This window comes from Oncorhynchus tshawytscha, linkage group LG09 (assembly GCF_018296145.1).
Source record: "Oncorhynchus tshawytscha isolate Ot180627B linkage group LG09, Otsh_v2.0, whole genome shotgun sequence".
Classification (NCBI taxonomy): Eukaryota; Metazoa; Chordata; class Actinopteri; order Salmoniformes; family Salmonidae; genus Oncorhynchus; species Oncorhynchus tshawytscha.
The window spans coordinates 26603499-26747677 of record NC_056437.1 but is presented as its reverse complement, the minus strand read 5'-3'; the positions used below and the strand labels follow the sequence as shown (position 1 = coordinate 26747677).

The 144179-nt window shown below is 41.3% G+C and overlaps 3 protein-coding genes across 6 annotated transcripts; all 3 read left to right on the top strand.

The window, feature by feature from the left end:
• The first annotated feature begins 4944 nt into the window (after positions 1 to 4944).
• On the top strand, positions 4945 to 50997 carry nalf2 (NALCN channel auxiliary factor 2). The gene is made up of 3 exons (XM_024431422.2): positions 4945 to 6129; positions 47529 to 47700; positions 47852 to 50997. Exons 1-3 carry the CDS (start codon positions 5413 to 5415, stop codon positions 48160 to 48162), a joined length of 1200 nt encoding a protein of 399 aa, XP_024287190.1. The 5' UTR covers positions 4945 to 5412; the 3' UTR covers positions 48163 to 50997.
• Positions 50998 to 56355: 5358 nt separating this feature from the next.
• On the top strand, positions 56356 to 125948 carry LOC112257665 (ectodysplasin-A). Of its 4 annotated transcripts, none has more exons than XM_024431419.2 (8): positions 56356 to 56834; positions 103416 to 103524; positions 118466 to 118501; positions 123458 to 123643; positions 123747 to 123769; positions 123853 to 123904; positions 124166 to 124290; positions 124854 to 125948. In XM_024431419.2, the coding sequence occupies exons 1-8, from the start codon at positions 56535 to 56537 to the stop codon at positions 125112 to 125114; spliced, it is 1092 nt and encodes a 363-aa protein (XP_024287187.1). In that variant the 5' UTR covers positions 56356 to 56534; the 3' UTR covers positions 125115 to 125948. The 4 variants fall into 4 exon arrangements, with proteins under 4 accessions (XP_024287187.1, XP_042182652.1, XP_024287188.1 ...); XM_042326718.1 differs by having other exon boundaries at positions 56357 to 56834; positions 124175 to 124290; XM_024431420.2 differs by having other exon boundaries at positions 56360 to 56834; positions 124175 to 124296.
• A 5655-nt stretch (positions 125949 to 131603) lies between these two features.
• On the top strand, positions 131604 to 135941 carry wnt11f2 (wnt 11, family member 2). Its single transcript, XM_024433847.2, has 5 exons — positions 131604 to 131614; positions 133799 to 134034; positions 134154 to 134431; positions 134637 to 134929; positions 135073 to 135941. The coding sequence occupies exons 1-5, from the start codon at positions 131604 to 131606 to the stop codon at positions 135245 to 135247; spliced, it is 993 nt and encodes a 330-aa protein (XP_024289615.1). The 3' UTR covers positions 135248 to 135941.
• Positions 135942 to 144179: the final 8238 nt, after the last annotated feature.

The window sequence follows — 144179 nt, the reverse complement described above, 5'->3', positions numbered from 1 at the left end:
AAGACCCAAACAGCGTTCAATGTGCCTCACCCTAAAAATTTGGTCTATTTTCCCCTCTGAATTTTGCCTACTGTTCTGACTTGGTGGTGCACATGTAGCCTATAACCTGTTTTAGAGAAATGTCATCATTGAATATTGTAAGAGCTTTCAATGACTGCTTATATGCCCCCTTTATTTATCCTACGGTTCTGACGTGGTGTACAGAGAGTACACTGTAAGAACGGCCCATGTTCTGAGTTCTGTCGCTGCACATTTCAAAAGTGCAGAACAAATAGTTATATTGACTACGTCCATCGTCGCTTGCTCATTAATGTCTTAATCGAAATTACGGATTGCCCCTTATCCGCTCATCGTTCCCTTCAGCCATATTTTGTACATCTAAACTGTCAGAAGAAACCACATTTGTTAAGCAAGTCAGCCATATCAGCTATGTTTTTTAAAAGGCAGTAAATGAGACTGAATTAACTGTTTCGCTGCCAGATATGGCTCCGCTGATAGCCAGGTGTAGCAATGTTAAGGTGTTGGGACTGCTGTTGGTTCTCTGCTGTATGTAGGCCCTAACAGTTTGTGGGCACCGTTTGTCACCGTTATTGTGCAATTCATGTATTGTTTAGTGTTGTGTCGTGGCTTTGCTGGTATGCATCCCACATTTTTGCTAAAATCAATTTGGAGTAACAGTGGTCGAGTGTTTTAGCAGCGTAAGTACTACAGTCGATATGCTGAAGTTCCTTGAGGGCTGTCATGGTATCGGCTTGAGGGGTGATATACAGCGAATTATCTTGGGTGATAATATGGTCTCCAGAAGGGCATCTTCTGAGGCTGAGGGTTGCTTTCTGATGGTGCTGTGGTGCTGCATGGAGATCACAAGCTCTTCAACTGGGCAGCAGTGTCGCGATGGAGGGAATAACCTATATGGAGACTACCTAAAACCATAGCAACAGAGTTATTGTAAAGTGTGGGAATAAGCTTATGCCAGACTTAGACTACATTTAACCTCTCCCTACAGAATATGCTTTGGCAAGATTTTGAGTGATATCAAAATATTCTATAAAAATGTATTTTGAGTGGCAAAGTCTCCAGTGGTCATACATAATTCATAGATTCAACAAACATCTATCATTATTCTATGTTTCATTATTCCTGGTTGATACTACTGGTTATGATTGCAGACAGAGCCCAGAGAATGGGATGGTGCAATATTGATTTAGTCATAAGGTGCATGCATGGGGATGCCTGTGCTGTGTATATACTGTACACCTAGCAGACTGAAACTTCACTGTTGTAGGCATAATACAGCTAGTGCTATCTAGACTTGCGCTGGCAAACAAATCCATTATATTAGCTACCTACATGAGAAGTAAACTCAACTGAGTAATAGAAAATGGAGACTGGGCCAATTGCGCATCACCCTTTTGGACTCCCAATCACAGCTGGTTGTGATACAGCCTGTAATCGAGCACTGAGATGCAGTGCATTAGACCACTGCGCCACTCGGGAGCCACTAGCTAGGGCAACACAAATGCTAGCTCTAATACAGGTTGCTATTCGTCTGGTCATGGACTCTACAAGGCGTTGAAAGCGTTCCACAGGGATGCTGGCTCATGTTGACTTCAATGCTTCACAAAGTTGTGTCAAGTTGTCTGGATGTCCTTTGGGTGGTGGACCATTCTAAATACACATGGGAAACTGTTGAAAGTGAAAAACAGCAGCATTGCACTGCTTGACACGAACAGGTGTGCTTGGCAACTACTAACATACCCCGTTCAAAGGCACTTCAAACTTTTTTGTCTTTCCCATTCACCCTTTGAATGGCACACATACACAATCCCCTTCGCCTACACTAATTGAAGTGGATTTAACAAATTACATCAATAACATAACTTTCACCTGGATTCACCTGGTCAGTCTAGGTCATGGAAAGAGCAGGTGTTCATAATGTTTTTTACACAGTGTATACTGAACAAAAATATAAATGCAACATGCAACAATTTCAACGATTTTACTGAGTTACAGTTCATATAAGGAATCAGTCAATTGAAATAAATAAATTAGGTCTTAATCTTTGGATTTCACATGACTGGGCAGGGGCGCAGCCATTGGATGGCATATGCCCACCCACTTTGGAGCCAGGCCCACCCACTGAGGAGCCAGGCCCAACCAATCAGAATGAGTTTTTCTCCACAAAAGGGCTTTTTTTACAGACAGAAATACTCCTCAGTTTGATCAGCTGTCCAGGTGGCTGGTCTCAGACGATCCTGCAGGTGAAGAAGCCGTATGTTGAGGTTCTATGGTGGCGTGGTTACACGTGCTCTGCGTTTGTGAGGCCGGTTGGACGTAATGCCAAGTTCTCTAAAAAGACGTTGGAAGCAGCTTATGGTAGAGAAATGAACATTACATTCTTTGGCAATAGCTTTGGTGGATATTCCTGCAGTCAGAATGCCAGTGGAATGCTCCCTCAAAACTTGAGAAATCTGTGGCATTGTGTTGTGTGACAAAACTGCACATGTAGTGCACACTGCCTTTTATTGTCCCCAGCACAAGGTGCACCTGTGTAATGATCATGCTGTTTAATTAGCTTCTTAATATCCCACATCTGTCAGGTGGATTATCTTGGCAAAGGAAAAATGCTCACTAACAGGGATGTAAACAAAGTTGTGCACAAAATTTGAGAGAAATAAGCTTTTTGTGCATATGGAACATTTCTGGGATCTTTTATTTCAGCTGATGGGACCAACACTTTACATGTTGCGTGTATATTTTTGTTCAGTATACAGTATATTGCAAGTCAAATCACGATATTTGGTTGAAAAAATTTGATATTTTAGATATTTTGCACATATCGCCCGAACATCCTGGTAAGTTTTAGCCTCATATGAACCATCCTGATCTCACGAGCTCACATTCAGAATGTGTGACAGTAGTAGGAACTTTATGTACAAAAAAAGTCAACATAATCACAAAAAAAGCTAAATCGTGTTGGAACTCGGAAGATGTCACCCTTCTCCGTCGTCGCCATTTTGCAAGGAGTAATACATGCTTTTTCTCAAAAAGGTTGGACTCCAAACTCACCACTGTTGTGCGTGGCCAATTAGTTATATTTTCATGTCACACATGTAAACGCTTGGAGTTTGCTAAACAACATTGGATTGGAACCGGAGCTTTGGTCAGATGACATGAAAATAGTGCTAATAATTGTCAACACAGACCAGTGGTGGGTTTGGCGTCTAAATGAGATCACATGAGCAGAAAATAATCCCATACCTACTATAAAATATGGTAGTGGATGTTTGATGTGAGGAGGCTATTTTGCTTCCACTGGTCCTGGGGTCCTTTTTAAGGTCAACGGCATTATGAACTTACTCAGTAACAGGATATTTTAGCCAAAAACCTGGTTGCCTCTGCCAGGAGACTGAAACTTAGCCGCAAGTGGATCTTCCCAATCAAGACAATAACCACATGCACATATCAAAATCTACAAAGAAATTGGTAATTGGCTTCAAAATCAACATTTTGCAATGGCCATCAGTCTCTGGACTTGAAACCTATTAAAAACCTGCGGTTTGAATTGAAGAGGGCAGTCCATAAGAGCAGACGAAGGCTATCAAAGATCTGGAAGGATACTATATGAAGGAATGGTCTAAGATTTCACCCAATGTGTTATCAAACTCATAAAACATCCTCGCAAGGTAATGTATTGAAAGGTATTGAAAACAGGGGTATAAATCATTTTGACCCCTATCAGTTCAAGATTTTGTTTTATTACTCGTTAAACAAAATCTCTTTCTCGGAGCAATTGTATGACTATAAAATAATATAATTTCCCTCTTTTTTTGAGCATACCATCTAGCTCAGTATTTGAATTATTTATTTTATAGAGACAGTTTTGCTCATCTTTATCAAGGGTGTCAAACATTTTTGACCCCACTATTGTTCTTATGTGCAGGTTGCAGAACCATATATAGAGATTAGGATTATTGTGATTATTGATGATGATGCTAATCATGATAATTAGTATTGTTATTATGATTGTTATGGTTATAAAATGTAGTAGTAATAATTTGCCTAGTCAGGCATTAGTAGTAGGCCTACAGTAGTACTTGATGACAATTCATACCACTTCTTCTTTAAAATATGTTGGAGAACATCATCAAATAGTGTAAAATGAACGAAACATTTTTTTTTTATCCTGTGACCTCACATTTTCTTGGTGTACAGTATTACCACACTCAACCTGTAGTATTACCACACTCGAAACATAATCTAAATCTGTTTACCATGGAATATTATTTTGTAACATAACATTTCATATTTTCTTGCAAACCTTGCAAACCAGATGGATAATGTGGTGTTTAATCTCTCTCCTTAAATTCCTCCTCGGGTAAGCATGCCCAATGAAAGGATTCCCAATGAAAGGATTGAATGAAAATTGGGGAATGAATGGGTTTGCGTTAAAGGCCCAGTGCAGCCAAAAACGTGATTTTCTTATGTTTTATATATATTTCCACACCATGAGGTTGGAATAATTCTGTGAAATTGTGAAAATTATGATAATCCACTTTTACTGTAAGAGCTGTTTGAAAAGACAGCCTATAATTCCAGCCTGTTTTGGTGGGATAGAGTGTTGGCCTGCCTGGTGACATTACCAGGTGGTAAATTAGATAATAGATCAATAAGAAAGAGTTCCAAACCCCTGCCAATAACTGCTAGTTTTCAGTTTCCCCCTCCCCACTCAGGAAACTCACAGACTGTCATAGCAAAATACTTATTTGAGAAATTGCTCTTTGCTAAGAAGCAATTTTTGTTTATGTTTTACCATTTTAAAAACAATCATAGTAAGGCACTATATTGTTACCCAGAAAGTATTTTATATTGAGATAAAAACGGCTGCATTGGACCTTTAATGGGAATGTGAGAGGAGATGTGGAACCACAGGGGCGACCAATAGCGCAGGCGCTCCACCCTCTTCAATTAAATAATCTGAAGGTTCTGTGCTAAACCGAAGATGGCGACAGACTAAACTAGACTGTCAAAAGGAAGGGGAAGATGAGAGGCAAATGTCGCTTTTTGCACTAAAAACGGAAGGAAAAATAAGACTTGTCATGTTTGAGAATGGCAGATATAGAGTAAAGATTTCGTTTTTGTACGTGCTATGCGTTTCTTGTGTGATGCTGCACCGGTGCTGGGGGTGTCGGTAGGATTTCACAACATGTTACAATTTTGGGTGTATAGGGAATATTATGCCGGACGTTATCTATTTGCAATGGATTAGACGCCGGGGTTTGGAGCTGGATTGATTTCTTGACACAACAACTTGGAAAAAATGCTTCCCATCACCATGTTGCAAACGAGGTAGGGGATATATTGCAAAGGTGAAAAAGCCATCTGAGATCGCTTTTGTCTACCCCCTAAAATATGATCAGGGGTGCTTGGATGTTTCGAAGGGAAGATGACGCCGTGTTAAAAATATGTTGTGCACCCAAACAAAACGACAAACCCTGTGCCGATTCCGAGAGGGTACAGAAATGGCGAATGTCTTTGGCATCCCTATTATTTTTCACTGTCCTTCTCTCTAATCACCTCTGGCTGTGTGCTGGAGTTAAACTGAGGTCCAAGGATAGGAGCAACCGCAAAATCTGGATCAACGCGACTGACGGGGTCCACCCGGCTCTAAATGAGGGGAAATGTGGTATTTTTCTAAGCAATTTGACCAAATCCGCTGCTCCAGGTCCTCATTGCACTGATGCTCAAAGCCACCACAGACACCTGGAGTCAGCCTGCACCATATTGTATCGGCAATATGACTTTAGGTCCTCAACTCCATCAACGTTCTCGTCACAGATGTTACTTGATTATTTTAGGAATTTTAGCCTCTCTTTTTGTGATTCTTACTCCATTTCCGACTTACTGTTGGGGATGTCAAGCCCAGACAGTTTAAATTGCAGTCTTCAGAACATGGTTTTGGATTTGTTTAGCAGCGGTGGGGATGATGAGGATGTCTGCAGCATCTGTATCCAGGCATACATGAGGCTGGACCAACACGCTCAGGAAAAATATGAGGAGTTTGACTTCTTCTTTCTCAAGTATTTATCAGAGGATTATTCTGTCCGATCCCACACAGAGGACTGTAAGGTAAGATCAATTTGTGCTTCCTGTTATAGGCTACACCTGTTCTCCAGGTGTGCATGTTCCCTCATAATTGCAGTTTTCAGCTGGGGACCAGTAGGCTACACTCTTAGAAAAATGGGTCATTTGGTTGTCCCCATAGGACAACCCTTTTTGGTTCCAGGTAGAACTCTTGGATTCCATGTAGAACCCTTTGTGTAAAGGGTTCTACATGGAACTCAAAAGGGTTTTTCAATTCTTCAAAGGGTTCTCCTATGGGGACAGCCGAAGAACCGTTTTAGATTCTAGATAGCACCTCTTTTTTTTTTTGTCTAAGAATGTATGGATGGTAAAAGCTCCTAAGTCTCCATTGGCAAGTTTTGACAACACATTTACACACACATATTTAAGGTGACTAAATTATTACACAGATAATGTACTCTATGCCTACACAATACCTCTTCTCATGAATGTTTGCCATTTTGAAACAATGAATGTGCTGCATGAATAATGTGACAATTCACACTGAGTTGATGAATAGGCTAGTATGTGTTCAGAATAAGTGGTTCATGGTTGCATGAGACTCCCACAAAGATCTACCTACAGCAGATGTTTCCTTGTGCTTCTATAACAAAAAAACATGTTAATAGTGTTTTGTTTTTCATGCCACTACTCAGCTCTGGTGTCTTGCCACCTGTGTTGAGCTCTGATGTCACCCCTTTGTGCCCTCTCCGGGTTGCCTGAGTGGTCTGACAGAGCCTTTGATGTTCCACTACCTTGCAGCACAGGGCTATCTGTGGTGAGGGGTATTTATGAGTCATTATGGACCACAGTCAGACTCTTTGACCTGGTAGGGCCATGATAGCCTACACTGTTATTATTATATATATTTTTAAATAATCAAAAATCCTATTAATTTACGGTAAGTCTGGCAGCACAGGTTCCAGAAATAGACTGTAAAACTACAGACTAAAAATGTACATAAATTACATGTATAAAAACAGTGATTACTTTCCATCAAATGAAGTATATTACTGTAATTTCACGACATTAACTCCTAATTTTACGTGTAATCATTTTTTTGCTGGCATTGGTTGTGAAAATAAAGAATGGGCCAGTTAAAAAGCATAAAGAACTCCTTAATTGATGACAAAATATAGTTCGAACACAGATTATAATCATAAAATTACAAAAAACTGCTCTCAATTTAACTTAAACACAGAAATGACTCCTGAATTTATGCCAAAATATAGCTAAAACACAGAATTGTCATGGTACTTAAACCTACTCTCAATATAACTGGCATCAGTTGTGAAAATGGAGTATTGGTCAGCTAAAAAACAGACAACTCCTTAATTGATTACAAAAACCTTACTCTCAATGTAACTATTATTGGTTGTGAAAATAAAGTATTCTCCAGCAAAAAAAACAAGACATTACACAGGAAGTTCCTTATATATTTATTAAGTTATTCAATGCATGTTCAAACCTTACCCTTCCCTTTCTACCCCTTTACCATGCCACTGCACACACACAGGTTATGTTAAGAGCGGTATCAGGTAATCTCAGTGTACGAACATTTCTAGAACTATACACGAGTCAAACATAGGAAATTCAATTATTGTTTTTTTTTTTTAAACATTTTGGTTATAAAATATAGGTCACGTTATTATTCTGTCATCCTAACCCACAACTATATGGGGAGGTGTGTGTGTGTGTGTGTGTGTGTAGGACAAGGTATGTCGATCCAAGTGCAAAAACATTTCTTGAACTCAAACTTTACATATATTGTGTCAAACATTCACTTAAAAGCAACTTACAACATGCTAATGTAAAAACATTCAGTTCTAACATTTTGGTCAAGTGTTGTTTTTAATCATCTGCCTGTTTCTTGACTGTGTCCTGCAGTCTGTGGATTTAAGTGCTTGTATGCATGTGTGCGTGCAAGGCTACTCCCTCCATAGTCTGCAATGTTTGAGATCAGAGAAATAACTTTTGGATTGATTGCATGCCACTGAGTTCTTCTCCACTTTGGACCCCTTATCTGGGTTGAATAGGCACCTGCGTTGGATGAAATAACAAATGCCATTCTATACTAGTGTGTCCGTCATTCTTAAATCACTAGGAGTGGTCCTCTACCCCTTCAGATACAATAATTAGATTTGTTGACTAACATGAATTTTTGCAGGTACATTTGTATCTAATTTAAAGGGGCTACATGTAATGTAATATTAGAAAATGTCTGATACAGTTAAGGTAACAGTGGAATGATGTTTCACAATGTTTTATTCACCAGAAAATACACTGCTCAAAAAAATAAAGGGAACACGTAAACAACACAATGTAACTCCAAGTCAATCACACTTCTGTGAAATCAAACTGTCCACTTAGGAAGCAACACTGATTGACAAAATATTTCACATGCTGTTGTGCAAATGGAATAGACAACAGGTGGAAATTATAGGCATTTAGCAAGACCCCCAATAAAGAAGTGGTTCTGCAGGTGTGGACCACAGACCACTTCTCAATTCTTATGCTTCCTGGCTGATGTTTTGGTCACTTTTGAATGCTGGCGGTGCTTTCACTCTAGTGGTGGCAGTATCCCTTGAGACGGAGTCGACAACCCACACAAGTGGCTCAGGTAGTGCAGCTCATCCAGGATGGCACATCAATGCGAGATGTGGCAAGAAGGTTTGCTGTGTCTGTCAGCGAAGTGTCCAGAGCATGGAGGTGCTACCAGGAGACAGGCCAGTACATCAGGAGATGTGTAGGAGGCCGTAGGAGGGCAACAACCCAGCAGCAGGACCGCTACCTCCGCCTTTGTGCAAGGAGGAGAAGGAGGAGCATTGCCAGAGCCCTGCAAAATGACCTCCAGCAGGCCACAAATGTGCATGTCTCTGCTCATACTGTCAGAAACAGACTCCATGAGGGCCCAACGTCCACAGATGGGGGTTGTGCTTACAGCCCAACACCGTGCAGGGCGTTTGGCATTTGCCAGAGAACACCAAGGTTGGCAAATTTGCCACTGGCGCCCTATGCTCCTCACAGATGAAAGCAGGTTCACACTGAGCACATGTGACAGACATGACAGTCTGGAGACGACGTGGAGAACGTTCTGCTGCCTGCAACATCCTCCAGCATGACCGGTTTGGTGGTGGGTCAGTCATGGTGTAGGGTGGCATTTCTTTGGGGGGCCGCACAGCCCTCCATGTGCTCGCCAGAGGTAGCCTGACTGCCATTAGGTACTGAGATGAGATCCTCAGACTCCTTGTGAGACCATATGCTGGTGTGGTTGGCCCTGGGTACCTCCTAATGCAAGACAATGCTAGACCTCATGTGGCTGGAGTGTGTCAGCAGTTCCTGCAAGAGGAAGGCATTGATGCTATGGACTGACCTGCCCGTTCCCCAGACCTGAATCCAATTGAGCACATCTGGGACATGTCTCGCTCCATCCACCAACGTTGCACCACAGACTGTCCAGGAGTTGGCGGATGCTTTAGTCCAGGTCTGGGAGGAGATCCCTCAGGAGACCATCCACCACCTCATCAGGAGCATGCCCAGGCGTTGTAGGGAGGTCATACAGGCACGTGGAGGCCACACACACACTACTGAGCTTCATTTTGACTTGTTTTAAGGACATTACATCAAAGTTGGATCAGCCTGTAGTGTGGTTTTCCACTTTAATTTTGAGTGTGACTCCAAATCCAGTGTTCCCTTAATTTTTTGGAGCAGTGTATATTGGGTGCATAGGAAGTGTATCCTGAAATGCTACATTTCTGTTGGCCAACAAGGGACTTGTGTGGTTCTATTTTGAAATTGAAAGTTGTAGTTACCAGTAAGGCATCCTAGATGACAACACCAGACTAGAGTTAGTTATAACTTGTGCAAAGAAAGTAATGTTTATTGCAATAGGTGCGCAATATAATGTTACATGCCACTTTCCCAAGTGCTACAAAGAAATCCTGGCAGAACTATATAGTCAGTCACTTCAAATGAAATTGTAGTGGGTAATAAGGGATGAATTCATACCTCTGCAGGAACTCCAATGTTGCTGCCAGATCAGAGGGGTAATTTATGTTAGTGATAATATGCCGCAAACATCATTACCAGGGCATCGTTGAAAGTAAGAATGCCATTCAGGATGATCTGTTCCACAGAAACCATTAAGTTTCCAGCAGTCAGAGGAGAACTCCCTATGGTAATGACAGACAAAGTGGTAAAACATTTCACCCCATCTTCCATTCATCTTCCATTCCTCTCTTTACCCATCTCTCTCTCTACCTCCTGCAACCTCACCCACTTCATCTCTTTTTTTTGTTTTGTTCCTGCTCCATCACTCTCCCTCAAACTCCCATTCTATCTCCCTCACACACACCCACACAGGACTGACACATTGTTACCCAAGCAAAAAAAGCTGTATACTTGTATTCTTTTGGAACCACTTAAGTTGTATGTTAGAACATTATATAGTATTCAAATTGTAATAAGTAGAGATGGGAAGAGTTTTTATTTTTTTACATTTTTTAAACAAGCTCTGATGCCCAGTTCAGTTTTCAAAGAGCTACCAATTCAATGCAGTAAGCCAGCAGCTTGTTGTCAAAGTTACACCACGTGTCTAATGATGTTCAACGCTTCGGACCTCCACAACACAGTCACAGGAGTCGGACTCCTCTCCTCCTATTCATTAGTATAGCTTCTGTTAAGTCTCCTTTTTGTTCCTTAGAGTGCATATTGGTATACTGTTTATTTTATTTCCCTGAATGGTCAGAAGTTGACTTGTTTATTTAATATGAAACACTTTAAATTGCCCTTGGTTCTTTTTGTCTCGTTCCTTTCTCGTTTGTCCTGCTTTATTGTTATGCAGGACCGGTCACAATACTTTTAATACAAGATTTTTATTTTATTTCACCTTTATTTAACCAGGTATGCTAGTTAAGAACAAGTTCTCATTTGCAACTGCGACCTGGCCAAGATAAAGTATAGCAGTGTGAACAGACAACACAGTTACACATGGAGTAAACAATTAACAAGTTAATAACACAGTAGAAAAAAGAGTCTATATACATTGTGTGCAAAAGGCATGAGGAGGTAGGCGAATAATTACAATTTTGCAGATTAACACTGGAGTGATAAATGATGGTCATGTACAGGTAGAGATATTGGTGTGCAGAAAAGTAAATGAATATAAACAGTATGGGGATGAGGTAGGTAAAATTAGGTGGGCTATTTACCGATAGACTATGTACAGCTGCAGCGATCGGTTAGCTGCTCAGATAGCAGATGTTTGAAGTTGGTGAGGGAGATTTTTGCAATTCGTTCCAGTCACAGGCAGCAGAGAACTGGAACGAAAGGTGGCCAAATGAGGTGTTGGCTTTAGGGATGATCAGTGAGAGACACCTGCTGGAGCGCGTTGCTACGGGTGGGTGTTGCCATCGTGACCAGTGAACTGAGATAAGGCGGAGCTTTACCTAGCATGGACTTGTAGATGACCTGGAACCAGTGGGTCTGGTGACGAATATGTAGCGAAGGCCAGCCGACTAGAGCATATATGTCGCAGTGGTGGTAGTATAAGGTGCTTTAGTAACAAAACGGATGGCACTGTGATAAACTGCATCCAGTTTGCTGAGTAGAGTGTTGGAAGCTATTTTGTAGATGACATCGCCAAAGTCGAGGATTGGTAGGATAGTCAGTTTTACTAGGGTAAGTTTTACTAGGGTAATACTATTCAGTGTACTAAAGTAAAACTTGAGGTTCCAAAATAATACACTTTAGGAAAACTGCTGATTTTAACTTGGGTATGTAAAGTGAAAATACAAATGTCTTTCCACAAACAACAATGCATGGTGTGCTTGGCAGCTTTGCACAGTCAATTTCCAATGGAAGGCACGTTTCATCAACGTTGAGGAACATCTTGTTCTCTTCTTCATTGAATAAGTTAAGTAGCAGCAAAAAGACCCAGGTAGGTTGGCTTCTGATTTCTCTTTGCCAAGACACTGTCAGGTATAGAAACTGTCAATCTTGCTCCTCCACTCACGAAGGAGAGATTTGAGGTAGGACACAATTCTCCCACATTTGCTCGCCATGGCTTTCTCATGCTCTTCATTGAGTTCAACACCAGTAAGTTCTCTAAAATGAGTCTTGATGCCGGGGGTCTTGTGTAGATATGGCCATTCTTTGGCAATGTCAGAGGTCTCCAATACCACAAATGATGACTTTCCTCTGGGAGTAGAAGGTTGCTGGCATTTTCTTTTCAATACTTATCTTTGCTTCTGTTTTTGTACATCTTCTTGTGTGTGTGTTTTCATTGGCTGGTAGACGTCGCCAGTTGATAAAGCTGTAAGAATCCAGGCATATCCTCTTGGATGGTGGATCCTCAGACTCACTTGACTGTCTTCTTTGGGAAAGGGGGGTGTTCCCTCGCTTCAAGTTATCAACTTGGCTCTGCAGCTGCTTAGTAAGGGAGTTGTGTCCTTTAACAACAATTTCACCTTCAATAACATCTTGGATACGTCAGCACCATCTTTCTGGCTACTTCACTCAAAATGCTTCTTTCCTGGCATTCGACAAACTGTAAAGATTTCATCTAGTCAGGTGAATAACTTTGTCTCTCCCTTCCAGTTGGACCCTCCTTGTTCTCCAGCTTTCTTGTAACCTCAGATGGCATTCGATTCCAAGGAATTACAAAACTGAAGAGCCAGTTATTATCCACTGCTATCCGTCTACTCGGGCTGGATCATGCGGTTGAACTAGCCAGTGGTGAGCTTGTGCTTTCAGTGTTGTATCTACACTGTGAAGGTGCACAAGAAACACATTTGGGGTTCTCTTAACTCCACATTTTACTCCCTGACGCCACATACATTATCACAGAGTTTCAAATCCAAACTTAACTCTCATTGTAACACATATACATCTTGTTATCAATTGTCTGCTTTTTAAATTATATGATTGACTACTTTTTATAAAAGCAATAACTACATTTGACACCATGAATAGGAGGGCTACACTAGGCTTAAACAGAGTCTGAGAAACTGAGCCTAGACATTTCTGTCTGTAGATTGAAATCATTGGTAGTATAGCTCAAAGCTTTCCAAAAGTTATGATTTGGACTATTTGACTTAGACATTACCTGACTTGACACCCACCTTAAATACTTTATGGTCAATCATATCATCATACATAGAGCCCATTTGTAAGTTTTGGGTGTATATACACTTTTTTTAAACAGTAAATGTATAACCTGTTTAGCATTTTATTATGTACTTATATATAGCAATGGAACAATCCTTGCTGCGGGGTGTTTGGGGGCTACCAGACCCACATCTGGGTTTTGGGTCATTCCTTTCAGTACTATCCTTTTCACCTTGGATAAAAATAAGAGGTTGGGAATCAGGCTGTGTACCATGTTCTAATTTTCTCATCATCCTTAACAAATTTTACATAGTGACAATACCATGGTTTAATGACCGTTGTCATGAGTTTTATAAGTAACAAACTGATACTTAAATGTAGCGTTCACTTGGGCTATCTGCTTCCTTGCGTCTACTGGCCTCAAGACGTGGAGAAGATACATCATGTCTTCCACACCCAATGTATTAAGAGAATCCAGCACTGACTGATGTCACATATCAATAAGATCTACACCGAACAGACTTTCAGCATCATCATGAGAACTCACTGAATGAACCGAATAATTGGACACATGCACAGCTGCAGCATACCTATGCAGTCTTGAAATATGGGTGGTAAAAGGATTTTAATGTAAAGGATTTGCTACAGTGTCTGAATGGACATTTGACCTTTTATCTTTTTGAAACATGTGACCTTAGATGAGCAAGAAGATCTTTCAGCTCAAGGCATTGTTTCTGACAATGACGAGTTTCACATGTAAACGGCCCTTGCATCTTGTCACATTGTGATACAGCAGACTATGATGATGCATATGACTTTTAAAAGGATTATATTTTGTAAACAGACATTTGCAGCTAACCATGCAGCATACATATTGGCCATTTGCTTTATGTCGGTGTAATGACTGATGAACCACAAGCTCGTAACATTTTAACTGTGAAGCCACAGGAACAATGTGCCAATTTGGGAAGACCTGACATGTTCCCAATTTCTCTATTTAACTTAACAAAGAATAAAAAGTAGCTTGTAGATTTGAATCTAGGTTTCAGTTAACTACTGATGTGTATATTTATGATTTGCTTGATTACAATGACAATGGACTTCAAAAGGGGACAACAGTGATTTATTTCTTTGTACTTCCATGCTGAGCTACTCAGTTTGCTAAACTAGCTAGCAATCTAGTGAAATAGCTGGATGTCAATGCATCAATCACCTGCATTGCTTGCTGTTTGGGGTTTTAGGCTGGGTTTCTGTACAGCACTTTGAGATATCAGCTGATGTACGAAGGGCTATATAAATAAATTTGATTTGATCAATATTCATAATTAAAACGTTAACGATCAACATGTTGCAAAAAAGTTTTATTTTAGCTGGCTTGCTGCTAGCTAGCCAAGGGCTGGTTGGTAGCTAGCGCCTAGGGTAGTATTAGCTAGCTATCTTGCTAACGTGTGAGCAGCCAACTACACACGCCATGATATTAGCTAGCAAATACAACACGAAGTTGATGAACATCTAGACATTTCATCAACTTTTTAAACTTTATGTTAAACAATTAAGCAAACGTTTGGTGGTAGTGCTTGACTTGAGATGATATATATCCGCTCTCCTAGCAATGCATGTGCCAAGCTGCTGTATTCAATAGGCGCCAGTTGTGTGCGCGGGTGTTTTGAATGACGCCTCCAACGTGTTTCTGATTCATTTGTCAAATGGAAAAATGTGATTGTGAAATATTGCCTAGTCTTTAATTACACTAACCTTTTTAATAGTTCTGAAGAGTGATGGTGACTTTGAAATAGAGGAGGGAGGGTCTGATATGGAAGAGAATGTTGGATCATAGTGAATGATCATAATGAATCATACTCGGATGAGGACAGAATTGCATGATATTAATGTAGGTAAATTACAATATCGCATGGTGTTCTACCTGAGAGTCAAGGTAGAATGCAGTCTACCTACATTACATAACATGTACGCACAATCGCACACTGGTAAAAGTAGGCAACTCTGTATGGTCACTTTGATGGCAATAAACATTAAATACTTAACTAGAATACTTAAAACTATTTACGTTAGCTAGCTGGGTAGATTCGTACTGTCGTGACGTTGTATTCGTTAATGTGACGACTGTTGCTCATCGAATGATTAAAAGTTTCTAATTGCTTGATTAACTGAATCAAGCAATTTATTAACTCATTAATCTGGGGCACCATGGGAAAATACGTTTTTTTGAGTTTCTATTCCCAAATTAACTCAAAGAATATCGATTTTACAACAGCCGCTAATTAATCAGTTACCTCTACAATCTCGTTCTGAACGTCGCATAATCCGGGAATCTGCACGGACCCGGGTCTCACCAATGAGTTCGTACCACACCAATCTTAGTTGAGTATTTATTTACTAGAAAGCTAAAATGATGATAAAAGATACACATTCTAGGCTATTGATTAGAACTTAGTATAACGGGCCAACACACTGTGGCGCGTGTTACCCAAAATGGAGATTTTAAAAGAGAAAGTACACTAGAGAAATATACATTTGGGTGAATTTGTCAGCTATGATTATTCTAACCCTAGCCTTGCCCCAAACTGCCGCTCTTATGGGTCAGAATATAATGATGTAATTACGTGGGGGAGGTCTCTGTGGATTATCCGCGTGGACCGTCCAGGCTGCTCAATGACGCACTTCTCCGGCGCACCTCTCTGGTCATCCTCACGATGTCCGTGTCCTTTTGGCTTAGGAATCTGTTCCCTCACCCTTGTTCTGGAAGGGCTCTTCTGAGGACAGACGGCTCTGTAGCTCAGAGCTCACAGCGTAGGAATGAAACAGTGTAGATGCCACGATTCGATGGGAGACTGAGGCTAGGTGGTTCGACTGGAATTCACCCGCTTAGACACAGCTACTCATCTGTAGCTTGGGTAGAAAAATACTTCTTTGTCTTCAAACTTGTGTTGCGTTGAGGTCAAAAGTCAACTAACCCGACTGCAGCTTGGGTCACGTAGTCTTATCTGTAAATTCTTTACTCACAGGTTTTATACCCTTGTGTCAGAAGTGGGCGTAACTGCCTTTAGGGAAATTCTCTGGGCGTACCAAGTTATGGGCAAGGTCTAGATTTTACTCAAACCCAATTTTAGAAAACTAACTTCAAATTTCATCTTTACCAAAACATTCTCTTTGATTTGGACATTTTCCATACAACGTATAAACATCAAACACATACTAGGTAAATTGTTGACGTTACAATGTTTTCGTAATAACGTCATCTATTAACCTTTTTTTAATAACAAAACAAAAATGACATACATTTTCATATTCCATCTCGTCATTACCACCATTGTGGCTGACGGAAACCATTGTTCCAAAGTCCCTTTATTTCATATTTAATGTTCTGAGGCTGGTTCTCCATATTAACAGGACAAAAGGAATAGGTCTCTGGCCTAAGATTTACCAGAGGCGGGAGGGGTCATAAAACGCCCACATCTTCAGACCCCTAGATCTCTCCTCTCCTGTTGGGGTTGTGGTCTCCTGAAACCTGACCTGATCAGGACAGTCATGACCATACTGAAGCATAAATGCAATACAACCATCTGCTATGTCTGCCTATTGGTTAGGTAGCTAGTAAGCAGTTGACATTCTAGCTAGCAGCTACTGGTTAAAGGGGCCACAGAATGGCAAATGGGAAAGGTGGTGTTGAAACTGGTCAGAACCAGTTTACCATAGGCTAAATCAAAACTTTGATTATGATTTTCCAGTCTACTGTGCCCACACAACCTAGTTAGCTAACTAAAGCAGTTGAGTTTAGCAAAAGTCTTGGCTATATGAATGCAAACCAACTCGTAAGTATATTGTCATTAGTTTGCTTGTTAGTCTACCTTGCTAACTAGTGGTTTTACCAGTAGCCTACCTAGGTAGATGTGCCCCTCAAGTGTCCCACAAATCCTAGCTAGCTATTCAAAGCAGTTATGAGGACATAATCTACCTCCATTGTAAATGTCAGTAGGAATGCAAACCAGCTAGCTGGATCAAGGCAAAAGCAGGATGGAACTGAGACTACTGTACATAGTCACAGCTCTTTTTTGTGAACAGTCTATCTGTTTAAATGATATGCATTCACTTTCATTGATGTATTGTAAATACTCATTTTACAGTTCTTGTTTAATGTAGTGATCAATATCAGTTCAGTCAGATGACAGCATTCTTTTTAAATTCTCTTTCATAGTTTTATAAATATCTTTTTTTACTATAATTCTGCATTTAGAATGTAAAACCTAAAGTAAATATCCATAACAATGGTAAATGTAGTTATTTCTTTATTACTGTATTTCTACAGATTATTGTTGTGAAAAGGGTATGCATGTCTAAAAATATAGGAAGTTTAATATATTTAGCATTTACTGACATTTCATATTCTACATGACGAGAGTTAAATAAGTTTACCTGTCTATATAAGGTCCCACAGTTGACAGTGCATGTCTGAGCAAAAACCAAGTCATGAGAAAGAAATTGTCCGTAGAGCTCCGAGACTGGATTGTGTCGAGGCACAGATCTGGAGAAGGGTACCAAACAATTTCTGCAGCATTGAAGGTCTCCAAGAACACAGTGGCCTCATTCTTAAATGGAAGACGTTTGGAATCACCACGACTCTTACTACAGCTGGCCGCCTGGCCAAACGGGGGAGAAGGGCCTTGGTCAGGGAGGTGACCAAGAACCTGATGTTCACTATAACAGAGTTCCTGTGGAGATGGGAGAACCTTCCAGAAAGACAATCATCTTAGCAGCACTCTACCAATCAGGCCTCTATGGTAGTGGCCAGACGGAAGCCATGCCACAGTAAAAGGCACATGACAGCCATCTAAAGGACTCAGACCTATGAGAAACACGATTCTCTGGTCTGTTGAACCCAAGATTGGACTCTTTGGCCTGAATGCCACGCGTCGTGTCTGGAGGAAACCAGGCACCATCCCTACGGTGAAGCATGGTGGTGGCAGCATCATGCTGTGGGGATGTTTTTCAGAGGCTGGGACTGGGAGACTAGTCAGGATCAAGGGAAAGATGAACAGAGCAAAGTACACAGATCCTTGATGAACACCCGGGTCTGAGGTCCTGAGCAGGTTAAGGTTCACCTTCCAACAGGACAACAACCCTAAGCACACCTCCAAGACAATGCAGGAGTGGCTTCGGAACAAGTCGCTGAACATCCAATCTCCGAAGAGATCAGAAAATAGCTGTGCAGCGACGCTCCCCATCCAACCTGACAGCTTGAGAGGATCTGCAGAGAAGAATGGGAGAAACTCCCCTAATACAGATGTGCCAAGCTTGTAGCGTCATACCCAGAAAGACTCAAGGCTGTAATTACTGCCAAAGGTGCATCAACAAAGTACTGAGTAAAGGGTCTGAATAGTTGTTGTTTTTTGTGCCAAAATGCCTTAGCCAGTTTTTGCACATCTAGCAATTTCGGGGGGGGGTTTCATATCTGAGGACAGAAAACATCACGAAGGAACAGGCTTCGTTATACTCAAATTAGACGGCACTGAATATTGTGTTGCTATTATCTCTCTGTCCATAAAGTATCACCCTCTAGGGGAACTGAAAAATATTTTCATGTCCTCCCACAAAGTTACCTGTCCAATCCACACACATTTTAATAGCTCACAAATAGGAAGTTAGCTAGCATGACATAACATTTAACTCACTTAGATAAACTGTGTAAGTTAGCCTACAAAGTGGCCTACTGTTGCCAAATAGCTAGCAAGCTTATAATAATAAATGTTTAAAAAAATGTAAACATGTATTGCTTCTTTTTATTTTTGTAAGGGCAAAGAATAGGCAATCTTCACTGTTTTCGGTGGTAGAAAAGCATAGCCGTGTGGACGATTGGAGACAAGGAAAAAAGTATGTTTGTCACCAGAGCAGTTTAGGAACATGTTATAACGTTTGACGTCACTAGCGTAATACACTTTCAATAAATATAAATCGCACACTGTCGGACACGCTTGATAACTATCACTTGAAGCTAGCATGGGCAACATCAACCCGGATGGAAAACAGTGATCCGTAGTTGAAGCCGGAATTGAGGTTAGTAACTGTCGATCTGATATTCAAAAGTTTTTGCTGATCAAAGGAAATGATAGCGGATACATTTTGTGCACCAAAAATCACAAAATAGCGAAGTTGGGTCGGCACATTGCAAGACTGCAGCCATACAGTACGTGATGTTCAGACACGTGTGAAGTACACATGGATTTTTCACTTGTTCATTTTTCACATGACTCAGACACATGGTTTCACATGTAACTGGCAGGATTAGAATCTGGGGTTACCACAGCAGAAACCAATGTCTTGACCATTCAACCAAGAGTGCCAACGCAAATGTTGATGTCACTACCTCATTACATGACCGTGCGCAACCATGACCGACTCGCGTCTGCTTTTTCACATTTAAGTTAAACTAGGGCTGTCAAACAAAACAATTTAAGTTAATCACAGGATTTGCTGTGATTTAATCAAGATTAATCGCAAATTCATAATTTGTTCAAATTGAGCTGTAATTTAAGTTTGTTTTTTTTATACAAAAAGCATTACAAGACAATTGAAGTATTGATTTTGTCCAAAGTAACAGTACGACAAAAATGTTTTTAAATTGATGAACACACTTTCTTTAACCTTAAAGTTAACTTGTTGACATAGCATTGTTTTATAGCCGTATATATTTTGGATATTTTCAGTATATTTTGAATGCTTTCAGACAATGCAGCAAAAAATGTTGTGAATGTTAATTTAACTCAAGTTATCTGAATTAACTCTACCAGTGCAATTTTAACATGTTAAGCAGGTTAAATAAGGACACACAGAGCTCTAGCTTCTCTGTTCTTTTCACTGGACTTCTTCCAACGGTCAATGAACAATGTATGAAGAAGAGAGCTGTGCGACTGTAGCAGTAACACTGAATGGAAGGCTAGGAAATAAGAGCATTTTTTTTTTTTTAAGAATAGCGTTAGAATTTGCAATTCCATATGGGGAAACATTAGTATTGCAACATCTCACATAAAAATACTACAGTTTACTATAGAATAGTACAGTACTAATTCTGTAGAATACTATACTACACACTGTGTAGTATCCCTTGATCATGTGTAGCACTTACTATAGAATGATGTAGAATACTATAGTAAAGACTACACTAGTATCTGCAAAAAAGTACAGTCCACAAAAATACTACACTTGAACTATAGTAAATACTACAGTATTTCATTTGCATGTACCCTGCCCATATCCCAATTTGTTCCACCCATAAGTGACAAACCAACAAGAAAGTATAGACCATATATTGGGTTCCCTACAGTTTATAGAAAAGAGCAGATCTATCTGTTCAGACCCCAGTCCTACCTACCAACCGGTTATTGGAAAATGTGCTCTTTTAGTATGTCTCCATTTAGTTTTTCCTCAAGGAGGAGCCTGCAAATCTATGTCAAATATATATTAAAAGGAAAAACACTATAGTAAATACTACAGTCCACAAAAACATGAATTACTATAGTGTGTATATACTACAGTTATTTTACTACAATATTTATACCCTAGTTAACCTTTCTAGCGCAGGCGTTCCGCTAACGGAACCCCTCGACAACATTCCGCTGAAAAGGCAGTGCGTGAAATTCCAAAATATTTGGGAAATATGTAACTTTCACACATTAACAAGTCCAATACAGTAAATGAAAGATAAACATCTAGTTAATCTACCCATCGTGTCCGATTTAAAAAAATAAAAAATAATAATAAAATAAAAATTAAATGCTTTACAGCGAAAGCACAACATGTTAGGTCATAGCCAAGTCAAAAGAACACACAGCCATTTTTCCAGCCAAAGATAGTAGTCACAAAAAGCTGAAATATAGAAAATTAATCACTAACCGTTGATCTTCATCAGATGACACTCATAGGACATCATGTTACACAATACATGTGTTTTGTTCAATAATATGCATATTTATATCCAAAAATCTGTTTACATTGGCACCTTACGTGCAGTAATGTTTTGATTCCAAAACATCTGAGGATTTTGCAGAAATACTCATTGATAAAAGATACAACTGTTATTCACAGAATTAAAGAGACTTCTCCTTAATGCAACTGCTGTGTCAGATTTGAAAAAATCTTTATGGAAAAAGCATAATCTGAGAACGGTGCTCAGAGCCCAATCCAGCCAGAGAAATATCCGTCATTTTGGAGTCAACAGAAGTTAGAAATAACACCATAAATATTCACTCACCTTTGATCTTCATCAGAAAGTACTCCCAGGAATCCCAGTTTGACAATAAATGACTGATTGTGTTCCATAAATTCCATCATTTATGTCCAAATAGCCACTTGTTGTTAGCGTGTTCAGCCCACTAATTAATCATCATGAGGCGCGAGCACTTCGTCCAGACAAAAATTCGAAAAGTTCCGTTACAGGTCGTAGAAACAAGTCAAACAATGTATGGAATCAATCGTTAGGATGTTTTTAACATAAAACATCAATGTTCCAACCGGAGAATTCCTATGTCTGAAGAAAAGCACTGGAACGAGAGGTAACTGTCGGGAGTGCGCGTCACGAGCCTGAGACACTTTGCCAGACCACTGACTCAAACAAGTCTCATGAGCCCCTCCTTTATAGTAGAATCCTAGTAGAGACGGTTGACATCTAGTGGAAGCCGTAGGGAGTGCAACTTGACTCCATAGACACTGTATTTGGTAGGCCAAGCTTTGAAAAACTACAAACCTCAGATTTCCCACTTCCGGGTTGAATTTTTCTCAGGTTTTCGCCTGCCATATGAGTTCTGTTATACTCACAGACATCGTTCAAACCGTTTTAGAAACTTCAATGTTTTCTATCCAATACTATTAATAATTATATGCATATATTAGCATCTGGGACAGAGTAGGTGGCAGTTCACTCTGGGCACGCTATTCATCCAAAAGTGAAAATGCTGACCCCTATCCCAAAAAGGTTAACTGTACATTCTACAGTATCCACTTTAGTCTGTAAAAACACAGAGAGCGTACATCGAGAGCACCCTGACCAGTTGCATCACCGACTGGTATGGCAACTGCTCTGCATTTGACCGTAAGGCGCTACAGAGGGTACTGAGTATGGCCCACTACATCACTGGTGCCAAGCTTCTTCACATCCAGTGTGTGTGTGTATATACATGTATATGTGTGTGTGTGTGTGTGTGTGTGTATATATATATACATATACATACGTGTGTGTGTATATATATATATATCACACACTATGCGGTGTCAGAAGGCCCAAAAAATTGTCAGACTCCAGTCACCCAAGTCATAGACTGTTCTCTCTGCTACCACACGGCAAGCAGTACCTAAGCGCCAAGTCTAGGTCCAAAAAGCTCCTTAACAGTTTCTACCCCAAAGCCATAAGACTGCTGAACAATTAATCAAATGGCCACCCGGACTATTAACATTGACCCCCCACATTGTTTTTACACTGCTGCTACTCACTGCTTATTGTCTATGCATAGGCACTTTACCCCTACCCACATGTACAAATTACCTTGACTAACAGGTACCCACACACATTGACTCGGTACCGGTACCCCCTGTATATAGCCTCGTTATGTAATTTTCTTGTTACTTTCTGATTTTATTTTTTTACTTAAATTTATATTTTCTTTTTCTTTGACTGCATTGTTGGTTAAGGGCTTGTAGGTGAGCATTTCACAGTAAGGTTGTATTCGGCGCATGTGACAAATAAAATTAAGATTATTACAGTAAAGTCAGCAAAAACACTATAGTGAATTCTATGTTTATACTATAATGTTTTAATGTGCGATGTTAACACCACCTTTTCACGTGAGGAGAATAACACTATTTTAACATCACATGAACTTGCAATTCTACATGTGAACTGTCACACCCTGATCTGTTTCACTTGTTTTTGTGATTGTCTCCACACCCCCTCCAGTTGTCGCCCATCTTCCCCATTATCCCTTGTGTATTTATACCGGTGTTCTCTGTTCGTCGTTTGCCAGTTCGTCTTGTTTGTCAAGTCAACCAATTTGTCATCAGCTCCTGCTTTTCCCAGTCTCTTTTTTTTTCTCACCCTCCTGGTTTTGACCCTTGCCTGTCCTCTGTCTGCTGACCTGTGCCTTTGCCCCACCTCTGGATTATTGACCTCTGCCAACCCTGAGCCTGCCTGCTGCCAGGTACTGTTGCCCCACCTCTGGTTTACTGACCCCTGCCTACCTTTAGCTGTCTTTTGCCTGCTCCTGTTGGATTATTAAACCATTGTTATTTCGACTGCATCTGGGTCTTGCCTTTTTATACCTGTTTGTACGAACTGGCCATGACTGACCCAGCAGACACGGGCCAGCTGCGCAGCTCCATCTCTTCCCAAGGAACCTCCATTGGTAGGCACGAGGAATTGCTTCGTGGTCTTATAGAGGGAGTCTAAATGTTGCCTGAGCGCCATGACTGGGTGTTGGACATGCTGCTGGAGCAATTCTGAGGGGTAGCCTGCCACGGTGGTAAACCCACCGCCCCTCAGTAACTCGGCGGTTATCCCCATTTACCTCCCCCAGAGTGCTTTAATGGAGAGCTGAGCACCTGTCGGGTATTTTTAGCTCAATGTGCCCTCATTTTTGTGCTCCAGCCATGGTCCTTCCCCTCGGATCACTCCAAAATGGCTTATGTCATCACGATGTCTGGGAGGGATCTCACCTGGGCTACCGCCGTTTGGGAACAACAGCCGGCCATGTACGTGAGTGAGGCCCCGTTCTCTGGGAGAGAAGCTGCCCGCAAGCCAATCCAGCTCCGGCAGGATGCCCAAAGGGTGGCCGACTAAACTGTGGATTTCCGCACGTTGGCTGCAGAGAGTACATGGAACCAGGAAGCACTGTTCAAACATGTTCCTGCAAGGCATCTCAGAGGAGGTTAAGGGCGAGCTTGCTGCTCCGGAGTTACCCACGGCTCTAGACTCCCTCCTCGCTTTGACCATCCTCATCGATGGGCGACTGCGGGAAAGACTGATGGAGTGGGAATTTAATTTAGCTCGCATGTCCAAGGATTCCACCTCGCCTCCCGAGTCATCCCGGAAGTCCCCGACGGTGCAATTGCCGAGAGTAGAGTATCCTGGTGTGGATACGAGAGGGGGATGAGTGGAACACCGCCTTCAACATGGCCACTACGAATATCTGGTCATGCCCTTTGGCCTCACCAACGCCTCTGCCGTGTTCCAGACTCTGGTGAATGATCTGAGACATGTTGAACCGGTTCGTCTTTGTCTACATTGATGACATCCTCATCTTCTCCTGCTCCTCCTGTTCTTGGACATGTGCTCCAAGGAAAATTGTGAGTTCCATCGCTCCACCATTCCCTTTCTGGGCTACATCTCTGCTGGGAGTGTCCAGATGGATCCTGTGAAGGTGAGAGTGGTGGTGGATTGGCCTCAGCCTACGTCCAGGATGTAGCTGCAACGCTTCTTGGGGTTCTCCAACTTTTCTTATTTTTTTACCCCTTTTTTCTCCCCAATTTCGTGGTATCCAATTGTTTAGTAGCTACTATGTTGTCTCATCGCTACAACTCCCGTACGGGCTCGGTAGAGACGAAGGTTGAAAGTCATGCGTCCTCCAATACACAACCCAACCAAGCCCCTATCCATTCCCATGGATGTTAGAGCACTGGACGGGCGCTCTATAGGTCGTGCCACCCACTGCTTCTTAACACAGCACGCATCCAACCCGGAGGCCAGCCGCACCAATGTGTCGGAGGAAACACCGTGCACCTGGCAACCTTGGTTAGCGTGCACTGCGCTCGTTCCGCCACAGGAGTCGCTGGTGTGCACCCTGGCCTCCTCCCTGTCTGCACTCACCTCTACCAAGGTTCTGTTCACAAGGTCCTCTGCTGCTGACAGGGTGTTCCGGGCTCTTAAACACCGCTTCACCACTGCTCCTATCCTGGTTCATCCTGACACTTCCTGTCAGTTTGTGGTGGAGGCCGATGCTTCGTCTATCGAGGCTGTCTTGTCCCAATGTTCTGCCCTGGACCTTAAGCTACATCCCTGTGCCGCCTTCTCCCACCGCCTCAATGCCACAGAGAGGAACTACAATGTGGGGAATTGGGAGCTTCTCGCTGTGAAGATGGTGTTGGAGGAATGGAGGTGCTGGCTAGAAAGGGTGGAACATCCGTTCATTGTGTGGACCGAACACACAAACCTGGAGTATCTCCACTCCGCCAAGCGCCTAAACTCCACGCAAGTGAGATGGGCCCTGCTGTTTACCCGGTTCAACTTTTCTCCCTCCTACCGGCCGGGGTCCAAGATCGTCAGGCCGGATGCCCTGTCTCGCCGCTATAACCCCACGGTTATTACCCTGGAGACCGAGAACATCCTTCCCACCTCGTGCCTAGCAGTGGCACTCAGCTGGGTGTATAGGGAAACGGGTCCGGGAGAAACAGGTCCGGGCAGCAAAATAACAGTCTGTTTGTGCCTGATGCTCTCCGCTCCGTGGTCCTGGTGTGGGCCCATTCCTCCAGGCTTGCCTGTCACCTGGGCTCTCGTCGGACCCTGGCCTTTGTGCAACAACGCTTTTGGTGACCTACTATGGTTCTGTATGTTGCCACATTAGTCGCCACCTGCACGGTCTGCGCACAGAACAAAACTCCTCGGCAAGCTCCGGCTGATCTTCTCCAACCACTGCCTGTCCCTCACCGTCCCTGGTCCCATATATCCCTGGATTTCACCACGGGTCTCCCCCTTCTGAGGGCAACGCTGACTGGTTGATCGGTTTTCCAAAGCCGCCCACTTCATCCCTCTCCCCAAACTACCCTCGGCCAAGGAGACGTGCTGCACCATAAGCTGGGGCGTCTTCCGGATCCACGGACTCCTGGTGTACATGGTCTCCGACTGGGGTCCGCAGCTCTCGTTCTGGAAGGCATTCTGCACACTCATTTGGTCGTCGGCCAGCCTCTCCTCCGAATTCCACCCCCAGTCCAATGGCCAGTCGGAGTGTGCTAACCAGGACTTAGAGACGACTCTTCGGCTGCCTAGTCCCCGCCAACCGTACCACCTGGAGTCAGCAACTGGTATGGGTTGAGTACGTCCACAACACCCTTCCTTGCTCTGCCACGGGTCTCTCGCCCTTCGAGTGTTCCTTGGGATATCACCCTCCGCTCTTCCACGAACAAGATGAGGAAGTCGGTCATCCCTCTGCCCAGAAGTTCATCCGCCGCTGTTGCCATACCTGGAAGAGAGCCCTGGCCACTCTTTTGAAGACCACTTCCAGGTATAGGTGACAAGCAGACCCATGCTATTGGCTCGGGCAGAGGGTATGGCTCTCTGCCTGGGACCTGCCCTTCTGGGTGGAGTCCCGGGAACTTCCCCCCGTTTCATCGGCCCGTTCCCCATCTCTAGAGTCATTAGCCCCACTGCTGTTCGTCATTTGTTACCCCGTACCCTCCGTATTCACCCTACTTTCCATGTGTCTAGGATTAAGCCTGTGTCTCACAGCCCTTTTGTCTTCTGTTTCCAGGCCCACTCCTCCCTGTGTCTTCGATGGCCATCTGGCATACACTGCGAGACGCTTCCTGAGTGTTCGACCACGGGGCAGGCGTTTCCAGTACCTGGTTGACTGGGAGGGTTATGGCCCGGAGGAGAGGTGCTGGGTCCCCGCTAGAGACATCCTGGACCCAGCCCTCATCGCTGACTTCCACCGCAGGCACCCCGGTCAACCAGGTATGCGCCCAGGTAGGACGCCAGGCGGCGCCCCGGGGGGGGTTACTGTCACACCCTGATCTGTTTCACTTGTCTTTGTGGTTGTCTCCAACCCCTTCCAGGTGTCGCCCATCTTCCCGAAGTTTCCCCTGTGTATTTATACTGGTGTTCTCTGTTCGTCTTGTTTGTCAAGTCAACCAGTGTTTTAGTTATCAGCTCCTGCTTTCCCAGTCTCTTTTTCTCACCCTCCTGGTTTTGACCCTTGCCTGTGCTGACTATGTCTGCCTGCCTGACCCTGAGCCTGCCAGCTGACCTGTACCTTTGCCCTACCTCTGGTCTACTGACCCCTGCCTGCCTTTACCCATCTATTGCCTGCCCCTGTTGGATTATTAAACCATTGTTAATTCGACGTTGTCTGCATCTGGGTCTTACCTTCATACCTGATATGAACACGAGATTTACACATGAGAATGTGTTTAAGATTTGAAACCGCAAACTTCACATATGCAACTGCAATTCATATGTAAGTTGTGAAAACAAACATGCTATTCTTCTCACGTGTAAAGGTGGTGTTAACATGTGAACCCTTATTCAAAAGGCACTCGTGCATCTGAGCTACGTTTGTTGCAGGTGCATGGTAACAACTGAATAAGATGAGAGAAAATAAGAAACCTGCGCACAGAGCTCTTATGAATGCCTTGAGGCCGATTGGTAAGCTTAATAAAGAGCAGTGATATTAGCAAGAGCAGTGTGCGGGTTTCTGATTTTATCAACATGTCAACTCTAAAATTAGTGCATGTGAAAATATGGTTTCACGTGAAATTTAAGCTCGGCATGTGGAAACCTCTATTTCACATATGACAATGTGATTTCACATGTGAAACTGTACATTTTAATCATGTTTTTTTGTTGTAAGAGCTGTGTAGCATAAATATCAAAAACAAGCAAGGCACCCTGTCTTCCTCTTAAACAAGACGGTCTTAAAAGTTTGTATCGAGGTCACCTTTTGTAGAGCAGAGCACATCGGTTGCCCTCCAAGTGTGGCACACTCTCACATTTTATTTTTAATGAGCGTCTAGTAGAAACGCCTGTCAGCTAAGGAAGCCTATCCAAACAGATCCCCCCTCTTTCACTAGACTGTACCGCGGTGACACGTGTCCCCTCCCTGTTGTCCCTACTGACACCCTGTGTTATGGCAGATTTGCTATCCCAGACAAGTGGAGGCACCATGGGACTACAGAGTTCATGCTTTCTGACAGGGTGGCTGATTGGTTTGAGTGGTTTTAGCATGGATGTGGCCTCTAGCGCACCTAATGTATTGTATTATACCAAATCAATCTGTCCCAACAGTAGTCTCTGCAGTGCAGAAGCTAGAAGCTAGAGGGGATGGCAACTTTCACTCAGCAGGCCTTCCATTCCATGTTTTCAAATCACAATTGTCCAAAATGCAGAAAAACAATGTGAAATAGAAAATAATTTGGTGTATTCCTGTATTAAAATAGCCTGGTTAGTAACAATTCATTTAATAAGACCGAAGGAAATAATTTAGGATTTGAGGGAATGTACACTGAACAGATATATAAACGCAACACGGAAAGGGTTGGTTTAATGAGCTGAAATATAAGCACACCTAAAATGTTCCATACACACACACAAATGTATTTCTCAAATGTTGTGCATACATTTGTGTAAATCCCTGTTAGGTGTGACATATCAAGAAGCAGATTAAACAACATGCTTATTACACGGGTGCACCTTGTGCTGGGGACAATAAAAGGCCACTCTTAATTATGACATGTCTCAAGTTCAGGGAGTGTGTAGTTAAATAAAGGTTCAATTTATATATATTTTTTAACTAGGCAAGTCAGTTAAAAACAAATTCCTATTTACAATGACTGCCAAATCCGGACGACGCTGGGCCAATTGTGCACGGCCCTATGGGACTCCCAATCACTGCCAGTTGTGATACAGCCTGGCATGCTGACTGCAGGAATGTCCACCAGTGCCGTTGCCAGAGAATGTGATTATCATTTATCTACCACTAGGCTACCTACCGGGACGGCTACCTGCCTAGTGGTTAGAGCGTTGGACTAGAAACCGAACGGTTGCAAGATCGAATCCCCGAGCTGACAAAGTAAAAATCTATCACTCTGCCCCTGAACAAGGCAGTTAACCCACTGTTCCTAGGCCGTCATTGAAAATAAGAATTTGTTCTTAACGGCCTTGCCTAGTTAAAGGTAAAATAATACAAATAAAATGACTCCAACGTCATTTTAGAGAATTTGGAAATGCGTCCAACCGAACTTGCAACTGCAGACCACGTGTAACAACGCTAGCCCAGGACTTCCATATTCAGCTTCTTTACCTGCGGGATTGTCTGAGACCAGCCACCCAGACAGCTGATGAAGCTGTAGGTTTGCACAACCAAAGAATTTCTGCACAAACTGTCTCGGGAAGCTCATCTGCGTGCTCATCTTCCTCCCCAGGGACTTGATTTGACTGCAGGTCGGCATCGTAACTGACTTCATTGGGCAAATGCTCACCTTCAATGGTCACTGGCACACTGGACAGCCATTGAAGAGGAGTGGGCCAACATTTTACGGGCCATGTGTCTTGCTGCATGAGGCAAATGTTGGTCACACTAGATACTGCCAGATTTTCTGATCCACGCCCCTACCTTTTTTTAAAGGTATTTTTGACCAACAGATGAACGTCTGTCTTCCCAGTCATGTGAAATCCATAGATTAGGGCCTAAGGAATTGATTTCAATTGACTGATTTCCTTATGAACTGTATAATCTTAATGTTTGCATGTTGTGTTTTTTTATATTTTTGGTCAGTACATGTACAGTGAGCCTATTTATTTACTAGAAAGCCACACTGCTTCTGCGTTTCACTAGTAAACAACCAGAAAGGTCTATGTGAGTAGGGCCATGAACTGAAATATTTTAGGTCAGAAGATGTTGCTGTCAGATTCTGTTTAGTTCTCTGATCTCTTTTGCTGTGGATGTTCTTGTTTGTGTGATCCTACACTGGACTTATGTTGGTTGCAGTAGTAAAATAAAATAGAGATGGATAGGAGGTGACAGCCCACAGTCTAATTCCTTATCTTTCCTCTTATGTAGGCTAGAGTTGCTGTTATTTCAGATTCTCTCCAGGCCCTTGTCCAATAGTCCCGTAAGCATTCCCGTTTGACAGAATTATTGCTCTTTCCAAGGACAAATATCTTATTTTTCTCAGTGTGACCTTACAGATCAGTCTTCTTTGGGGACGGAACACTGAAATCCTTCAGGCATAACTGTTATGGATGATGTCAACATCTTGGTGGGGGCATCTACAGATAACTTTCAGTTATGTTTTAACATGGGAGTGTCAAGTCTAAGCTGTTATGTATACTGGCTAATACTTTACATAAATGAATGGACACATTTCATAGGTGCAGTGGATTAGAGTGGGATTGTCCCTGTGCCTACCTGTCTTTTGCCTTGAGTCATACACATTTACTCTTAAAACATTACAACTGCTTTGTGTTCTGTAAAACTGCTCTGTCCGTACATATTGTGCACATTTCTCCAGTTCAGTTTAACCGGTTGGCCTATCCTAATATTCAGTCACAGTACTTTCCTGTTACCATATCATTATCTGAGTAGTGTAGGATATTTGTTAGCTTTGATTCTACATATTTGCTAATGTATTGGACCAGCTCTCACTATTTTTAAAATATGATATGGTCAATTATTTATGATCCCCCTTCTGCTGCTGCTGCACAAAGGCACCCAGTAAACACACCCTAGCAGTGTGTCAAATCAGAATCAATGTTTAATCACTGTTAATCTTATGTGACATTAGCTTTCTCGACGGAATAACAGGAGCAGCAGCTGTGCACTCTGCTTTTAGATATGATAGTACAGCCACCACACCAAGCTGCTTTGAAATCTATTTCCTATTGCAGGAAGTAAAGAAAATGTTATAATCTTAATGAGTACTGTATATTAATATTTAACCCTGACACTCACATTCTTTACCCATATCAATCTCTTTTCACACAAATTTTCTTACACGTTTTCAGCAATATATTGCTTTCCGTTATTTGTGCGAATGTGTATTTACTAATTGCATCATCAAATGTACATCCATAACCTAGGAGTATTTTGCTTCTATGTAAACAGGTGTATATGATGTTGGATGTCACTTCTGACCCCATATGCACCTGTTAACCTAGGAATATGTAAAGGATGGTAGTTTGGAACAGGAAGGGCTGAAGGGCTGTTTTGAAGTAACACAGCTGGCTCAGAGTATAAAGCAGCTGACTCTCAGCATTCTAGAATATCAATGAGGCAAGCTGGAGCTTCCTAAAGGATTTACGAAAGGGTTGTCACATACCCACACCACCAGTATTAGTCCAGTCCATTGGCTGCTGATTGGCATCATCTGACCAATAAAAGGGTGTTAGCCTGGACCATCTCTTTCATAAGCATGCGGTTATCCATATTCACCCCATGCATTGAGGAACAAGCATACTGCATCACATCTGTGCTGTGAATACTTGCAGTATAAGGAGTGACATCTTGCATTGGGAAATCATTCCATTTATCCTAAATGGAAGTCATAATAATAGTAATCTTAACGTTTTGAATTACATGCTGATAAGGTCGTTGCCCTGATCTTTTTTTCCTTCTTCCTGAAAGCAGTGAAGACTCCCTCCAGGGTCCTACTGCTGATGTGCCTGCCTTGACGGAAGGCCATGCTGTCTGCCTGCTTATCACCCTGGTGAATGGGCTCCATCAGCTGTGTAATGTGGCCTCCCTCCGTTGTCCTGGTTGGCAATTATTATAAATGTGCTCACAGATGAAAGTGGCACCACAGGGAGAATGACTGTTTCTACTGTAAACAAAACCTAAACAAAGGGATATTTGTTTTATGCAGTTAATCAATTCCATGCTTAACATTGGCGGTTTTTCAAGTAAAAGCTGATCTTGTTTGTATTTTTATGATTTTGGCTTTGCATTTATAGAATTCATTACAATTGGTTTAATTTATTTAGTTTATTCCATTTCATTTGGTTAAATAATAATGTATGAATGATAGTTTAAGATTTTCTCATTAAGGTGACAATTTTCAACAACATATTGTGTCCTCATAATATGTAATCTATTTAATAGTGTAGTCTGAGGTGTCCACCTGAAAAAGATATTTGTAAATATAGCTAGTTATGAAAGTTGTATTACTTTTATTACACTTGGGCTTCATATAAAGGCCCTTTTAAAAGACTGCAGAATTGGGGCAGTTTTATTTTCAGAAACAATCTCTCCATGAACCAGTTTCAATAATTAGATAGGATGATGTCTTACAGTGCCTTCAGAAAGTATTCATACACCTTGACTTATTCCACATGTTACAGCCTGAATACAGAATGGATTATTATTATTTTTTTTCCCTCACCCATCTACACACAATACCCCATAATGACAAAGTGAAAACATGTTTTAGAAATGTTTGCGAATTTATTGAAAATTAAGTACTGTATTTAATTTACATAAGTATTCACACCCCTGAGTCAATACTATAGTATGTAGAAGCCCCTCCGGGCACCGATTTACAGCTTTGAGTTGTCTTGAGTATGTTTTCAGCTTTGCACATCTGGATTTAGAGATTTTTTTTCCCCTGCAGATTTTCTCAAGCGCTGTTAAGTTAGATCGGGAGTGGCGGTGAACAGCAATCTTTGAGGCTTTCCACAGATTTTCAATGTGATTCAAGTCTAGGCTTTGGCTGGGCCTCTCAAGGACTTTCACATTTCTGTTCTGAAGCCAGTCCAGTGTCGCCCCAGTCTGTCATTTTCACTCTGAAGCTGGTTCTCATCAAGGATTTGCCTGTATTTGGCTCCACTCATTATTCATTCTATCCTTACCAGTCTCCCAGTCCCTGCAGCTGAAAAGCATCCCCATAGCATGACGCTGCCACCACTGTGCTTCACGGTAGGGAAGATGTTAGATGGGTGATGAGCTGTGCCTGGTTTTCTCCAGACATGGCGCTATACATTCAGGCCAAAGAGTAAAATTTTGGTCTGTCTAATGCATTTTTCTCAGGAGTGTCTTCCATCTGGTCACACTCCCAAAAAAGCCTAGATTGGTGAAGTGCTGTAGAGACTGTTGTCCTTCTGGCAGGTTCTCCCATCTCAGCTAAGGAACTTTGTAGTTCTGTCAGTGGTCATTGGGTTTTTAGTCGCCTCCCTGACCAAGGTCTTTCTTGCCCAGTTACTCAGTTTGGTCGGATGCCAGCTCTAGGCAGAGTCTGTTCCATATTTTCTTCAATTTCCCAATGATTGAGACCAATGTACTCTTGGAATAAACACAGTGCATTGGGAAAGTATTCAGATCCCTTGACTTTTTTCACATTTTGTTACGTTACAGCCTTATTCTAAAATTTTTATATTTTTTTCCTTCAATCTACCCACAATAACCCATAATAACAAAGCAGAAACAGGTTTTAGCAAATGTATTAAAAATAAAAACTGAACTAAGTATTCAGACCCTTTACTCAGTACTTTGTTGAAGCGCCTTTTACAGCCTCGAGTCTTCTTGGGTATGAAGCTACAAGCTTGGCACACCTGTATTTGGGGAGTTTCTCCCATTTCTTCTCTGCAGATCCTCTCGAGCTCTGTCAGGTTGGAAGGGGAGCGCCGCTGCACAGCAATTTTCAGGTCTCTCCAGAGCTGTTCGATCGGGTTCAAGGCCGGGCTCTGCCTGGGCCACTCAAGGACATTCAGAGACTTGTCCCAAAGCCACTCCTGTGTTGTCTTGGCTGTGTGCTTAGAGTCGTTGTCCTGTTGGAAGGGGATCCTTTGCTCCAATTTAAGGTCCTGAGCACATTGGAGCAGGTTTTCATCAAGGATCTCTCTGTACTTTGCTACGTTCATGTTTCCTTTGATCCTGACTAGTACCCCAGTCCTTGCAGCTGAAAAACATCCCCACAGTATGATGCTGCCACCTCCATGCTTCACCGTAGGCATGGTGCCAGGTTTCCTCCAGACGTAACACTTGGCATTCAGGCCAAAGAGTTCAATCTTGGTTTCATCAGACCAGAGAGTCTTGTTTCTCATAGTCTGAGAGTCCTTTAGGTGCCTTTTGGCAAACTCCAAGCGGCTGGCGTGCTTTCAACTGAGTGGCTTCCATCTGACCACTCTACCATAAAGGCCTGGTTGGTTGAGTGCTGCAAAGATGATTGTCTTTCTGGATGGTTCTCCACAGAGCTCTAGAGTTCCTGTCATAGTGGCCATCAGGTTCTTGATGACCTCCTTGACCAAGGCCTTTCTCCCGCGTTTGCTCAGAGTGGCCGGGCGGCCAGCTCTAGGAAGAGTCATTGTGGTTCTAAACTTCATCCATTGAAGACTGATGGAGGCCACTGTGTTCTTGGGGGGCCTTCAATGCTGCAGACATTTTGTGGTACCCTTCCCCAGATCTGTGCCTCGACACAATCCCGTCTCAGATCTCAACAGACAATTAATTTGACCTCATGGTTTGGTTTTTGATCTGACATGCACTGTCAACTGTGGAACCTTGTATAGACAGGTGTGCCTTTCCCAATCATGTCCAATCAATTACATCTTTGAATTTACCACAGGTGGACTCTGATCAAATTGTACAAACATCTCAAGGATGATCAATGGAAACAGTATGCAACTGAGCTCAATTTAGAGTCTCATAGGAAAGGGTCTGAATACTTAGACATTTTTTAAAATCAGAAATACCTTAAGTACCTGTCAATCTGTCATAATGGGGTATTTTGTGTAGATTGATGAGGAAAACATTTCAATTAAAGACTTTTTCTAAAATGGATTCAAAGTAACTGTGTAAGAAGGGAAGGGGTCTTTAAAGTTTCTGAATGCACTGTACCTCATCACAATTCTACCTTGTCGATCTACGGACAGTTCCTTGAACTTCATGGTATAGTTTCTGCTCGGCCGTGCACTGGGACCATTATATAGACGAGTGTTTCTTTCTAAATCATGTCCAAAAAAAATGTAATTGGTGTTAGGTGAAGTTAGTGACATCTCAAAGATGATCAAAGGAAATTGGATGCACCTGAGCTCAATTTCGAGTGGCATAGCAAAGGGGTGTGAATACTTACAGTACCTGTCAAAAGTTTTTTTCTTTATTGTAGAATAATAGTGAAGACTTCAAAACTATGGAATAATCATATCATGGAATGGAATCATGTAGTAAACAAATGTATTATAGATTCTTCAAAGTAGCCACCTTTTGCCTTGACAGGTTTGCACACTTAGCATTCTCTCAAACGGCTTCACCTGGAATGCTTTTACAACAGTACTTGAAGGAGATCCCACATATGCTGAGTACTTGTTGGCTGCTTTTCTTTCACTCTGCAGTCAACTCATCCCTAACCTTCTCAATAGCTTTGAGGTCGGGTGATTGTGGAGGCCACGTCATCTGATGCAGTACGCCATCACTCTCCTTCTTGGTCAAATAACCCTTACACAGCCTGGAGGTGTGTTGGGTAATTGTCCTGTTGGAAAACAATTGATAGTCCCATTAAGTCCAAACCAGATGGAATGGCGTATCGCTGTAGAATGCTGTGGTAGCCATGTTGGTTAAGTGTGCCTTGAGTTCTAAATAAATCATTGACAGTGTCACCAGCAAAGCACCCCTACACCATCACACCACCTCCTCCATGCTTCACGCTGGGAACCACACATGCAGAGATCATCCGTTCACCTACTCTGCATCTCACAAAGACACGGCGGTTGGAACCAAAAGTCTCAAATGTGAACTTGTCAGACCAAAGGACAGATTTCAACTGGTCTAATGTCCATTGCTCGTGTTTCTTGGCCCAAGCAAGTCTCTTCTTATTATTGGTGTCCTTTTAGTAGTGATTTCTTTGAAGCAATTCGACCATGAAGGCCTGATTCACACAGTCTCCTCTGAACAGTTGATGTGTCTGTGAAGCATTTATTTGGGCTGCAATTTCTGAGGCTGTGAACTCCAATGAACTTATCCTCTGCAGCAGAGGTAACTCTGAGTCTTCCTTTCCTGTGGCGGTCCTCATGAGAGAGAGTTTCATCATAGTGCTTGATGGTTTTTCTGACTGCACTTGAAGAAACTTGAAAATGTTCTGCATTGACTGACCTTCGTGTCTTGCTTATTTGAGCTGTTCTTGCCATAAAATGGACTTAGCCTTTTTGGTAAAAGACCATCTTTTGTATACCACCCCTACCTTGTCACAAAGAAATTCCACAAAATTACTTTTATTAAGGCACACCTGTTAATTGTAATGCATTCCAGGTGACTACCTCATGAAGTTGGTTGAGAGAATGCATAATGTGCAAAGCTGTCATCAAGGCAAAGGGTGGCCACTGAAGAATCTCAAATATAAAATATATAGATTTTTTTTTTGTTGCTTACTACATGATTCCATGTGTTCTTTTGTAGTTTTGATGTCTTCACTATTATTCTACAATGTAAAAAAATAAAGAAAAAACCTTGAATGAGTAGGTGTGTCCAACCTTTTGACTGGTACTCTATGTAAATGAGATCTGCATTTCATTTTCACTCAATTTTGAAAAACATATTTTTTGCACTTTGTCGTTATGGGGTATTGTTTGTAGATTTTTAATTTGGCCAAGAATGCAACAAAATGTGGAATAAGTCAAGGGGTATGAATTATTTTTGAAGGCACTAAAAGGGTTTTGGCATCAGCATTTCAAGTTTCAACAAAACTCCAGAGGACACTTGATGACTAATGTACTTTTTGAATTTGTTGCACAAGAGCATTTTATTGAATACAATTGTATCCATCTGCATTTATTTTAAGATTTGCCACAAATAACTTTGTATCAAAGGGGTGAAGATACTTTATCAAATGAAATTATGACACATTATCCAAGTCTAAGGGCAGTTTCAAAAATAATGGTGAGAGATTGGTGTACTGGTAGTAAAGTGGTAGTCAAGTAAGACAACAAAGCAAAGTGAGATATAACTAATTTACTTAGCCATTATTTAGCCATGTCCACAGACTTTATGTTCTGAGAGGAGGTTTAAACTAAGAGGATTGCGTATTTAATCGGCTCTCCATCTCAGGGTGCCTATCAGGGGAAGGGGATGTGACTCTCTAGAAGGATCAGAGACGCACTAAATACCTCACTTTTTCTCTGTTCCTCTTCCCATAACTGTGCCTGCACAAGATGTCCAGGACCATGACTCAATGAATCATCATTCTCACTCCAGAATTGGCATGTCCATTTATGAGCTCTGTTAACACAGGGATGCTCTTAATTTCCCATTGTCCAGTGTATACCATAATCTGCTGATTATTTTGTCTGAGCATTTTTCTATAGGGGTTCATTACACAGGTTTCATAATTTCAACTGCCCATTCACACACCATAGCCCTTCCTCCAATGGTCTCTACCACTGCTGACATTGTGAGACTATCAAAAAAAATTGAGGCCTTTAATAAGAGGTACTGCTCTGTGTTAGGCCACCCGGGATAACAAAGTGTAGTATAGTAATGGCCTTCTCTGTCCACAGCTGGTGTAACCCTCACAAGGTCTTGGTGCCCTGTCTGATTGGTGCCCACCTGGGAGACCTGTACTCTCCAACTCCTCTCCCATGCAGCCACCCTTTGCTTTAAGGGACATAGCGCTCCATCATCTGTCCAGATCGTTTTGTTTCCTCATAATTTTCTTGCCAAAGCCAATCAGTTTGTCTACAACTTAAAATCACTTGTAACACAAATAGTGGCTTCATAAGAATTCAGTAACATGAAGCGGTAGACTATTACATCTGTGCTGAAACTATTCTGTGTGGCATCTAGCGGAATGGACTGACTGCCATCATTTACTATCTATTAACCATAACCCTTGTCAGAATGCCAGATTTCTAATGATTTTTAATGAATCCATTCAGGGGTGTTTGAGATCTATGGACACTCCAGCATTACAGGTAGAACTGTCACCCATTAATGTCTTCATATGGCAGAGGGCAGCAGTTACATTAGACTGCATGTTCAGATATGAAATTCTGTGATATTTTGCTCCAGAACAGCAACTGTCTGTTATTCAGACCACTAGTTCCCCCGCTGAGGTTGTGTGTGTGTGTGTGTGTCTTTTCCACAAGGATATTCCAAAGATCTTGACAATGTTTCTATAACATTGTAGCTGTTTTAATTGACATGAAAATGTCGTTCCCATTACTATTGGTCATAATGTGCTGCCACCCCACCTCTCACATCACTGTAGGCTATGTGTGGCATGTGCTAAGCTGCTCTCCTCCATGTGTATGGTCCTGGGTATGTGCTGTCCATGAAATGGCTGCAGTCAGTCAGTGTTATATTCTGTGATGTGTGGGAGGAAACTCCCTGTTTGCATGATCTGTTTCCTCTGTCTTTATTTAGCTGTCCGGGCAGCTGAGTGTGTCCAAATGAAGGGTTGGCAGTTCACAAGCTCCTAGCCTTCCCTCGGGACAGTTACCATAGATACCACAGTCTGTGCCTAGCAACCTTCCTCTGTATGGCTTAGAGAATAATCACAATTAGAAAAGATGTTTCAATTTAAACTAGCCTCTGAAGGGTTTACCGGTAATGTCACTTTTCAGGTATTTAGATACTTTGACCATGTGCAGATGAGATAAGTAGTGAATGGTGATAGGATTGTTCAAGTTATTATCAGAAATTCCAGAATTGTCATAAACTGTCACATTGATTAGATGGGCACCACTCAAGCTGAAATTATTCCTGGAAAATGTAGGGTGCATTGCGTTTGAAGTTCTACCATGAAGTGTAACACATTTTATTTTACTCTTCAGAGATAAAGTAGAGTCAATAATATTAAACATCTCACAGTTAAGATAAGAAAACAGAGGGACATCCAAAGGATTGAGCCAACACAACTGTTTGAAGCAATATCATCTGTAGCCAACATATTATACAATATTCAGGAGCAGTCAAACAAAGAATCTTCCTCCAGCAATTAGCTCTTTCTGACAAACTTCACAGTTAATCCTAAAATTAGTCTTCATAGGTATCTGAGATTAGTATGCCACAAACACCTGCTCCTGTAGACGCCAATCAACCAACAGATCAAAACCTCCAAAGGTGTGTCTGTGCTTTTAATGCTACTTATAGTACATAGCAGAGGTACTATACCGGTCTTAATACACCAGCTATTGCGGTGAACGTTGATTAACAAGTACCTCCTACAACAGATGTTTAATGGACTTGATGCACCATGTTATGAACATCAGGGCTCTTCCTGAAAACTACCGGTCTCCCTATCTAGCTACTGTACATGTAGTGTATGGAAATGTCTGAATGCATATTTTGGAATATTTGGGAGAGATATATCTAAAGCACATCTATTACCAGTTTATTACAAGCAATACACGGGGAAGAATATATTATTTTCCTAGAGGCACTGTAAAAGGGAGTAGCACTATTGCAAGTAGACATCAGAGAAAGCAGAGTGACTCATCTATTGGCAACCGACATGGAAGACACAGGGCAAAACTAGGGCATCTGTTGCTCTTAATCGTATCTGTATCTCCACTCTGGCCGCTGACTGGAAACCTCCCTCAGGAACTGTAGTATTCAGATACATGTGTGTCACATTCCTGTGTATCATGTTTTAATGTGCCATTGTGCTTACCACTGCATTATCCTGTAATACAACTCCAGTAGTATAGTCATGCAGGGGGAAAAGTGATCAACTAATGTTATAATGTACAACGTGATCTTGTGATCATTTAAGTCAGATGTTCCTGATAAATTTTTCTGACCCATGCCAGTATTCTCTTTCCAACAATAAGGTGTTCCTTGATCCAGGTCTTCAGTTAGACTTGATCTTTCTGATTATTCAGAGGATACATGTTTATGACCGCTGTATGCTGGGCCATTTCCACCCAATTTATACATGCATAATTGCTTCACATCACTGTTACTGAAAAGGAACCCAGCTGCCATAGAGCTGCAGTGTAGGCCCACTGTCACCTGACCCCTTTAGCTATGAGAATAGATTTGGGAGAGAGATACAGAAAGAAAGAGGGCTCTTATAGCAGGACTTTCTATCCCCTTTAGCGATGAGAATTTATTTTGGAGAGTGAGAGCTCTTAAGATCGTCTTCAATAATATATTACTATAACATACAGTATAGCTTTTGTCCCAAAGGGAGCCAAATGGGGTAACTAAGTATATTTGGATTCTAGATTCCCTATAGGTCATAAATACTTGACAACCAATCTACTAAAGCTACCACTAGTTAGTACTGCAACATAAGATACCTGACGGTATCACTTGTCAATGTCTCAAATGTGTTGGACTAAAACTGGTCTGTATTTTGTACTAACTGAGTGCGATCTGAGGTCACATTCGTTAGAACTGATACCCACTCCAAAGGATTCTCTTGGAACAATTAATTTGGAGTTGTGTGGTTCCTCCCCTTAGCAACAAGCTACCTATTGATTTAACAGCAAGCCAGGTGCTCCACGGGCATGGAGCATTTTAATGTGTATGACAGTTTGCCATTGTTTTTTTTTTTTTAATTTTACCTTTATTTAACCAGGCAAGTCAGTTAAGAACAAATTCTTATTTTCAATGACGGCCTAGGAACAGTGGGTTAACTGCCTGTTCAGGGGCAGAACGACAGATTTGTACCTTGTAAATATGAATTTGTTCTTAACTGTATAAATTATTTAAAAAATGTATCCTAGCTAAAAGTATAGGAGGGAAAATTAAAATAGTGGAAGATTGAGTAGGCAATACTGTAATAAACTGTAGGTAATACAACACACTCTAATGCTAGGAATTTCTAGACTTGTTTTGGCAACTCCAAGCGAACCTTTGAGGCTCATGCTCTTAACTTGCTCTCTGCTCTTTTCCTGAGCTGTGCATAATGACAGGTTTGCCTGTGTAGTGGCAGGAGTGGAGAGGAGAGGCACTCACTGGTTCTTGCACTGTGAAATGAATAAGCATAACTACTGCATATGTTTGATGAAAAACTCATGATTTGACTAATTGATAAATGGAACAAATTAAGAGGTCCTGAATAAATATAATATGCCATTAAACAGACGCTTTTATCCAAAGTGACTTACAGTCATGCGTGCATAGATTCTTATGTAATCATGGTCCCAGGAATCAAACCCATTATCCTGGCTTTGAAAGTAACAAACGCATGCTTTACCAACTGAGCTACAGAGGACCACTCTGCCACCTGGATGTGAAAGGGCTTGTTTTGCTGTGGCCTGTTCATCCCAACATTGAGGTAGTTATGGTCTTATCTTGGAGAAAAATATAGTTCAAATCACATCTGTTCCACCATAGAACTGACTCCAAAAGGTTCATGATTAGATACCTGCTTAACGAGGTGATTAAAACAGTGCAGACGTATTTTGCTTTAATTGAATCTGCTCTGGATGCTTTCCTCATCACTTTCAGTCCTGGCCAAATATAGGACCTGCAGCAGACAGTGAATATGGCTCATTACGTTCTACCTCACCTTCACATACTAGATGCTTGCTGCATTCGCAAGACATCTGTCACACATTTTAAAAGAGCTTACATTAAATACATCATATATCTGCACTTTAGCTACACTCTGTACAGGAATGGAAACGCGTTACAGCAGCATGTGAAACACTGTAGGAGTGGTAGAAGGCTTATTTTCACTGTGTCTCTTGCCTTTTTCTATTGAGCACTTGAAACATCATTGGTCTCATGCAGTTGACTGTCTCCAGCCTGTTAGAGCAGCCCTGTGCTGTACATCTGTCTGCCGGGCCGGGAATAGAGCCAGCTCATTGGGCTGTATAAGGATAGCCAGGTTAACAGGCCCTCATTCAGAGCCAGACAAGCGGCTAACACTCCTTAGTCTGAGACCCACACAAAGCCAGGTTGTCAGGTTAGCACACTGCTTTCCTTGAGTCTGTGAAAGACCACAATCAAAGTCAAGCTAGCTTTTAGCCCTTCTAGCCGGCAGACTATCACCTTTATGTAGAACATAATTTCATGATTTGGGTTTGGGCTCATAATGTACTCAAAGTTTATTTGACCAGGAATTCAATGCATTAATGTAATGCTGTCGCTCTGAAAGCCATCTCAATCAATTACACTGCTCTATACAATTACTGATTTGCTTTCTGACTGTTAAAACTGTTCACATCAAACTCACTAAAGGTTGTTTAATGAAGGTAGTTTTATTATGATTGGAAAATAAGTTAAGGGTTTGTGATTCTGCACATTTTATAGGAAATGATTTTGAATCATTGGGTGTTAACCATGCTGTATGATTTCCGGTGACACAAACAGGATTTCAGTGTAGCAGTGAGGACATCTGCTGGTGAAAAGAATACTGCAGGCAACTTTTGCATTGACTGAAAGACTGTAGTAGACTATACAGCAGTATGTGCAAAGCCATGCCCAAAGAAGTACAATAAAAACAGACATTTTATAGGACTTGCCTACCCATGTCATGCTGTGTGGTCTCTAACTGTGCAAAGGATTGCTGTATGGAAGACAGGCCTCGTTTTAAAAGGGTGTTGTCGACTGACTGGGGATGCCCAGGGGTGTATTCATTAGTTGGATCTGTTGAAAACATTCAGTCTGTTGTAAAATGTTTAGCAACAGAAACCGTTTACCATTTAATTTATAGTAGAAACTAATAGAAACTGTTGTTTTCATTATAAAACGTTTTCCGTTTGGAGTAAACGGTTGACTAAGAAAACAACCGTTACTATTAGACAAATGAATGTAGTTCCCTCCCCGTTTGGTTCATAAATTAAACGGTAAATGGTTTCTGTTGCTTAATGTTTTGCAACAGACTAAATGTTTTCAACAGAAACTGACTAATGAATACACCCGAGGGCAGACTTTTTTTTTAATAGGCCTAATAAAAAAGGCAGACAAAGCCCTGATGTCATGAGAAAATCCATGGAAAGGTTGTTAAAAAGCAGACATTAAACAGCCCCCAATTAGCTTGAAGAGTAGACTTTATCCAACTGTGTGCAGCATTTAAAGTTAACTTTAGGCCTAAATGTAACTTAAACCATTGATTCTGTTATGTTTTTGTCACTTGTGCAGTTTGCTTTGGACAGAGGAGTCCACTTTTTTCCCCTACAGTATCGTTGGTCGGTGCTGTAGATCTACAGTTAAAGTCGGAAGTTTACATGAACTTAGGTTGGAGTCAATAAAACTAGTTTTTCAACCACTCCACACATTTCTTGTTAACAAATTATAGTTTTGGCAAGTCAGTTAGGACATCTACTAATTTTTCCAACAATTGTTTACAGACAGATTATTTCACTGTATCACAATTCCAGTGGGTCAGATGTTTACATACACTAAGTTGACTGTGCCTTTTAAACAGCTTGGAAAATTCCAGAAAATGATGTCATGGCTTTAGAAGCTTCTGATAGGCTGATTTACATCATTTGAGTCAATAGGAGGTGTACCTGTGGATGTATTTCAAGGCCTACCTTCAATCTCAGTGCCTCTTTGCTTGACATCATGGGAAAATCAAAGGAAATCAGCCAAGACCTCAGAAAATAAATTGTAGAACTCCACAAGTCTGGTTCATCCTTGGAAGCAATTTCCAAACGCTTGAAGGTGCCACGTTCATCTGTACAAACAATAGTACGCAAGTAAAAACACCATGGGAACACGCAGACGTCATACCACTCAGGAAGGAGACGCGTTCTGTCTCCTAGAGATTAATGTACATTGGTGCGAAAAGTGCAAATCAATCCCAGAACAACAGCAAAGGACCTTGTGAAGATGCTGGAGGAAACGGGTACAAAAATATTTATATCCATAGTAAAACAAGTCCTATATCGACATAACCTGAAAGGCAAAGATTGTACTTTTTGAAGAAATGTCCTCTGGTCTGATGAAACAAAAATAGAATTGCTTGTCCATAATGACCATCGTTATGTTTGGAGCAAAAGGGGGAGGCTTGCAAGCCAAAGAACACCATCCCAACCATGAAGCACGATGGTGGCAGCATCATGTTGTGGGGGTGCTTTGCTGCAGGAGGGACTGGTGCACTTCACAAAATAGATGGCATCATGAGGGGTGAAAATTATGTTGATATATTGAAGCAACATCTCAATCAGGAAGTTAAAGCTTGGGTCTTCCAAATGGACAATGACCCCAAGCATACTTCCAAAGATGGGACAAAATGGCTTAAGGACAACAAAGTCAAGGTATTGGAGTGGCCATCACAAAGCCCTGACCTCAATCCCATAGAAAAATTGTGGGCAGAACTGAAAAAATGTGTGTGAGCAAGGAGGCCTACAAACCTGACTCAGTTACAGCAGCCATGTCAGGAGGAATGGGCCAACATTCACCCAACTTATTGTGGGAAGCTTGTTGAAGGCTACCCAAAATGGTTGTCCCAAGATAAACAATTTAAAGGCAATGCTACCAAATACTAATAGAGTGTATGTAAACTTCTGACCCACTGGGAATGTGATGAAAGAATTAAAAGCTGAAATAAATCATTCTCTCTGCTATTATTCTGACATTTCACATTCTTAAAATAAAGTGGTCATCCTAAATGACCTAAGACAGGGATGTTTTACTAGGATTAAATATCAGGAATTGTGAAGAACTGAGTTTAAATGTATTTGGCTAAGGTGTATGTAAACTTCCGACTTCAACTGTATGTCAGCATCAATCAAGCTGACCTCGACAGTGTTGGTAGTGAACTCGGGTGGCCATAGGTGGCATTTACTTTGTGTCCGTTCATCATTCTGATATTGTTACAGAGAGAAGTCAACTTAATGTTACTAGATATAAGTTTTCCAGAGGCATTATCCAAAATCTCCAAGTATGGGTATGGTATGGGCAGGCATAAGCTACGGACAACAAGCACAATTTTCATGTTATCGATGACAATTTGAATGCACAGAGATACCAGGATAAGTTCCTGAGGCCCATTGCCGTGCCATTCATCCGCTGCCATGATAATGCACGGCCCCATGTCGCAAGGATCTGTACACAATTCCTGGAAGATGAAAATGTCAGTTATTCATACACGCCAGACATTTCACCCATTGTGCATGTTTGGGACGCTCTGGATCGTTGTTTATGACATCGTGTACCAGTTCCCGCCAATGTCCAGCAACTTCGCACAGCCATTGAAGAGAAGTGGGACAACATTCCACAGGCCACAATCAACAGCCTGATCAACTCTATGCGAAGGAGATGTGTTGTGCTGCATGAGGCAGATAGTGGTCATACCAGATACTGACTGGTTTTCTGGTCACACCAGATACTGACTGGTTTTCTGGTCACACCAGATACTGACTGGTTTTCTGGTCACACCAGATACTGACTGGTTTTCTGGTCACACCAGATACTGACTGGTTTTCTGGTCACACCAGATACTGACTGGTTTTCTGGTCACACCAGATACTGACTGGTTTTCTGGTCACACCAGATACTGACTGGGTTTCTGATCCACGCCACTACATTTTTTAAAGGTATCTATGACCAACAAATGCATATCTCTATTTCCAGTCATGTGAAATCCATAGATTAGGACCTAATGAATTTATTTCAATTGATTGATTTCCCTATATGAACTGTAACTCAGTAAAATCTTAGAAATTGTTGCATGTTTCATTTTGTATTTTTGTTCAGGATACATATAACGTGACTAAAACAGTGTGTACAAATGATTAAAGTGACCAGTGTTCCATGACTCTATATAGGGAAAAGCAGTGTCAATACATGACAAACACAATGCACTCCAAATAAATGCACCAGTTGGACGAGAGAACTCCACTCGAATTACACAGAACTGATATTTCATAGTCACGTGTTTAAAATCAGTAGCAAAATTGGGGAACTTCATAATTTAGTGGGGCGCACACAAGTGTGAACAGGGTTTGAATTTGGCACAAATGTGATAGTGGCCATCTTTGATTGCTGTGTGCAGTGAAGATAAATTGTCTCCAGTTCAACCGTATAAAATTGAGTCTTTGTACAGATTGCAGACATGGCATCGCAAGAAGAGGATGAAGGGCTTTTGAACTTAATCCCAGATTGAGATTGAATGAATCAGTGCTCGCTGGAGGCTCATTGATTACACCTCAAATCTATTTATCCCTCCCGTCATTGGTTCCTTTCTCTGCCAGCTACTGTCAGTCACCATGCACTAGGGTTTATTATCATGTGCTTTTCAGTAGCTTTTAATGCTAAACATGTCAGAAACTGAAGTTGGAATATTATTGATGGTTTCTACCTGTCCAAAGAGGGAGAACGTAGGCCTACAGTAAAAAAAACATTGGTAAGAATGGATGAGATACACCATTTATTGTTCTTATCCCCTCATCTCTCAAGTATTTTATTTCTTATCACAGGATTAGTATTGTTTTGCAATAGGTTGTACATACAGTACAAACATGTTTGATAACATCTTGTTACAGAGTCAACTTCTGTGGTTTGAACTTATTTATTCAGATGAGTTCAGTTCTGAGGCCCCTTGTTCTTGAGGATGTTGCTGAGTCCCTAGATGGTCTTTGTCATTCTCAAAACACAATTCCAGTGTACCATCTGTCAGCAATATACTGCAGGTTAAGGTGTATGGAAATGTAGTCAGGGGATTCCTCTCTCATATCTGTGTCTGTCAGGAGTTCGTAATTGAAAGGTTAACCGAGGAAGCACGCAGAGGAAGACATACTGAACATTGGGCTACGGTGTAATAGTGTGCAATGTAGTGTGTTTTAATTGTGCGAGAAAATAATTGAGTATCTGTTGAGTATCCTCCTCCTTTAGCGATCTACCATGTTTATTCTAGGTGGAGCAGGTGACTTTAGTCCTTTAGATTAACCCCCATCTCCTTGGGTTGATGTGTCACTGGATAAGCATCATCTAATCCTCTTGTGAATAGAGCAAAAGAGGGTTGTAGTAGTGTTGTGTGCACTATACCGATGGTTGACCACATGATAAATATAATGACTGTGAAAGAGGCTCTGGCTCATTCTGCTGCCTTGACAGCAGTAGCCCTTGGCTCCACAGCAGAGCGGAGGTGAAGAAACTGCTGTGGTCCTCTGTCTACATCACTGCTGCCCTGCTTCCTGTGCATCTGTCTATGGCGAGCTGCTGCCAACTTGCTCATATTATCAGCTATATTTATCTCTCTTACTTTATCATACACAGGACCTGGTGAAGAGCTTTCTGAGTAGGTTGAAGATATGCCCTGGATCTCCTTTAGATATATAGTACTGTGCTCCAGTTTGCTGGCCCCATACAGTGCTTGTTACAGTGATTTTCAGTGTGCATTACCACATATGCTGACTCAGTTAGTTTCACTATATGGTTCTGTGGTTATAGCCTTGAGAGTAAACTGTTGATGAAGTGTATACCGGGTTTTCTTGCACTGTAGTCAGCCCAATTAGTATCATCTGTCCACTTATGGCCACCTCAGCAGAAGACAGTAGATGTTTGTAATAGCTGCTAATACTGTAGAAATGGTTTTAATGTCCATCCATTAGCCTCAATTACACCCATTATCACCTCAGGCACTGCTATGACAAAAACCTGCTGTGTGTGAAAGCCGCCAGGCGCTGTGCTCTTTTCTTGCAGTCAGTCTACAAAGCCTGGTTATGCTCAGAATACTTCAACGCCACCCAGAGCCAGTGTCAACACAGGATTCCCTGCAAGCAATATTGTCTGGAGGTCCAGACCATGTGCCCCTTTGTGTTACCAGACAATGACGACTTGGTCTATGGAGGACAATCCAGTTTCATCTGTGCAGGTACAGTATGATTTGGGCCTTGAGTGACATTCTGTTGTTTGTGTTGCTATTTTTCGCTCACCTCCCATAATTTCACAGGGACTGTAACTTGTTTGTCATCTGATAAGATCATCTGGATCTTAAATCTGTTTCTTCTCTTTGTGTGATGCAGGGCTACTAGAAAACCATTTAACCAATGCAGACCCAGAGTGTTGTGACGTCAGATGGAGTGGCTGCGACCCCTCTGTGGGGGCGGCGTGTGCCCTGACCCAGCTTCCGGGGTCATCATCATGGCAGCGGCGCAGCTCCCCACCTGTGTCGGCTGCGTCGCGACTGTGCAGCAGCAGACTCAGACTGTGTGTTCTGGTCCTCATCCTGCTGCACACTGTCGTCTCCTTTTCCACTGTCCAGAGCAGTGGCGCTGTGGGCCTGGAGGCCATGGTACCCCTGCCCCTGGAGGAGAGCTCTGCCCGAGAGGAGTGACTGACGATGAACAAGAGTTTCTACTGTTCCCCCCCGGCTTCCAGTCTACAGAGACTCCCTTCCTTCCCACTACCTGAGGAGTGAGGCGTATAACCCTCTCTCTCCATCCAGTCCCCTCCACAGGACATCAGGAATGAGGAGGTTATACACCACTCCAGGGAAGGCTACAGGTCGGTATACCTCTTCGCTCTCCACCACACTAGAGGAGTGGCGAAGCACGGGCCCTCCCCTCCCACAACACAGAGGGATATGGAGGTAGATAAGGCTTCGGAACTGAGAGCCAGCCATATCTCACGTGTAAGGAGGACATGAGAGGGCATGGTGAAAGAGGCGGGTCTCCCATCATGCTGAAAGAGGTACTGAATGCTGTTTCTAAGAAGGGTTTGGGTACAAATGGCCTTTTTCGCTAATCACCACTCTATTTAATACGTTGAGTGATGGTTTTGGGGAGTTACGTACGAGGTTGAGTTTGTGAATTGCACAATTGGGAAAGCGTGAGTTGCAGGCTTGTATGCTACTTTTTATTTAAAAAAATGTGTGTGTGTGTGTGTGTGTTTGCGTGTGCGTGTGCGTGCGTGTGCATGTGTGTGTGTGTGTGTGTGTGTGTGTGTGTGTGTGTGAATGCAGTGAACAATTCAGCAATTTAATTTATATGACCCAACACATGAAATCAGGTGATCATTACATCTTTCAAGCCAATAGTATACTTGCGAGAAATACTTTGTTTGGCTTACAGTAAATATAGTTATTATTATTCTCAGTAACACTACCCTCATTGTCATATACCAAGCAGAATAATTTCATGCAAATATTAGATTACAGATCTTAACCGAAGGTAAACCATGTTGTTTTTGATAGATGTCAGAGGTATACTATTAATGCTGTGGAGGAACATGTGTCTATGCAAAGCTGATTGAAACCAGTGGAAACTCCCCCTGGGTGTCTAATCGCTTACAGAAGGTAGATGATTGTGCCATGGAAGACTGTCTGGATTATAACTACACCAATCATTTCTTACTCATAAAACAGACAATTTACCACATATAACATATAACAAAGACCCAGAATGGCTAATTGGAGCAGGAGGCCCTTAATCACGGCTAAATGTTTAAGAAAATATTTTCAAGATGCGAATGCGTCGCATCATCAAAAACAATTTCTGTCACAGTAGAGATTTAGGGTGTGTCTATGCCCTCAATGTGAAATAGAGTGATTATTTGGAAAGAACCAAAACGTTTATATATATATAGATATATATATATATATTACTTCTAAATTCTAAATATCAGAGATATGAAAAAGATCCACCTTGATTTTTTTCATAAAGGTCATCTGTTGGCACGGTATTGTTATTTGTAAAGAAGAGCTAGAGTATAACTATATAAATGGTTCTCATGTGTTTCTGATTTATCACATAAAATTATTCTGACCTCTCTCTTCCTGGCATAATCTGTGTATTATTAAAAATAAAACGTTTTTTACATTTGGGCTTGTCTTTGGGAAGCTGAAATAAGATGTCTTCCAATGTGACAAATTGATTCACAAATACAAATATATTTGAAACATTATTTGTATCTTACAAAGTCATTCTAAGCCAAAACTATTGTTTTAGAGTAATCCTGGGTTCACCTCCCAAACACATACTGTATGTGACCTTGGTCTACCACAACACAGGCATAATGTTTATGTCCTAACAAAGCTATTGTAACTATTTTACTATTGAAAAACTATATCATAGCAGAGGTTTTTACAGAGTATATGAATTGAACTTGGATTTGAATATATGATATAAAAAAGTATGACATTTAAGAGATTCTTCATTTATCCTAAATAAAATATATAATATCACTGTAGCCTTTTAATGCCTACAATGAATTAGTAGGTGCTAATTTTATGTCAGTGTCTAACGAACTGCTAGTTTCTTTAGTTTATATTGCTAAAAGATAGTTATTTTTCTTACGACTGACTGTGGTGTGTAACTGAATATCTAACAGACATTGTTGACATGCTGATTTATAAACTGGTTGAAGATACCAAACACTGTAAAAGAGACAACCATGTTGATAACTATACCTTGGGATTGAAAATCCTGCCTGCCTTGTATGACTAACGTGTGAAACATTGTCTGGTCTCCCTATTTCCAAAAAGGCCACTTGTACCCTTCATTCATATCAGTCATGGCTGTTGCTCATCCTGCTAGAATATGAAGGAATCGTACCTCTATCAGAGAAAGGAAAAGGGGATAAACATCTACACTGGTGTCCTAAGCCTGTATTCTGTTAGGGAAATACTTCTTATGCCATTTTATACACTGTGCTTCATTGTTTAGAACTTTTTGCACTAGTTCTAATAACATTTATTTTTCTCTGAGATTGTTTTGAAACTGTGCTAATTAATTCCGTTCTAAAAACAAATATTATCCCATATCTGTGTTTCTAGCTAACCTGTATATATGAAATCGGTTTTCTGTTTCTATTGTATTTTGGGCGGATCAGTGCCTGTTCACTGTTAAAGCCCAATAAAGTAATACAATTGTTCATCAACAGCCTCTCTTTTTGTGAGCAGTGCATTGTTAAACAACCTGAACTTTAGATTAAAAGTGAGCATCACCCTCATCATCACGCAGAGAAATATATCAGTTGAAGGGTCACATAAACATGTCATGTCCGTGTTACTCTGTTTTACCAGTAGAGAGAGCTGTTGTTAAGTGAGAAGTGTGAGAAAATCAGTATGCTGTATATTTGTGAGAGAACTGTCTGCAGCACCATACTATTTCTGCATCAATGTCAGTGAGAAGGTTTTATACTGATTACTATTAAACAAAATATGATTTCACTTCCTGCTGTTATATGATCAGTCAAATTCCTGGAAAATAGACACCGACTACTGCACATTGGATTATCACAATCACATTTCAAATGTGATGTGTGACAGTATGCCTTGATAAGCAAATTGCCTTAGAAAACAAAAAAGTATACTCTGTGTGTAAGTATGCTCTTATTTTAGTTTCTCTTTGAACACTGGAGTGAGAAACCACATTAGCATGGTCAAGTGTTTCATAAATGGTACACCTTTTGAAATGATTTGAAATTATTACCTTGTGAGTGGCCTATTCATGTCCTTGTGAATTATGCATATTATCTGCTGAGGTAGTCTCCAACATTATTTGGTGGTACTACAGTGTACAGTATATCCACTCTGACAGTACTTGTGTCTGATTGATTTTTGCAATAATGTTGTTATATTTCTCTTCAAACAGTGCAGTATGAGGGCCTGGTCTCTCTAATACATCTGCTGTTCTGTTGACGCCTGTCAGATGTTGAGAAAAAAGAATGGATCACAGCAAATCTTCACATCAGAAAAGGGCAGTTTCCCAGTTCTCTGTTGTATTGATGTTCAAATCTCATTCTGAACATTGGATCTCATAAAGCTCCTCTAAAAGCATGATCCATTCCCAATGCTGGAAAGTGATAAAAGACATATTTATATGAAGCTTGTTTTATTGCTCTTGGAATGGTGCTTCTACAGAGTGTCCTTTCTAAAGTGAATACTTTAAGGAACAGACATGGCCCATGAAAGATATAGGGACAGCCCCACTTGGTTCTGGGATGGAGACAAAGGATCCATGATTTAAGGTATGTTCCCCACAAACTGTTTAATTTTGTCAATGTATTACCTATGACCTTCCCACCCACCACTGCCATGTCTGTAGACATGTATCCCTATGTAGAAACATGAACATCATCTAGTTAATGCTGGAGATATTCTTGGGCTTACTTGAATAGAATGAATGTGGGTCCGTGATGGTTTTGCCTGTATTTACATATCACCACTGAATGTTAGTGGGTGATAGACAGGGGTTGTCTGGGATTCTATGTATGTTCATGTCTGTTCTGCTATGCATAAAAACAACAGTGCTGGAATCACTGCTTTACTCTTTTATGACAGTGATGGGCATTCCTTACCTTTGGGGGCCTTGGTGTCTGCAGGCTCCTGGGGTTGCCTACCAATCCACAACAGACCTAGACTTGGAAAACCAGATGGAGTCACTTACTGCCTATTGTGCTGAAACATTGACAAAACACAAACCAGGAGATCCTAAAGCTTTCCTGTAGCTTTCCAGGCTTACCAACAATATATCTATGGCCAGTGTTCATGTGTTGATCAAATTAACTCAGAAGGTCAACACATAATGTTACCTTATGACCTGAGAGATTACATCAACGAGGAAGGATATACAGTGGGTGGGGGAAAGTATTTAGTCAGCCACCAATTGTGCAAGTTCTCCCACTTAAAAAGATGAGAGAGGCCTGTAATTTTCATCATAGGTACACTTCAACTATGACAGACAAAATGAGAAAAAAAATCCAGAAAATCACATTGTAGGATTTTTAATGAATTTATTTGCAAATTATGGTGGAAAATAAGTATTTGGTCACCTACAAACAAGCAAGATTTCTGGCTCTCACAGACCTGTAACTTCTTTAAGAGGCTCCTCTGTCCTTCACTCGTTACCTGTATTAATGGCACCTGTTTGAACTTGTCAGTATAAAAGACACCTGTCCACAACCTCAAACAGTCACACTCCAAACTCCACTATGGCCAAGACCAAAGAGCTGTCAAAGGACACCAGAAACAAAATTGTAGACCTGCACCAGGCTGGGAAGACTGAATCTGCAATAGGTAAGCAGCTTGGTTTGAAGAAATCAACTGTGGGAGCAATTATTATGAAATGGAAGACATACAAGACCACTGATAATCTCCCTCGATCTGGGGCTCCACGCAAGATCTCACCCCGTGGGGTCAAAATGATCACAAGAACGTTGAGCAAGAATCCCAGAACCACACTGGGGGACCTAGTGAATGACCTGCAGAGCTGGGACCAAAGTAACAAAGCCTACCATCAGTAACACACTACGCCTCCAGGGACTCAAATCCTGCAGTGCCAGATGTGTCCCCCTGCTTAAGCCAGTACATGTCCAGGCCCGTCTGAAGTTTGCTAGAGAGCATTTGGATGATCCAGAAGAAGATTGGGAGAATGTCATATGGTCAGATGAAACCAAAATACAACTTTTTGGTAAAAACTCAACTCGTTGTGTTTGGAGGACAAAGAATGCTGAGTTGCATCCAAAGAACACCATACCTACTGTGAAGCATGGGGGTGGAAACATCATGCTTTGGGGCTGTTTTTCTGCAAAGGGACCAGGACGACTGATCCATGTAAAGGAAAGAATGAATGGGGCCATGTATCGTGAGATTTTGAGTGAAAACCTCCTTCCATCAGCAAGGGCATTGAAGATGAAACGTGGCTGGGTCTTTCAGCATGACAATGATCCAAAACACACCGCCCGGGCAACGAAGGAATGGCTTCGTAAGAAGCATTTCAAGGTCCTGGAGTGGCCTAGCCAGTCTCCAGATCTCAACCCCATAGAAAATCTTTGGAGGGAGTTGAAAGTCTGTGTTGCCCAGCAAAAGCCCCAAAACATCACTGCTCTAGAGGAGATCTGCATGGAGGAATGGGCCAAAATACCAGCAACAGTGTGTGAAAACCTTGTGAAGACTTACAGAAAACGTTTGACCTCTGTCATTACCAACAAAGGGTATATAACAAAGTATTGAGATACACTTTTGTTATTGACCAAATACTTATTTTCCACCATAAATTCATTAAAAATCCTACAATGTGATTTTCTGGATTTTTTTTTCTCATTTTGTCTGTCATAGTTGAAGTGTACCTATGATGAAAATTACAAGCCTCTCTCATCTTTTTAAGTGGGAGAACTTGCACAATTGGTGTCTGACTAAATACCTTTTTGCCCCACTGTAGGTCACAGCCAATGTTTTAGACCATTACTGTGCATGTGAAGAGCTTGTGGTTGACTGTCCTTTTGAACACTGTCCTTTCCAGTGAGAGGACAGAGGCACTCAAATAAGAAGTGACTAGTCCGACATCAACAGGCTAATGTTACTGGTAGTGTATGCAGCTATTCATCAAATCCTTCAAACAAACAACAACTAAAAAGGGATCCAGGTACTAGAGTACTGTATGCTTGAGGCCCTTGTCATTGTGCCATTGTATTTGCTTTAATGCTTTTCACTGTGAAATCATCAGATGGATGAGGGGGTGGGGCTTAAGGGAGGCCCCATAATATACTACGTTGATCTTTTTAGTGGGCATGAGGAAATTATTACACTCTCCTGTTTTAATCATATTTTTCCAATTTATAGCCAAACACCGTCCATAATATTTGAAGTCTTGCAGCCAAGTGTTCTGTGACAGATGCCTAGACAGGAGTGAGCTGGGCAGCACCGCTCTCTCTCCCCATGCCAAGAGCTGACAGATCCTGCTGTTTCAAAGGGAGTCTAACACTTTGAGGATTACGGATAGCTCTGACATGGAAGGGGCTCAGCGCTGGAAAGTGGAATACCAGTCCCGGTTCAATCCCCCCCCACCTCCACAGGCCCACTGAGATACTCCTGTGGACCTGAAAGTGTGACAGGCAGTGAGTGTGAGAGAGAGAGAGGGATTCATTAGACATGTTTTAAACAGCATATAATTATAACCAAACAGCTGTGAACAAAATGTCTGAGTTGACTTGAATGGGCGGATTTGGTAAAAAAAAGAAACTCACACTGCACCGCATCTGTTTATAGTGGGTTTAAATGTGTAACTAAGGAAAATATGAATGTGTATTTTACACAAATGACAGTGTTTAGAAGAGGAAATGAATAGGGAGCCATCATGGTTTTCCATTGCCATTTTCACATGATGCATCATCGTCACTATATCCAACTGTATCCCACATGATTTCATTATGAGACATAAACAGTGCAATGTCACAGAACCAAAATGTATATCCCCATCCAATAGGGTGGTCTTAGTAGATGGATTAGGTCATAGATTCTCATGGCTGATGACAGGATGTGCTTCATGCGACAATGGGCACTGGCCATCAGTCATAGTGGAAAAATGGTTGAATTTGTTGGCAGAAAACAGAACTTGATCATGCGTGTATGTTTATTCAAAGTTCTTTCACATGTGAATTTCACAATTCCTGTCCTTTTAACTGACAGGCTTGAGGGAATGAAAATGTATTGCTCTACATATGTTACTATAACGCCATAATGACTTTTATATTAACACTTTAAAGATGTCAGCTCTATGTGCTTTCAGAAGGCCTCATGTGTCTTCAGCTGTTGATATTGTAATACTGTTGGGGGGCATGACCAGTGAGTAAGCAATGGAGCTGTGGGCATGCGCCCAGAAAAGAAATGTCACCAAAATCATTTACATAGCATGACTCCAAGGTTATTGATATCCCCAAATAGTGTTACAGCATAAGAACCATCATTTTGGTTGATGTTTCTCAGGGGACCCTAATTAGTGGCAGACATGTGAAATGTATAAAAGCATCCCTTACTCATTTTTAGGTGAAAGCTTTTGTCCAGAAGATCCCGGTTACTGTACATAGTGACACTTGTAATTTATGGTGCATGGCTAAGCATTCAGAATGTGTGTCTCTGAAATACACTTAGGTTATGTGTGGTCTCAGATAAACCAGAATATTGATCTCTAACAGGTTGCATTATATTCAAGACAGGTTACATTATATTCCATATTTGTATTTATTATGGATCCCCATTAACTGCTGCCAAGGCAGCAGCTACTCTTCCTGGGGTCCAGCAACATAAGACAGTTACATATAGTTTAAAATACTACATAACATTACATTTCATAACACCTTACCCAACACATTCAGTGTGTTCCTTCAGGCCACCACTCCACCACCACCACCACATATTTACAATACAACATCCATGTGCACGTGTGTAGATTGCTTGTCTTATCATGTGTGTGTCTGTCTGTCTCCGAAGCATGTAGAAAGATGTATGTTCTTCTATTTTGGCTGATCTAGCTACAGGACAAGGTCACCATTCATCATTAAAGTTTGATCTTCCAGTTTTTCAATGAGTTAGTACAATCCGGGATCCTTGGGACGTCCGTACCCTAAACCCTAACCTTAACCCCTATCTTTCCCATAACCCTAACCTAAACCCTTGGCTTAACCATTTTACAATTCAACTTTAATGGGGTAGGGACGTCTCAAGGACCACGCATAGCAGTTACCTTTTTTCCAACCGAGTGGCGTGTAATAGCCAATGAGAGACGGAGGGGCGGATCTAACAAACGGGATCACTTTATTTTACAGTATCAGTGTGTGGGTTACCGTACCGTCCCCCTGACTAGATGTGGATGGAGATAACTGTCACTGTGCTATCGTTTGAATATCAGTCAGCTCAGGTTAGGGACATAGCATCATAGACAAAAGCCGAGTATGCTGAAATAGCAACGACTGAAAGAGTATTTAGACATGGCACCCAAATCGCTGTCTGAAAAGTTAGCAAATTTAGAGGACAGTGACTTAAAAGAGTCTACCTGCATTTGCAGGAAACAGTGTAAGAACTGTAAAATCTTTCTGGGATTCTTCGTCTTATCCCTTTCATTGCATCTAGTTACGCTTTTCTGTTATTTGGACCTGAGATCCGAAGTGAAACGCGAGATTCTCCAGAAGAACAGAGAGGAGACACTGTCACCGGCCGCAACCGATATGAATGACCGATATTCTCCAGTATTCCAGCTGTTGGATATCAGCTACCCAGCTGATCTACAGGTAGGATAATTATCGCCTCTGTAATAGCTTAACACTAAACACATATTTACATTTTGTAAGAATGCATTGAAATACACATCAGGGACCAAAGTGCAGCCTTATACACCAAATTATTTTATTCAGATTATGGATAATTTATTATTTATTTGTAAGTTCAATATGGACATCACTTTTGGTCTTTAAACATCTTTGTAAGACCTTGCATTTCAGTTGCTTATTCTCAATATTTAACCTAACTGACCAGATGAACAACTGGCCCCAGGGTGCGCATACATGGTTAGCCTACTGTTGATAAACGGTATGATGTCTAGAACGTGGGGGACCTCATGCAGAGATATTTTCCTACCAGGGTGTGCTTTGCATAAAGTGCCTGGAATGATCACATGGTTAACATATTTTTCACTTGTGGGATGTTGAAACAACTGCCAATGTCTATCGTGAATGTGTATGATGATTAGGCTATTGACTGTCGTCAGTTAGAACCTTTCATTAGTCCTTGATCAGACAGAATAGTATATTGGTCCATGGTTCTCAAATGAGAACTACTTAGGCTTTCTTTGATTATGATACAGTCTCGTTGCAGGTTGGCAGTATGCTTATAGTAATACAAATCATAATTTCACAGTCGTGGTGCCCAATTCTCTATTGTTACTTGAGATTGATAATGCTTAATAATACTTTTGGTGAAAGTACTTTTTCCAAAGTGGTTTGGCGAGGATTTGAAAAGTGAGTGTATGGTTTGAGTGACCTGGTGGTGCATGTTGAGACGAGCAGACACCTACGAGAATACTGCATGCCATCAGCATGTGGCACACTAAGATTACACCCATCCCCTCCATGTATTAACAAGCCACTCACACATTTTACTGCATTGTTGGCATATTATAATCGCCTACAATTTCGTCATAAGGGCAGAAAACACCTGGGGCCATTGACGATGTTACTGGAATCAAATCATAAAAGGCGCTACAGTTCTCTTGTCAGCTATTCTTTTAGCCTGTGAATTGACATAATGGGACAGAGCTCCCACTTGTCTGAGGCTATAGTGTGTAAGATGCCAAACGTGCGTGGTTTGAAATATTATTTTACAGGAGCATGGTAAGCCATGTGAAAAGTACTACTGCACAGAAACATATGGTAGGAAGACGACAGTCAGTGGATGCCTTTCAATTTCAGATCAATTAAATGACACCTAGTGGTTAGAGCGTTGGACTAGTAACCGGAAGGTTGCAAGTTCAAACCCCCGAGCTGACAAGGTACAGATCTGTCGTTCTGCCCCTGAACAGGCAGTTAACCCACTGTTCCTAGGCCATCATTGAAAATAAGAATTTGTTCTTAACTGACTTGCCTGGTTAAATAAAGGTCAAATAAAAAAATCCATCTGGCCCTCATCGACATTATAATCAGATGAGATGAAAAGTTGAATGATTTGGTTGTGATCATGTTGCTCTGAGTTCTCCAGAATCCAAGTTGTTGTCTTTGACCTTGCTACCAGCTGTGAAAGTACTACACAGCACTAGTGGTTGCAATTTTCTTTCTTTTTTAATCCCCTAGTAGACTTATCAAACAAATCCTTAGCTTTTAAGTTCAGTCACTATGTTTGTTGAAGGCCTATGGATGATTTGTTCATAGGGGTTTATATTGAGAAAAATACCTAAAAAAGCCCAAATGAGATTGTGAATGAACTATAGCTGGTATACGACCCCTTGCTTCGTCATTTCAACTTCCCCAGGCATTGTGGCTTGCCTCCAGAGCTCAGTGTGAAATCTCTAACTAGCACAGTTAGCTCCACACAAATATCCGGTTCCAACCCTCAACATCACTATTAAATCAGACTTTGTGCTCTGTTGCAGTATGAGATTTCTTACAGGATATTACCTTAAAAGCAACGTTGTGCAACGCAAGTAATTACATCCACTCAATTACTCAACTCCATTAAAATGGAGCATTGTGGGAGAATGTACATATGGCAGTAGATGTTAATATAGATGCAGACATATATAAGAAGTGAGAGACCTTTTAGAGTTGATTTAGGCAACATATATGGAATTACGTTTATGGATGTGTTTATTGTTTGCGTTTGTATTTGTCTGTATTGTCAATGGCATTGAGTCCTTATTACCATAGATTTAAGCAAAAACCTGAACCAAAGAACCATCCAGAGGGTATGTGGTCAGGGTTCAATCTGAGGGCTGTAGTTATAGAGGTTAGAGTTAGGGATGGGCCCTGTGTAATTTTACATAATCTATTGTAATACCCACCACTCAAGCTAATAAAACATAAGTAAACACACATTTAAACACACATACATTTAACACACACACACATACCACCACATGACACACCACCTCCCTCCCCTCAATTAGATCATCCCCTGATGATGAACTGTAGATGTGTGGTCAAGAAAAATGTGTTTACTTTAGCTGTAGGTTTTAATTGATTTATTTGGAATGCTTTCAAAGGAACAAGTGGGCCTCGGGCCATATTTGTTACTGGGGACAGGTGTCAAGACTGTTGCTAATTTTGTTATGTTTGCAAGGGAGTTAGGAAAGAATGTTTGAATGTCCCTAATTGTGGATGATGTTTGCCATGATATGCACCTGCTTCACTTTAGATTATCTTGAGGGTTTAGCTAGTGGCTACACAGATGTTATTCTCTTTCTTATGGGAAGCTATTCATACAAACAAAACATTTTGTGTCTTTCGGTATGTTTAGAAAACAGAGGGACAGTTACTGCTAACTAAAGAGTAAAACGTCAAAAAGCCTAAAAGGGTTTCCTGTTGAGTATTATTTTGAAGGTGAAAGCTTTTTACATCATAAAGGGATTTACCTCTTGCATGAGACTGGACAAAATAACACATTTTCATTGTTTGGAGCAGCTAATTAGTGTGACCAATTCGTTTCTAACCTGAGTCACGACTCAAGATTGTGTTAGCCCACAGAGCCTGTCTAGGCAATGGCATTAGCTTTGGGAGCTAACGCAACCTCTTTTCATGACATAGACTGATCAGATTAATCCAGGTGAAAGCTATGATCGCTCCCTTATTGATGTCACCTGTAAAATCTAATTAAATCAGTGTAGATGAAGAGGAGGAGACGGGTTAAAGAAAGATTTTTAAGCCTTCAGACAATTGAGATGGATTGTGTATGTGTGCCATTCAGAGGGTGAATGGGCAAAACAAAAGATTGAAGTACCTTTGAACGGGGTATGGTAGTAGATGCCAGGCGCACCGGATTGAGTGTGTCAAGAACTGCAACGCTGCTGGGTTTTTCACGCTCAACAGTTTCAAGAATGGTCCACCGCTCAAAGGACATCCAGCCTACATAACACAACTGTGGGAAACATTGGAGTCAACCAGCATCCCTGTGGAATGCTTTCGACACCTTGTAGAGTCCATGCCCCGACGAATTGAGGCTGTTCTGATATATCGATAGCAATGTTCCTCTTATTTTGTACACTCAGGGTACAGTACCAGTCAAAAGTTTGGACATACCTACAAATTCCAGGGTTTTTATTTATTTTTACTATGTTCTACATTGTGGAAAAATAGTGAAGACTATGAAAACTATGAAATAACACACATGGAATCATGTAGTAACCACAAAAGTGTTAAACAAATATATTTGAGATTCTTCTAAGTAGCCACCCTTTGCCTTGATGACAGCTGGAATGCATTTTAATTAACAGGTGTGCCTTGTTAAAAGTTCATTTGTGGAATTTCTTTCCTTCTTAATGCATTTGAGCCAATCAGTTGTGTTGTGACAAGGTAGGGGTGATATACAGAAGATAGCCCTATTTGGTAAAAGACCAAGTCCATATTATGGCAAGAACAGCTCAAATAAACAAAGAGAAATTACAGTCCATCATTACTTTAAGACATGAAGGTCAGTCAATCTGGAAAATGTCAAGAACTTTAAACGTTTCTTCAAGTGCAGTCGCAAAAACCATCAAGCGCTATGATGAAACTGTCTCTCATTAGTACCACCACAGGAAAGGAAGACCCAGAGTTACCTCTGCTGCAGAGCATACATTCATTAGAGTTAACTGCACCTCAGATTGCAGCCCAAATAAATGCTTCACACAGTTCAAGTAACAGACACATCTCAACATCAACTGTTCAGAGGAGACTGCGTGAATCAGGCCTTCATGGTCGAATTGCTGCAAAGAAACCACTACTAAAGGACACCAATAATAAGAAGAGACTTGCTTGGGCCAAGAAACACGAGTAACGGACATTAGACTGGTGGAAATCTGTCCTTTGGTCTGTTGAGTCCAAATGTGAGATTTTTTGTTCCAACAGCTGTGTCTTTGTGAGATGCGGAATAGGTGAACGGATGATCGCCGCATGTGTGGTTCCCACCGTGAAGCATGGAGGAGGTGCTGTGATGGTGTGGGGGTGCTTTGCTGGTGACACTGTCAGTGCTTTATTTAGAGTTCAAGGCACACTTAACCAGCATGGCTACCACAGTATTCTGCAGCGATACTCCATCCCATCTGGTTGCGCTTAGTGGGACTATCATTTGTTTTTCAATAGGACAATGACCCAAAACACACCTCCAGGGTGTGTAAGGGCTATTTGACCAAGGAGAGTGATGGAGTGCTGCATCAGATGAACTGGCCTCCACAATCACCCGACCTCAACCCAATTGAGATGGTTTGGGATGAGTTGGACCGCAGAGTGAAGGAAAGGGCAGCCATCAAGTGCTCAGCATATGTGGGAACTCCTTCAAGACTGTTGGAAAAGTATTACTCATGAAGCTGGTTAAGAGAACGTCAAGAGTGTGCAATGCTGTCATCCAGAAAAAGGGTGGGTACTTTGAAGAATCTCAAATATACAATACACTTTGATTTGTTTAACACTTTTTTTGCTACATGATTCCATATGTGTTATTTCATAGTGTTGATGTCTTCACTAATATTCTTTAATGTAGAAAATAGTAAAAATAAAGAAAAACCCTTGAATGAGTACGTTTTTCCAAACTTTTGACTGGTACTCTATGTGTTCACCAACTGTGTGTTCCAAATCACATGCAACTATTTTTGAGGGAGACAAATATTGAGCAATCGTATAGCGGTGAACTAACAGTTTAACAATATGCATTTATTTATGTGCCAAAATGGTTGTTTTCACCACTAATCTGTAAGGTAAATCACTGCTTTGAAGTGACTTTGACATACAGTACTGTATGTCCATATGATGTTACCTATTATATAGTCTTTAGTCAGCTTTTGCAGAAATATGGTGCTCACTTACTTTAGAGTGGTTTATTTCAAAGAGAACTCAGTAATCACACAATTTTTTTCTAACGCCTCCACTCTGAAACTCAAAACAGCGTTGGTTTGAGGTTCACAAAAATATGTGTCTTCAAAGTAGCCTCAATTCCCAGTTATATCATCTGTGACTCCACACGTTTGTCATATAAACGTAGAGGTCATGTAACTTGAGTTGTGTATATTGAACATACTAAATGTCTATTGAGCCATATTGTAGATTATCAAAGAGGCCTGCATGCACCAGTGATCTTTTCACTCAGTATCCCAGTTGTTACATAAGATCAGGCTTCATAATTCCATCATGATAGTAGCTCAGATACTATTAGGCAGTTCTGCCTTTTTACTTTAATTTCCTAGTAGCCCTGGAAGGCTATGGAGGGCTATGGACCACCATGACTCAGAACAGTTGGAGACCAAGGTGTATCCGCATTCTACATGAGCTTTGGCGCCTGCCGGGAGACCAGCCAAGAGGGAGTTACATTTCATTTTAGGAAGCAAGAGTACTAAACAAGACAGTAACTCATTCAACTATCAATCATGTATTGTCAATTTGTCATATTATCAACAGTTGAACAGTATAGTCATTTTTGTGGTTTTTGGCTAACCACAATTAGTCCTTTATTTTTCAACTTGTATTTTCAGACCAACCATGGATGTTTTATTATTGCTCTTCTCTGTGAAGTTCAATTTGTGTGGGTAAGCCCAGACATCTTTGGTGAAGTAGTTTGTGCAATTACTTGAGAGGAATTCTTGTGAAACTGTTGTCTCTCTGTCCTGTGACGGAAGACTACGGCACAGCCACTTTATGAGAGAGTTTTTACAAAAGGCAGGATTACATTTGCTAATAACATGCCATTCTGGATTTTGTATTTTTTTGTGGGTGAACCAATTTGTTTACTAACTAGAACACATCCTTCAAAATAATCTCAGGACAGCGCATTATATATGAATACCCATAAAATTATGGCCTTATACTGACTTGAGGTCTGTGCCTAATTCAATTTGAACAAAAGTCTGAGCAGAAAGAGTTTAGAAAGTGATTGTGCATAATATTGTTCTTGTATAAAAAAATATATTATCTTAAATGACTTATTTTTCTGGACGTTCATGTATATGAGCATCCCAAATTCTTAACATTACTAAGAAGCATATCGAGCAGATTTATCAAAACAAATTTGTTCTCATCCATCACAAATAATTAATTTCAGAATCAAACATCTTCCTGCATTTCTTCCCTTCTACCCTCCCTAAACCTCACTCAGATAGTGATCATAGCAACTTCCTGTGCCCATTGCTGGACCTACAGTACATCCAGCCTTCAGCACTGTATAGCATGTAATATTAACCTTAATTACACTGTAATGTCTGTTGGTGTATTAATTGCATTACCCATTGATGTTAATTTAATGGGAAACATTAAATGGCCCCAACAAATACTGCAATAGTTTAATCTTTGCATACATGTAATAACAATGTACTGAAGTAGAAATTGAAATCATGAACACTGCTATTATATCAATCAAATAAATAATATAGGCCTGTTTATCAGCCCAGTCATCATATTCCCATTCTATAGTGGTTTGAGTTTTGAAAGAGACTATGAAAAATAGAGGAGAAGTGAAAGCAAGTTGTCAACCTTGCTGCAGAGCAGATGTGGGCCCACATTTACGAAACATGTTTCATGTGGTTCTCTGGCTGTCCCAAATTGGAATTGTTTTAAAGCCACAACACACAGAAACTGTGCCAGGAGGAAGGGTAGGGTGAGCACTTGGAGGAACAAAGGGAGGAAAACGAGGTAGCAGGTGGAAAAACATATTTGCCAAATTGCTGACAGGTGCTCCAAAGCCTTGGTTAGAAGGTTCAAATAGAAAACCCAGCATGGGGAATTGAACAAGCTTTCCGAATTTGGCTAAGAGCCACTCAAAGCAAGATGTGGAAATTTTAGCTACCTAGCACCAGTAGTGTAAAGTACTTAAGTAAAAATACTTTAAAGTAGTACTTAAGTTGTTTTTTGGGGTATCTGTACTTTACTATTTATAATTTTGGCAACTTTTCCTTTTACTTCACAACATTCCTAAAGAAAATAATGTACTTTTTACTCCATACATTTTCCCTGACACCCAAAAAGTACTCATTACATTTTGACAGGAAAATGGTCCAACTCATACACTTATCAAGAGAACATCCCTGGTCCTCCCTACTGCCTCTGACCTGGCGGACTCACTAAACACAAATGCTTTGTTTGTAAATTATGTCTGAGTGTTGGAGTGTGCCCCTGGCTATCTGTCAATAAAAAAAATACTAATTGTGCAGCCTGGTTTGCTTAATATAAGCAATTTCAAATGATTTATACTTTTACTTTTACTACTTAAGTACATTTTAGCAATTCCATTTACTTATGATACTTAAGTATTTTTTAAACTAAATACTTTTAGACTTTTACTCAAGTAGTATGTCACTGGGTGACTTTCACTTTTACTTGAGTCATTTTCTATTAAGGTGTCTTTACTTTTACTCAAGTATGACAATTGAGTACTTTTTCCACAACTGTCTAGCACCAAGTTGTTGGCATATTTGTTGGGATTTTCTTTTTTGAGATTTATTTAAACCCACTCACGTGCCTTGCAAGAATCTGTGTTCAGAGCTACAGTTTTTAGATGCAATGTCAATTGATTGGTTGCTGTGCATACTTTGGTACAGAAAGATGTAGATGTAGTATGCTGTGCATACTTTGGTACAGAAAGATGTAGATGTAGTATGCTGTGCATACTTTGGTACAGAAAGATGTAGATGTAGTATGCTGTGCATACTTTGGTACAGAAATATGTAGATGTAGTATGCTGTGCATACTTTGGTACAGAAAGATGTAGGCCTACAGTGCATCTAGCTGGACATATTGTGGGGATTCACGATAGGTACTGATCTGAGCATGATTGTGTTAGCTCAGCTGACTGATAGAGACTTTAGGGTGGATTTACATTAGTAAAATATGTCTAGTAAGAGCTATCTCTCTTTAACATCAGATTACCAACTTTTCTGTTTACACCGGCCTTGGATGTGGTGTGGCCAAAGCCTCATTCCTAACTTGTGTGAGTGCAACTATTAGCATACCGTAAATACCAATGTATATAGACAAACAAAATAAGGATAGCAAATCAAACTATACAGGAGCTTCTCATGTAAACCATATTGCATATAGTGTTGCAGACTTGATTAATCAGACTGGTCTCCTAGACAATAACGAACATAGTAAACGTAAATCCAGGACACGCAAATGAGTATGTTACGTTTGGTATGGTTACATAAGATGGAAGCTTACTTAAGTCAAAAATGAAAGGAGGGTGGTTGGTTGGTCGGGGGAGATGGGTTTGCGTATAACGTAAATGTCTAGCAACCCAAAAGTTGCGTGTTTGAATCTCATCATGGACAAATTTAGCATTTGATCTAATTAGCAACTTTGCCTCTACTTACTACTTTTCAGCTACTTTGCAAGTAGCATGTTAGCTAACCCTTTCCCTAAAAGACCATTTATGCTTGATCTGGCAATGCGGTCTGGAAGCTCCGTATGTTAGCCACAACAAATTGGAATTCGTAACATATCATACATTTTGCGAATTTGAAACATATTGTAAATTTTGCAAATTCGTAACATGTTGTACGAATTGCAATTCGTAACATATCATACAAAATGGGTGATGAACATCCCCAAATGAATACATACAGTGCCTTGCGAAAGTATTCGGCCCCCTTGAACTTTGCGACCTTTTGCCACATTTCAGGCTTCAAACATAAAGATATAAAACTGTATTTTTTTGTGAAGAATCAACGACAAGTGGGACACAATCATGAAGTGGAACGACATTTATTGGATATTTCAAACTTTTTTAACAAATCAAAAACTGAAAAATTGGGCGTGCAAAATTATTCAGCCCCTTTACTTTCAGTGCAGCAAACTCTCTCCAGAAGTTCAGTGAGGATCTCTGAATGATCCAATGTTGACCTAAATGACTAATGATGATAAATACAATCCAGCTGTGTGTAATCATGTCTCCGTATAAATGCACCTGCACTGTGATAGTCTCAGAGGTCCGTTAAAAGCGCAGAGAGCATCATGAAGAACAAGGAACACACCAGGCAGGTCCGAGATACTGTTCTGAAGAAGTTTAAAGCCGGATTTGGATACAAAAAGATTTCCCAAGCTTTAAACATCCCAAGGAGCACTGTGCAAGCGATAATATTGAAATGGAAGGAGTATCAGACCACTGCAAATCTACCAAGACCTGGCCGTCCCTCTAAACTTTCAGCTCATACAAGGAGAAGACTGATCAGAGATGCAGCCAAGAGGCCCATGATCACTCTGGATGAACTGCAGAGATCTACAGCTGAGGTGGGAGACTCTGTCCATAGGACAACAATCAGTCGTATATTGCACAAATCTGGCCTTTATGGAAGAGTGGCAAGAAGAAAGCCATTTCTTAAAGATATCCATAAAAAGTGTCATTTAAAGTTTGCCACAAGCCACCTGGGAGACACACCAAACATGTGGAAGAAGGTGCTCTGGTCAGATGAAACCAAAATTGAACTTTTTGGCAACAATGCAAAACGTTATGTTTGGCGTAAAAGCAACACAGCTCATCAGCCTGAACACAGCATCCCCACTGTCAAACATGGTGGTGGCAGCATCATGGTTTGGGCCTGCTTTTCTTCAGCAGGGACCGGGAAGATGGTTAAAATTGATGGGAAGATGGATGGAGCCAAATACAGGACCATTCTGGAAGAAAACCTGATGGAGTCTGCAAAAGACCTGAGACTGGGACGGAGATTTGTCTTCCAACAAGACAATGATCCAAAACATAAAGCAAAATCTACAATGGAATGGTTCAAAAATAAACATATCCAGGTGTTAGAATGGCCAAGTCAAAGTCCAGACCTGAATCCAATCGAGAATCTGTGGAAAGAACTGAAAACTGCTGTTCACAAATGCTCTCCATCCAACCTCACTGAGCTCGAGCTGTTTTGCAAGGAGGAATGGGAAAAAATTCAGTCTCTCGATGTGCAAAACTGAGAGACATACCCCAAGCGACTTACAGCTGTAATCGCAGCAAAAGGTGGCGCTACAAAGTATTAACTTAAGGGGGCTGAATAATTTTGCACGCCCAATTTTTCAGTTTTTGATTTGTTAAAAAAGTTTGAAATATCCAATAAATGTCGTTCCACTTCATGATTGTGTCCCACTTGTTGTTGATTCTTCACAAAAAAATACAGTTTTATATCTTTATGTTTGAAGCCTGAAATGTGGCAAAAGGTTGCAAAGTTCAAGGGGGCCGAATACTTTCGCAAGGCACTGTACCATATGAACCGTAACATATCACACTAAATGGAGTGTCTCAGATTTACATACAAAATAATACAAAATGCTTCGAGACCACATTAGATTAATGCAATGATACACAAATGGGTAGATACACTACATGACCAAAAGTATGTAGACACCAGCTCATCGAACATCTCATTCCAAAATCATGGGCATTAATATGGAGTTGGTTCCCCCTTTGCTGCTATAACAGCCTCCATTCTTCTGGGAAGAGGCTCCCCTGAGGGAGGTGAACATACACATTTGTCACATACACATGTTTAGCAGATGTTAATGCGAGTGTAGCGAAATGCTTGTGCTTCTAGTTCCGACAATGCAGTAATAATCCAACAAGTAATCTAACTAACAATTCCAAAAAAAACTACTGTCTTATACACAGTGTAAGGGGATAAAGAATATGTACATAAAGATATATGAATGAGTGATGGTACAGAGCAGCATAGGCAAGATACAGTAGATGGTATTGAGTACAGTATATACATATGAGATGAGTATGTAAACAAAGTGGCATAGTTAAAGTGGCTAGTGATACATGTATTACATAAGGATGCAGTAGATGATAGAGTACAGTATATACGTATACATATGAGATGAATAATGTAGGGTATGTAAACATTATATTAGGTAGCATTGTTTAAAGTGGCTAGTGATATATTTTACATCATTTCCCATCAATTCCCATTATTAAAGTGGCTGGAGTTGAGTCAGTGTGTTGGCAGCAGCCACTCAATGTTAGTGGTGGCTGTTTAACAGTCGGATGGCCTTGAGATAGAAGCTGTTTTTCAGTCTCTCGGTCCCAGCTTTGATGCACCTGTACTGACCTCGCCTTCTGGATGATAGCGGGGTGAACAGGCAGTGGCTCGGGTGGTTGTTGTCCTTGATGATCTTTATGGCCTTCCTGTAACATCGGGTGGTGTAGGTGTCCTGGCGGGCAGGTAGTTTGCCCCCGGTGATGCGTTGTGCAGACCTCACTACCCTCTGGAGAGCCTTACGGTTGTGGGCGGAGCAGTTGCCGTACCAGGCGGTGATACAGCCCGCCAGGATGCTCTCGATTGTGCATCTGTAGAAGTTTGTGAGTGCTTTTGGTGACAAGCCGAATTTCTTCAGCCTCCTGAGGTTGAAGAGGCGCTGCTGCGCCTTCTTCACGATGCTGTCTGTGTGAGTGGACCAATTCAGTTTGTCTGTGATGTGTATGCCGAGGAACTTAAAACTTACTACCCTCTCCACTACTGTTCCATCGATGTGGATAGGGGGGTCTTCCCTCTGCTGTTTCCTGAAGTCCACAATCATCTCCTTAGTTTTGTTGACGTTGAGTGTGAGGTTATTTTCCTGACACCACACTCCGAGGGCCCTCACCTCCTCCCTGTAGGCCGTCTCGTCGTTGTTGGTAATCAAGCCTACCACTGTTGTGTCGTCCGCAAACTTGATGATTGAGTTGGAGGCGTGCGTGGCCACGCAGTCGTGGGTGAACAGGGAGTACAGGAGAGGGCTCAGAACGCACCCTTGTGGGGCCCCAGTGTTGAGGATCAGCGGGGTGGAGATGTTGTTGCCTACCCTCACCACCTGGGGGCGGCCCGTCAGGAAGTCCAGTACCCAGTTGCACAGGACGGGGTCGAGTCCCAGGGTCTCGAGCTTGATGACGAGCTTGGAGGGTACTATGGTGTTGAATGCCGAGCTGTAGTCGATGAACAGCATTCTCACATAGGTATTCCTCTTGTCCAGATGGGTTAGGGCAGTGTGCAGTGTGGTTGAGATTGCATCGTCTGTGGACCTATTTGGGCGGTAAGCAAATTGGAGTGGGTCTAGGGTGTCAGGTAGGGTGGAAGTGTTATGGTCCTTGACTAGTCTCTCAAAGCACTTCATGATGACGGAAGTGAGTGCTACGGGGCGGTAGTCGTTTAGCTCAGTTACCTTAGCTTTCTTGGGAACAGGAACAATGGTGGCCCTCTTGAAGCATGTGGGAACAGCAGACTGGTATAGGGATTGATTGAATATGTCCGTGAACACACCGGCCAGCTGGTCTGCGCATGCTCTGAGGGCGCGGCTGGGGATGCCGTCTGGGCCTGCAGCCTTGTGAGGGTTAACACGTTTAAATGTTTTACTCACCTCGGCTGCAGTGAAGGAGAGTCCGCATGTTTTCGTTGCAGGCCGTGTCAGTGGCACTGTATTATCCTCAAAGCGGGCAAAAAAGTTATTTAGTCTGCCTGGGAGCAAGACATCCTGGTCCGTGACTGGGCTGGTTTTCTTCTTGTAGTCCGTGATTGACTGTAGACCCTGCTACATACCTCTTGTGTCTGAGCCGTTGAATTGAGATTCTACTTTGTCTCTATACTGACGCTTAGCTTGTTTGATAGCCTTGTGGAGGGAATAGCTGCACTGTTTGTATTCGGTCATGTTACCAGTCACCTTGCCCTGATTAAAAGCAGTGGTTCGCACTTTCAGTTTCATGCGAATGCTGCCATCAATCCACGGTTTCTGGTTAGGGAATGTTTTAATCGTTGCTATGGGAACGACATCTTCAACGCACGTTCTAATGAACTCGCACACCGAATCAGCGTATTCGTCAATGTTGTTATCTGACGCAATACGAAACATATCCCAGTCCACGTGATGGAAGCAGTCTTGGAGTGTGGAATCAGCTTGGTCGGACCAGCGTTGGACAGACCTCAGCGTGGGAGCTTCTTGTTTTAGTTTCTGTCTGTAGGCAGGGATCAGCAAAATGGAGTCGTGGTCAGCTTTTCCGAAAGGAGGGCGGGGCAGGGCCTTATATGCGTCACGGAAGTTAGAGTAACAATGATCCAAGGTTTTTTCAGCCCTGGTTGCGCAATCGATATGCTGATACAATTTAGGGAGTCTTGTTTTCAGATTAGCCTTGTTAAAATCCCCAGCTACAATGAATGCAGCCTCAGGATGTATGGATTCCAGTTTGCAAAGAGTCAAATAAAGTTCGTTCAGAGCCATCGATGTGTCTGCTTGGGGGGAATATATACGGCTGTGATTATAATCGAAGAGAATTCTCTTGGTAGATAATGCGGTCGACATTTGATTGTGAGGAATTCTAAATCAGGTGAACAGAAGGATTTGACTTCCTGTATATTTCTGTGATCACACCACATCTCGTTAGCCATAAGGCATACGCCCCCGCCCCTCTTCTTACCAGAAAGATTTTTGTTTCTGTCAGCGCGATGCGTGGAGAAACCCGCTGGCTGCACCGCCTCTGATAGCGTCTCTCCAGTGAGCCATGTTTCCGTGAAGCAAAGAACGCTACAGTCTCTGATGTCCCTCTGGAATGCTACCCTTGCTCGGATTTCTTCAACCTTGTTTTCAAGAGACTGGACATTGGCGAGAAGAATGCTAGGGAGTGGTGCCCGATGTGCCCGTCTCCGGAGTCTGACCAGAAGACCGTCTCGTTTCCCTCTTTTACGGAGTCGTTTTTTTGGGTCGCCGGCTGGGATCCATTCCGTTGTCCTGGTTGAAAGGCAGAACACAGGATCCGCTTCGTGAAAATCATATTCTTGGTCGTACTGATGGTGAGTTGACGCTGATCTTATATTCAGTAGTTCTTCTCGACTGTATGTAATGAAACCTAAGATGACCTGGGGTACTAATGTAAGAAATAACACGTAAAAAAACAGAAAACTGCATAGTTTCCTAGGAACGCGAAGCGAGGCGGCCATCTCTGTCGGCGTCGGAAGTAAACTGATGCACCTGAGCTCAATTTCAAGTCTCATAACAAAAGGTCTGAATAAATAAGGTATTCCTACTTTTGGTTTTTAATACATTTGCAAAAAACTATTAAAAGCTGTTTTCGCTTTGTCATTATGGGGTATTGTGTGTGGATTGATGAGTAAAACATGTTTTAAATACATGTTTAGAAAATGCTGTAACTTAACAAAATGTGGGAAAAGTCAAGGGGTCTAAATACTGTATTTTAAAAGCCTTACATTTTTTATTTGGGTAACAGAGCAAAAATGTTGTCTGCTGGTATTAAGGTAATTAAAGTCATTCTTGCAGGGCGTGAGAGAGCTGTTGTCTTTACACTGTACCACTCATGGTGTAGATGTCTCCCCCCAGAGGTAGTGTGGGAGACATCTCTTAATGAGAGATTTGTATCTGTCTCTACACTACACAAGAGTCTCTCCTGGACCTAGTTTGTGTTGTCAAGGTAGTATAGTGTACATAGGGTATGAGATCATGTCAAGTAATGCCACTTGTTCACCACAGGAGATCATCATGCACGAGCAGAGGTTTGAATTTAGATTTGATCATGGGTTCATGTTCAAATGTAGCAATCTGGACCCTTGTGTGATGATGGCCTATGCTCACTTAATGCTCAGATTTGAGCATGATTGTTTTATAAATGAAAGCCCATGTCCTTCAGGCTCTCATACATCTATTTTTAATCCTTAAAAGCCTTCAAAAGAATGTGTATTTTGGAGGGGGAGGGTTACTTTTTATGGACCCTGTAAAATCTCTATCTAAGAACGTTGGGGCAACAAAAAGCATGATCATGTGTTAAAGATGTTAAAACGTTCCAGTCTTTTCTTTGAAACAACCAGATGATCATATACTGTTAGACTGTCTCCTAAAATATTTCAGAAGAGTGTCATATCCAGAATCGTGTTCTGCGAGGTTATCTGTTGAGAGTGATTTGGGAAAGCCAAATGGCACAGATAACTGAGCTGTCTGATCTTTCAATAACTAAAGTTGATGAAGGACTCAACGACATCACGTGCATGGTGTCTGTGTTATGAGTAAATTGTCTCATGGACCAAGATTCTCTGAAAACCCAATGACGTTCTACATCCCAAAAGTAAACATCCATAAATGAATCTCTTCTTTTGAGAAAAGTTTGTTTTCCACTAATTTTATCTCTCTTTCCCTCTTTTGTCTTTTGATGCCATAGAGACAGCTGATTATGACTGTATCATTTGTGAAGATCCAGTATCTTAGTTTCTCGCAGAGCAACATCCAAAGGCCTTCGTGACTGCCTTACTGAAAGCAGCTGTGAGACATTACTGGGACTAGATGAGATAAGGCGTGTGTGAAACGTCCCAGGCCCTTTGTTGATATGCAACGTGTTTGATGTCAGTTTCAGTGCAGCTTGGCTTATGGAAAAAAATGTGTAATGTTGGAAAGCCTTGTATGACTTATGCTTTAGCGAACACATCCCAGTTTGTCTTTCTTTGTGATTTAGTCCAATTTTAGAGAGCTATAAAACTCACTTATAGGGATGAGGGGGTTCCCTTTTTGATTTGTAATATCCACTGAAGGATGAAGTACAAGGGCTTTGCTGAAAAAGACAGAGATAAAGAAAGTACGAGAGACATATACAGTATTCGCATAGTGGAGGGCATATTCAGTGGCCATCTTTTGAACTGCATTTCTGAGTTGCCAATCATTTACTTTTGATATTGTTGGGAGTTTTGATCAAATCTACATCTGCACCTGTGGCTACATTCAAATTAATGGACACGTGCAGTATGTGTAAATCATTTGAAGTTTCCTAGATTTAATTGCATGTAGTTGTACATGCGTGCAAGTCCTGTAATTGTTGTAGACCACACATTCTGTATTCCCTGAAACAAGGTGGCCTCGTCATTACACAATGTTGTGACTTTACTATGTTTGATGCTGGCTTTACGAGGTGCTGGGATAAATGATCTGACTTGATATGAATTATGATCTGTTTCATTTCTTGAATTTCCTAATTGATGTAGAATTAACTACAATAATCATTTGATTATTTACTATATTACATACAGATGTTCCGTTAAAGTAGCGTTTTTATTTCAAGAAAAGCAAAGGCACAAGATATAAAAAAAATATATGCTACTTTCTGTTTTATCTTTCTCAAACTGACTCACCATGCATCGCCAATGTAGGCTACCCTTCAACACGAATGTCATTCTAACAATTGTTCTAGAATTGTATGGTAAATCAGTTCCCTGTTTGCAGGTAGCTGATGAAGATGTGCCTTGCATGTTGGATTGTAATATGGCAGCTGAAATGAGTTTTTCTTATACAGTATATTGGGATTTATTAACAAGTTTCAGCCGGTGACCGTGTTTTACCATTGATTCAGTTTGCCAACCTGCTGCTATAATGCTGCAGCTTCAGATGTTTCTCCCTTCGTGCTATTTCACCATGACAAGAGTGGTAACTATGAACTTATACCATTGCGGACATCCACAGACATCACACGGCCAAGACATATTAAGAGTCTGCATGAGGAGGACCAAATGACTTGGGATTAGTGAAGAAAATGAGAAAACTGAGGGCCTCAGACTTACATTAGCTTTTCTCCTGAGAGGTCAAGAATGTGGGGGTGTTGAACTGTATGTTTGGAGCCTCAAGGTAAAAGCTGAAAGAGAACATGCTTTTCCCCCTGGTATTTTCATGTATTCTTTAAGTCAGTGACACTATCTTAGTTTATTATTTCTGGCCTTATGTACTAATTCATATTTGATTTTGCATGTAATACATGAATTGGCTGGCTACAGCCTGGAGTATTGCATGTCTATTTGATTCGATTTATTACTTATCCACTTTATGGAGTGTTTTTTATGAACTTCCCCCATATGTATGGGTCCTGCAGCACAAATTTAAAATATCTTATCAAACCATCTCTAGAACAGTGCAGCTGATTGCCAATCTCTCAGTTATTTGAGATTCATTCCATTGCTTAGTCAAAAAGGGATTTCTGGTTTCTGACCTTTTGTGGGAACAATTTGAGCTTGGGAGTAGTAAGAATAATATTTTCTCAATATTAATTTTTATAGTTTAAAGAAAGAAACCAATGAGTCATATGACAGGCATCTTGGCTATTGTTTAAAGAGGCTATATACTGTTTGTTGTGTTCAGACAGAGGAAAACTCAGCACTTAAAGATGTTTCTTCTCATAACTCTTGCTGAAAGGGCCCAGTCTTTGTTTGAAGTCTTCTTGGAGTGTGTTGACATGACCAGAGTTGTCTCCATAGTAACACTGATTCCCAAAGCTGCACTAGATGTTCTCTTTCCATCAGATTACATTATAACAATAAAAAAAACTGTGAAAATATTTTATATTGACAAGTTCTTTGGTTTCCATCTGATGGCCACAGATTGGATAGTGATAACCAGGCTAGTCACAACTTTCATGAAGTCACAATTTAAGACTTCCCAATGAAACCTATTTGAAACTGGCCATAATGAACTGAACGGAAAAGATGGAGAATCATTGTGAATTTTGTTTGTTACTCTGAATCACAATGTACCAGATCCAAAATATTTACAGTGTGTAGTTCAGTTACTGTGAAGACCTCAAACTAATATGTAACAGCTGGTTCATGTGTTTTAACATTTTCATCAGAGGTTTGATCCAGTGAATTTTGTATGCAATTGTTGAGACTATTTTCTCCCCTTTTGAGCTTTTCTCATGGTTAGTTGCAGCTTTTACATTTCATAAGGCTAATTACATTGGTTTGAAGAAAGCACAGCTGGGTCTCAACCCAGTGCAGGCTAATGCCCCACATGCTTTTAATCAAAGATTAATTTCCTATGAAAAAAAAACAGACCGCTTTCAAAACTTGTCGTGGCACAACATGAAGTGTGTTTACTAAGTGTAACCAAATCCTGTTTCTTGTAAAGAGGGCAAATCCGCAAGAGAGTCACAAACACATACAGATGAGTTTTTCAAAGCTGTGGCTTTTGCTACTGCGATGACAAGTGAGTGTGCAGTTCCTCCACATCGGCCGGCGGTGCAGACAGTGTAGTCTTTGAATTATCACACTGCTGAAGATACAATGTAGGGTACTGAACCCCATCCACCAACCCTGTGTTGCACAGACCTTGGTGATGAATAGCTGTTATTTTGGGTAGGAATGCCAAAATGTTTACTCATAGAGGGTTTTGGCTCACCATGCTTCTCTTTGTGTAGGATAGTTTACTACTCAAAGTGTATTGTTTGACTTTTGAATCTCTTTTGAAGTAAATTCATGTTTTTACCAAAGCTTTTTGGTTTTTGAAGGACAAAGATGTATTCATTGATTCTTGTTGTTTCTGACCGAGTGACTATTGGGCAATCATTGTTCATTGCCTAAAAGACCCCTCTCATGCTGTTGAAGCATTGGCGTTTATTGAGATGACTCATGTACTGGAGCCAGCTCTGCAGAGTGGTCACTAGCTGGCACAGCCACAAAGTCATAAAACCTAACCCTAACCTTAACCGTAACCACACTGCTAGCCCTAATGCCTAACCCCAACTTTAAATGTAAAAAATGTTGTTGTTTTTTGTCATTAATGGTTGCAATATAGCCAATTTTTACTTTGCAGCTGGCCCATCTAGCGTAAACCACTCAGTTCTGTCTCCAGGGCAAAACTCATGACAATAAATGTCAACCTGCTCAATAGACTAGAGATGGATGATATAACCGGCCTTCGTTTTGTTAAGAATTGTTGTGTCACAGATGGCCTGATCAGCTATTACTTCATATCAATAAGATATTAATAAATATCTAATTCTGTTGTCATTTTCTCATCTCGTTGCGCACCATTCTTCATGTTTCATGTTCTGTGATCTTTCAGTGAAAACACTGTCAAATATTGATGTGTAGGACCAGATGGCAGTAGTTGGGGTGAAAACACTTGTACAGCTGTAAATGTTTTACTACACACACTTATTTGCACAGATGGCAGTATTAAACAATCCTGATTATGGGTTCAGATGGATTGCCCTCTCCGTTGAACTCCAGGGCTGACTATCATTCAACTCTGTCATGATGAGTGAGGTTTTAAAATAAATCATCATCATGGGTAATGTCCCATACAATTCTGGATTGTCGAATACTGTTCTCTGACATTGGTATTTTACCATCCTACTCCTACTGTATATTAGTATTTTATAGAGGCAAAGCTGGCAATACTTTGTTGTTATTCTGAAAATGGTTGAGGAGAAAGAGCACAGTTCGGAGTGGGTTAGTCTGTATGAGGTCTGTAGATTGCATGTAATGGGTGAGGTTGGTTTGCTATGTCAGGTTCAGGTCTAGTGTCAGTGCTGTGATGTAGGCTAGCGTTGCTTCAATATAGTACAGCTGTGTCCCATCTGGCCAGGGCTGCAGACTGGTGCAACATCTGGAGCTCTGTGGACAGACAAGTCTCTCTTTCCTCCACTGGACTTTATCTGGGCTAACACTGGGCTTATGAGGTGAGAACATGTTCACGTCTGGTACGAGACAAGTGCTCTAGCTGTAACATCTCATCCAGCGTGGGTCACCATCATTATGCCACTCAGAACACATTGAGGCGTCATGGGGGGGGGGGGGCTATGAAACTGCTAGAGACATAATCATCACGCTTAATTCTATGTGAAATGGTGGCTATTTTTCTGCATATCTAAGCATACTTCTTGAGCTGTCGATATCCTCCTCACTGATGGTTCTTTTTTTAAATAAACTAAATACGTTTCCTCGCATCTCTGCTAAAATCTGGGTAAAAGATTGATAGCAATGAGTGTTATTTAGTAATTGCTTGCTTTTGTAAAGTCTACCAGCCTTGCCAGCAGACATGTGTGCCTCTGGCGAAGCTCAGTTTCTCTGGACCCCTGCTAAGGCAGATCCCCCAAAAAAATGTATAGACAACCGATCGCTGTCCATGGTTCTGAAATTGTGACGTCTACACGGCTGCCTATCAGATTATGTGGTGATAGTGCTTGTAGTAGCCTATAGCTTTGCTTTAATGGATTCTTTTTTATTTGGTCAACATTTTCTCATGTTAATTCTAATGTTGTGTTTCTCGAAGCTGTAACCCATCGGTGTCACAATCCTGCTATTTAGAATGCTGGATGGCGTCAATAATGTGTTTACTTGTTCAGTAATTAAAGTGGGAAATTCAAACGGCAAGTAGCTTAGTGGTTAGAGCGTTGGACTAGTAACCGAAAGGTTGCAAGATTGAATCCCTGAGCTGACAGTTCTGCCCCTGAACAAGGCAGTTAACCCACTGTTCCTAGGCCGTCATTGAAAATAAGAATTTGTTCTTAACTGACTTGCCTAGTTAAATTTAAAAAATACATTTAAAAAATGTTGCTGATTGTAAAAGTAATATACAGTAACCAATAGATTTTTTCAAAATATACAACTGTCCTTTAGGCCTATAGCCTACCTTTGCCGTCATCGAGCTCTCTCGCAGCTTGGATGGAAAGTTTGTGCTGTGTAAAACCAGTCTATTAATGCCAAATAATACAATAAGTCCTCCGTCAAAACAATAGCTTACTAGGGATTAGCTTACTAGAGTTTTCTAGCTATATACAGTATTTAGCTGGTTATATATATATATTTTTTTACCAGCAAAAAAATATATATATATATATATATATATATATATATATAGTACCAGTCAAAAGTTTGGACACACCTACTCATTCAAGGATTTTGGTTTATTTTTACTATTTTCCAAATTGTAGAATAATAGTGAAGACATAAAAACTATTAAATAAATAAAGAAATATTTTGTATTTTATATTCTAAAAATAGCCACTCTGCCTTGATGACAGCTTTGCACACTCTGGGCATTCTCTCAACAAGCTTCACCTGGAATGCTTTTCCTACAGTCTTGAAGGAGTTCCCACATATGCTGAGCACTTGTTGGCTGCTTTTCCTTAACTCTGCATTCGAACTCATCCCAAACCATCTCAATTTGGTTGAGGTCGGGTGATTGTGGAGGCCAGGTCATCTGATGCAACACTCCATCACTCTCCTTCTTGGTCATATAGCCCTTACACAGCCTGGAGGTGTATTGGGTCACTAATAGTCCCACTAAGCGCAAACCAGATGGGATGGCGTATCGCTGCAGAATGCCATGGTAGCCATACTGGTTAAGTGACAGTGTCACCAGCAAAGCACCATCACACCTCCTCCTCCACGCTTCACAGTGGGAACTACACATGTGTAGATCATCCGTTCACCTACTCTGCGTCTCACAAAGACACGGAGGTTGGAACCAAAAATATCAAATTGGGACTCATCAGACCAAAGGACAGATTTCCACCAGTCTAATGTCCATTGCTCATGTTTCTTGGCCCTAGCAAGTCTCTTCTTATTATTGGTGTCCTATAGTAGAAGTTTCTTTGCAGACCATGAAGGCCTGATTCACGCAGTCTCCTCTAAACAGTTGATGTGTCTGTTACTTGAACTCTGTGAAGCATTTATTTGGGCTGCAATCTGAGGTGCAGTTAACTCTAATGAACTTATGCTCTGCAGCAGAGGTAACTCTGGGTCTTCTTATCCTGTGGCGGTCCTCATGGGAGCGAGTTTCATCAAAACGTTTGATGGTAAGTGCGACTGCACTTGTTCTTGCCATAATATGGACTTGTCCTATGACTAAATAGGGCTATCTTCTGTATACCACCGATACCTTGTCACAACACAACTGGTTGGCTCAAACACATTAAGAAGGAAAGAAATTCCACAAATGAACTTTTAGCAAGGCACACCTGTTAATTGAAATGCATTCCAGGTGACTACCTCATGAAGCTGGTTGAGAGAATGCCAATAGTGTGCAAAGCTGTCATCAAGGTAAAAGGTGGCTATTTGAAGAATCTCAAATATAAAATATATTTGAATTTGTTTAACACTTTTTTGGTTGCTATATGATTTCATATGTGTTATTCCATAGTTCATGTCTTCACTATTATTCTACAATGTAGAAAATAGGACAAATAAAGAAATAGTAGGTGTGTCCAAACTGACTGGTAATATATATATTACACATTGGAACTCGTACTCCACGCTGTTGGGGCTATCCGTCTCATCACTCGTAAGCTTACCAGTGTTCACAGAAGGGGGGTCGCTCTCATGAGCACTGCTGGTTTTCTGGGAGAGGAGAAGAACGAGGTCCTGCACTCTCACTAGAGGAACTGTCACTATTCTTAAGGGTAGGAAGATGAGGAGGAGCAAGGCCACTATCATTGCCGGGCCCGAGCAGTGTGGTCTTTGTCAGGAATGGGAGGCTGCTAGTGCTAGCTGCTGCAAAAGTAGGCCTCCTAGCTTCCACCTGTTAGGTGTTTCGTCGGTCGAGATTTGACACGCACTTGATCAGTTGTTTTTGTGCACCACTTGGTCTTGACTTTTGTTTATCCATCTTGAACAACGCACACATTTCTGAAGTTGATAGCCAATTAGGTGAGGAGGTTGAGGCTGCTACCATTGGCACCACTTAGAAATAGGTAATTAGATGCATGACAACTATGTTGTCTATCTCTCTCACCTAATACCATGCAGATGGACAACATAAATAGTTCACTTGCTACATTTGTAAATTAAAAAGGAGAGTTCCTGTCAAATGTATTTCTTTAAAAAATGTATCAAATTTAGACATACTGTAGGTGTGACATGACAGGGCATTGGCCCCCAGAGCTCGTGGGGCCCCCCCGCCTTGCGTGGGCTGCGGAGGTTTCTGCTACATCAGTGATGCCAGCCAGGATAAACAAGCTAGCTACTCAAACTTGATAGCCTGATAGGGCTTCTTGGTGATCAAATTCATTTCCAAACATACCTCCTGTGAGTCCTGTCCAAAACCGGCAGCTACGCCGTGTGTGTCCCTCTAAACTGAAGATGGTGGGTACTCTGTGAATATAGTCGATTCAGGCTGTTTACCATTGAAAAAAATTGTCCGCTCCGGTCTACTTAAGGGAGTTGCACCCCCATAGACACCAATGCGATACCAGCTGGGTCTGGTCTACTTAAGGGGGTTGCACCCCCATAGACACCAATGCGATACCAGCTGGGTCTGGTCTCCTTAGCTCATTGAATTCCATTGAACAGAAAAAAATAGGGATCCTCTTCCGTCTCTGCTCTACAATCTCCTCTACTGACGGGATCCATGCATCTCAGAAGGAACCACTTACTAGGGAGAATAGCAGAGGTACTCTTTGCCTTGTCTAGTCAGTGTGCCCCCTCCTCAAAATACAGCTGACAGATATTTTTATAAATAATTATGATAATACATGGGCAAAAAAATGAAATTTAGTAATTATTTGTTTTATATATTTTTTAATTTAACCGTTTTTTGTTTTGTTTTACTTTGTTAGTTAACCTGAGGGGGCACGTGGCCCTGTGCACCCTGTGGGCATGACATCTCTGAGCACACACCACCACCAGATTCTCTTCTCTTAGTCCCTGGGAAATTGATATGATTTGCTGGATAAGAACTCTCATACACTCAAGGTTAAAGGGTGGATTATGAATATAATGTTAAAAAAGGAAGCCAGGAATAGATATTCTTAGACCATGTCAAGTGTGGCATCATGATCACATAATTGTTCACATATATCTCCATTGTCCCCTGGACTCATCATTATTGTTGCTGCATTTTCCCAACTTGGCGAACAGGAATCTGCATACTATTAAAATTGCTGAAATCAGTGCATGATCTGGATGAGAGAAGGACAATGTCCAAACCTCTTCTTTCAATATCTCTGTGTAAATCTGACCAGACTCATGTCTAAGAAATCATTACATTTGACATATTTAGAAGACACGTTTATCCAGAGCGATTTACAGTTGAAATGAAGGTTAAGCACATTGCTCAAAGCCACATCAACATAATTTTCACCCAGCTAGCTCTGTGATTCAAACCAGCAACCTTTCAGTTACTGGCCCAACGTTCTTAACCACTAGGCTACCTTCTGCCTGTATCACAATAACACTGATGTGATTCAAGATTCTGACAGTATTTATGATTAAAGTAGTCTGGGGAATTCCCTTTAAGAAAGAGAAGGCCAGATCTCCTCTGATTGTCAATTCAAACTTTTTCAATTGCTTTGTCACTGATGCCTTATGGATGGTCTGAATTGTTTTGAAGATACAATGTGGATCAATTGACTTTGTGCATTCTTCAATCTAGTGAAAAGTACTATACAATGTATAGCTCCCAATCCCCAACACGTTGTTGTATTCAGTTTTGTGCAAAACTGTAAATGAGGCGAACAGTGCTCTTTACTAATGTAGATGGTAGACCCCACTTGAGCTTCCAGTCAGCGCAATTGTTCATTATATTCTGATGTCAGCATTCCTATATTATAGCTAAAGAGGTAATGAATACTGAAGTCTGTTGACTCCTACGTACAAAGGCTGTAATGTTCTGCATGTGTGACTTTTTCATTGTGCTTACACTGTTCAATTTCCAAAAGGCTTGTAAACATGAGTTTAATTCTGATTTATTGGTGCCAGAGACAATCAGTAAGGCTTGTCTGGGCTGTACCATGGCAGTTTCTGACACATCAGTGGATCTGGTTGGTTGCCTGTAGATCTGAAATGACATAATGACACACAAAAGCAGAATATGTTGCACTGGTTTGTGTCCTGGAATTAATATATAAAGAGGCAATCTCCTCAACCACAGTCACTTATTCACTCAGTCATTGATGGGCTTTCTCCCCCGTTCTCCATGGAAGTGTTCTTTACAAACATCATGAGCACCCTCCACACCAGGGAATCCTTTTTGAGGCAGTGTACTAGAGGTCGACCAATTAATCGGCATGGCCAATTTCAAGTTTTCATAACAATCGGAAATCAATATTTTTGGTCGCCGATTTGCCGATTTCTTTTTTTTTTTTATTAAAAAATTACATGTATTTCACTAGGCAAGTCAATTAAGAACACATTCTTATTTTCAATGACGGCCTAGGAACGGTGGGTTAACTGCCTTGTTTAGGGGTAGAACGACAGATTTTCACCTTGTCAGCTCGGGGGATCCAATCTTGCAACCTTACAGTTAACTAGTCCAATGCAATAACGACCTGCCTCTCTCTCGTTGCACTCCACAAGGAGACTGCCTGTTACGCGAATGCAGTAAGCCAAGGTAAGTTGCTAGCTAGCATTAACCTTATCTTATAAAAAACAATCAATCATAATCACTAGTTAACTACACATGGTTGATGATATTACTAGATATTATCTAGCGTGTCCTGCGTTGCATATAATCTGACTGAGTATACAAGTATCTAAGTATCTGACTGAGCGGTGGTAGGCAGAAGCAGGCGCGTAAACATTCATTCAAACAGTACTTTCGTGCGTTTTGCCAGTAGCTCTTCCTTGTGTGTCAAGCATTGCGCTGTTTATGACTTCAAGCCTATCAACTCCCGAGATGAGGCTGGTGTAACCGAAGTGAAATGGCTAGCTAGTTAGAGCGCGCTAATAGCGTTTCAAACGTCACTCGCTCTGAGCCTTCTAGTAGTTGTTCCCCTTGCTCTGCATGGGTAACGCTGCTTCGATGGTGGCTGTTGTCGTTGTGTTGCTGGTTCGAGCCCAGGGTGGAGCGAGGAGAGGGACGGAAGCTATACTGTTACACTGGCAATACTAAAGTGCCTATAAGAACATCTAATAGTCAAAGGTTAATGAAATACAAAATGGTATAGAGGGAAATAGTCCTATAATTCCTATAATAACTACAACCTAAAACGTCTTACCTGGGAATATTGAAGACTCATGTTAAAAGGAACCACCAGCTTTCATATTTTCTCATTTTCTGAGCAAGGAACTGAAACGTTAGCTTTCTTACATAGCACATATTGCACTTTTACTTTCTTCTCCAACACTTTGTTTTTGCATTATTTAAACCAGATTGAACATGTTTAATTATTTACTTGAGGCTAAATTGATTTTATTGATGTATTATATTAAGTTAAAATAAGTGTTCATTCAGTATTGTTGTAATTGTCCTTATTACAAATAAATAAATAAAAAATTGGCCGATTAATCGGTATCGGCTTTTTTGGTCCTCCAATAGTCGGTATTGGCATTGAAAAATCATAATCGGTTGACCTCTGCAGTGTACTGTAGCTACTACCGTCATGGTTACGATGAGTGAGTCTCTGAATACAAATATATCTCAGTGAAACCCCTGATGTGTCTCCCTTCATGAGTCACTCCCCCCTCCTCCACCCTACACATCCCTCATGGTGTTCAGACGTCTGCACACACTCCAACGTTATGGGTTAAAACTATGTATGAATCCATTCTGATCTTTAATTGTAGTTTGCCAATAGGGCTGCTGCACATATTGGTTGTAGTTTAACTCTTAGCTATTAACAAGTAGCTACTAAACATGTCAAGTGATTTATGTTCACCCCCATTAATTTGACATGTTTGAAATGACATGAGCAATCGTGTTCCAGCAATGAGTTCCTATGATTGAGAGCACTTGGACAAGGTTGAATACTGTTAACACTCACACATTTGCTCTAACATGGACCCAGTACCCAGTTCAAACATGGGCCTCTGAGAATGGTGTCTGCTGACTGGTTCATGTAAGGCAGTGCTCTTCAAGACATGTTTTATTCCCCTTCTTTACAACAGTAATTTATGCCTATATTCTCTCTATATACAATACATTCTGTGCAGTATAAACAATAGCAGTTGTGTTTATTCTTTAAATAATTATTGTGGAAGGTCATGAAATGTTCCACACATTCATTGCGGGTGTTTTTATGGGCTGTTCACAGCTACATTTTTCATGAAGTAAAAACACTACTCATCATGAAGGCATGCTTGGGTTTGTACGACAAGTACAAATAAATATGAAGGCAGAGGAAGCTACTGTGAAACATGCCCACACATCCAGGGTAATCACTCTCCCTCTCAGTCCCAGTGATCCAGAACTCCTAAACACATTGGCCACAGTGCCCACAGAAACATATTTTAATTTAACTCAAACTACCAACCACATGCTAGGCCTTCTACCTATCCAAATACCTCTCATCAGAATCATCTTGAGGTGTCCAAACATTTGATTAAACACCAGCATTGCCGAAAACGAGATCCTTCTTGATCCTTTTCCAGCAATATCAAACCACCTTTCATACATATACTGTAACTTTGGCAAAATATAGTTGTCTTCAATTTCCATGTATTATGGATGAGTAGAGCTAGTATCCAACATGTATCTGATAACTAAAAATCTGTGGACCAGCATGGCACGCACACAGACTGAATATGAATCAATAAAGCAGTAGCCTCAGGCTCTACTGTTCCACCCATGGCTCCTCTTTCCCAAAAGCGTTCCCAAAAGTGATAGCACTACCCGCTGTGCCAAAAATGCTTGACATGTCACTGCAGGACCGAATTTAGGACGATTTTGGAATGAGTTTAGTTTTTTCCTATATTAGTGTTTCCCCTATATTCATTAGCTGCGGGGGCCCATCGTAGCGAAATTGTTGTCACCGTTGCTAAAAATCTGACGCAGTGTTGTGTGTGATCTGACACACACACACACACATATATACATACACATATTATATATATATATATATATATATATATATATATATATATATATATATATATATATATATACATACATACATACACACTACCATTCAAAAGTTTAAGATGCGACTCCGGGATGCTGGCCTTCTAGGCAGAGTTGCAAAGAAAAAGCCATATCTCAGACTGGCCAATAAAAATAAAAGATTAAAATGGGCAAAAGAACACAGACACTGGACAGAGGAACTCTGCCTTAAAGGCCAGCATTCCGGAGTCGCTTCTTCACTGTTGACATTGAGACTGGTGTTTTGCGGGTGATGAAGAAGCTGCCAGTTGAGGACTTGTGAGGCGTCTGTTTCTCAAACTAGACACTCTAATGTACTTGTCCTCTTGCTCAGTTGTGCACTGGGGCCTCCCACTCCTCTTTCTATTTTAGTTAGAGCCAGTTTGAGCTGTTCTGTGAGGGGAGTAGTACACGGCGTTGTACGAGATCTTCAGTTTCTTGGTAATTTCTCACATGGAATAGCCTTCAATTCTCAGAACAAGAATAGACTGACGAGTTTCAGAAGAAAGTTATTTGTTTCTGGCCATTTTGAGCCTGTAATCGAACCCACAAATGCTGATGATACAGATACTCAGCTAGTCTAAAGGACAGTTTTATTGCTTCTTTAATCAGACAACAGTTTTCAGCTGTGCTAACGTAATTGCAAAAGGGTTTTCTAATGATCAATTAGCCTTTAAAATTATAAACTTGGATTAGTTAACACAACATGCCATTGGAACACAGGAGTGATGGTTGTTGATAATGGGCCTCTGCACGTCTATGTAGATATTCCATAAAAAATCAACTGTTTCCAGCTACAATAGTCATTTACAACATTAAAAATGTCTACACTGTATTTCTGATCAATTTGATGTTATTTTAGTGGACAAAGCAATTGCTTTTGTTTCAAAAACAAGGACATTTCTAAGTGACCCAAAACTTTGGAACGATAGTGTATATAGTTCTGCCGAGACACTCTTTTAAATGGATAGTTGTTTCCTCAATGACTGGAAGTCTACGTGAACAGCTAGTATGGCATTGCACTAACATTGCACTAACACTAGTTCAATCTGCCCCCCCCCCACTACCCTTTGCCATAACTGCTGAAAAAAAATCCTGGGGAAAACACTGCATATGTACAGTACATACTCTTTCACTCCAATGTCGCATAATCATTCAGACTGACCCCTCAGCAACAGTACATGCTGTTTAGACAGGGAGAGGAAAGACATTTTTCAAACTCAACTCCACACAGAATAGAACAGCATTGGCCTTTCGTCAAGGGCAAGACACTGGGTGGTCTGTTTGCAGCAGTGATGAGGAATAAGTCAAATCTCTTGTGTTTTTCTACCCACTGTCTCTCCCGCCCCCTCAGGGGTTAGCGTGTGTGTCTGACTGGCTATGGGCTCCCTCTTGGGCTTGGCCCCTAAGCAGAACACATATCTGACATAGGAGCCTTTAAATCAAGCCTCAGACCCAAGTGCATGTTGATGTGACCTCAGGCTCCAGATGTGGACTTGTTGTAACCTTATGATCAAGGTATAATTCAATGTCTTTCAATCCAGTTCGTGCGGGCAAGAATATCACACTAATTAAAGTTGTTATAACCATTGTTCTACTGAAATGATGTATGCAGTCTTCCTTGTCCAAGTATGCTTAGCGGGCCTACATTTGTTTGATATGTTACATGTTGCCAGACACAAAACTGAGGTTATAGCACATTGGAAACATGCCTACAGAGCTTGTCCCAGTATCAGGCATGATATGCAAACAAGTGCTAAACAAAGTATGTTATGCTAATCAACATATGTGTCCCTGATTTTAATTAGTCTGATTTGTGATAAACAATTTGTGACAAACCTTTTTTGGAAGTGGTTATTTTGTGTACAATAATGGCCTGGTGGGAGGGCCCATGCATTATAGACCTTCCTGGTCTCTTGACTGTGTGGAGTTCAGTTGAGTACATCATCCCGGTCCCAGTCCCAGCTGCACTACTAGAAACAGGGTGAAAGGTCTGTACTCTGATCTCCCCTATTACAGTGTGATGAATGAGATGGCAATGTCCGCCATCAGTATAAAAGGTGCAATTTAAAACGCACCTGGAAACGCCACCTGTATAGAAATGCTCCATGTCTCACGGCAGACTCATGTTGCATAGTCTAGACAGCGCGTCTCTCCAGCCTTTCAGAGCCCCGGCGCATTAGGTTAGCATTTGGCAGGTCAGCATCTGTTCCGGTAGTGGTGATACTCCCCACTCCGCCCCAGCCCCCACTGGGTTCCTCTAATATTGGATGTGTTCCCCTTGCTCCCCAGGGAACCTCTCTCTCATTCTCTCTCTCTCTGCTACCTTCTATCTTGTCTCCTGTCTGATTTACTTAGTATCTGTTCTCTTGTTGCTTTACACACCGCCTGGGGCGGCAGGTAGCCTAGTGGTTAGAGCGTTGGGCCAGTAACCGAAAGGTAAAAATCAAATCCCTGAGCTGACAAGGTAAAAATCTGTCGTTCTGCTCCTGAACAAGGCAATTAACACACTGTTCTTAGAGCTGTCATTGTAAATAAGAATTTGTTCTTAACTGACTTGCCTAGTTAAATAAATGGTAAATAAAAAATAAACACAGTCTCTCTTCTCCCCACATCTCATGCTGTTTGACCTGTCTAATGAATCACTGTTATCTCCAAGCTGCAGATGTTACCTAATTTGATCCTTTTCCAACCTGTGTGCACATTTGACATACTACAAGGTAGAATCAAAGTAGAGGCTTATATTGGAACATGTACAGTACTGTACAATATATTGTATTGTAAAGGGATTTAAAACGAGACAGTAGATTTGTGTTTCACTGTGTGTCAGTGGCGGTCGGTGCCGTTTAAGATGAGGGAGGATTATTTTTTTTAGGAGTATGGCCTTATTTCTATTACAGCATATTGGATGACTGTCATTCATATTCAATTCACCCCTGATCACACGCAAAACAGTTCACTTTCATAGCAGCCACATTCAAACAGCATGATCACTTTGCTCAATGTATATATAATTCCTTCTTCCAACTATCTACACACTCTCCTCCTCTCACCTTTACCCTTCGCTTGTGGACTTGAGTGCTGTCTGTGACCAGACAAAAAAAACTTTCCAAGCCAAACCTTCATATCATGACAGCTAACCGCTACACACAGCCTACATCATTGTCAACTAGAACTACTAGAACTAACACGTTAGTAAACCCGCTACAATCATGCAGTACATTGTATAGTCAGAAATCAGTTTAGCAGTTACACCAGTGTGTCCCAGTGGCAATATATTAATAAAACCAAAAGCTTATGTTGACTTGGATGAGTTCCAGTGTTGGATAGCCATAGCCAGCTAGCGAACATAGCATCCCTCTCTGTTTGAGCAGGGTGTTTGAGTAGGCTAAACTAGCTAGCTGCATTTGCTAGCTAAGTGAAAGTGAAAGTTTTTTTTTAAATACAACCAAATATAGCTAGCTCGCTCAGATCCTTAATTTTGAGAGAAATTATTTTTTTTAACTGTTCAACTATTGTCTTTCACCCTCTTTGATGCAACTACTCACCACATTTTATGCAGTGCTAGCTAGCTGTAGCTTATGCTTTCAGTACTAAATTCATTATCTAATCGTTTGATTGGGTGGACAACACACTGCACGAGCTCTGATAGGTTGGAGGACCTCCGGAAGTTGTCATAATTACTGTGAAAGTCTATGGAAGGGGTGAGAACCATGAGACTCCTATGTTTTGTATTGAAGTCAATGTTCCCAGAGGTAGGAGCTAGGAGGCTAGCTGTCTTCCGGCTACACCACGGGGCTAAACTACAGAGTGCTGCTGAGGCTAATCTAGACCTTCATTGCAAAACAGTGTTTTAATCAATTATTTGGTGATGTGAATATATTTTGAATAGTTTTATCAAATAGGATCACTTTTTACATTTTTCACTATTTAGATTTTTATGAAATTCACAGAGGAGGGTGGTCCTCCCCTTGCTCCTCTGATGAGCCTCCACTGCTATGAGTACAGTATTATCATGTTTTGCATATTCTTTCTGGTCTGGATTTCTTCTGGGAGGGTTTCATGATAGAACTCTAAGTACATATTTGTAATTGTCATGCCATGTGCCATCACATATAGATTTCACATGTCTTTGTGCACCATAAATATGGCAACTGCTGTAGAGTACTGTGAACACAGTTTACCTAGCAGATTGTTAGTTTTACCCATCCCACTAAAAGACAATATCTGCTCGGAGAGCATGTTCTCCTGCCAATTGTTGAGACTTTAATTGTTAATCCTGTAAGTATGAAACCCAATACCTTTAAAAAATGCTTTAAGGAACGCTCCCACTGGACACACTGGTGGAATCAACATTGTTTCAGTGTAATTTGTCAATGTATTGTGACGTGGAATCAACAGGGAAAATACATTGGATTTTAAAAAAGTAATTAACCAGTACTGTTTTCATCTAATTTCAACCAGAGTTGTAAGCATTGAAATTAGGGTAAAACTTCAATTGAAATACATTGACATAACAACCTGTTTGTCAGGTTAAGACAATCTAATTTCAACATAATCATCAGAACTCTGTATACGTTGAAATTGCGTTGAAAAGTCCTCATCCTATATTCAATGTATTGGGTGGTTGAAATTCTGTTGAATCATATACAAGGCAATATCCAAAGATAAAAGTGTGTTATTAATACCATGCATTTGGCATCCTATTTATAGAGTTTAAGGTAACTACTTCTAAACTTCAAAAGATCCAGTCAACCATAGACGAATTAGGGTATATTGTATGTAGCTAGCTTCGTTGAAATGGTGTGCTTTGGGCAAATCAGATGTTAATAGAGCCTACATAAAGCCAACCTCACTCCGAATTTACTTTCACACACTTTCACACACTCATATACCATTAGGAGTCACTGTTCAGGCAGAAATCGTTGGGCTGTGGCTTCACATTTTATCTTAATCTACCTCTTTATTTAGGTTGTTAGCATGACACTGAAACAATGATGTTGATTCAAACAAACATTTTACTATCAACATTGAAACAAGGTCAAATAACATGTCTAATTAAACCTCAAATTCAACCCAATATACACTCAGTGGCCAGTTTCAGAACCATACTCAATCAGTTAATTTTTTCTCCTACAGACAGTGAGTCAGGTGGTTATGGCTTGCTATATAAAGCAGGCAGACAGGCATCGAAGCATTCAGTTATTGTTCATTTGGACATTAGAATGGGCTACCCACAACTACCCACACCCATAGTGGGAAAACAGGCTGCCTAAGTATGGTTCTCAATCAGAGACAACGATAACCAGCTGCCTCTGATTGGGAACCATACCAGGCATAAACATAGAAACACAACACCTAGACATACAACATAGAATACCCACCGACATCACACCCTGACCAAACTAAAAAATAGAAACATACAAAGCAATCTACGGTCAGGGCGTGACAGTCGTTGCTAGGAGCGCCGGTTCCAGTATCTCAGAAATGGTCGGCCTCTTGGGCTTTTTTACACATGACAGTGTCTAGGGTTTACAGAGAAATGTGCGACAAACAAAAAACATCCAGTTAGCTGCAGTCCTGTGGATGAAAACAGCTTGTTGATGAGAGAGGTCGAAGGAGAATGGCAAGAATAGTGACATTTGGGGGGGTTAGCATGTGCAATTTTTATTAGCCTAATAATAAAGACGTCATTTAAAAGGTAAAAATGTATTACTTACCTTTTAATGTGGCATAAACACAACCTGTCATGATTGTCATACAAATCACTTCAAAAAGTAGGCTACCGGTGCATGTTCGTCCAGTCTGCATCAGCATCCAAACTGCATGTATACTCGTGCCATTTGATGAATGGAAATAGACATCTGTTACAAAACACCAAAAAGTGTTCTTAATGACAATCAGCAATTGCCATTGATTAGGCCTACATGAATTGATACGTCTTGCTGACAAATGTATCTTTTTTGTAGCCTGAAAAGTTGGGACACATGAAAAGGGGCTGAAACTATTCCATTGAAAACGGGATGGTCACCCTAACACATGGTGAATTTACTAGACTAAGCTGCAATGTGTATTACCATGAACTTCAAATAGGCAGCCAGTGATGTGGTGGTAAAGAAATAGGTGGGTAAACTCTGATTGCCTGATGCGGCAAAAACAAATTACACTCCCTATACTTTCAATGCATTTTTTTTTCAGAAAAAAGGTGGATAAACGGTGTTTACTTGCGTTTACCCTACACTAGGCAGTCCGGTAGCTTACCCTCCATTCAATATAATACATTAATTGAATCAAAACATGTTTTACACCCTAGTTCATGAGTTGTCCATAATTCAGGAGTTAATGCTTGGAGTCTTCACAGATTGTGCAACATAAAACACTACCTTTCTTTCCTTACGTTAATTACATTTATGAGAGTATTATTTGTCATTATTAAGCATTTAACAATTGAATTAGAACATTGAACTTAAACCCTTTATGGATCTTGGAGATCTCTGAAAATGCACTGTAAGTGTAACTATGCCACGTAACGCTTCATTACGTTTCGTCATGAAAACAGTTCTCTGGAGTGGACAGCACTGAAACATAGAAATTAATGTTTTAAGCCATGACAGAGTGGTGGGTGTGTTAATTTAATATGGAAGCTTTTATTTTCATATTTACCACAGTAAAACATATTTTTCAATACATTTTAAACAAATAGGAGAATGGTTAAATTAGCATTATTTAGACACCCACTCCACCCCCACCCAATGTTGGACTTTTGTTGCATTTAGGGGTGCTACAGTGGTGTGTATTCATGGATGCCAAGGAAAATAATGCTTCTCAAAACAATTGACCAACAAAAAAACATACAATTATTTATCTTTCGTCTCTCTGTGTTTCATAATTTTCCTTAAATTCGCAAGTGGCAGAATGTATCTCACACAAGAAATAATTAGAGCAAGTGAAACAGCGCCCCTCTGTCTCTTTACGTGTAGGCCATCTATCTGATGCTGTCTGGTCCAAACGAGTATGACATTGACAGAAAAACTTAAATTGTTGCATCTGGTTTTCTGCATCTTGTTGTCCTCTGCGGGCTAGCTAGCCAGCTGGCAAAAATTGTCCCTTTACTAAATTAGCCATGGATGGAGATAGGGATTTGGACTTGTGGTTTTACTTAATTCTCCGTATTGGCCAACGACGATTCTGATCCAAGCATTAATTCATACATTGTTGTGCCCCTGGCATTAAAGGATGGAAGTTCAATATGTAGCTAGATGTATACGGCTAATGTTAACTAGCTAACGTTTCCCATGAATGGAAGTTAGGATTTTAGCCAAGTAGCCTAGGACAACAAAAAATAAAAGCGTTTACTGTATGACAGAGTGGTGGACAGTTTTGTCAACATGAAAGAGAGAAGGATGGTATTGGCGTTTCTATACAAGTAGGGTGGGTCAGCATATGTTTTCTACTTGCACAAACATGCACGCACACACACACACATAAATCAGAACCATGGACAGCCACAACATATTTAGCTTACATTGATTGGACTAAATTGTTTTTGGTATCTTTTAGTTGTCAGTGTATTAGACTAAGCAGAGGTGATTTGATGATGTTGATATGTAAAAGTTGAAATGGTGCTGGAATAGTAGAGGCAGCTCCTGTTTTCTTTGTGACTCGCGGTAACTCTCTGTGGTTCTAAATCAATAGTTGTTTTGTCGTCCGAAAATATTGGAAACATTAACTTGCTTGACCATGCTATAGGTCATGAAACTGTCTGTTACTGTACATGCAATATGCTTTGTGGACTTCACTGGACAGAGGTTGCTATCCGGTTTTGTGAGAGAAAAAAATGTGTGGTTGAATTTTCTCCATTGATTTTACCCGCGCACTGCTACTGGGGAGCTAATGTCTCATTCAGGGGAGCTGTGCCCCACCTGACTCCCCTGTAATTCGCACCCTGGGTGGACCACAAACAGGCAAATAATGGTATAGTACACCAGTTGTGTGCAGAATGGCATCTCAGAATGCACAACTCATCGGTCCTTCTTGCGGATGGGCTATTGCAGCAGACGACCACACCGGGTTCCACTCCTATCAGCTAAAAACAAGAAGAAGTGGCTCCCGTGGGCATCCGATCACCAACCAACACTGGACAATTGAGGAGTGGAAAAACATTGCTTGGTCCAATGAATCCCAGTTCCTGTTGCGTCATGCTGATGGCAGAGTAAGGATTTGGCGTAAGCAGCATGAGTTCATGGCCCCATCCTGCCTGGTGTCAACAGTACAGGCTGGTGGCAGTTGTGTAATTGTGTGGGGAATGTTTTCCTGGCACACGTTAGGTCCCTTGACACCAATTTAGCAATGTTTGAACACCACACCTTGTAGAATCCATGCCCCAAAGAACTCAGGCTGTTCTGGAGGCAAAGGGGGGTCTGACCCGGTACATGGGTGTACCTAATTAACACCAATGAGTATAGGATGATCAAAATAAGTATAATAATATGTGGAATTTTCAACACAATTTCAATGTATACAGTACATAGTTCTGATGATTATGTTTAAATTAGATTGATGTAACAACCTATTAGTCAAGTTAAGTCCATTTATTTAGGTTGAAGTTTTACTCTAATTTCAATGTATACAATGCTTGTGTGATCGTTTTTAAGATCTCAAATTACTTTTCATTAATAATCTTGTCTAACAACATGTATTACTGGGCAGTGCAAATTCAAATCAAATCAAATCAAATGTTATTGGTCACATACACATGGTTAGCAGATGTTAAAGCGAGTGTAGGGAAATGCTTGTGCTTCTAGTTCCAACAGTGCAGTAATATCTAACAAATAATCTAACAATTCCCAACAACTACCTAATACACATAAATCTCACAAGTAATCTAACAATTCCCCAACAACTACCTAATACACACAAATCTAAAGGGGTGAATGAGAATATGTACATATAAATATATGGATGAGCGATGGCCGAGCGGCATAGGCAAGGTGCAGTAGATGGTATAAAATACAGTATATACATGTGATATGAGTAATGTAAGATATGTAAACCTTATTAAAGTGGCATTGTTTAAAGTGACTCGTGATCCATTTATTAAAGTGTCCAGTGATCGTATCTCAATGTGGGCAGTAGCCTCTCTGAGTTAGTGATTGCAGTTTAGCAGTCTGATGGCCTTGAAATAGAAGTTGTTTGTCAATATCTCGGTCCCAGCTTTGATGCACCTGTACTGAACTTGCCCTCTGGATGATAGCGGTGTGAACAGGCAGTGGCTTGGGGGAGTTGTTGTCCTTGATGATATTTCTGTAGTTCCTGTGACATCGGGTGCTGTAGGTGTCATGGAGGGCAGGTAGTTTGCCCCTGGTGATGCGTTGTGAAGACCGCACCACCCTCTGGAGAGCCTTGCGGTTGAGGGTGGTGCAGTTGCCGTACCAGGCTGTGATACAGCCCAACAGGATGCTCTCAATTGTGCATCTGTAAAATTTTCTCAGGGTTTTGGGTGACAAGCCAAATTTCTTCAGCCTCCTGAGGTTGAAGAAGCGCTGTTGGGCCTTCTTCACCACACTGTCTGTGTGGGTGGACCATTTCAGTTTGTCCGTGATGTGTACGCTGAGGAAATTTTCCACCTTCTCCACTGCTGACCCTTCGATGTGGATAGAGGGGGGGCTCCCTCTGCTGTTTCCTGAAGGCCACGATCATCTCCTTTGTTTTATTGAAGTTGAGTGAGAGGTTATTTTCCTGACACCACACTCCGAGTGCCCTCACCTCCTCCCTGTAGGCTGTCTCATCGTTATTGGTGATCAAGCCCACTACTCTCATGTCATCTGCAAACTTGATGATTGAGTTGGAGGTGTGCATGGCCACACAGTCGTGGGTGAACACGGGGTACAGGAGAGGGCTGAGCACACACCCTTATGGGGCCCCAGTGTTGAGGGTCAGTGAAGTGGAGATGTTGTTTCCTACCTTCACCACCTGAGGGTGGCCTGTCAAAAAGTTCAGGACCCAGTTGCACAGGGAGGGGTTGAGACCCAGGGCCTCCAGCTTGATGATGAGCTTGGAGGGTACTATGGTGTTGAATGTTGAGCTGTAGTCAATGAACAGCATTCTTCCATAGGTATTATTTTTGTCCAGATGGGATAGGGGCAGTGCAATGGTGATTGCGTCATCTGTGGACCTGTTGGGGAGGAATGCAAACTGAAGTGGGTCTAGGGTGGCCGGTAAGGTTGAGGTGCTATGATCCTTGACTAGCATCTCAAAGCACTTCATGATGACATAAGTGAGTGCTTACGGGCAGTAGTCATTTAGTTCAGTTATCTTTGCCTTCTTGGGTACAGAAACAATGTTAGCCATCTTGAAGCATCTGGTGACAACAGACTGGGATAGGGAGCGATTAAATATGTCCGTAAACACACCAGCCAGCTGGTCTGCGCATGCTCTGAGGACGCGGCTAGGGATGCCGTCTGGGCCAGCAGCCTTGCAAGGGTTAACATGTTTAAAAGTTTTTCTCACGTCAGCCACTGAGAAGGAGAGGGGTGGTGCAGACTTTGTTAGCGAGCCGCGACGGTGGCACTGTATTATCCTCAAAGCAGGCAAAGAAGGTGTTTAGTTTGTCTGGAAGCATGACATCAGTATCCGGGACGTGGTTGTATTTTGTTTTTGTAATCTGATTTTTTGAAACTGAACCAGCCCTTTCTTGGAAACGTTTCCTCTTAATGAAAAGGTTGGGAGTAATATTCTCTACAAGTGGAACCCCAAGACTATATCAACAAAAATGAGCAATCGCTGTACCATCAATTTAGTAAGTTATTTGGTCTGAAACAAGACTTGTAAGTTATTTGGTCTGAAACAAGACTTGTCACCTAAAAAACCTCTGTGGCAAAACAGACCCCTGCCAATGATCTTGAATAGCAAAACAATTCAACAGTGGCATCAGAAGTGAATAATGCATTTAGAACATTGTTATATAGATGGGGTGCTTATATAATTTCGAACATTGTTATATACAGTGGGGCAAAAAAGTATTTAGTCAGCCACCAATTGTGCAAGTTCTCCCACTTAAAAAGATGAGAGAGGCCTGTCATTTTCATCATAGGTACACTTAAACTATGACAGACAAAATGAGAAAAGATTCCAGAAAATCACATTGTAGGATTTTTAAAGAATTTATTTACAAATTATTGTGGAAAATAAGTATTTGGTCAATAACAAAAGTTTATCTCAATACTTTGTTATATACCCTTTTTTTGGCAATGACAGAGGTCAAACGTGCTCTGTAAGTCTTCACAAGGTTTTCACACACTGTTGCTGGTATTTTGGCCCATTCCTCCATGCAGATCTCCTCTAGAGCAGTGATGTTTTGGGGCTGTTGCTGGGCAACACGGACTTTCAACTCCCTCCAAAGATTTTCTATGGGGTTGAGATCTGGAGACTGGCTAGGCCACTCCAGGACCTTGAAATGCTTCTTACGAAGCCACTCCTTCGGTGTGTTTGGGATCATTGTCATGCTGAAAGACCCAGCCACGTTTCATCTTCAATGCCCTTGCTGATGGAAGGAGGTTTTCACTCAAAATCTCACGATACATGGCCCCATCAGTCATCCTGGTCCCTTTGCAGAAAAACAGCCCCAAAGCATGATGTTTCCACCCCCATGCTTCACAGTAGGTATGGTGTTCTTTGGATGCAACTCAGCATTCTATTTTGGTTTCATCTGACCATATGACATTCTCCCAATCTTCTTCTGGATCATCCAAATGCTCTCTAGCAAACTTCAGACGGGCCTGGACATGTACTGGTTTAAGCAGGGGGGACACGTCTGGCACTGCAGGATTTGAGTCCCTGGCGGCGTAGTGTCCACCTGCTTACTGATGGTAGGCTTTGTTACTTTGGTCCCAGCTCTCTGCAGGTCATTCACTAGGTCCCCCCGTGTGGTTCTGGAATTTTTGCTCACCGTTCTTGTGATCATTTTGACCCCACGGGGTGAGATCTTGCGTGGAGCCCCAGATCGAGGGAGATTATCAGTGGTCTTGTATGTCTTCCATTTCCTAATAATTGCTCCCACAGTCGATTTATTCAAACCAAGCTGTTTACCTATTGCAGATTCAGTCTTCCCAGCCTGGTGCAGGTCTACAATTTTGTTTCTGGTGTCCTTTGACAGCTCTTTGGTCTTGGCCATAGTGGAGTTTGGAGTGTGACTGTTTGAGGTTGTGGACAGGTGTCTTTTATACTGATAACAAGTTCAAACAGGTGCCATTAATACAGGTAACGAGTGGAGGACAGAGGAGCCTCTTAAAGAAGAAGTTACAGGTCTGTGAGAGCCAGAAATCTTGCTTGTTTGTAGGTGACCAAATACTTATTTTCCACCATAAAAATGCAAATAAATTCATTAAAAATCCTACAATGTGATTTTCTAGATTTTTTTTCTCATTTTGTCTGTCATAGTTGAAGTGTACCTATGATGAAAATTACAGGCCTCTCTCATCTTTTTAAGTGGGAGAACTTGCACAATTGGTGGCTGACTAAATACTTTTTTCCCCCCACTGTAGATGGGGTGCTTATGTGATTTGAGCTGAAAGTATATATACCAGTTATCTAATAATAGTTTATTTTGTTATTTACAGTTAAGAAACTTTCTCAGAAGCAGTCTTGGAGACATTACTTTTCTACATCTATCAAGTATTGAACAACTACTCCATAATAGCCGTGACTCATATAGATTTATATCCAGAGTGTACTCATTGCTAATGCAACAATGACCAAAACCAGATGTACATAAGTCAAGAGAGCAATGGGAATCTGATTTGAATATTACAATTGATGAGGGCCTATGGTCGGACCTATGCCAAGATAGTGTGTCAGTGACAATCAACTCTAGATAGACTTATACATTACACTTTCCTCCACCAACTCTATCTGACACCTCAGAGGCTACATAGATATAACCCTGAAATATCAGAAATGTGTTTCAGATGTGGAACAACAGAAGGCATTTTTTTGCATTCTACTTGGCAGTGTACTATATAATTATGGAGGTCCCTTTCCCACTTGACCCTGAAATATGCCTTCTGGGTAACTTTAAATGTGAGTTTGAGGAATAACTTCAATATCAAATTTACAGAAATCGCAAGAAAATGTGTTGCATTGACATGGAAATCAAATTCCCCTCTCCAAATTCCAAGATGGCTCTCTGAAATGAATAAGTGTATTCCTATTAAGAAGATGACCTATGCTTTAAGGAATAAATGTAACTACTACTTTGTATGTGTTACGGTTTTCTAGGTGTGAAGGAGAGTCGGACCAAAATGCAGCGTGTAGATTGCGATCCATGTTTAATAACGAACGTCAAACACGAATCAATAACAAACACTACAAAAACAATAAACGTAACGAAAACCGAAACAGCCTATACTTGTGTAACCTAACTCTTAGACAGGAACAAGGACACTAAGGACAATCACCCACGACAAACTCAAAGAATATGGCTGCCTAAATATGGTTCCCAATCAGAGACAACGATAAATACCTGCCTCTGATTGAGAACCACTCCAGACAGCCATAGACCTTGCTAGATAACCCCACTAGCTACAATCCCAATACATACACACCAAAACCCCAAGACAAAACACACCACCATACAAAAACCCCATGCCACACCCTGGCCTGACCCACTACATGAAGAAAAACACAAAATACTTAGACCAGGGCGTGACAGAACCCCCCCCCCCCCTAAGGTGCGGACTCCCGAACGCACCTCAAAACAATAGGGAGGGTCCGGGTGGGCGTCTGTCCATGGTGGTGGCTCCGGCGCGGGATGTGGAACCCACTCAGTCAATGTCTTAGTCCCCTCTCCTCGCGTCCCTGGATAGTCCACCCTCGCCGCCGACCATGGCCTAGTAGTCCTCACCCAGAACCCCACTGGACTGAGGAGCAGATCGGGACTGAAGGACAGCTCGGGACTGAGAGGAAGCTCGGGAGTGAGAGGAAGCTCGGGAGTGAGAGGAAGCTCGGGAGTGAGAGGAAGCTCGGGAGTGAGAGGAAGCTCAGGCAGGAGGGAGATCTCAGGCTGGTAGGTAGATCTAGCAGATCCTGGCTGGCTGGCTGACTGGCAGATCCTGGCTGACTGGCAGATCCTGGCTGACTGGCAGATCCTGGCTGACTGGCGGATCTGGAAGAGTCTGGCTGACTGGCAGATCTGGAAGAGTCTGGCTGACTGGCAGATCTGGAAGAGTCTGGCTGACTGGCAGATCTGGAAGAGTCTGGCTGACTGGCAGATCTGGAAGAGTCTGGCAGATCTGGAAGAGTCTGGCTGACTGGCGGATCTGGAAGAGTCTGGCTGACTGGCGGATCTGGAAGAGTCTGGCTGACTGGCGGATCTGGAAGAGTCTGGCTGACTGGCGGATCTGGAAGAGTCTGGCTGACTGGCAGATCCTGGCAGACTGAAAGATCTGGCTGCTCCATGCTGACTGGCGGCTCTGGCTGCTCCATGCTGACTGGCGGCTCTGGCTGCTCCATGTAGGCTGACAGCTCTGGCGGCTTCTTACAGATTGGCAGCTCTGGCGGCTCCATGCAGACTGGCAGCTCCTTGCAGACTGGCAGCTCCTTACAGACTGGCAGCTCCTTGCAGACTGGCAGCTCCTTGCAGACTGGCAGCTCCTTGCAGACTGGCAGCTCCTTGCAGACTGGCAGCTCCTTGCAGACTGGCAGCTCCTTGCAGACTGGCAGCTCCTGCAGACTGGCAGCTCCGTGCAGACTGGCAGCTCCGTGCAGACTGGCAGCTCCTGCAGACTGGCAGCTCTGGGACTGGCAGCTCATGCAGACTGACAGCTCTGGCTGCTCCATGCAGACTGACATCTCTGGCTGCTCCATGCAGACTGACATCTCAGGCTGCTCTGTGCAGGCTGGCAGCTCTGGGTGCTCCATGCAGACTGACAGCTCCTTGCAGACTGACATCTCTGGCTTCTCTGGCTGCTCCATGCAGCCTGGCAGCTCTGGCTGCTCCATGCAGGCTGGCAGCTGTGGCTGCTCCATGCAGGCTGGCAGCTCTGGCTGCGCTGAACAGGCAGAAGACTCCAGCAGCGCTGTAGAGGAGGAAGGCTCTGGCAGCGCTGAACAGGCGGGAGACTCCAGCAGCGCAGGAGAGGAGAAAGGCTCCGACACCGCTGGAGAGGCGGGAGACTCCGACAGCGCAGGAGAGGCGAGGTGCACTGTAGGCCTGATGCGTGGTGCTGGTACTGGACCGAGGACACGCACAGGAAGCCTGGTGCGGGGAGCTGCTACCGGAGGGCTGGGGTGTGGAGGTGGTACTGGATAGACCGGACCGTGCAGGCACACTGGAGCTCTTGAGCACCGACCCTGCCCAACCTTACCTGGCTCGATGCCCACTCTAGCCCGGCCGATACGAGGAGCTGGAATATACCGCACCGGGCTATGCACCCGCACTGGGGACACCGTGCGCACCACTGCATAACACGGTGCCTGCCCGGTCTTTCTAGCCCCCCGGTAAGCACAGGGAGTTTGCGCAGGTCTCCTACCTGGCGTAGCCATACTCCCTGTGAGCCCCCCCCCCCAAGAAATTTTTGGGGCTGACTCCCGGGCTTCCTTGCCAACCGTGTTCCCTCGTATCGCCGGCTCCTCTCTCCGGCTGCCTCTGCTCTCCTAAGTGCCTCCACCTGTTCCCATGGAAGGCGATCCCTTCCCGCCAGGATCTCCTCCCATGTGTAGCAACCCTTGCCATCCAATATATCGTCCCATGTCCAATCCTCATTGCGCCGCTGTTGCTGCCTTTGTTGCTTCTCCTGCGGCTCCTGCCTGTTGACACGCTGCTTGGTCCGTTTGTGGTGGGTGATTCTGTTACGGTTTTCTAGGTGTGAAGGAGAGTCGGACCAAAATGCAGCGTGTAGATTGCAATCCATGTTTATTAACGAACGTCAAACACGAATCAATAACAAACACTACAAAAACAATAAACGTAACGAAAACCGAAACAGCCTATACTTGTGTAACCTAACACATAGACAGGAACAAGGACACTAAAGACAATCACCCACGACAAACTCAAAGAATATGGCTGCCTAAATATGGTTCCCAATCAGAGACAACGATAAACACCTGCCTCTGATTGAGAACCACTCCAGACAGCCATAGACCTTGCTAGATAACCCCACTAGCTACAATCCCAATACATACACACCAAAACCCCAAGACAAAACACACCACCATACAAAAACCCCATGCCACACCCTGGCCTGACCCAATACATGAAGAAAAACACAAAATACTTAGACCAGGGCGTGACAGTATGGCAACCCTTCCTGGACTATATGGAAATACTTCCATTGGGGTTGGTGATATGTGCTAGTAGATGTTAATATTGTCTTTCCATAATGTACTGTTTATATTGCTTTGTATATGGGTTGGTCTCTCTTGTCTTTTGCCTTATTTAGTCATTATTAGTATTATTTTTATAATTTAATTTTTTTGTAATTTGTCATTGTTTTTAAAAATATATATATTTTGGGGGAGGGGTGGGGAGGGCTGAATAAGCTTTTTTGTAGTACTTATTCTTGCTGTGTTGTATTGTTTGGTTGTTCAATAATTGAAAAATAAGATAAAATAATTGTTATTATTTTGTCCAACAACATTGTGTTCTTTTTCGCTATAGGCTGTGTTTGCAGATATCTTGTTTCATTCGGTATATATTTGATTGACATGCTCAGTAATTGTCAGGATGCAGTGATCTACTGTTGGGGTGAATCAAATGAGATTACATCATAGTGTTTGTCATCCCATACTTGTCATGTTTTTGGGACTGAGGATCTCCTCTGTAATAATTGGACGGAAGCCTCTTGTTAGATTGTAAGGTACACATTTACTAATGTAGATACCATTTGTATCATAAAGGTGAGCAACAGCATACTGTATAAACTACATCTATTTGGTTGTTATAATACCTCAATGGAAAAGTACTTGGTGAGAGTCAAGTTGACACAAAGCTGCGGTTCAGAGGTCTTGTCTCAGGCTCTACAGACTATAATGAGTGCCTGTCAGGGTAACTAAAGTTTTGGCTGTCCTCTCCCTTTACGGGCTGGCTGGGATATCAAAGGCCCCGCTGATAAACAAAATAAACTCCCAGCACTGCTTTCACCCTTTATTGTCCTGCCCGGTTTTAATGTTGGCCAGGTGCAGAGTTAAGCACAAACTCTAGCATTTTTAAGCCGGCATGCAGCGAGCAAAGCATCCACAGAAGCATGCCTGTTGTTGGTATCACTCAGCTACAGTATGACCGTACATCCTCAGTACTGCTGAATAAATCAATTGTTGTTACATTGTATTTGAGGTACAAGGAGTGTAGTCCATTGGTTACAGTTCTCGTGTAACATTCCTGTCCTGAACTCCAATGTTTTAGAGTAAAGTATGTCATGTAGGTAGTAAGTACCCTGATATCAGTGCAATATCCATATAGAACTGAGATACTCTATAAACGCTGACACGCTTATACCAGCATATGAGACTCACCTCTGAAGATTTTAATGATAGTTGGTGGAAGTGGACTATCACCCCAAAGGAATGCAGAGGGGCCATAAAAATGAAACTTTTGGCTGGGAGTCATGTGACGGATGGGTAATGCTCATTGTTCACGTTTGGCAAGCCCTAGTCTCTCTTGCACATGTTCCGATAATTTTACAGGTACGTTATTGCCTTAATCAGCGTCACTCATTTATGTAGGGCTTTTGACACAGTAGTTTGAAGACACGTTTATGGAATACAGAACTAGTGAAAATGAGCTATTAGTGTCCTGTAATGTATTGGGGCAAAACTCCCTATAACTGTTCACCCAGGCTTTATATAAGCAGGCTAACACAATCTGTGGAATGCAGACAACCCATGTTTAAACCCAGTCAAGAGTAACATTTATTTTCCTGCCCTAAGGTTGGTGAACTTTTGGAATTGATGTCTGCTGCTTTCTATTGTCATAAAATGTGCTATTTTCAATGAGTAATCAATACAACATCTCAAGTAGGATCCTCGGCAACGAGCAGCCTGCTCTGCCAAGGGCAGCGTTATGAGCTCAACATAGGATTGTCTACTATCCAACAGACAGAGACTGCATGGGTTTGGTTTTCTGCATCTTGTACCCAAGCCTAATGCCTTCCGTCAATGGAATCATGTTTTCACATGGTTTCCCCTGGAGTTGGGCATGCATCTGAAATGTTCATCTCTTGCACACTTTCTCCCTCTCCCAATCTTCCTATCCCCTCTTCTTAGTATCTGTGGAGAGGAACTCTGCTTATCGCGTTGCAGTTTGCTCTAATTTATGTTCCATAAGTGCAGGTTTTATAAATACTCAAAGTGAACAAAGCCAAGTAATTCAACCCTGTGTCAACAAACACCAAAAAAAACAGACAAATCTCATCCGTCCTGATTTGAAATATAATTTGAAAGAACATAAACTTTTACTTCTTTGCACACATTGCCTGTGATTTCCATGAATGTTATGAGATAATATGAACACATTTCGTATATTTTATGCAAGTTCTCATGACTTGCTAGTTGAAATGATAAAGACTCCAATGCAAACAACAGTTCTATTTCAATTTTATAACACTTTTCCTTGTATCCTTCACTGACCAACAGAATAGGTTGCCTCTGGGGAACGGTGACGAAAGCTCTCACCTCAAAGAAGACAGAGACAATGCTGTCCATCGCACCAAAAGGAGCCAGCAGAATAAACGAATTGATTCAGGTATGGATTTTTTCTTGGTACAACAATTTCATTACATTCAGAGAATGCCTTAAACTTTCATGTTCTAATTTGTTAAATGACTGGACGGATGGGTATACATCAAAGTTTTACCTCCAGGTAAAAGACTCAAGACAGCAGGGATAGAGCAGGCCTGAACCCAGTATGCTGTATGGTTCATGGTGGGCAGTGGTATAGTGGAAACTATACGCAGGTATACACCGTAACCCTGTTTCTTTTAAGTGTACATTTCATATATTCACTTCTTTATCTCCACTGATGCGTATCAAAGTAGTGTAGTGGAGTTATAAGCCGTATCAATTAATAAGGCTGATTAAATATATCATAATGTTTAGCTTAAAATGTTGATAAACTATTATTTCTTCACATTTTAAGCGCAGCAAGGAATGTGCACACAGTGGTAGGCCTAAAAGAAAATTCACTAGAACATGTTTTCTAGCCAACCTAATTAATTTAAATTTCCTAAATCATAGATTAAGTACACGTTTAAATGTCACATGATAAGAACAACCATCTATCAAAACGAGTCAATGGCTAGCGAACAGTCTAGTCTACTGACAAGCTAGCTAACTAGCTGTTTAGCTGGCTAGCATACCCACAAACTCATTTTAATCATATTAACCAGCTAGCTAGCATATTTTCTTGTCAAACTGTTAAATTAGTAGCCAGCCAGTTTCAAGTTATGTTAAATAACAATATAAGTCTTCTACAAACTTTGAGGGTGGTTTTCTTGAAATAGTTCATCAGGGAGACCTCCGTTGTAACTAGCTATGCTGCGCTCTATTGGAACAGTTAATACTCAAATTATACATTGTTTTGAAGCTTAAAATCTCCTCTTTCCAACAGTGTATATAACTTCAAATGTGTTTAGGGGTTAATGTGACTGATTATGATAGAACAAGCCACATATGACTAGCATAATGACTTTGAGCTCCTAGACATCGAAAGAAAGTTGATTTGAAAGCCAAGAGAACAGGAGACTGCATATGAGGAACTGTTTATAAAATATTTATTTCAATGTTCAGTTTTTGGTGTGGCTACTTTGAACAAAGGTAAGACATGCCTCATAATATGAAGTAAAACATCCAGGTTTCAGACAATTAAGGAACAGGAAAAATATAGTGATGCTAATGATTGGCCTATCGTCTTCTGGTAGCTTAGATGGAAAAGCTTTCCCAAAATCTTTCTCAATTAAATGTTAACTAGCTATAAAGTAGCCTATGCCTACCTGGCAGAATGATATCCTGATTATTTGCATCAATCCAGTGGACATTGGTTTTGCAAACTCCATCTCATGTGCAATACAGAAACACCACTAACCAACAACAGTGCTAGTGCCTGTGCACTTGAATTAAAGAGTAACTACACTAAAATAATCTAAATTTCCTGATTTGGACTTAGAATATCCAATAATGTTGCTTTTCTATTTTTTTTAAATGGTGAGAGTGAAAACCTGAAAACATTTGGAAAAAAATCTGAAACCTATGAATTTCTGACACAGTTGACAGCTTAATTTATGTATTTCAATAGTAGACCTACTATACCAAGATGAGTGAGAGACCATGCGGTAGGATTTTACAGTGAGGAGGCAACAGCAGTTCTTTACTTTTCTTTCCCGGGTGAGGCTTTTACTAGCAAACAGGAAAATAAGCCACCAAAACCTTTACAATTATTTACAAAAGAAAGTAACAAAGATGGAAGTTGTAACAGGAACATAAACTGGGGATAACTCCCAAAACAGTTGCACTCAAACAACTCCAACCTTAATAATACCCGTCCACAACCAGTCCCTTGCCTGGCCTAGACAGAAATTACAAGGCTAAAATAGCCTACCTGGAACCTTCACTATAGACCATACCATTATTAACCAATCGTCAAGTATCAGGTGTTGGCTTTGGGGACGACCAGTGAGATATACCTGCTGGAACACGTGCTACGGGTGGGTGTTGTTATCGTGACCAGTGAGCTTTACCTAGCATAGACTTATAGATGACCTGGAGCCAGTGGGTCTGGCAACAAATATGTAGCGAGGGCCAGCCGACTTGAGTATGCAGGTCGCAGTGGTGGGTGGTATAAGGGGCTTTGGTGAAAAACGGATGGCACTGTGATAGACTGCATCCAGATTGCTGAGTAGAGTATTGGAAGCTATTTTGTAAATGACATCGCCGAAGTTGAGGATCGGTAGGATAGTCAGTTTTACGGGGGTATGTTTGGCGGCGTGAGTGAAGGAGGCTTTGTTGCGAAATAGGAAGCCGATTCTAGATTTAATTTTTGATTGGAGATGTTTAATATGAGTCTGGAAGGAGAGTTTACAGTCTAGCCAAACACCTAGGTATTTGTAGTTGTCCACATATTCTAAGTCAGAACCGTCCAGAGTAGTGATGCTAGTCGGGCGGGAGGGTGTGGGCAGCAAAAAGGTTGAAAAGCATGTGTTTGGTTTTACTAGCGTTTAAGAGCAGTTGGAGGCCACGGAAGGAGTGTAGTATGGCGTTGAAGCTTGTTTGGAGGTTAGTTAGCACAGTGTCCAAAGAAGAGCCAGATGTATACAGAATGGTGTCGTCTGCGTAGAGGTGGATCAGGGAATCACTCGCAGCAAGAGCAACATCGTTGATATATGCAGAGAAAAGAGTTGGCCTGAGAATTGAACCCTGTGGTACCCCAATAGAGACTGCCAGAGATCCGGACAACAGGCTCTCCGATTTGACACACTGAACTCTGTTTGCGAAGTAGTTGGTGAACCAGGCGAGGCAGTCATTTGAGAAACCAAGGCTGTTGAGTCTTGCCGATAAGGATAATGTGATTGACAGAGTCGAAAGCCTTGGCCCCGAAAGCATGTTGAAAACATGTTCAAATACAGGCATGAATTAACAATAAACATATTCTGACAATAATCAATATATTACTAAATATATTCACACTTCAGTCAATGGTGTAGGACCCTGCATAAAGCAGGGTAACATTTGTCCTCCCTTCGAATTCAACCACATTACAGATCTCAGTAACACAGGATAAGTAGCGCTCCTGAACACAGCTGTGTTTGACACACCTCCTGATGCAGCAGGAACAAAGGATTCACCTCTTCATTCAACGAGGATTACCGGTATGTTTGCAAACCATTTTTTACCTTTAACCTAGCGATTACATCACCAAAACATGTGCACTTGAAGCATACTAAGACTGAGTAACACAGCACGACAAACAAAAGGCTGGCGCATCCAAAACCAAATTAATGTTGGCGTGAACTCTAACATGCATTTCTCTCTCATTACAGGCGAACATCGGCAGTACTGAAGGACATGGCTAAACACATATTACATGCAATAAATTAATGTGCATTCCCATAAACCCTTAAAGTGTTTCAAATGTCTGGTTACTTATATAAGGCATGTCTTTAGGTTGTGAAAGAGATTATTTGGACGATCATCACAATTGGGTTTATCATTTTAGGTCATTCAGAGTACATGTCACTGTTTCTCCTGTTTAAAAAATTACACAGGGCGCCTTTCCTTCACTGGGCGGGCCATTTAGTTGCATTTACAGAGGCTGGATCTATGCACTTTGGGAGGGAGACGCTGTTCCCCACTTCTATGTTGTTGGTATAAAACCAGAATATAAGTAATTACATTTTTGCGGCTGTTCTCCTGATTTCTTGGTTTGAAAGGAGCGAGCACTGGATTTTTGATGTGGTATTCAGTTCAAAGCCTGACATGCATTGCATTGGAACATTTACAATGCAGTAATTTGTTTGGGCGCTCTGTCATTAGAGGGTTTAAGTCTCTCTCTCTCGCTCTCTCTTTCCATTGTGGGCTACTGCTGCTGCTTAGATATCAGTTGAAGTGAGTCTACATATTTCAGCTTCACACAATAAGGTTGGTATGATCCTGCCAGAATCAGGATCTGGTGAGGCATTGTTCCTTTCCTCGGATTACCTCCAGTCAGGTGAGGCTGAGGAGATGATTGACATGTGTTTTGGACGCTGCTGCTTTCTGCTCTGAGGATGTATTTACATGTAAATATGGTGCAGGTCCAGTGTTTTCATTGGAGAGGTACTGTAGGGAAGAAGTGGTGCTGTGATCCCAGCTGGAGAGCTGCTCTTTTGGCTTAAAGGAAAGATTCACCCATTTTGAATGTTACTGTATTTTTTTCTTATCTCTGAGATAAAATATGCATATAAGAGATGCACAAAAACTACACTGAACAAAAATATAAATGCAACATGTAAAGGTCCCATGTTTCATGAGCTGAAATAAAAAAAATCCCACAAATGTTCCATAGGCACCAAAAGCTTATTTCTCTTAAATTGTGTGCACAAATTTGTTTACATTACTGATAGTGTGGCATATCAAGAAGCTGATTAAACAGCATGATCATTACACAGGTGCACCACTTTAAAATGTGCAGTTTTGTCACACAACACAATGCCACGGATGTCTCAAGTTTTGAGGGAGCATGCAATTGGCCTGCTGACTGCAGGAATGTCTACCAGAGCTGTTTCCAGATAATTGAATGTTAATTTCTTACCATAAGCTGCCTCCAATGTTGTTTTAGAGAATTTGGCAGTACGTCCAACTGGCCTCACAACTGCAGACCACGTGTAACCACACCAGCCTAGGCCCTCCACATCCGGCTTCTTCACCTGTGGGATCATATATCTTTGACATTCTTGCATGCTGCGATTATATTTTTGTTCAGTGTCTATATAACATAAAAATGGGTGACTCTTTCCTTTAATGCTGAGGATCTCCCCTGATGGTCACTGATGAGGTGTCAGTCACCAAGAACAATTAGGGAATAGGATATTAGGAGTTAGAAAGTAGTATGTTAGATTGGTGCCAGGAAAGGTTTCCACTGGTGATAAAGATCCACACAAGCACAAAGGTGCTGCATGCCATATGAAGTGTGCCAGAGCACAGAGTATTGCAAGAGAGGTGTTGGCAGAGCCCAGAAATTACCGGGTCTTTGGCTGCCTCAGAAATGCCTGCCTTGTTTTGAACTACACGCATTCCCAAGATCAGCATTGAAGAGTGACTCCCCTACAAACATCTAAAGAAAAAGTATTGGAAAGGGAACAGGTACTATATGGAAGGAAAGGCCTCTCCAAAAGAGCCCCCAAAAGAATGTGACAAGAATAGGCAATATGGAGGGCAACAGCAACTGCAAATGTATATTTGAAAATACACTAGACGGTTCGTGTATGATCATACTGCTCAGGCTTAGGGCACTTCCGCCTGCCTTAGAACCAGACGATACGCTTGTGCGGTGAACAAACCTTCTGTGACACCTTATCTGTTTTGATCTCTACCACCTTGGGTTTAGGAGACAATGCAGGAGGAAGGGAGGGAACCTACTCCTTCTGTACTTCCTCCCTGGGGAGATTTAACAATGTATTGAGGGTGGCGTTAATCTTTACAAGCACAAAATGATTGTGATTTTTCATCTGTCAAAGAGTACGGGGTCAGTGTTGTAACCGGTAGAAGTGGGATCGCTGTGAGACATGCCCTGACACAGACGACTGCTGCTGTTGAAAGGAAGAGCTTTATGTTCACCTGTCATGAAGTTCCTCCTTCTTATCACCTACATGTGTCACTGAATTTATTCACAGAGATGTGTTCACACCGCAAAACCCATCTGTCTTTGCTTCACACTCGAATCTAATCCAGTTGAACAGAATTTTTATTCCAAGGTATTTATTCATTCTTTCTGGAGTGTAGAGTTTGTGGTTGCATTGGAAATGGATTGTGAGAGTGAGTCATGAAAGCCTTGTCCTTGTATGCTCTGTGTGCCATAGTGTAAACTGGAACACTCAGCATGGGGACTATCAGAATGACATATGTATACATACATATGTGAGTCTTCAGAGTTTGTTAGCCCTACATATGCTTCGTACACCGGATATGCCTCTTCTCTGTCTCACCGCAAAATGGATTTGTCAGTTTTATAGGGGATATCTTTAAACACGGACAGGTACAGAGTTCCATGGATCTAAGGGGAAAGACTGCAGCCTTACTAAATCAGAGGCTTATTATGTCAAATAATTCTTTGTCTGTTTCGGTGCAGTCATAGTTCTACTGTTATATGGAAGAATGGTACCGGGGGGGATGGCTGCCGTTTTACGGGCTCTTTAACCAATTGTGCTATTTTGTGTGTTTTTTCACATTGTTTCTCATTTATTTTGTACATAATGTTGATGCTACCGTCTCTTATGACCGAAAAGAGCTTCTGGATATCAGAACAGAGATTACTCACCTCGAACTGGACAAATATTATTTTTTTATGAGATGGACACAAAGGATACAATGTTGCTCTCAGACAAGACACAAATCCTTCTCATTAGCATGAAGAAAATAATTAAATACAGGGGGCGGAGATCAGGGTGCCTTGTGAGAATTTGTCAGTGAGTGTGTAACCCGCCTCTAGTGTCCATTCTATTAGCCAACGTGCAATCACTGGATGAGCTCAGTTCAAGACTATCCTACCAACGAGACATTAAAAACTGTAGTATCTTATGTTTCACCGAGTCGTGGCTGAACGACGACATGGATAATATACATTTGTTTGGTTTTCCGTGCATCGGCAGGACAGAACAGCTACGTCTGGTAAAACGAGGGGTGGAGGTGTGTGCCTGTTTGTCAATAATAGCTGGTGCGCTTTATTTAACTAGGGAATTTAGTTAAGAACAAATTCTTATTTACAATGACAGCTTACCCTGGCCAAACCCAAACCTGGACGAAGCTGGGCCAATTGTGCGCCGCCCTATGGGACTCCCATTCACGGCCAGTTGTGATACAGCCTGGAATCGAACCAGGATCTGTAGTGACGCCTCTAGCATTGAGATGCAGTGCCTTAGACTGCCGAACCACTCAGGGGCCCTATTAAGGTAGTCTCGAGGTATTGCTCACCTGAGATAGAGTACCTCATGATAAGCTGTAGACCACACTATCTCCCAAAAGAGTTTTCATCTATATTTTTCGTAGCCTTCTATTTACCACAACAAACTGACTCTGGCACTAAGACCGCACTCAACGAGCTGTATAAGGCCATAAGCAAACAACAAAATGTTCATCCAGAAGTGGCACTCATAGTGGCCGGGGACTTCAATGCAGGCAAACTTAAATCTGTTTTACCTCATTTCTACCAGCATGTCACATGTGCAACCAAAGGAGAAAAAAATCTAGACCACCTTTAATCGACACAAAGACACGTCCAAAGCTCTCTCTCGCCCTCTATTTTTTTTAAATTGACCATAATTCTATCCTCCTGATTCCTCCTTACAAGTAAAAACTAAAGCAGGAAGTATCAGTGACTCTCTCAATACGGAAGTGTTCAGATGACGCGGATGAAACGCTACAGGACTGTTTTGCTAGCACAGATGAGAATATGTTCCGGGATTCATCCAATGGCATTGAGGAGCATACCACCTCAGTCACCGGCTTCATCAATAAGTGCGTTGACGACTTCGTCCCCACAGTGACCTACATATCCCAAACAGAAGCCATGGATTACAGGCAACATCCGCATCGTGCTAAAGGCTAGACACTACTCCGGCCGCTTATAAGAAATCCCGCTATGCCCTCAGACAAACCATCAAACAGGCAAAGCGTCTGTTCAGGACTAAGATTGAATCCTACTACACCGGCTTTGATGCGCATCGGATGTGGCAGGGCTTGCAAACCCAGCTGCGAGCTGCCCAGTGACGCAGGCCTACCAGACGGGTTAAATGCCTTTATGCTCGCTTTGAGGCAAGCAACACTGAATCATGCACAAGAGCACCAGCTGTTCTGGAAGACTGTGTGTTCACGCTCTCCGTAGCTGTGAGCAAGACCTTTAAAGAGGTCAACATTCACAAGGCTGCGGGGCCAGACGGATTACCAGGACGTGTACTCAGAGCATGGGTGGACCAACTGGCAAGTGTCTGACATTTTCAACCTCTCCCTGACCGAGTCTGTAATACCTACATGTTTCAAGCAGACCACCACAGTCCCTGTGCCCAAGAAAGTGAATGTAACCTGTGTAAATGACTACCGCCCCATAGCCCTCACATTGGTAGCCATGAAGTGCTTTGAAAGAAAGGTTGGTCATGGCTCAAATCAACACCATCTTCACGGAAACCCTAGACCCACTCCAATTCGCATTCTGCCCCAACAGATCCACAGATGATTCAATCTCAATTGCACTCCACACTGGCCTTTCCCACCTGGACAAAAGGAGCACCTATGTGAGAATGCTGTTCATTGACCACAGCTCAGCATTCAACACCATAGTGCCCACAAAGCTCAACATTAAGCTAAGGACCCTGGGACTAAACACCTCCCTCTGCAACTGGATTCTGGTCTTCCTGACGGGCTGCCCCCAGGTGGTAAGGGTAGGCAACAACACATCTGCCACACTGATCCTCAACACGGGGGCCCTTCAGGGGTGCGTGCTTAGTCCCCTCCTTTCTCCCTTTTCACCCACGACTGTGTAATCAAGCACAACTCCAACATCATCATTAAGTTAGCTGACGACACAACGGTGGTAGGCCTGATCACCGACAATGATGAGACAGCCTATAGGGAGGTCAGAGACTGACAACAACCTCTCCCTCAACCTGAGCAAGACAAAGGAGATGATCGTGGACTACATGAAAATGAAGGCCGAACACGCCCCCATTCACATCGACTGGGCTGTAGTGGAGCGGGTTGAGAGTTTTAAGTTCCTTGGTGTCCACATCACCAACAAACTATCATGGTCCAAAAACACCAACAAAGTCGTGAAGAGGGCACGCCTTTTCCCCCTCAGGAGACTGAAAAGATTTGGCATGGATGCCCAGATCCTCATAATCCTCATAGCATCCTGACCTGTTGCATCACCGCCTGGTATGGCAATTGCTCGGCATCCGACCATAATGTGCTACAGGGGGTAGTGCATGCAGCCCAGTACATCACTGGAGTCAAGCTTCCTGCCATCCAAGACCTATATTTTATTTATTTTATTGAACCTTCATTTAACCAGGCAAGCCAGTTTAGAACAAATTCTTATTTACAATGACGGCCTACCCCGGGCGACGCTGGGCCTATTGTGCGCAGCCCTATGAGACTTCCAATCATGGCCGGATGTGATGCAGCCTGGAGTATACTAGGCGGTGTCAGATATAGGCCCAAAAGTCATAGACTGTTGGCTCTGTTACCGCACGTCAAGCAGTACCGGAGCACTAAGTCTAGGTCCAAAAGGCTCCTTAACAGCTTCTACTCCCAAGCCATAAGACTGCTGCACATACAATATATCATGTGCGGAGTACATATCGTACCTCACAAATCCACAAAGGTCAATTACAAAGACATATCTTTAAAAGTATTCAGGGAACTAAGGCAGTGTCATTTCAATACTGCTTGTTAATGGGTCGCAACTGATCCGGCCTCCTACTGTGAGACTTGTTCAAATTGCAACAATGAAGCTGCTGGCTAACTTCACTCTTTTTAAATCAAATTAGCCAGAGAGACAACAGATTGGCCAATTGGCTCATCTTCTTGTTACCTCACCCATCCTCTCTCTGCTTGTGTTAGGTTCCCCTGGGCCACTCCTCTTCTCAGACAGCATAACATGACAAGGCCTTTGGCAGGACTGGGAGCACCAGCTCACTGGATTATATAATGATGTTTTTCCCCTTCAAGTAGAGCAGGAGAGAGGATAGCAAATTTTCAGATGTGACCATTGGCTTACTCATTTTCTAGAATAACAGCTGTTTGTTTTTATAATTCAATTTGATTTAAACATTTCTTGTCCATTACTTTTAAAGACCAAGCAGCCCCGGTCTAAAGGTCTTTCCAAATTAGCTAAAAAGACAAATGATGTTATCGAACAAGCTGAGTATGGTTGAATTAGCAAATGGATATGTGAGTTTAGCTCGACATTACAAGCTTATTCAATTAAGGCTGAGCTTTAAAGCAAATAGCGACATTCTCAGGCCTAAGGAATGCATGTTAACAATTTCCCCCACCTGCTTCTTGGCAGGTCTGTCCTTTTATTTTGATTAAAAGAAAAAAAGACCATGTATTATAATCCCCTGCCATGAATCACAGTCTGCGCTCAGGGGTTAGAGCTGCACTGTGCAGGACCGATGCAGTATGAGGTTACACAAAGCAGATCCTGTTCCATTTGGACAACTGGTGAGGGCTTCTTGACAGTCAGATATTTTAGGTTTGCGTTGTGCCTTTTTTATTAGATTTTTGGGGGGAATAGGCATGTTGCCATGTGGTAGTACATGTATGTACTTTCAGTTAGTACAGAAGAAACAAATCAGAAATATTTTCTCAAAGTTCTAGCCAATACAAGAGATTAAGTATCCTTGTTTTTAATCAGGCTATTTTGCAGAAGTGGCTTTGAGCAGGAATGAACCCTCCCAACCCAAAGTGTTTGACACACTGACTGTTTTCACACATTGACTCCCTCTATGTTCTCCGTTTGATCGCCATAATATCTGGATTCTGTTCCCTCACTGCTAGATTTCAATTCACTAATGACAAAGTGATTGAATGACAGAGAGACTGGTATGTATCTATAATTGAATGTATTGCAATTTGTTTGTTTAACACATGCTAACAAACATCATAGCTAAGTATGCTTTCGGCAGTATGACTTGATGTCTGACATGTGCCAGACTGTGCACAGTGCTATGTAGAACAGTGCTTGTCACATGTATCCAAAATAATAGAGGTTACCCCAGTGCAAATGTTTTGTATTGATTCCAAATGGTAGACCGACCGAGGGACCATCTGTAATCTTTTGACTGTTAACAGTTAACACTAAAGTGTGGGATACAACAGAGTCCTCAGCTGTTGAGCCATGACTGGATGTGTTAATGATGGAAGTATATCAGCTGGCCCTGGGAGAGGACTTAAAAGAGCCCTCTGCACTATCAAGCCAAAGGAGCTGGTACTGAAGCATTTGCCAAAATAATCATTTCTCTTTCATGTCAGATGCACTTTGCCTTCATAAATATGCAGTTTGCCTTTGCAAGCCATTTCACAGCAGATGTGTTTTTGTAGTACGTGTTGTGAAAATGTGTTTTCAATGTTGGTCCTCTTTGATGCTAATTTGTTCCATTCATTAAAGCATTGTACCACTTTTTTTGTCACAATCTGTTTATAGATGGAATATGGGGGATTATTTTCAGAAATCAATTATCATGAGTGTACGGCTGTTAGAGCTGTGTCACACTGGGGACAGCCTTGTTCTCTCTTGTTGTTGTTCTGTTCCCCTGCCTCTCCATCAAACATTTACCAGTATTTATTAACCATATCCCCAACCATTAAATTCCTGGTGCACCTCTGGAGGCTGTGCTGAGCCATGTGCCTAAGTGGGGACACCTCTTGTAAAAACAGCTGAGTAATGAGCATTGTGTGTGTGTGTGTGTGTGTGTGTGTGTGTGTGTGTGTGTGTGTGTGTGTGTGTGTGTGTGTGTGTGTGTGTGTGTGTGTGTGTGTGTGTGTGTGTGTGTGTGTGTGTGTGTGTGTGTGTGTGTGTGTGTGTGTGTGTGTGTGTGTGTGTGTGTGTTTGTAATGGAGCTCATCTGGGCCAGGACCTGGGTGGGAGGAGGACTTGACCTTGCTAGTTGGAATGAGTGGTTAGAGCATTGGGCCAGTAACCGAAAGGTCACTGGTTTGAATACAGGAGCCGACAAGGTGAAAACTCTGTTGATATACCCTTGAGCAAGGCATTTAACCCTAATTTGCTTAAGGGGTGCAGTGCTACTATGGCTGACCCTGTATAAATCTATCTGGTGTATGTGACAATAATATATATATATATATATGTGTGGGATACACATATATTTTTTGTCATCATGTTCTTATTTTCACTCAACAAGAATATGCTTGTTGCTGAGGAAAATGTATGATGGAGAAATGACCACGGTTTCCCCATCAACATGTACCTCTCGTCTATTGTCAAGGCAGGCAGGGTATGTCCAAGGCTGTGGACATGCTGCCCTTTGGTGCCAACATTTTGTGACTGACAACCTGAACATAAAACATACTTATGGCTGCAGAGTAGAAGGGCTTATACATTACCGTAACTATCTATCTACTGGTAACAAAGCTGTCCATGTTGACTGATACAGTACGGCCATGAGCGTAAGCAGACACACTTGGGATGGAAGGGAGAGTGTGTTTAAATGTTTGTTATATCTGTACAAATCTCTTGTCAAACTGGATTTGTTCAAGGCGCAATGTCATCATAACTATCTTAGACAAGTGTTTATTCGGTTAAGTCAGAAATGGAGACTTCAATGATTCTGTCTCATTCTCCAACCACTGCATGTTTCATCCAAACAGAGCAAAGGAGTGTTAACTCATATATTATACACACATTACAATGTGTAAATACACAGAACTCCTCAGTGAAAAGATCAATAATTTTGTTATTTTTAACATATGGACATGGATGCTTTGGTAATTATATAAAAATACAAAGTACAAATAAGTCTTATTCTTTTCTAATCTTTTGAATCTTATATCTGATTGATGATTAAGCGACATGGGGTTTGTTTTCCAAACTATCTGTATGCAGAGAGTTTGCTGAAGGCATTTTGATCTATTACAGATGAGAGATCTTAATTTGAGCCAGATTGCTACAGCAGAAAAATGATCCTGCAGCAACAGGAAATGTGAAATATTATGTGTATTATAATGAATTGACATTTTTCTTAGGGGTTGATACATTTTGCATTAGGGCAAATCAAGTATGACATTTTAAAGTGGAAATGACAAACTTAAGAAGCCTTCCGCAACGAAAGAGTGATCAAATTTAAGATCCTACATCTAGCTTTCAATTCTTCTTTCCGGTAAAACAGTCTGTTCCTAGACGTCTGCCAATGAAAACAAAGTGAAAAGTGTTGTTATCACTTATCCAACCGATTAGTAAGTTGTTTAATGAGTAACGCTCCCTTTGGCTGTTTTCTGGCTATGACAGATTCCAAGATTCTCTGCTAGGGTTTTAGACAGATTGATTAGTGAGTGGGTGTTGTTGTAGGTGGACAGTTTCCTTTAATATGAGGAGCACTTCTATCTTGTTTATACAATATAGTTCCTGCATGTAAAGTCTGTCACATTTTAGCACAGTTGGTCCTGTATGCACATTGACAAAACGAAGGAAGATCCAGTGAATTGGAATGTTTTGGAGTCTGTTTCATGTGCTCTCAGACTCATCTTTCCATCTTCAATGTAAAGTTGTTCACCATTCAGATCCATAGTTAGCCATGCAATACATGTTACTTTGCACATCAAAGAAACTATTTAACTCATTTGAAATGAAAGTCATCTGGAATAAATACAACATTTAATCTAGCGTCTTAAGCAAATTGTTCTTCTTACTTTTGATCTCTTATGTTTTGAGAAAAATATATATGTTGCGTGAGAAGACAACCAGAAAACATTAAGAAACAATGGTAATTAAAACAGCAAAATGATGACATTTATTGAGAAAACAACTTCTAAGCCAATTCAAACAGACATACAAAAGTGCATATCACAGGTCTTACAGTGTGATTGACAGTCGTCTTACGTATTTTCACTTTTATTGCTGTACAGATGTTGTTTATTGAGTGGAACAAGGATGTTAGGATATTATTTTCCAATTGTATAATTGTAGCGCTTTGGATGGGTCCATTCATGCAATTCAACTCAAATAAATGACATGTGCTGTGCACTCGTTACAGGGAATTTTACTTTCAATGTCCATCCCAGACTCTGACTCGGGTCCAGTAATATCCAAGTCTTGTTGTTTTTGGAGTCCTGACATTAATTACATTGTGCTCAGCAAGTCCCATGCTTGCAGTACCTGGCAGAAAGCTGTGGTTAAGGAAGTTGTTTTCAGGAAACCCTAACACACTTTATACAAAGAAATGGGTCCAAATAGAGCACAGAGCACAGCAGTGGGCACAGCACCACATCATCTCTCACGGATAACAAGTGTTTCAGCTCAGGGCCCTCATGGCTTTCATGGACACAGTGATTGGGATTTTTTAACATCTCTGAAATAAATATTTATGTAACTTTTGGAATGTGAGATTTCCCCAGTTTTGCTTTCTTAAAAATTGTTCTTATGACTCATGCAACACACAATGCTCTTAGCTTCTTTTCATTCCATGTCAACATTTGGGAGAGAAGCTTCTCAAGCAATGGTCAACTCAAACTCTCTGTTTGTGTTGTTTGACATAGCCAAAGCTACTACAACATACAGCAGTATAAACAATGAAAACGACCTTCAGAGACATTTTCCTCAAATCAGTAAAATTCCTGAGTCTTTAAATGATAATTACTCCCAGACCACCTCCTGCTCTAGACTTCTCACAAAGGGTTTGGCATTTCAGATGTTTCACTCTTAATGTGTTCCAGATTTTATATCACTTATTAAAGAGAAACATTTTAAAGTGGGAATTACAAACTTTTGTGCATTCACAAAATGTCCAAAATGAGAAAATCTGTTTATGTCTCGAGACATTATCTTGATACATCTACAAGGGTTAGACATACTGTGTGTCCTCTCAAAACTAAGCCCTCTAATTTCATGAACTGACTATTTGAAAATCATATTTGTTGAGTTTATTGAATTCAGGTCAATAGCGTGCTGATTATTTTCATAGCATTTGGGTTCAGCTTGTGTTAGCCACAAACATCCTCAAACTAACTCCAATCATTTACTCCACATGCTTCTGCACTATTATATGACTCATGGGTTATCTGTAATTCTGCAATCCAGACTAGGGGAAAGATGAGATGGAAAACCGTAAATACATAGCTTTGAGAACTGATCAGAAGTGGCATACATCTTGTGCCAGGGGTGGAGTGTTTTAAGCTGTAATGTCCTGCATCTGCATCCCCCTATTCTTGTTTGACTCTCTTTATCTGTATGTTCTCTCTCTTTCACATGGATGGAATCACATCAGAATCACATGGAAACAAACGGAAAGAAAGGAAAAAAGGTACAGTAAAAGAAAGACATTCCTACATCTATCCTTAAAGGAAAGGTTCACTCATTTTGAATGTTATATTGCTTTTTGTGTATCTCTGAGTGATGTTCTATCCATTCACTGTGTCATTTCATGTTTTCATGTGTATCTGAGTTATTGGCTTTCAAGCAGGCAGAAATCCGGCCAGTATGATGTAGCACTGTGATATAGTCGCTCTCAATACACTGGAAGTTAAAACCTGTTTGGGCTAGGGGGCAACATTTTCACTTTTGGATGAAAAGCGTGCCCAGAGTAAACGGCCTCCTACTCAGTCCCAGATGCTAATATATGCATATTATTAGTAGTATTGGATAGAACGCACTGACATTTCTAAAACTGTTTGAATGATGTATGTGAGTATAACAGAACTCATATGGCAGGCAAAAACCTGAGAAAAAAATTCAAACAGGAAGTGGGAAATCTGAGGCTTGTAGTTTTTCAACTCATCCCGTATTGAAGATACAGTGGGATATTGGTAATCTTGCATTTCCGAAGGCTTCCAGTAGATGTCAACAGTCTTTAGAACGTTGTTTGATGCTTCTACTATGAAGGGGGGCTGAATGAGAGGGGAATGAGTCAGAGGTCTGGCAGAGAGCCACAGGCTCGTGACGCACGGTCATGAGAAAGTTACCTCTCGTTCCATTGCTTTTCTACAGACAATGGAATTCTCCGGTTGGGACATTATTGAACATTTATGATAAAAAAACAACCCAAAGATTGATTCTATACATCGTTTGAAATGTTTCTACGACCAGTAATATAACTTTTTGGAATTTTCGTCCCAACATTTCCTCTGGAATTGCCCGCTCCTCGTGAGTTTCAATTTGTTTACTAAACGCGCAAACAAAAGGAGGTGTTTGGACATAAATTATTAACTTTATCGAACAAATCAAACATTCATTGTGGAACTGGGATTCCCGGGAGTGCATTCTGATGAAGATCATCGAAGGTAAGTGAATATTTATAATGCTATTTCTGACTAATGTTGACTCCAATATGGTGGATATCTGTTTGGCTTGAGCGCCGTACTCAGATTATGCTTTTTCCTTAAAAGTTTTTTAAAAATCTGACACAGCGGTTGCATTAAGGAGAAGTTTATCTAAAGTTCCATGTATAATAGTTGTATCTATTATCAATGGTTATTATGAGTATTTCTGTGAATTGATGTGGCTCTCTGCAAAATCACTACATGTTTTGGAACTACTGAACATAACACGCCAATGTAAAATTAGATTTTTGGATATAAATATTAACTTTATCGAACAAAACATACATGTATTGTGTAACATGAAGTCCTATGAGTGTCATCTAATGAAGATCATCAAAGGTTAGTGATTAATTTTATCTATATTTCTACTAACTCTCTGGCTTTAAAAATCTAACTCTCTTTGGCTGGAAAAATTGCTGTGTTTTTCTGTGATTTGGTGGTGACCTAACATAATCATTTGTGGAGCTTTCGCTGTAAAGCCTTTTTCAAATCAGACACTGTGGCTGGATTAACAAGCATTTTATCTTTAAAATTGTGCCTAATACTTGTATGTTTGAGAAATTTGATTTATGAGATTTCTGTTGATTGAATTTGGCACCCTGCAATTTCATTGGCTGTTGGCGAGGGTTGTTCCGCTAGCGGAACCCCGTTCCCAGACAGGTTAATAGGAATCCGACTTTTAGGTCTCGAAAATGTTTATCATAAATGTCAGATTTCAATACTGGCCAATGTCATAACTCGGGAAGATGTCTTCTCTCGAATGAGCCATTGATCATATTTTTGCAATATTCTTACCTCAAGAAATGTGTAACTTAACGGAGGATCTAGCACATTTTTCCTATTTGTCTGCCTCTCCAGTACAGGGTACATTGCTTGGTGCCATTCCCAGAGATATTAGAGAAAGGAGATAGGAATCCAAAGAATGAAGAAACATATAATGCCCCACCCAGCAGACTGTCGACCAATCACGTTCACGTTGTCATGCTTCGTCACGCGATTGCTAAGCTAATCGTCATGCAATCTCTTCTCAAAGTCAGTGTATATGTCGAGAAACGTGACTATTGTCCTCTAAAGTACGTAATGTCACGAATCCAAAACTATACGATATTACAGAGAGCAAGGTAATTATCTCACACCTCGGAAGAGTTATTTGTAACTTATTTTGTACATAATGTTTCCGACACCGTCTCTTATGACCAAAAAGAGCTTCTGGATATCAGGACAGCGATTGCTCACCTCGTACTGGACAAAGATTTTTTTCTTTAACTAGTCTGACGTGAAAGATTTACTTCAGACACCCAACAAGGCCCAAATCCCCGTCATTCGCATGAAGAAGAGACAGAGATATCGGGGTTGTGGGTTGAGGTGCCTTGTAAGGATCTGAACGGCGAGTGAGTAATCCCCCTCTACCATCAGTCCTATTAGCCAACGTACAATCATTGGACAACAAAATGGATGAGCTCTGATCAAGACTATCATACCAAAGGGACATTAAAAACTGTAATATCTTATGTTTCACTGAGTCGTGGCTGAACGACGACGTAGATAACATACAGCTGGCTGGGTTTTTGGTCCATCTGCAAGATAGAACAGCTGCCTCCGGTAAGACAAGGGGTGGTGGTCTATGTCTATGTGTAAATAACAGCTGGTGTACGAAATATAATATTAAGGAAGTCTTGAGGTTTTGCTCGCCTGTGGTAGAGTATCTCATAATAAGCTGTAGACCACACTATTTATAAACAGAGTTTTCATCTATATTTTTCATAGCCTTCTATTTACCACCACAAACTGACTCTGGCACTAAGACCACACTCAACGAGCTGTATAAGGCCATAAGCAAACAAGAAAATGCTCATCCAGAGGCGGCGATCCTAGTGGGCGGGGACTTTAATGCAGGCAAACTTAAATCCGTTTTACCTCATTTCTACCAGCATGTCAAATGTGCAACCAGAGGGGAAAAAACTTTACACCACCTTTATACCACACACAGAGACACGTACAAAGCTGTCCCTCGCCCTCCATTTCGCAAATCTGACCATAAATCTATCCTCCTGATTCCTGCTTACAAGCTATGACTAAAGCAGGAAGTACCAGTGACTCGCTCAATAAGGAAGATGACGCAGATGCTAAGCTATAGGATTGTTTTGCTAGCACAGACTGGAATATGTTCCGGGATTCTTCCGATGGCATTGAGTCACTGGCTTCATCAATAAGTGCATCGAGGACATCGTCCCCACAGTGACCGTACGTACATACCCAACCAGCCATGGATTACAGGCAACATCCGCTATGAGCTAAAGGGGAGAGCTGCCGCTTTCAATGAGCGGGATGCTTATAAGAAATCCCTCCGACACATGCCCTCCGACAAACCATCAAACAGGCAAAGCATCAGTACAGGACTAAGATTGAATCGTACTACACTGGCTCCAACACTCATCGGATGTGGCAGGGCTTGCAAACTATTACGGACTACAAAGGGAAGCACAGCCGCGAGCTGCCCAGTGACGCGAGCTGCCCAGTGACACGAGCCTACGAGACGAGCTAAATTACTTCTATTCTCGCTTTGAGGCAAGCAACACTGAAGCATGCATGCAAGCATCAGCTGTTCCAGACGATTGTGTGAACACGCTCTCCGTAGCTGATGTGAGTAAGATGTTTAAACAGGCCAACATTCACAAGGCTGCAGGGTCAGAAGGATTACCAGGACCTGTACTCCCAGCATGCACTGACCAACTGGCAAGTGTCTTCACTGTCATTTTCAACCTCTCCCTGACTGAGTCTGTAATACCAACATGTTTCAAGCAGACCACAATAGTCCCTGTGCCCAAGAAAACCAAGCTAAACTGCCTAAATGACTACCGACCCGTAGGACTCACATCTGTAGCCTTGAAGTGGCTGGCCATGGCTCACATCAAAACCATTATCCCAGAAACCCTAGACACACTCCAATTTTCATACCACCCCAACAGATCCACAGATGATGCAATCTCTATTGCACTCCACACTGCCCTTTCCCACATGGACAAAAGGAACACCTATGGGAGAATGTTATTCATTGATTACAGCTCAGCGTTCAACACTAAAGCTCATCACTAAGCTAAGGACCCTGGGACTAAACACCTCCCTACAACTGGATCCTGGACTTCCTGACGGGCAGCCCCTAGGTGGTAAGTGTAGGTAACAACACATCTGCCACGCTGATCCTCAACATGGGGGCCCTTCAGGGGTGCGTGCTCAGACCCTTCATGTACTTCTTGTTCACCCCTCACTGCATGGTCAAGCACGACTCCAACATCATAATTAAGTTTGCCGATGACACAACAGTGGTAGGACTGATCACCAACAACAATGAGACAGCATATAGGGAGGAGGTCAGAGACCTGGCAGTGTGGTGCCAGGATAACAATCTCTCCTTCAATGTGATCAAGACAAAGGAGATGATTGTGGACTACAGAAAAAGGAGGACTGAGCCCACCCCCATTTTCATCGACGGGGGTTGTAGTGGAGCAGGTTGAGAGCTTCAATTTCCTTGGTGTCTACATCACCAAAAAACTATCATGGTCCAAACACACCAGATACTGACTGTTACTTTTAATTTTGACCCCCCTTTATTCAGGGACACATTATTCCATTTCTGTTAGTCACATCTGTGGAACTTGTTCAGTTTATGTCTCAGTTATTGAATCTTGTTATGTTCATACAAATATTTGCACATGTTAAGTTTGATGAAAATAAACGCAGTTGACAGTGAGAGGACATTTCTTTTTTGCTGAGTTTATTAGTGTTATTTAACCCTGTAAATTATAGTAATGAGTGGTTTTGGGTGGATTTTTCCTTTAAGTGAACGCTTCCATTGCTACAGGTGATGGTGCAGTGCTGATGAGGTTATTTGTATTTTCTTTCATGTCATAGTACCCACTAATTCAGATTTGACTTTTTAGGTAAGAAGGGCCCTCCGGGTGCACCTGGCCCCCTAGGCCCTCCAGGGCCACAGGGGCCACCTGGTATTCCTGGCATTCCAGGCATCCCTGGGAACAACGCCATGGGCCCCTCAGGACCACCCGGACCTCCAGGCCCTGCTGGACCCCCAGGGCCACAGGGACCCCCTGGTCTTCAAGGACCCTCAGGTACCTCCTCACTTTCATTCCATTTGGCCCAAATCCTGATTTATTTGTGTTGCTCAATCTTTCATTCAAAAAACTGACACAGTAATTGTTTTCTAATCTACAGGGGGCAGAGTCAGAGATAGCCAGGTGTGTTACTCTTTTCATTTTTTAATGTTTTTTTAATGTATGTCCACTTTTCCACAAATGTATTCTTTCTTGTTGTGTTACAGCCGGCTGTGGTACATCTCCAAGGCCAGGAAACAACAATACAGGTCAAGGAAGGTAAGAGTTAAATTTTAGATTCTCTCGTCCTCACATCACTGAATGAAATGCATTAAACGCACATTTACAGTCAGAAATACTTTTCAAGAAGTCTATTATTTGTTATTAGTTTCTCTATGACCAGATCGGAATAAGTTAAGACATTAATTCACTGCAGGAGACAAACACATACACATTGTATTTACTGCAGTTTATTTTTTGCCTGTCTATAATTGTATGGCAATGACGGATGTTGAGTGACTGCCCTTTTCTCACGCTGAGATCTTTCAGAAGGCGTACTGAGAAACTGGAAAATGATATCCATGCATCACAAGGTGTTCAAGATGCACTCGAGATCTGGGGAGCTGGAGGTGTTGGTAGATGGCACCTACTTCATCTATAGTCAGGTAGAAGTGAGTACGGTCTTGGGCCTAACTCTTCGCCTGCATGTCACTCATCCTTTCTTTCTGCAGTCCCAGTGAATTATGATATCTCAAAGGTTAGTAAGGTCAACACATCTAAATTGGCTATGGTAAGGCTGACTATACTAGGCATAATCTATAATGAATCCTTGAGCATTGAGTATAAGCTTTATTATTGACAGAAATCCAAATTAGATTTCCCCATGAAATTACTTGTATTAAATAGCAATTATCTGGATTACTATAGGCTACATTTTTCAGAACACACATGGTTGATTTTAACTGTGCTTTTGGCTGCAGAGGGAAATGTCTGGATGAGTGAAGTGAATGTATTGCATGCCCTTCAAACTGAGCCACATTGTACAAAGTGAATCATATGTTGTGGTAATTTTTGCCCAGTTTGCCTGCTATATCTCATTATTGGAAATAAATTCAGTTAAATAAGTAGTCTAGTAGTTAATTATCTGTATTCTAATATTTGTGTTATTTCCTCAGAATTTAAAATAATATTTATGGCATGTTTGTCCACACATAACTTTGCCTACCAGGTTTACTACCTCAACTTCACTGACATTGCTAGCTATGAGGTGATGGTGGACAAGACGCCGTTCCTGCGCTGTACGCGGAGCATTGAGACGGGACAGCGCAAGTTCAACACCTGCTACACGGCTGGGGTGTGTCTGTTGCGTGCCCGGCAGAAGATCTCCATCAAGATGGTGTACGAGGACACCTCCATCAGCATGACCAACCACACCACCTTCTTGGGGAGCATCCGCCTCGGGGATGCCCCCCCGGCCAGCCACTCCTGAAGTGGCAGGCCTACCAACCTGTGTGTCAAGCCACGACCCACCCCTCTACCAGCATATCCACTTATGGCCTGGGGGAGGCTCCTCCCACTCTACTCTTCCTCTGCAACCATCACCACCACCTATCACATATCAACCAATAGGAGATGAGGATGCCCACCTACTCCAGAGATAACATCATGTACAGTACTAAAGTATCTGCCCTCAGCCTGGGCCAGGCCCACCCCTTCAGGCTACTACTGAGCTGTTAAGCACCACCCTCCCTTATAATAGTGGGATGACCTGGTGTAATGATATTAACCGCTGCCTGTTATCTCTTAATGGAAGATTCCTTCCACAGAGCGATGATGACTATGACCTTCGGAGGTGATGATGGACAAATATGCACCCAACGTGTCTTAGCATTAAGAAAGGGAGGAGTTGTTTGAAGAAATAAATACATTAGACTTTACTTTTAGAATTGTGCATTTATAGATAATAACTTGGTTTCCCTGGTCATGACATGCTTGAGAAACCAAGGTTGACAGGAGTCAGTCATGTCTCCACTGAAAGAACTGTCTGTTAGTTAGACAACATAGGTACATACTGTAAACGTTTTTGAAAACAATATAGAAATAAAATGTGTGGCAGTTGTCTGATGAAATTAACATTTATAGCTGAAACAAAAACATTTCTCTGTTAGAATGTGCACTGGTTAAAGCAAATTATTGATCTGTAGGCAAATCCCTCTCACTCTCTGTCTCCCTCTCTCTCTCTCTCCCTCTCTCTTCCTCTCTCTCTCTCCCTCCTCTCTCTCTCTCTCCCTCTCTATCCCTCCTTCTCTCTCTCTCTCACCCTCTCCCTCGCTCTCTCCGTCTATCTCCCTCTCCCCCTCTCTCTCCCTCTCTCTCTCCCTCTTTCCCTCCCTCTCTCCATCTTTTCCTCTCTCCCACTCACTCTCTCTCTCCCTCCTTGTCTCTCCCCCTCTCTCTCTCTCCCCATCTCTCTCACTCTCTCTATCCCTCCTTCTCTCTCTCTTTCTCTCTCTCACCCTCTCCCTTACTCTCTCCATCTATCTCCCTCTCCCCCTCTCTCTCCCTCCCTCTTTCCATCTTTCCCTCTCTCCCACTCACTCTCTCTCTCCCTCCTTGTCTCTCCCCTCTCTCTCCCCTCTCTCTCTCCCTCTCTCCCCCTCTCTCTCTCCCTCTCTCCCCCCTCTCTCTCCCCTCTCTCTCTCCCCTCTCTCTCTCCCTCTCTCCCCCTCTCTCTCTCCCCTCTCTCTCTCCCCCCTCTCTCTCTCTCTCTTGAATAATAAGGTCAGTATGAATGTTTCTTTTTTATTTGAAATTAAGTTGTTTGTCAAATATGGAATCACTTGGAATAATACTGTAGAGTAAATGTTTTATTTTTTTCAAAATTACTAATAGCATGACCTGAAATGCTATTCATCATTTTACTATGTTGACCGGTCATGATCACAATACTTTTCTGGATGGGGTTATATTTCCTTTCTTTATTTAGTTCTGTTTGGGTTTGTTTGAAATAACTAATTCACTTGTCATTCCCTTTGAGCTGAACCAGTCATGTCCTGTGTCTGGAAGGCCATTTGTGTTTCACTTTTTCTCAGAAGAATTCTGTCTTTCCATATACATAGGCAGCTTGAAGCTTTTGTAAATATCACACACAGTCAAAATATTTTTCAGCATATAACTCCTTCTCATGTTCATGTTTATATGTGAGTGAACACATTAGTCTTTAAGGAATAATTTAAGGGCACGGAGTATCTGTCAACATGCAGTTTCTGGATGTTTATGAAACTGTTCTGCACTGTGCATGTACTGTTATTATTACATGGTTTGGTCGATCACCATGCAGTCAACCTTCTGGAAAATTGGTGACAAAAGCAGAATCTGGTCCAGTTGTTTTGAAAAGGTTTCAAAACAGTTACGGAAGGAACAATAGATGAAGAGTTTCATTCCAAAACACTATATATACATTTTCAGAAATGTTGGTAAATTAGTTTTTATTGTTTAGATAACTTATGAAAGAGATTGTTGTGTTTTCACCATCTAATCATGGCATGGGGTTGTTCGATGACAGACATGTATTTGTTTAAAATCTATCACTTGATGGTTTCATTTCAGAGAGACAAATAATCATGTTTTGTTGCAAAACGCTATATATCCGCCTCACTCTCAGAGAAGTACAGTACTAGTCAGAAGTTTGGACACACCTACTCATTCAAGGGTTTTTCTTTATTTTTGCTATTTTCTACATTGTAGAATAATAGTGAAGACATCAAAACTATGAAATAACACATGGAATCACATAATAAACAAAAAAGTGTTAAGCAAATCAAAATATATTTTAGATTCTTCAAAGTAGCCACCCTTCCACACAAGCGGAGGTCATCCGTTCATCTACTTTGCGTCTCACAAAGACGACGGTTGGAACCAAAAATCTCAAATTTGGACTCATCAGACTAAAGGACAGATTTCCACTGGTCTAATAATGTCCATTGCTCGTGTTTCTCGTCTCAAGCAAGTCTATTCTTCATGTTGGTGTCCCTTAGTAGTGGTTTCTTTGCAGCAATTCGACCGTGAGAGCCAGTTTCATCATAGCGCTTGATGGTTTTTGCGACTGCACTTGAAGAAACTTTAAAAGTTATTGAAAATTTCCAGATTGACTAACCTTCATGTCTTAAAGTAATGATGGACAGTCATTTATCTTTGCTTATTTGAGCTGTTCTTGTCATAATATTAACTTGGTCTTTTACCAAATAGGGCTATCTTCTGTATACCACCCCTACCTTGTCACAGCACAACTGATTGGCTCAAACGCATTAAGAAGGAAAGAAATTCCACAAATGATCTTTTAACAAGGCACCTAACTTGTAATGCATTCCAGGTGACTACCTCATGAAGTTGGTTGAGAGAATGCCAAAAGTGTTTAAAGCTGTCATCAAGGCAAAGGGTGGCTACTTTGAAGAATCTCAAATATAAAATAGATTTGGATTTGTTTAACACTTTTTGGCTTACTTTGTGATTCCATATGTGTTATTTCATAGTTCTGATGTCTTCACTATTATTCTACAATGTAGAAAATAGTAAAATAAAGAAAAATCCTTGAATGAGTAGGTGTGTCCAAACTTTTGACTGGTACTGTATGTAGTACTGCTAGGTTTTACACAGTCAAATGTGACAAATAACTACATATATAATAAAGAACTGTACACATTATATATTTGTGACATCCATATTTAAATGTAAAAAAATGTTTTTTAAATGAACCAATACAGGAATAGAGAGCAATAGTAATGGTGTCTTTTTGTAGGCACTAACTCCGCGATGATTCATTGGACAAAGCCTATGGAGAAATGAATTGAGTTTTTGTAGGGTTTTTGGATAAACACTGAAAATAAGGTCTGTAGTAAACACAGGCTTAGGATATCTTATATGTTTTGTTCTATGGGATCATCTTCATCAGCTAATGTCACTTTTTGTGAATTTTTAAGCATTTTTGTCATTTAAAAAAGCACATATAAAGGCTTCATAATTCATAAAGGTCATGTGACTGACATTATCTCATAGAACAAAATGTATAAGATCTCCTAAGCCTGTGTTAACCTCAGACCTTATTTTCAGTGTTCATTCCAAAACATTATTCTTTCCCCATTAATTTTCCCCGTAGGAATGGCTGACTGAACCAGATTCATTTCCAGTTTTTTGGACTACGCGCTGGCAAGCTTTATATGAGATCTGTATGTAAAATATGAATATTTGACATTTTAGTCATTAGCGGATGCAATTATCATGAGCAATTCACAGATAGTGCATTCATCTTAAGATAGCTAGGTGAGACAACCACACATCACAGTCAAATGTACAAGATATGAACATTCCATTTTGGCTAAACAATGTATATATAGCATTTTGCACACAAAAAAAAACATTTTAATCTAAAATCTATTCATAAAAAACCTGAGAACAGGTATATTTTACACACACCTGAAGGTATCCATAAGCAATCACTTCTGATGAAAAAGTACAAATGTTAAAAATTGGTGGATATAGCGTTTTGGAACTGAAACTCTTCATATATAAAACCATTTACCAAAGGAAGTTCAAACATATTACTTTGCAGTTAGCCTAATTTCCGCAATAAGAGTTGTTATAAAACATTACAACTTGCAGTTTACAAACATGCCCAAAAAGGACAGTGAGCCATGGTGTAGTAGTAGTACTTTGGTTCAATTCAGTACTTAGAATGGTTAATTCTCCAATTCATGCTTTGCGATTAAATTCAATGCCTTTGTCAAATTGGGTCAAGATAGAATTGGCCCGAACTCTGGTAGCTATATGTCCCTTAATTCAAACATTGTTTAGTTGAAATGTACATTGTGGTTTGTGTTGGAATATGCATTATTTGGATTGTTTGTGGGTAAATAGGGTATATTTGTTTCCCTGCTTTGTTGAATATAATGTACATTTGTATACTCTGTTGTGATTGTAAATATGTATAGAAAATATAATTCTGTTTTTGTAAATTGAATTGATTTATAATATTAAATTGTATTAAATTCACACTTGTTATATGATTTCTTTTTTAAACAATGCATATGGCAGCCAAAAGTTCCATTAAAACCATAGTCTTCTACAGTACTGACATACTGAGGTATATATTGCCTCTTTTGAAAATAGAGCAAATATACTGTATGTAGCTTGCTGCAAGCTTCTGTTTGCAGGTTTGATGCAGGCTAAAATGCTATTTGCTTTCCACCCATGGGGGCCATGGACATATTAAGAGTGACAGTGTAAGCGTAACCACAATCAACCAGCTTTACCCACCATACAGGTAACCACAATCAACGAGCTTTACCCACCATACAGGTATTCACCTTCATAAATGTAGTTATGAAAATAAGACAATATTATTGGCCTACCATTACATAGTATAATATCAATGTCCATCATTACAAGTCCTCTGGGTACACGTATACCTAAAAAGGGGTTCTGACTAGGTAGAATACAGCTTCGACCTGAAGTTAGGATATTTAACATGGCAGGTTAGGATAATTAGATTAGGGATAGGAAAGGGGATAAGGTTAGCTAAAATGCTAAACCCTAAAAAGGGCCCAGCTAGCAACAAGCTGTATGTAAAGGCCTGGATACACCTTGCATTAACATGTGGTTTTTGACACCTGTCAAGATGATCCAATCATTATCTGATTGAGACAGTAGATGTGGATTCCATGGCATCATCCTGCTCCACCAGTACAAGAAAATCAAACCTATCTTGTCTTTCCACAGAGCTAGACTGGGCTGGGGCCTCCATTTACTTGTCTGCAGATCAAGGACAGTGAAGCAGCTGTTCACATGGTGAATTAAGCAGTAAAGGAAGAACAATGCGTAGAAGTACAGCATTTTAATGTCGGAGATAAAAGGTCTAGCGACAGCTATGGATCCACGTTGGGTTGATGTGCAGTGCCCCCTTTTGGTAAGAAATCATATTCAGAACATTTTAGCAACAGAGAGGACTCATAACTGAAGTTTAATCAATACATTTGTGGCATAGGAGCATTTATTTGAGTACCATCTCTAGGCTATGAGAGAATATTTGGTAAAAATGCAATAATGATTAATTCTCACTATTAACTTTGGAGCTGTCATATGATATAGGGAGAACCAACATATAAGAAGAATTTACATTTTTTGGTCAATTCAGGTAATTTTGAAAGAAATGTAATGAAATTAAAATCAATGCATGTTTTCTGTTATCAGTTGTAAAGATGCATAGCCTATAAGACCTATGCAATCCTATTTCATCACTCACAAGACGCAATACCCTTTCAGCAAAGACTTCAAACGTCTGCCTCTCCAACACCCAATACACACTATTTGTCATTTTGTGTGTGTATACTTCCATTCCTTTGGTGAAATGTTTAACTGTAGAACCCATGAATAAGCATTATCAGAGGAAGAAAAGGAGAAACAGGAAGGGCCAACCTTTGCATGCCAGCTCACACCCAAAAATGCACCTTTCATAAACATGAATGATTTCTCACTTCTCAAGCCTAACACCCAATCTAAAGCTGGATATGCAACAAAAGGAAGGATTTGCTTTGGGGTAGAATGGTTTTCACAGCAGAGAGAATGTTCTGGGGGGGGTGGGGAGTGGCTGTGGCAAATAAACTCCACTTCATTTCAGAATTACATAGGCTAGGTGAGAGCAAGACAATATTAAACTAAAAGTAGCTCACAGGCCCCACTGGAGAGAAAATGCATTTCATTTTTTGTCAAGCAATAATATAAGTTTTGACAGTGAATATTTTGTTTTCATAATGAGACACAGGACTTAACCAACCAAGTGTAATATGAGATGCAATAAGGGAAGAAGCAATCAGCCAAAGATTAGAATAATTGTAACCTCTAGGCAACTTCAAAAAGCATAAAGAAAAGCATTGAACTGATACAACAAAAACAGAGGACATACTGACACTACAATATAAGCGTGATGACATTCACGTTAGTCATTTAGACATTCTTATCCAGAGGGACTTATGGGGCACATTGACAGATGTTTCACCTGGTCTGCTCAGAGGATTTTATCCAACAACCTTCCGGTTACTGGGCCAATACTTTTAATCACTAGGCTACCTGCCGCCAGAAAACCCCCAGGACACAGTGGCAGAAATCTGCTGCTGTTCAGGTGGCCTTGCTGGTGTAAGAAAATCAGTCATCTCACCACGGAAGTACAGGGCATTTATCTTGTTTTAGCTGTAACAGGAATTGTGGATCTGCCAGAAGGTTCTAAGAAAGGCTACTCAGGGGAAGAGATGGTGTATACCAAGGCTAAACATGAACATATTACAATACATGCACAATACTGAATCACCATCCTTTGCTGAGTATTTGTGGGACCACATATGTTGAATAGATTAATTAAAATGGAAAAGCAATAATAGTGAAATTAGCAGTGGCAAGTCCCCTTTCAAAAACACTTTTAACATTATCCCCTACCGTGTTCCCATTGACAGTAATCAAGACACTAATAAGGTGTTCTGGCAAAGTCTTACCATAAGACTACTTCTAAGAGAAAATCCAGCATCTCTCAGGGAGGGAATATAATAGGGGTTAGATAAACACAAGTTTAAATAATCCTCTCACTAAGAAACCCTCTTTCAACCACTAATCCTTTGCTCATACCACATGCAGATAATTAACCATTTATACTGCCTTATTTGACCATGCCACTGAAATCCCTGTTTCTGGTTCCCTGTTTTCTTTGTTGATAAGGATTTGTTGGGTAGACTTTACTATAAGTCCAGAGGCTATAGTGTGATTCTATCAGGGGAGTAGTGTGTATATCACACACAAACACACACACTTGAAAAACTGATAGCATCAAACATTTAAGTGTAAGATGTTCTGTTTTGGTGGTTAGAATTCAGTAGCCTACCTTGATAATGGGCCTTGTTAATTGGATTAGTTGAGCTAACGTGAGTTTATTGTTTAGTTTGTCAATCGGTCGGTTCAGTCATTAATCTTCCCAAACCATGGTTGGATAAATCGTTTCGCTTGTCCACTCTACTACTGTAGATCAAACATAACTGTTTTCGATACCATTATGCCTGCCTCTCTAACCTACTACTTTAATTTATTGATGAACATTTTGGTGGATACATGGGACATTCAAAAACTGGGCTCAAATTATCAAACGTTCTCATGCGTATTGGACTGCACAAAATAGGCCTCCACATATCCTTTGAACACAGAGCCGAGTTTAAATATTGTAAAATTGTGGAAGTTATTGTACTGGCAAAGATTGGAGATGTTATCAGTGTCGGATTGTCACACATTGATTTAGATTAGATTACAATGTTGCAGATTATTTTTCAAAGGAACTCTTCAAATGACTTCAGGGCTAGTTAATTTAAGTGTTGAATATCAATTCATGAATGTATCCCGCTTTAGCCTACATGTCTAACACTTTGGATGGCTCTCTTTTAATCAATCATGATTAATGGCACATTAATGGAAATCTTTTGAAACGCATAGGATGCATCGGACTTCTAATAGGCCTATGTAACAGTCCCATCTCCATAATTCGAGTTGGATCCGTGTGCCTGTGTTCATTCCATGGTTCATTCACAAAATAAATCACCTGGGATTTATTTTCCATAAATTCACTTACAACTCCAGCACCTGCAAAAAGTACCTCGGTGTGCGTATGTTCTTCAGCCTTTGTCATTCACAAATCGCCAATTGAATGAGGCGTGGCTATCGTGGCGGCAACATAAGACTCCCTGGAGTCGAGATCACACCACCAGTGGTTTGCAGCATAGGCTATAGGAGGGCAATACCGCCTGACCCCATCCCAGACAGCAGAGGCAAACTGAAAACAATCACTGGATACACAAGGAATCGTTTGGAGCTATACTTTTATTTTAGGCAGAGGATTCACTATTTCTTTTTTACAATGAAATTCGGCATGGATTTATTTCTAGTGACATTTATTGTGAACGCGAACTGTTGTGCTGCTATATATTGGCTGTAAGTATTCCTTACTATTTTATTTGTATGTAGCTATGGGTCTATTCAGATGCCTATGCTACTTTGTTTACTGACATATTTTTGTTCTTGTAATAGGCCTATGCCATATGAAATAGCTGATTACCTAATTCAATGTTGTTGTTTTTACCTTTGCAGTGGACTTACTGTAAAGGGGAGCTCTGTAGGCTGGAATCAAACTCATCATTGCAAGCTACTAGATTGGTTGGCACCTGATCAATCCCAACTTTGCCGGAGAAACCTCGAGCTGATGCACAGTATTGTCCAAGCCGCGAAGTTGACCAAAAATACCTGTCAGAACACCTTCAATGACATGCGATGGAACTGTTCATCTGTTGAAAAGGCTCCTCGTTTTACACCAGATTTGGCAAAAGGTAGGCTAAAGACACTTTAAAAAGTATCTTAGAAATTTGAGTATATCATGTGGCCTGTAAACTTCTGTGATTGGTTGTGATTTGCATTGATTTATCTGTTGGCTGTGCTCCTATTGCAGGCACCAGGGAGTCCGCATTTGTGTTTTCGCTAGCGGCTGCTTTAGTGAGTCATTCCATTGCCAGAGCCTGCTCGTCTGGAGAGCTCCCCAGTTGCTCGTGCGCCCCAGCCCCTGCTGAACAGGCCGGGCCCGACTTCATATGGGGAGGATGCGGTGATAACCTGCGCTACGGTCTCCAAATGGGATCTGCCTTTTCTGATGCACCGATGAGAAACAGCAGATCTGGCTCTCAGGCGTTCAGACTCATGCACTTGCACAATAATGCAGTTGGAAGACAGGTAATGATCTAATCTCACATTGACATGAAATATACATATTGATGCATGGGTAATTACGCACGAGTTATTGTGTCATTGTTTTTAATAGTGGCATTGGCTTTTTGACAGTTTGTTTTACATCATAAACAACATATTATATTATTAACATCTGCAAAACGTGGCAACACATGTTTATATCCTAATATAATTTCTGCTATACTTTCAGGCACTTATTGATGCTCAAGAGACAAAATGCAAATGCCACGGGGTGTCCGGGTCCTGCTCTGTCAAAACATGTTGGAAGGGCCTCCATGATATTAACCACATTGCCATGGACCTCAAAACCAAGTACCTGTCTGCCACGAAGGTGATCCATCGTCATGTTGGGACAAGGAAGCAGTTGGTCCCCAGAGAGTTGAACGTTCGACCAGTGAGAGAGAGTGAGTTGGTCTACCTGGTCAGCTCTCCAGATTACTGCACACACAATGAGAAGCATGGCTCACTCGGCACACAGGACAGGTATGTTTGTGTTTCTCTCAATGTTTCAGTGGAAATTGTGATTTTTACTCTACCTTTGACACCTTGAAGGTCTAAGGTTGATCCTCATTCATAAGAGTTTTATATTTTTGTTTATTGATTGGAACACATTTTTCTGTCTCCAGACAATGCAATAAGACATCCAATGACAGTGGGAGTTGCAATCTCATGTGCTGTGGTCGTGGCTACAATGCCTACACTGAGAGGATTGTGGAGAGATGCCAGTGCAAGTACCACTGGTGCTGCTATGTCACCTGCAAGAGGTGCGAAAGGACAGTGGAGAGATATATATGCAAATGAACTTTCCCAGAGACATGTGAGTGAACATGAAGCACTATTTTCACCACCATCATCTTGTCGAGTCGTGCAGACCCAGCAGTCACCTGACCTGACTCCTGTGTGCTTCTGTGCTACTACATAGCCTACAGGCTAAGTGCAATAAAAAACAAGAGGAGCAACTCACAGACACTACCAAAGATAAGCAGATGATCTGGACTCCGTTAGCTGTTGTAAAGAGACTGGAGGGCACTACTGTGAAGAAGATTGTGTTACTTGAAGAGCAAATGTGATTGATTGGGAGCTGTAGGCTATTTGAGTTTGATTAGTAAAATGTTCCGCAATAGGACAAGTTGAATAGATGACAAAGTAACTGAATCACAACAAAGACTTCCCAGAAGCTTCCCCAAAGGCGAATTGGCCAGTCAGCTTTAAGATTTCCAACTGATAATGAAAAGCTTTTAACAATTTTACATCTTACACGTTAACGAAATTGCAAATAAGAGGCAGAATAGCTGATTGATCTTATGTCCATTTTAGTCACACAGGGTTAATGCCATACTACTCAGTTTAGGGATATTCTGATCATAGGTATGCAGCACACATATTATCAACAGTTTGAGCTGTATTTTTAGTTGTTTATGATTATATTGGGCATATTGATGTACAGTTGAACAGTTTACATACACTTAAAAATCATTTTTCAACCACTCCACAAATTTCTTGTTAACAAACTATAGTTTTGGCAAGTTGGTTAGGACATCTACTTTGTGCATGACGCAAGTAATTTTTCCAACAATTCTTTACAGACAGATTATTTCACTTATAATTCACTGTATCACAATTCCAGTGGGTCAGAAATTTACATACACTAAGTTGACTGCCACAGCTTTAAACAGCTTGGAAAATTCCAGAAAATGACATCATGGCTTTAGAAGCTTCTGATAGCCTAATAGGCATAATTTGAGTCAATTGGAAGTGTACATGTGGATGTATTTCAAAGCCTACCTTCAAACTCAGTGCCTCTTTGCTTGACATCATGGGAAAATCATTTTTGTGAGCAATTTCCAAACGCCTGAAGGTACCACGTTCATCTGTACAAACAATAATACACAGGTATAAACACCATGGGACCAAGCAGCCGTCATACCGCTCAGGAAGGAGACGCGTTCTGTCTCCTAGAGATGAACGTACTTTGGTGCGAAAACTGCAAATCAATTCCTGAACAACAGCAAAGGACCTTGTGAAGATGCTGGAGGAAACAGGTACAAAGTATCTATATCCACAGTAAAACGAGTCCTATATCGACGTAAACTGAAAGGCCGCTCAGCAAGGAAGAAGCCAGTGCTCCAAAACCGCCATAAAAAAGCCAGACTACGGTTTGCAACTGCAAACTGCAAAATGTCCTCTGGTTGATGAAACAAAAATAGAACTGTTTGGCCATAATGACCGTCGTTTCTGTTTGGATGAAAAAGGGGGATCCTTGCAAACCGAAGAACACCATCCCAACCGTGAAGCACGGGTTGGCAGCATCATGTTGTGGGGGTGCTTTGCTGCAGGAGGGACTGGTGCACTTCACAAAATAGATAGCATCATGAGAGAGTACAATTATGTGGATATATTGAAGCACATCTAAAGACATCAGTCAGGAAGTTAAAGCTTGGTCGCAAATGGGTCTTCCAACTGGACAATGACCCCAAGAATACTTCCAAAGTTGTGGCAAAATGGCTTAAGGACAACAAAGTCAAGGTAATGGAGTGGCCATCACAAAGCCCTGACCTCAATCCCATAGAAAATGTGTGGGCAGAACTGAAAAAGGTGTGTGAGCAAGGAGGCCTGCAAACCTGATTCAGTTACACCAGCTCTGTCAGGAGGAATGGGCCAAAATTCACCCAACTTATTGTGGGATGCTTGTGGAAGGCTACCCAAAACATTTTACCCAAGTTAAACTATTTAAAGGCAATGCTACCAAATACTAGTTGAGTGTATGTAAACTTCTGACCCACTGGGAATGTAATGAAAGAAATAAAAACTGAAATAAATCATTCTCTCTACTATTATTCTGACATTTCACATTCTTAAAATTAAGTGGGGATCCTAAGTGACCTAAGACAGGGAATTTTTACTAGGATTAAATATCAGGAATTGTGAAAAACTAAGTTGAAATGTATTTGGCTAAGGAGTATGTTCATCTCCGACTTCAACTATAGATGATTGTATATTTATTTTATTTTAAAAACGACACACAATGTGTCCTGTTAAGTTTTAAGCATCTGTGTATCATATGAGACTGCCTGTGGCAGGTGCTGCCAAACTTGTAGACCTCATTTTTCTTTGGGCAAAGCAATAGTAACTGTACTATTTATGCAGCAGAGGCTGTAGTAACTTGACCCAATAACAAATCCACACTTTCATTAATTCCACTGAACTTAAGGCTCACACTGTTTATACCATCCACAGTTAGCTAAAAGTTCAATCGTGGTACTTCAATTTCTGAAATATTTAAGGCAACTTAATGACGTTTCAGTCAATTCCACAGACACGTTTTCTAAATGTGCCTGAAGCATGGAGTTCCAGTGTTTGAGATAACTAAAGAGTTGACATCCAACTGTAAACGTCCCCCATGTTGATTCAGAACCTGGTGTGAATATGCTTGGAATGCACACAAGCCCTCCCAACTGTGTTCAGTCCAAAAGGGATTCAACTGGTGATTATTTCAAAGGGGTAATTTGCAGTTGCTAACATCATTTTTTTAAACGTATGAATTGCTTAAGAATATAACTTATAAATGCCTCATGAGCTTAGTTTAACTGTCGTACCACATCAGAACCCAAAATATAATCTTGTTTTACTCTAAAGTTTGTAAACAAAGTAAATGTAAACAAACACTATATTGTCTCAAAACATTGTTATTAAAACTATCATTTTGATCAGTCCTTGCATCCATAGATCTCTATAGGAGCTATGGATGCATTTCTAAACTGCAGATTGCCTCTTTAAAAGGTCATGATCCACATACATATGGGCACATACCATTATATCCTCATAATTATTGGTGGTAAAGATTGATTAATATTATAAACAAGAAAACTGCATAAAAACTGTAAAACAAAATGATATGGAATTGGTCAGTGGTCACTAAATATAAAGGTTTCTGTCTGTGTTGGAGAATTTTGGATATGATTGATGGTGGCAACACATAGCTCCAAAAAGTATGTACGACTATTTACATTAGGGCTGTTAGTCTTTCATATGTTTTAAAACCCTCCCGTGCAGCCATGGAAACTAATGACAAAAAAACAGGTGGTTCAGTTCTTGCTGCCTCCGAAATACACTCATGTTTCAGCCTGCCTTGTTGTGGAGCTAATTTCTGAAAAACATTGTTCTTTTTGAGTGTTACATTTGTAGATGTCAAAAGCAAAACAGCATGCAATTTTTGGTTAAAATTCTATAGAATTCTATAGACTGCAGTAGGGGAGCTATAGGGCAGACATACAGCCTAATTAGCTCTGCTTACTCTATGTGGGGGGAGAGGGGGGTGCAGTGAGAAGGACATGTTGCACATTTTCTGCGATGGACTTCACTATTCCATGACACATAGACTGTTAAAAAAATGTATTTCATCTCCATGGGACTTCCAGAGGACCACTTTCCAAAAGCAAAACATAGGCCATGGAACCAGTAGATTAATTGCCCTCTTAGAGCTTTGTTTATAGTCTAATGTTTAAGGAAATGGTGTACTCTGAATCCCTTATTTCCTCCCAGAGGACAGAAATTGATATACAGAGACCATACCTTTTTTATCTTTGTTTGAAGAGTGCGGTAGATATAGTTACCACTAACACAATTTGAGATTTAAATTCAGTTTATCTCCTAACCCTACACTCTAGTCTAGCCCAAACACTCTTTTCATTTGAATAACTATTTTTGTAAGAAAGGGTTCTTTGATGATTCTTTGGAATGCAAGATGTGTTCTACATAGAACCCTTATGAATCTGAATAAGCTTTTATTTGTAATTTTGGTAACACTTAATTTGGATAGTCCCAAGTAGATTGTGGTTTTTAGATGTCAAATATCTGTCAACCACATTTCCATGAACCTTAGCACTAACCCTAACCTTAACTCTTATCATAACCCTAAATTTAACACTAATCCCAATCTTAACCCTTACCCTAACCTTTCTTCTAAACCTAACCCTACCACTAACCGTAACCTTAGCATGCAGTTGCTTATCAACATATAGTTTGTTGAAAGTATGGCCATCTGTAAAACAGCTATATGGGACTATCCAAATAAAGTGTGACCGTATTTTATTTAAATAGTGCCTGAGCATTAGTGTTTACCTCAGTGTTTAAACTTTGACATCAGAAGTTTGAGTTTAAAAGGACAGATGAGAGAATGTTTTAAACTGTACCTACTGTATATGGGAGTATTTTCAGCGATGTTATGGAGCAGAGAGTAGGAGAATAGAAGGGGGTATGAGTGACCCAGCATTATATTGGAAGGTACACAGCAAATTGGCCAGTTTTACCTAGTTTAGATTTTTTTGGGGGGGTAACATAATTCAGCATTTAACTTTTTTTTCTATTATTTTCAATTGCTAGATGCAATTTTCAAGTATGCGGTACATTTTCACAACACTTAGTACAAAACTCATAACATGCATTTTACTATTAATTCATCCGACTGCTCTTAATTGATAACTTAACTGTTTGGTAAACCTAGAGATTTCCAACTGGTTTGTCTACTACAAATTTTGAGAACTACATACAAGTTTTTTTCAATTACTTTTGTGCATTTTTCTGATGTACTGTAAGTGGTATATTTTCAAAACTATAAGTACAAAACTCTAAACTGATAACACTTGGAATGCCCCCTATCTTATGTTCAGAACTTTTGATTGTGCATTCATTGGCGTTTCACACATTTTTCACCACTGAGTCATTCATGCAAAATCAATGCTTTCTGTGAAATACCATGAGAACATTTAATTTAGTTACCAATACATCAGATAATGATAGGCTCACCATTTAGTCATTTACATTTTAAAAAGTCTAAGCTATTGGTAAAATATTGAGTTTGGCCCAGAAAAACTCATTGAATAACACATGCATAAATGGCAAAAAAGATATCATAAGAAACAAGGTTTTGAAGTGTTTGTCCTATATCTAGGAGATATAAGAAAGCTCAGGAAAAAGTATTAGTTTTTTATACACATATTTAACCCCTTTTTTGGGTAGGCACAAATTACCTACTTTTCTCCTTCCCAGATGGCAACACGTATTTCTGCGTGCCTGGCAGATATCTCAACTTGGATGTGTCAAGCTCAACCTCGACAAGACGGACCACTGCAACTCACTGTTGGCTGGGCTCCCCGCTTGTGCCATCAAACCCCTGCAACTTATACAGAATGCAGCAGCCCGTCTGGTTTTCAACCTTCCCAAGTTTTCTCATGTCACCCCGCTCCTCCACTCAACTGGCCTCAAGTCAAAGCTCGCATCCTCTACAAGACCATGGTGCTTACCTACGGAATAGCCAGATGAACTGCCCTTCTCTACCTTCAGGCTATGCTCAAACCCTACACCCCAACCCGAGCACTCCGTTCTGCCACCTCAAGTCTCATGGCCCTCCCACCCCTACGGGAAGGCAGCTCCCACTCATCCCTGTCCAAGCTCTTTTCTGTCCTGGCACCCAAATGGTGGAACCAGATTCCCTCTGAAGCTATGACAGCAGAGCCCCTGCCCATCTCCCGAAAACATCTAAAACCCTAACTCTTCAAACAGTATCTTAAATAATCCTCCTTTAAGTTAATCCAATAGCAAACAATGCAAGATACGTGTTTCAAATCGCCCTTCGAAGTGCTGAAAGTAATATGCTACAGTGCAGTCAATTACAATAGATTACACAGTTTTCACATTAGGCAATACACTTACATTACCCAACAAAACTGACAGAAAATGTATGAATGCTGATTGGCTGATAGCCTTGGTATATCAGACATCATCAGCTGAGTGGTTTGAGCCCTGAATGGTGAATGACTGGAAGCCGTGGTTTATCAGACCACATCACTGGTATGACAAAACATTTATTTTTACTACTCTAATTACGTTGGTAACCAGTTTATAATATCAATAAGGCACCTCGGGTGTTTGTGGTATATTGCCAATATACCACGGCTAAGGGCTATATCTGGGAACCCCTCGTTGCGCCGTGCGTAAGAAGAGTCCCTAGGGCCTTATTGCTTAAATGTACTATTATGATTTTACGCCAAAGTAAGTTTTGAAAAATCTGATATTGACAAGATCAGAGATGTACTGTATGTAACAAATGCATCCCTAATATACAGTAAACATGTATCCAAAATGAATTTGCTGCTGTCTTTTTGATGGGGGGTTTCACACTACTTTACTAAAATGTAATTTGTCAGCACAGTAACATATACCATTTATGTAGCAGACACTTTTATCCAAAGTAAGTCGATACATTTTCATATGTTACCACAGTGGGAATTGAACCCACAACTCCAGTGTCACTAGTGCCATATACTTACTAACTAACTGTGCCACCCAGAACCACTACAATAAATAAGTACAGTACAATACTTTTAAATACAATACATGATTACAATACAGGTGGAAGGTGTATGATTTCCATCCCCATGAGCTTGCAACCCTCTCTTAGGACATGAATGAAGCATGCGACGTCAGGCTTGGATTCGCAATGCAACAAAAATATCCTCAAATGCAACAATGAGGACATTTACTGTAATGTTATTGAGAAACTATGGCCAAATGCTCAAGACAGGCTTGATGCAAACTAATGCCTGCTAAACATTATGTTTCTTTCATTCAATTAATTTGTTTAAAGTACACCTATCTCTATCTCTCTCTCTCTTTCTCTCTCTCTCTCTGTGCCTACATTTCACTTTGTCTGTTATCCTGTGAGTATGTGTTGTGGTGTATGACTGTTTGTTTGTTGGTGGGAAAAGGGGGTACAAAGCCAAGTCGCCCATGGGCATACATTACCCGTAGGAAGACCCCAAGTTAGAACTGGGTGGACCACCCACTGTATTTTATTGGCTAGTTAGCTAGCTGTTCGTGAAGCAGGCTACACTAGCTTAGGGGTTTTTGGATATGTATTATTTCTATCCTTGGGTCCAGCTCAGCCCCTTTTTCCCACACCCCATTACCGTGTGTTTAAAATAAACCTGAAGTGTTTGACGATAGGTTTAAGTTGTCTGTGGATTTATTTTAGTTCTCACTGTTCCTTTTCACTGTTATGATTTGCATGAGATATGTTATGGGTCTCGTTTCCATCCCCCCTAGACTGCAGGGCCAAAGGGGTTCGTAACAGAACTGGGGGCTCATCCGGCATCTGGCTTTACAGATACCCATGCCGCTCGTGCAAATTATTGTGGTGGTCTAGTTCAGTGTTGAGCGTCACAGCTGGGAATAGCTGATGTAGCATTCGTGTTTGCTATTTGTTGGCTCTTGTGTTTTAGTGGTAGTTCAAAATGGCTACTTTTGATTTGAAATCCTTTTTGGATAACCCTACGTGGGAGGGTTTTGACAAATGTCGTAGAGTTGATTTACTGACCTTGGCCGACCATTATTCTGTATCTATTCCGCAGAGTTTAGTTAAAGCAGAGGTTAAACAACTGGTGTTAAATGTTTTGTTGGAAGAGCAAGTGCTTGTGTTACAGCTGCCTGAGCCTACTACCCATGTAGAACGAGGGAGGGGCTAAAGCTCCAGCCACATGGCCCCGTTTTGATCCACTAAGCATTACAGAGTCCGGTTAAAATCCTTAGCGATACTGGTGCGGCACAGTCGTTTATATTCTCTAATGTGTTACCCTTCTCCGACAATACCCACTGTGGTTCCAGTGTGTTAGTACAGGGTATTGAAATGGGTTTTGTCCCAGTGCCATTGAACTTTGTGAATGTACACTCTGAGTTAATCAGTGGAATATTCAGAGTGGGGGTATGTCCTATGTTGCCAGTAAAAGGTGTGACCTTTATAATGGGTAACAATATTGCCGGAGGAAAGGTGGTACCCGTATTGGATAAAAGTGACCACTCTCTCTCCAATGAGCTTGTGTTGGACCATTACCGAAGACAAAATCGGGTAACCAGTTTCTGTTAATGGTTATGTGTATGGCAACAAGATACCCCGAGGCCATTCCTCTGCGAAGGACTACAGCTCCGGTAGTGAGTAAAGCCTTAATTAAATTATTCACGACGTTCAGATTACCTAAGGTGGTACACACTGATTAGTGTACCAATTTCCTATCAAAGCTCTTCAAGCAGGTGTTAAAGTCCTTGTCAATTACGCACCATGTGACAAGCGCATATCACCCAGAGTCTCAGGGTGCGCTTGAACGTTGGCATCAGACACTGAAGTCTATGCTACGTAAATATTGTTTGGATCTGAGAAAGATTGGGATGAGGGAGTTCCTCTAGTTTTGTTTGCTGCTCGTAAAACTGTACAGGGGTCCCTAGGGTTCAGTCCGGCTGAATTAATGTTTGGTCACACAGTGAGAGGACCAATGAAAGTCCTTAAAGAACAGTTTTTGTCCCAAGAGTTGTGTGTGTGTGGGAGATGAGAATGTGTTGGACTACGTTAGTCGCTTTCGTGAGCGCCTACACCAAGCCTGTGCTCTCGCAAAGGAAGCTCTGTCTTCCTCGCAGAGGAGTAGGAAAAGACACTATGATAAACAGGCTGTTTCTAATCCACTACAGCCGGGTGACCAAGTGCTGGTGTTATTACCTGTTCCAGGATCTTCACTGTCAGCTCCTTTCTCTGGTCCTTATTTAATTGAAAAGAAATTAAGTGAAACTGATTGTGCTTCAAACTCCTGATAGAAAACGCCAATCTAGTTTTTGCCACATTAACATGTTGAAAGCATACCAGACCCGACCCATCACCCAGTTAGATAGTTCAAAAACAGCGGCAGGT

What these genes read in the sequence shown, in the direction of transcription:
- nalf2 (XM_024431422.2), top strand. Translation starts at nt 5,413, where the DNA reads ATGATCAGGGGTGCTTGGATGTTTCGAAGGGAAGATGACGCCGTGTTA. An exon ending in CCCACACAGAGGACTGTAAG is followed by an intron (nt 6,130 to 47,528) that starts GTAAGATCAATT and finishes CTTTTCTTGCAG; the next exon opens with TCAGTCTACAAAGCCTGGTT. An exon ending in ATCCAGTTTCATCTGTGCAG is followed by an intron (nt 47,701 to 47,851) that starts GTACAGTATGAT and finishes TGTGTGATGCAG; the next exon opens with GGCTACTAGAAAACCATTTA.
- LOC112257665 (XM_024431418.2), top strand. Translation starts at nt 56,535, where the DNA reads ATGGCACCCAAATCGCTGTCTGAAAAGTTAGCAAATTTAGAGGACAGT. An exon ending in GCTACCCAGCTGATCTACAG is followed by an intron (nt 56,835 to 103,415) that starts GTAGGATAATTA and finishes ACTGACCAACAG; the next exon opens with AATAGGTTGCCTCTGGGGAA. An exon ending in GAATAAACGAATTGATTCAG is followed by an intron (nt 103,525 to 118,465) that starts GTATGGATTTTT and finishes GAATCACATCAG; the next exon opens with AATCACATGGAAACAAACGG.
- wnt11f2 (XM_024433847.2), top strand. An exon ending in TACACCAGATTTGGCAAAAG is followed by an intron (nt 134,035 to 134,153) that starts GTAGGCTAAAGA and finishes CTCCTATTGCAG; the next exon opens with GCACCAGGGAGTCCGCATTT. An exon ending in TCACTCGGCACACAGGACAG is followed by an intron (nt 134,930 to 135,072) that starts GTATGTTTGTGT and finishes TTCTGTCTCCAG; the next exon opens with ACAATGCAATAAGACATCCA.